Genomic DNA, 144,179 nt, shown 5'->3' with positions numbered 1-144,179 from the left:
TGACTGCAGCGGGGGTCGGGGATGCACGAGGAATGTGGGGTCAAGCCCCGTGTACCACTGACCTTTCTGAGGAGGTGTGTCATTGCAGCCTCCCTCAAATCTGCTGCTCAGTACCCATCTGAAGTCATTAGTATCTATCTACACACAGCACTGACAGCCCCTGCAGACCCTCTGCTTTGCTTTGTTGCTATGTGAGCAGCAGTGGGAGGAGCTGTGCTGTTCAGAAGGCCCAAAAGTATGGGAAACTCAGCTGGGGTCAGTGGTCACAGGTCATCAGTGGGGAGATGGCTCCTGTCTGAGGTCAACTCCATCCTTTCTCTCCATGGGACAATGGTGGAGACCCCACATCTGAGGGTAAAGATGAGACTTGTGAAATATGGCCTAGCAGAAGAGGAAGAGAGTATGTGGGGTACACCAACCCTGGGGCAGGGGGTCACTACCAAGTGTGGTTCACATCAGAGAGTGCCTGGTGTCCTGGAACACTCCCTGATGTGCCACTGTGCTGGATTGTTTTGGTACAGCTTGGCACCACACTTGGCAATGTAGTGGTGGTGGTGTATTGCCCACTGCTAGTGAGGATAGACGCTGCAATAGCTTGGTGTCACCCAGCTTCAACTTATTTCTTCCAGTGGAATCATCAGAAGTCAGCATCTTAGCACAGGTCACACTTTAAATATTAAAACTAATAAGTAAATGCAACCAGCAAGACTGACAGAGCTTATTTTCTTTGCACATCAGTTTTATATAGTTGACCCTCCAGGGACATCAGTGACATATTTCCTGGGTCTGCAATGACATCTGCAACTACATCAAGCATTTGGCACACACTGCCTCTCACATTTGACAGCACTGTTGCTCCAGACAGAGGCCATGGTCCTGCTTCCTTTGTGATTTGCAATCCTGCAGCTGAGAACACAGCAGTAGATGATCAGGTTGTTGTTTTCAGATGCACAAAGAGCCCAGCTATGGGATTCACACAGCAGCCACACACCTGGACAGCAAGCAATTAGGCTGGGAACAGAAACATTGGAATCAAGAAAATTTATTTAAATCCATTCTCAACTATAGTCTTTCTAAGTTTATTTTGGCTTCTGGGAGCTTTTCCACTGGTGTCCAAATAGGCAACTCTGCCATACTGGAGTCACCTTTTTTGGTAAACACATTCAAGAGCACCATGAAGGCAGCTGCGGTGCAAAGAAACCTTGGAAGAACTGAATTTGATGCCTACAGCAGTGTCACATGAGTATTTTTACCTGGTTTTTAGCACCATTCTCTGCTTTATCAAGACAGGACAAAGTACAATGCCACAGAATAGCTACCTTATCCAGAGATAGGAAAGCAGGGACCAGCAGATCTTGTGAAGAGATGGGAAAGCAGAGACCAGCAGATCTTGTGAAGAGATGGGAAAGCAGAGACCAGCAGACCTCATGAAGAGATGAGAAAGCAGGGACCAGTAGATCTCATTAAAAGATCGGAAAACAGGGACCAGCAGATCTCCCAACAGCTTTTTCCTTTGCTCTTGCCACCATGTTACATGTGTAAAACACAAGTGGGCATCATACCGGCATATTAGCACCATTCAAAGCCCAGCTCTATCCTCACAATACCCTTTCCTCTGAAGCAAATCCTGTCCTCCTGTGTACAGTTATTTATATTTCTTCTTGCTGTCCTTTCTGGCAGGCTGTTCTACTGAACACCCCCAAGTGTAGAATTCCCAGCAGGACTTCTCTGCAGCAACACTGCTTTTAACCTATTATAATGACCATAATTTAGTGCCATTGTATTTCTACCTCCCCTCAATGTTAAACATTAACCTTGGGCCCACTACTGACTGTTGGAAGGCATCTCCTGCAATCATATGGGAAATACTGGGCATTATTTGGCTCGTCAGGAGATGAAGGCATACAGAGGTCCATGCTGTGTTGTTCAGGGGAAGAGCAGAAAATGTCTGTGCAAAGCCAGTTTTAAAATCAGCCTTTAAATTGAGCTTTCATAACTTCTGCTTCCAAAGGTTGGCTCAGTAAAGCACTAAATCTTTTCCACAGCCCTAGGATTCAGAAAGCACAGAAGTTTCCTTGATGATCAACCTTGTTAGCTCCAAGGACCTATTCTTTCCGAGTCCTCATTGTGTGACAAGAAAAAAGAAAAAATCAGTTCTTGGAAGTAAAGACCCTCCTTCTGTTCAGGTTTCAATAAAGAAAGGATCACTGCCCCTGAAGACTTGCCTCTCTCTTTTCCTTTCCCTAGACCAAATAAATAGAAGAGTAACACCAGCCCATAAGACGAATACATCAGGTTCTGATCATACAACAAAGCTTTTACAACACATGAAACTCATATATGCTGTCATGTGCACAGGGTGTTGTGTACACATTAATCCTAAACAGGATTGAATGTGCAGATTCTTGTCTTTCTGTGATGTGTATCTCCAGTTGCACAAACCCTGAACAAAATTCTGCTCTTGGAATGAAAATCTGAGAATGTTTTGAACATTTTTAACCTGCAAATAGAAGGCTGGTGGTAGGATTCGTAGGTATTGATGAAAAAAGTACTAGAAAGTGGGAATACTGAAAAACATCTCCTTTTCCTTTGTCTTCAAAGGCCTTGACATGCCTCCCCCTCCCTTCTTTTGTCACCCTAACTTACCAGCAAAATCCCTCCCACCAAGACATCCAAGACTTTTGTTTACACAAAGCCAAGAGAGAAGCTGTGGCAGAGCCACTGGATTAGATCAGGTGCCCTCAATTCCTGCCTAGATCTACTTCAGACAAACGTTTCTCAGGACTGGCATTGAACCAAAAGCCTTACTACACTCAGACCTGTACACACTGAGATGTACCACGCTGAGCCACTAACTCTCTCACAAATACATGACAGGTGAGACAAATTTACTCCTCAGCAAATCCAACTGGTTGTTTCTTTTTGCTGCATTGATCTCTAGGTATGTACTGTTTGATTTTTTTTTATTGCAATGACATTCCTGGTAAGTGTTGGGGCTCACTGCTGTATGTAACTCCAGGTCCCGATCCCTCTCTTCTCTGAGGACAGAGATTATATCTGGACCCCAAAGCTGCCTGCTTTATAGAATTATGGAATGGTTTGGAAGAGACATTAAATATTATCCAGTTCCACCACCCCTACCATGGGCAGGAATACCTTCCACTACACCAGATTGCTCAAAATTCCATCCAGCCTGGCCCTGAATGCTTCCAGGGATGAGGCATCCACAACTTCTCTGGGCAACTTGTACTGGTCCCTCACCACCCCCTCACTGAAGAATTTATTCCTAACAACTAATCTTAATGTATCATCTTTCAGTTTAAAGCCATTCCCATTTGTCCTATCACTACATGCCCTTGTAAAATCTCTCTCCATCTCTCTTGTAGCCCTTTAGGTACTGGCAGGCTGCTGTAAGGTCTCCCTGAAGGCTTCTCTTCTCCAGACTGAACAATCACAACTCTCTCAGCCTGTTTTTATTGGAGAAGAGCTCCAGTCCTCTGAGCATCCTCGTGGCCTCCTCTGGACTCACTCCAACAGATCCATGTCCTTTTTATGCTGTGGACCCCAGAGCTGGACACAGCACTGTAGGCAGGATCTCAGGAGAGCAAAGTAGGGAGGAGAATCACCTCCCTCAACCTGGTGTTTGTGATGCAGCCCAGGACATGATTGGCTCTCTGGGCTGTGAGAATACATTGATGGGTCATGCTGAGCTTCCCATCCACCAACACCCACAAGTCCTTCTCTCCAGAGCTGTTCTCAAACCATTCTCTGCCCCATCCGTATTTGTGTTTGGTATTGTCCTGACCCAGGTGCAGGACCTTGCACTTATCCTTGTTGAACTTTGTGAGGTCTGCATGAACACAGCTCTCAAGCCTGCCCAGGTCCCTTTGGATGACATCCTTCCCTCCAGCATGTCGAGCTAACCACACAGCTTCATGTTATTGGCAATCTTGCTGAGAATGCATCAATCCCCCTGTCCATGTCACCAACAAAGGTGTTAAACAGCACCAGTCCCAATACCAGCCCCTGAGGAACACCACTCCTCACAGGTCTCTTTTCCTTGTACCCTCTGGTGAATGTATTCAGTTTAATCACATTGTCTCTTGTCTGATATTTTCCTCTTCTGTCTTGTGTCTTGCTTCCTTTATATCACAGTGAAACACATGTTTTATTGTTGTTGTTGTTGGAGAAAACTTATGGAGAAAGACATTAAATATATTGGCCTTCTCTAGGTCATCTGTACTTCTCCTGTTCCTCATTAAGTAATGGGCTTATGCCTGCTGCTGTCTTTCTCTTACTTTACTGTATTTATAGCACCTTTCTCCTTGTTTCCTAACACTCCTCAGTGGTTGTAATTCATTTAGCACAGCAACCTTTCTGCCCTACATGCTTATTTTATTCCTTGATCTCATCCTCAGTAATGTGACCTCATTCTCCTTTTTAAAATTATTCTTCTGGGACTCTCCTATTCTTACCCTACCCTCTGGCTATTCCCAGTGAGTAGAAGTGGATCTTTTAACATGAGCAATATCCCCTGGCTCAGATGTTTACTGCCCACAAGGGCAGCTTCTCACCTCTGGTCATGCTGAGAAAACCTGTCAAGATGTTGGGCCTCACTCAAACAGTAAGGCTTTATCCACCACACAGCATTTTAGTTATTCCCAATCCTTCAGCACTCACAGACAGAGGATATGCCCTGTATAGCAGGACCAGAGCAGTGATTGTCTCCCTGTTCTAGGCAGTGGTGGGGGTCAGTCTCTTCTCCAATGTAACAAGTGACAGGACTAAAGCCAATAGCCTCAAGTTGCATCAGGGGAAATTTAGATTGAATGTCAGGAAAAATTTCTTCACAGAAAGGATGGTCAGGCATTGGAATAGGTTGCCCAGGGACCAGTGAAATCACCATCTCTGGAAGTGTTCAAAAGGTGTGTGGATGGGGCACTTACAGGTATGGTTTAGTGGTGAACAGTGTGGTGTTGTGTTAACAGTTGGACTTGATGATCTTAAGGTCTTTTCCAGCCTTAATGGCTCTATATCAGGGATATGCCAGATGAAATCAGCAACATCTGTATCCCACGTCGCTGACATGCTGTGATAGCAAAGGATGGGAAATGGTGGGCCTCAATCCCATATCCATTTCCAATAGCAAAGGAAAAGGGACCATCCAGAGAGAGGAGAATAGGGAATTACAGAATTATCTCTGCCCCCTATTATTGAAGGAAAGTCACAATAATTTGCCCTCCAGTTTTCAAGTCCGCTGGATACCTTAGTGTCAGCTGAAGACTTACTTGGTTTTCTTCTGCAGGAAGGATGAGCATTTGCCTGTGCAGACCCACTGTGGCAGAGTTAAAGGATGCAGGTCTTGCTCTGCTCCTCCTCCCTGCTCACACAGGAACCAACACTTCCCAAAGCCACCTCTGTAAAGTCTGCAGTGAGTTAACATGACACTGGCAAAAGAGAAGCTGTAAAAACAAAGTGTTTAAAACTTTAACATATATTTATCTGCTCTGGCAAAATCATCTCACATAGAAAGCAAAAGCACCATTGCCCCACAGAAAGGATAACTCAGAAAAACCAGAAGCTTTATAGGAGTTCAGTCTGTTATGCTGGTCCTTGTGTGGGCTGTAGAAGGGGGATGTTGGAGCAAGAGAGGTTCACACGTTTGGCTTCCCAAAGATATGAAGGGATTGCGTTCCCTCCATAATCTCAGCAACGCTGAAATCCCTGGAATGCTGAAATGCTCTCTCTCATTAGAGACCACAGTTAATGCAGCACTGTGAACAGAAATCAAAACCACTTATGGACCCCTCTTCCAACCTCCCTAAATAGAAAACTGATTTTAAAATATTTTAAAGATGCATTTTTATAACTCAGTTATCACATGCATATCTGACTACTGCAGTGTGTTGAAGCATCAGTTTTAATATCACAGAAGCTCTCGCCTATTGACATGTCCTTAGATCATCTAAAACCTCTCTTTATCCAGAAAAGGTTGGAGTTTTATCCTTTAATTCCTTAAATTCCGACAAACTCCAAGGAGTTTCCCAAAGTCAATCTAGAGCCTGTCTAGGAGATCAGCAGGGCTGATTATTTTTCATCCCACAGCTGATCCAGGCCCTGGTTGCTGCCTATCTCACCCAGTGAGACCTTGGGTGAACCAGCCTGGCCCCACCAGCCACTGTATCAGGTTGTGTGGATGCAATCTAAATTCAGCAAGCAGCCCTAATTAATGCTCCTTATGTTTATTTGTCTCACCGAAGATACGCATCGACCTAAGTAGTAAATCTCATCGTTGCATAGGAACTACAGGGATCAGTTCCTTTCCAAATGCATCCTGGACAGAGACCAAGACATCTAATACTGTGGGGAAAACACATATTGAGTGTCAAATTAAAGCAACAGCAGCTCTGCAACAAATGGCAACTTCCTCCTGGAAGAGTCAATGATGGCTGTGACTGCTGATGGTTTTAAATGTACTTTCAGAGTATTTATAGACATGATTTAAAATAGTCCCTCTCACTCTGGTTCCTGCTTTAACTCATACCCAACTGCTACACATACTGTGGCTGTTCCTGCTAATACACTCTCTGACAAATCACAGCCATGCATAGGTTTCCTTTCAGTATTTCCAATTTACTCTTTAATGGGATATAAATGTGTCTTATTTGCTGACTGCTTAATGAGTCTAAAAGAATTTCCAGGCATGCAGTGGGATGGTGCTTATTAGAGCTCCTTGGAAATTGTTTTATTTGCTTAGATCTGTGCCCATTGGATATTCACTGGCCAGTGCAATGCTAACATGTAAATCAGTAAATTATGTACAAAAAATAGGAACTTCAGTGGGAGTGTTCCCATTTAGACCTGGCAAGAGTCAGGAACCAACACATTGAACTGATGAGATGTTCATGTAAAACAGCTGCTTGACTCATATAGTTGTAGGACAGTAACTGCTGTCTGGCTTGCCATTGTAGAAATACACCCAGTAGGTGATCCTGGAAGCTTCTGGTCCGTTCAATTTCATGCTCCTGGAGTTTACTGTTGATTATTCAGAGAGAGTCTTTGTTTTGATGGCCATGCAAAGGAAATATGCCACTTGGTGGATTTCTACATGCATTTGGGGATTGAATTTTTTTACTGTGTTTTTTGTTTTGTTTTGTTTTGTTTTAGTGTGGCAACTCCACCAGGAAACATTTCCAAGTGCAGACTTAGTGACATAAATATTTTTACTATCACCTGCCTTTCCACCTGATGCCAGACACTGGGGCGGAGGTGGGAAGCATGGATTAAGGGCTGGGGACAAGGGGAAATGGAGCAGGGAAAGAAGCTGAGAGGGGAGCCTGAGACAAGGGTACTTGGGGCGTGAGAATGGCTGGAGGAGTTGAGGGAGGGCAAGGGATGGAGTCATGGGCAGGGGATTTGCAAAAATGTAACATAAAAAAATTAAATTTTGGCCATGATGGGAGTGACCTTTCACTGGCAAATCTATTGGTGTCCATCAGTCTTCCTTCACAAAGGGAGGGTGGTTTGTGGGTGCTGGGATTTGTGTGACCTGTGGGTACGCAGCTGCAGACACTGCAAAGCGCCTTCAGCAACAAAGAGCCAGATATGGTGAGTTTGATCAGTCAGATGGAGTTTGGGGGAATAAAACACCCCAAAATAGATGGTCATTGGAATAGAAACAAAAAGAGAAATTGTACATTGACCCTGAACTTATGTGACCGAAAAAGGAATAAATCCCCCATTTTTCCAGCATAAAAAACCTATGTAGTTTTCTAGAGACTAAAAGGCCTTAGATCTTACTTCTTTGTCTTTCTTACTGCTAGTAGGGCATTCAGCCTTAAGAAAACCATTAAGAATATGCTTTCTCAGGGTATCGGAGGCCTTTTACTTTATTCAGTAAGAGAGGGGAAAAATGAACTAATATTATTCTGCTGGTTTCACAAACTGAGAGGACTTTAGGGTTTTCCTCTCTCAGAAAAGTTTTACTTTTCAGCTCCCAACTATACCAAAATTAGCCACATTTGCTGCAGAAAAGCCTCGTTAGTGTTTAGCATGTATTTGAAATACACAGGCATGCCAGATGAAGACCAGCAGTGTGAAATTAGTGCACCAAGAGAAAAAAGGCAAGGATCAGCTCAGACTCTCTGGGGCTGGCTGCTGGCAAGCCTGCAGTGTGTGTGTGCTCTCCCCTCTACTCCCAGTGCCCTTGATTTCTCAGGCTGTTTTGAAAGACAAAAAGAAAGTTGGTAATCATACACCGACAGATGGTTCCTTGGTTAGTTACTCTTTATTTAGATGGAAGCAACTGCGATTCATCAGCTTTTTCTTTTTTTTTCATAGCTACATCATGGTGAACTTTCAACTCCTAATCTATTTCTAAGAAGTATTGTGTGGCAAGTGCCTATTAATAACAAACCTCAGGCTGACTGGAAATCTCTTTTCTCATATTCATATTCCAGTCTTTGAGATGTTTTCATCCAAATTTGTTTCACTTTTCAATGACAAAGCTATCTGGAAAATTTTTCAGTGAATGTCATATTAAATATATTGTTTACTTGCCTATATTAGAACTTAGATGTTTCTTTCTTACTTCTGGACTTTCTTTCTTTACCTAAATTGTGGATTGACAGGTAATGAACTGCTTGTTTTTTATTTTGATCCTGAACACTTTGGTTGATTATTTTGGGGAAATATGCTTGTAGCACCTTCCTATGCATATCAGAGTTAAGCTGTATCTGTGAACAGTCTTTTTGAATGGTATTTTACAGAATTCTATATGTATTTAAAGTTAAGAATGTCTCTAAAAACTTTGCTAGATGAAAGCTTGAAACAAAGGAATTTGGAAGGATTGGCTTAAAGAGTGGCTCTCTACAATAAGTAGAGGAAGCCTGTGTTACAGCCCAGCTCATGGCTAGGGATTCATTTTCCTTTGGACCATTTTGGTTTGATGTAGGATTTCATTGCACATCTTAAATCCAAGCGAATGGCAAATTCTCCAAGCTTCACTAATTAAAGGAAAACCCTCTTTAAAAAAAACCCAAAACAACGAGAGACTCTTTAGGGGCTTTTTTTATCATGTTTCCTACCAGGCATCATTACAGGCCTGCACCAGATTTACTGAGTGCAAACAAACTTGCAAATGAAGTAGTGTCCGAGTTTTCTTTTACAGACATAGAGGAACTTTCATTGAAACATTTTTTCCAGCAACATAAACTCAAAATATCAAAACTACTCAGTCTTCCAGGTATTTAAGTGGGTTGAAGAAAAAAAGATTACCTTAATATTCTAAAAATACATTAAAAGAGATTTGAAGAACAGAAGAGGACCATCTCTATACTTAGTTACCATAAAGCACTTAATGCATCTGTGCTTATTCATTTTTTAAGAAATTAGTCTGAATTTTGCAAGGGAAAATCTCAGGCAACTCAAATAATCAATTTAATATCTTTAGTTCTAAAAGAATGTAATCCAAGACTTTTCTAAATTATTTTATATTTGGCCCTGATCTACATCAAAACCAGTCCATAGCTGTAAGGATCAGAGCTGAATTCAATACCAATTTCAGGTCACTCAGTACTCTGCAAGTACAGCTTTCTTGGAAATTCTTCACTTTTTCACTTGCTATTAACACTATCAAATAGCTGCCTCAAGGTGTCTTCTGTAAAAGGCAAAACGAGAGTAGGAGTCCTTTTTTTCACAGAGGTTTTATGGATATACCACACTGTTGGCCTTCTAGACAAGAAATGTGTACATTGATTTCCCATGAGGAATGGCACACTGTTAGGAGATGGGATCACTGACATGAACGACTGATTTCCTTGCAAACTGTGGTCTTCCTCATCTTCCTCTGGCAAAAAGCTCTCTTCTTATTGTAGGCAACTGGACATTTCTTCTGTTGTTTTACCTTCAGTTCACCTCTCTGGACTTGAGCTTGTCGAAGTGCTGCTGAAAGGCATTAGGATGATGCCATGTTTTTGCATGGAGAAAGAAGATACCATGAGAAGATGCAATGGGAGGTCCCCTGGGCAAACCACCCAAAGTCCTAGACCAGCTCTTTCAAGGATTTATTTTGTGTACGTCCTCCTTGCAGGAGAGCCCAAGGAAGCCAGGACTGGTGACCTTCTCCAACTCCTCAGTGTGAGAAATGGTCACAACCCCAACACTCAGCTCAGCCAACTTGCCCTGCAGGCACCTCCCTCCCTCTGGCTCCATGGACCCTCCAGCTGCCCTCCTTCTCCTCCTCTTCCCCTCTTTGGCACTGAAATGAAACCCCCACAGGTCACACAGTGGGCAATAAGATTAAGACTGGGATTTGTAAAGATGATGCCTTTTTAGACAGCTTAATAGGCCAGATGCTCAGCTGAGGATCAGGCCATCTGTCCATTCAAGCCCTACCTGTACCAAACAGGTTATTTCTAGCAGAACTGTTAACAGAGAGAGGGAGACAACTGGTGACCGCAAACCCAAACCCCAGATACACAGGGACATGGAAGGACCTCCTGACACAAAGAATGTGGAATGAACAACGAAAGATGATGTTCATGGCTGATACAAGCACTAGTTAAGAGGGAGACAATCCCAACTGCATACATGGCAAAGGATTGACTTCCTTGCTCTTGCAGAAGATATTAAGGAGCCCAAAAGCCACCGAAAACCATAATTATACCCACTTTAAAACCCTTTGTGCTGTCAGAGCAGAGTGAAGTGAGCCCCCCCAGGAAATGAGAGTCAGGCCCAGTCCCCAAAGCCAGCTGCTGCTTTAGTGCAGTGATCTGTCTCCATACTCCCTGATAAGCAGTCTATGCCCCGTGACTTATAATAAAAGGGAACGATGGTCCCTGAACAAATCCAGAAAAGAGGTATTGATTTGCAAATAGTTTAAAAGAATATTCAAGGGTCATGAGCTGACCCTTTTTCAGCTCTGACATTTTATATCAGGGGGGATCCCATTGAGATGGGAATTCATATCCTAGACATTGTTTTGTCCTGTTTCATAAATAAGTTGAATAGCTTAATTGATTGACACCCACTGCACTTTCCCAGCTTCCTCAGGCTCAAAAGTACACTGCTGTTTTCTGCCATAAATAATATGAACTTTCAATCAGCCGCCAGGCACAAAAAGGAACTGAAAATTCTTCATACAATAGCTGCATTCTGGCATATGAGGCACTGCAGGGATATTTGATATCACCAGGTATTCATTTTCTTGTGGCAGCAATAGCATTTTCCTACCCAAATGGCCTAAACCCTAAAGAAATACCCAGAGGCCCCTGAAAGGAGGAACACCAGTTTGTCCCAGCATTTATGTGTGTCCAGGGGTTAAGGAACTGGTTTGCAATACTGTGAAAACAACATGGTGAAGGACATGCTTGACCACCAACTCCAGCTCCTTGTAAGTGCTGATACAGCATCCCTTCATTCCTCGTGTATTCTGATCCAGCTCCCCAACCAGAGTGACATTATTGGTTCCCAAGCCCCCCATTTGCCCCCAGATCTCACTCCTCTGATCATTACAAACCTCCTTCTAATTTTCAATCCATGTTTATTTGTGTTTAATTGAGAACACTCCGTTCCCATGGCAGGTTTATTCTCTTACTTAAATAGCTCTTTTCCTCCCTAGATATTTAGCCCCTAATGGATTTTGTGTTAATTTCTCCTCCTCAGTCTTGGTTTTATGAAGTGAAATAAATGAGCTACACACTTTAAATATCTTATTTTTAAGGCAATTTATTGGCCTTGTCAGAAATTCTGATGACTATTGGTGATCTCTTGGGTAAAATATGTCCCACTTTCAAAAACTGGGTGCAAAAAGGAGTGTGAAAGTGTTGAGGACTTCCTGTTAAGAAAGCAAGTTGTGGATGTAAGCACTTACCTTCAGTTGCCCAAGTTGGAAAGCATTAGCTTCTGACCTCTCTGTGCTTTAATTTCCTCATCTGTAAAACAGAAAGGACAACACAGACCTCAAAGGGGAGTAATTTTTCTGAAGTGCTCCAAGATTTTCAAGTGAAAAGTTCAGTTCTAAACACGAAGCTCTTTTGTCTGTTGTTCTTTACTAGTTACTTCTTAAGCACTGCAAAGCCTGGAGAGGTGGCTCTGAGCCAGACTAAAGCCAATGCAAGCTTCTCCATTGATTACAGTGCGAAACTTTTATGTAAAAAGTTTCATAAAAGGTGACAGACATCCGTTGCTAAGACAGAGCAATAAACACCAGGAGAGAAGGAATACTGACTGAAACTACTTTAAGGCCAAGAGCAAAGATCAGTAGTTTTTCTGTAGAAGTAGCTGCAAACAGTTAAATCTATTTTTCTTGCTTTGCTTCAGAAGAAATCTCTCGAAGGATGATCACCATACACAGCCTCATCTGTAATTAATAAATGTTTGGAAGGACACTTTCCCACTCAACATATGAAATTATAGATGATCCCTTAATTCCCCAGACATTTGCAAGCCTTGTCTTGTCAGAATTGAATTTACTACAGCTGATTACCCTGAGAATGCACTGACCTTCTTAGCTCCTGCTGTGGTCTTTATTTTTTCCATGGCAGATAATATGGGGACCAGAAACTGGGGACTTGGTAGTAGGGATTATGTGATACTAATGAGACAAAGCTTATTGTTGATGTTAACTGTTATTACCACTAAAAAAAGTGCACAACTCCAGACAGATGGACTTCACTTTGTTATATCAGGACGGAGCGAATGCATTTTGACAGTAGCAGCATCTATTTAAAATCTGGATCACATCTGGTGCCTCTCTGAAGCAGATCATATCTGATCAATCAGAATTATGGCTCTTCAGGCTCCAGACGAGTTAGAAGAAATTCATTATCTGTTTTGAAGCCTGCTTCTCTTTCATCTATTAAAAAAATGAATTGTCATTGGATTCATTTAGCTACTGAAAGGGGAAAAAAAATGGACAGTAATTAAACTAACTAACAGGTTCCACATCTGAAGACATGATTAATTCTTTGAAACAACGTGCATGTAGGTACTTGGCTCATGCTAGGCTTCAGTCAACAGTTTCTTAGCTGATGAAATAGATAGCCTAGGACTTATCTCCATTTCTGGTTAATTCATAAACTCTTGGAAATACCCACATGAATTTCTCCAAACTCTGGCGAAGGTCAATATTTGTCTTTCAGTTACATTTAGCCCCTGGGCATGAGCCTTGAGAGTTACCACCCAGAGGACAGCAGTGTCTTCATGGGGTCTCCTGCTCTGAAGGATGTCACCCCCCTCCCTGTGTACCCTTCTGGACCAGCAGTTTTGAATGCTGACACTGAAGTGCTGTGAACTTTACCTTGTGAGGTCTGCTGAACCCAAAAAGATGGTGAGAGCCTTGGCTTACAAGTAACTGAAAGCAGAATGCAAAAGGATGTCTCTTGTTCTGGATCACTTGGATTTCTTAATATATTTTTTCTGACTACATAGAGTTTCTTTATGCCTTTGCTGATGAGATGATGTCAATTGTCATAACAACTAGAACTGAGCCTCTGAAGTTCTTGTCATTGCTTCCCTTTTTATCATGTGTTTTCTTTGAAGTCTGCAAGTGCACAGTTCAGAAAGTAGCCATGTGAAAGCAATGGACTTATATTTCCCTCATTCACAACTTTTAAAAGAAAACTGAAATTAAAAGATAGATCAGGTGGCAGAACAAAATTATATTTTGAGGATGGGGAAACACAGGTTTTAGGTTCAAAAGTATAACCTTGAAAGAACAATTTTAAATGCTCATCAACACTTGTGAAATATTTCTTAAAATTCATTGTCCAATTGTTATTTTTGATTCATGATAATGAAATCCAGAGCAAATACCTACTTTAGTGAGTGAGATGGAGGCAGTGACCGTAACCTTCCAGAGGAGCATCAGGTGTGCAAATTTCTTCTGTAGCAGCGATGGCTCAGGGGCGAATGATTTTGACTGCTTGTTGATCATGTCCAGATGGGTAAAGTACAGAATGAGGTTATAATGGCTGCCTGTCCCAGTGTTAAACCACCCTCAAATTACGTGGGGTGGCTCCAAGGCCATTTATCTACCATGGGTGCAGGACTGTCATGGGAAAATTGACTCTGGATGATATATAACAAAATGTTCTGCTAGCAGTACTAACTCCTGTGGAATTTCTACAAATCATGGATGACAACTTTCTAACCAAGAAGTAAAAGTTGACAGTAACTAAGGTGGAAGAGATTATGTTTGATCCCTGTCTGAGCCAGTTAAAAACACATGGCATTTCAAGACAGCCAGTTTCACAAAGTTGAAGCAAGTACAAGCCAGTTGTAAGGAAGGACTGAAGATTAAAGGTGATGCCTATAATGAGTCGTTTAAAATTATTTAGCTACATGTAAAAAGAACCAAATAATAATGACAAAACCAAACTAAAACTATAAGTGAAGAAGCATGGTTCAAAAATCTAGGATAAAAAAGGGTGCAAAATAAGCAATAATAATGGATGGATGTTTAGAAGACAGATGTTGTAAACACTGAAAATACATCCTAGAGCTATACAAAATTAATATGGCAGCAAGGGGATGCAAGGAAATACATTTAGATGAATAAAAAGCCAGTAAGGAACAGATGTTTGAGTCCACTGGGACCAAGAGTAACCTTACCAATACCACAAGCCCATGAATAGTAAGGGCACCAGAGTAGTCAGCAAAATGCAGAAAATCAGAAGTCTTTAACAAATACATCTGTTCCCTGCCCAGGAAAAAATGAGACGTGTTCATATTACAAGGAAAAAGTGAGTATTTTCCACTCCAGCCATACTTGAAACAGAAGTAAACCAGTCACTACTAATGTAACATTTTAACAACCAGATATGTGGCACCAGGATTACTAAAAGTGCAGGTTAGGAAGTTCCTCTGGATGCTGCTTTTAGTAACAGGCTCAGAAGTGGCAGAAACTTGAGAGAAAGCAAATACTGTTGCAGTGTTTGGACATGGTAAAGGAAATGATCAAATAAATATAAATCAGTCAGCCTGACACTTACTAAGGGTAGTAATAACAGAGAATTTTATGCAAGATTTAATGACTAAAAAATTCAAGGAAGTACTCTAAATAATACTTTGCAAGAATTTTTGGAAAACAGAGCTTCTAAAAGTAACTAATATAATCACTGCCAAAGACAGAGACAAACAAGACCTGTTGTTTTTGCTTGTTCTCATCTCCAGAAAAGATGAAAATATTCCCTATTTTTCCCAAGCAAGAAAGATTTGGGGGTTAGAAAAATGTGACACAAATTCAGATTTGTTTTTCTTTGAAAAAACATTTGTTATCAAACTTAAAAGGATGAAAGAGATCCTTATTAGGGCTGGTACAATTTGATCGGATTTTAAATTTAAAATCACCAGCTGTAATCTGTATGTTTTTAGTTAGTTGTGGTGATAAAGTAATAGTTGTTTGTTAATATTGTGTTTTAACAATGGTATAAAGCTTTGAAGCTGTGCAATTCAGAACAGTTGCAGACACTCAGTGTTGATAATCTCCTCACCTCTATTTTCATATAGGCTTCAGTAATTAGCCCCCAATATAAGTAAATAAAGAATTTGTAAAACAAGCAGAAGAGAAACAGTCAACTCCACCTACTTTCTGTCTTCTATCAGAGACAGGCATGAAGCAGGATCTCCGTAAATAACCAAAATGCTATTTTAAAAATATATATATCATTCATTTCTCTGCTAAAATAAGGCATATCAATTACTTAAGGTGAAAATATAAATTCCCTTTTTATCCTGAACTTTCTGAAATCATCACCACTTCCAGATGGAGAGTGCAATAGCAGGTTACTGAACTCAGGGATTGACTGGGGTTCATGTTGCCAATTGCTTTTTGCAGTTATTTCTGCCTTTCCCAACAGCCCTTTTACCATATGGAGACAAAACTCACTTTTGATCTCTGAACCTTTGCACCTGCTTTAAAACTGTGACTTCAGGAGTGGGATTGAAATCCCAAATTAGGACACAAGAGCATAGCAAAGAGTCCAAATATCCATTGTGGTCAGTGAAAGCAGAATCAACACAGCCCATGAGATCTGGAGAGCTATTTCCCTCAAGAAGACACCCACTTTGACCAGCAGGTTAAATTCCCCACGAGTCCCTAATTTTTCAGAGAATGGATCCAGCAATCTGCAGGAGGAAAAAAGAGCTCTCTTTTCCAAGGAAATACAGTCTGTGTTTCTCTGTATCAGAATTTCTCCCCAGCATCCTACAGAAGGCATTGTTCACTGCTTTAAAGCAAGTGTTCTTTCAAAGACCCCATTGCTCCTCAGCGTTGTGGGAACTTCTCCACCTCACAGTTCTGTCCGCTCAAAGCTTGACAGTTGATGGGAGCAGCAACACCTAGATTTTTGCAAGCACAAAAATAAGTAAGAATAAGTAAAACCAAAGCTTTGTTTACATGGATATCTCTCTACCTTCATTTTTCTTTGAGAATTTATTCTTCCTTACTTCTAGAAGTGCCTGTTGGCTCTTTTGAAGGAAGGAAAAGGACAGTGTTCTCCCAAATGCTCTGTGTGCTCTTCCAGCTCCATCTGGGGAATAGCACTGCATTTGAGCCAGGCTTCCAGGGGTTGCAAATCCGTTGGACTGGGACTGTACTGCCCAGACAGACAAACTACAGCCAGCTCTGTCCTGCAGCAGAGAGCTTAGGAAATGACGAGCAATGTCGTTCAGGTCACCCTGAGCCGTAACCTTCGGTGTGAACTCCCCCACCTGCAGGAACAGGGTGGGAGGTGCACGGTCTGAGAACGCCTGAAGTGAAAAGGCACATTTGCATCACATCTCTGATCATCAAGATATGCTGCCAAGGGACTGTTTATAGGGACTCACTTATCTCATTGTAATTTGCAATATTCCAAAACACAATATTAAAAAAAAAAGACCCCAAACCGAGACAACACCCTGCAGCACCACCTCTGATGATAAAAACAGATTTTCCACACCTGCGGACTTCACACCCAAATCAACATCTGTTTAATAAAGAGCAGCAGGAGAAAAAAAAACTACCAACTCTGGAGTTTCATCAACAATTAGAGAAAACCTGTTAGTATGTCAACAATCAGCTGTTTCTGCTTGATGACTGTCATGCACATCCACAGGAGACCTTTCTGAGTTGTTCTTATTTGGGACAAGGGCATGGTACAGGTGTATACTAATTTTAAAAAGCAATCAGCTTGACTAGGATTGCATTTAAAGGAGTCTCACGGTGGAACTCAGACACAAGATTATCTTGTTCATACATGTGTATACTCACATTTTCATCCCTGTTTGAGTTTGGATTTTAAAGCTAATGACATTAAGTTAGACAAGATAAGGAGATTTTTAAGTGGGCTGACAGTCTTTTTGCTTTGCAAGCAGTGCCAGTTGCCAGTGATTAACACCTCACAATCTTCTGATCTTCACTGCTGACATTTCTCTCCGAAGTCTTGTATTTCGTATTATTTAGGCATTCTACAGAGCCCTACCTAATCTTCCCATTTTAACATCATTCACTCACCTTCCACACATGCCAGGTGTTATATTGTTTGTTGACTTACTTAACAACAGAGCCTTGCAAGATCCCAAGACACTTGTCATCACAATATTTAATAATGTAAATACTCCCTGAAAGAAAAAAACAGAAAGTACTTTTTTTAATTTGTTTTTTTTTTCACTGAAATACTTCATTTTAATTTATTTCTGGGGAAAATTATTATTAATTTAACAGCTTTTATGGCTGTTATAAGAAGGAAACAGATCCCAACCACATTAAAGAAAGACACTGAGCTGGACTGAGGCTGCACTATAGTCCTAATTCCTAAAACCAATTAAAACTTCAGGATTGTGGCAGAAGTCAAGGTTCCTCCCACTATTACTCCAGATTTCAGTAACCTGAGAACTTTAATAAACCTAGCCCAAGCACTTCAACTGGTAAACCAGCCTACAGAAGAGGAGTCCCTTCCCCAGAGTCCTCACAGGAGCACCGTCTGCCATCAGCTGAGGATGTGTCCTGTTCAGTCCCAGCACTGCCGGGGGATGCTCCCCCTTCCAGAGCCAGCCAAGTCCATTTGCGTCACATCCCTGCCTGCCCTTTCCTGTGCCCGTGCCCACTTGGCAAAGCCCCCAGCCCTTCCTCCAGCCCATGCTCCTATCACACACAGATTGCAGCCTGAGCACCATTTTGGCACTTCAAACACACAACACCTGTTTTGAAGGTTAACAGATAGTGACAAGTATAATCACAGCTTCTGCTGAAGTTTTAGCCTGCCAGCCAGCCAAGTGTGCTATTGTTTTCAGCAGTTCCTACATACTCTACCACTTCTGCAAGGCAGCACCACAGACAGCTGCAAGGTGCTCCATTTTGGAAAGATGGTCTCCTTTCTTCTGTCTCTTTTCTGGTGGCCAACAGCTCTCAGTGCCATTCCCCACCAAGCCAGGGCACTTCACTGTGGTGTTGCTCCTCCAAGATCATGGCAGGAGGAAGTTCCAGCAGCTCTGCCCACCTTATGTCCATCGGGGCCACACAAGGCAAAGTTATGTTTGGAGCTCCATGCTCACCTTTCACCTTCATGAGCTCTGAGGTTCATGGCCAAGAGGAGTCACGAGCTGCCCCAGCCGTGGTTGCACACTGCAGGACTGTGACTGGAGCTGGGGCCACTGCCAGGGCAGGAGGGGGAGGCTCATATATCCTTGTCTAAAGGTTCCCACGACCAGAAAGTTCCTCGTAATCTCAGAGCTTTCATTTAGAAGTGAGCGTGTCTTAAACGAGATCTTCTCCCCAGAAGTCATCTCTTGTGCAGGGACTAAGACAGGAAGAAAGGACTTAAAAATGGGAGTGTAGCAACATTGCTAGCCACTCTCAACCCCTACAATACACAGTTTACTGGTACTCAGTCCTACTGCCTCAGTGGGGACACAGTTCCTGGCCACTGCAGTGTGCACAAAAACACTGCCCTAAACCTTCACATTTTCAGCATTAGGCTTCTGCAAACTTCAGACCAGAAGCTCTTCTGAATTTTTCAGTGCACCATTTTGGTTTCATCTTAGCATAGAAAGGAGAGCCCAAGCTTTCTCCTTCCTTTCCTGGAAGAAGGTCTAAAGATACCTGCAGCACTGAGGGCATTCAAGGTCCATTTCATTTCCATCTCTGTTACAACCCCTGCTGACCTGAGCTGAGCAGCATGGAGGACACCTAGAGAGGGTTCTTTCTTCAGGGTGCTTAACATCCTCTGCAGTTGAATCCCAAGGGCAGAAAACAAACATTGAGCATGGTGTATGTAATGTGGAAGGACAGGGATAAAAAACAGATTGTTGCTTCACAAAACGGGGGTACAGAACTTTTTGAAAATACTTTTTCCAATTAAGCTGAAAAAGAATCTGTAAATACTCATTTGAAGGGTCATTAACTCTGTTATTTGAAATAAAGCAAACATAGTGGGGTAGAAAAGACCATGATGAGCTGACAGAGTCTGCAGCACTCCTCTCCAGTGAAATCCATTGCTCTTTTCCTCTGGAACTGACATGTGGTTTATGTAGGACTACGCAAACACGTACCCCTGTCCCCATCCCAGCAATGGGGACAACAGCCAAGTTCAGCAGGTTTGCAGCACCAGAAGGTGATGACAGGGACAGCACTGGCATTTTTGTTGTGGAACTCAGAGGCTCAGGATGTAACTAGAAAAAAATTACATTACTGGTGTTTATGTTGTGCCAGCATAAGAAAACTGAAAGGACTATTTCCTTTGGTGTGGGAAGGATGGATAGGGAATAAGGTTTTTTCTCTTTGCTGGCTTCCCAGCTACCCAGCAGGATCTGTAGATGAGCATGACATTCTCCTAGTTTTGGGGAAGGTGCTATTTGCCCTGTAACTTAATGACAAAATACCAGTTTTGGGGAATCCTCCATTTCCCTACAGACAGGAGGCTGAAGGTAGCACCGTTTCTAGTAACCTCCCTTACGTACTCTAAGTACACAGACCTGCACAGAGGATGTAGTCATGGGGAATCCAGAGTTGCCACCTTTCCCTGACCTAAGGTTGCAATAGAGCTGCTTAGAGACATCACATCCCAGAAGACAGAGGGTTTTGGCATGGGAAGTGGTGCTGAGAAGATAAACAGCTGTCAACAAACCCAAATCCCACTAGCCCTATGTAGTGAGAGGGCTGGGAGAGGGCGAGAAGAGGAAGGTGGGAACAGATCCTGTGCATTGCAAGGTGGCTTCATGGTACCTGGAGCTATTGGCTTCAAGAGATGGTAGGCCAGCCTGACCAGATGCATGTCCTGCCTGGACTATGGGGTGGGAAAGGAGTCACAGCACACACTCAGAAAATGCAGGTGATGGTTGCCTGACAGGGAGATTCACAGTAGTTCATGGCTTCCCTGCTTCTGATGTGGAACTTGGACCCCTCCACATACTAAAACGTTAGCACAAAGAGGCTATTGTGGATGCCAAGAAACCAGAATGGCTCAGCAAAACAGATCCCAGGAGGGAAGAGGTTATTTAAAGGGTGTTTGCCCAGGCAATGCTCTGTTTGGAGGCTGACAGCCCTACTGAGGGGAGCAGTACAAGGTGAGGAGTTAAGTGCCAAGTTCTCATCAGCCTTTTCCAACCACAACACTGCTGCTAAATTTAAACAAAATCTGTTCCTGTCCATTCTGCAAGCCGTGCTCTTCCCTGTCACACACAAGGCGATTTGAACTTGATACACCCTCCAGGCATTTATTTATTTATTTTCAGCATGTTCACCTGGTGACCACCCATCCTGCCAGAACATCCCATGACCTGTAGGGCAGCTGGTGTGCCAGGGGCACCCAACCACCACTGTATGGGAAAGGATCAAAAATGCAATAAGGTTTTGGATGAGGTGCACCCACAGTCTTCAGCAAGCATTAAGGGCCTCTGTGATGTCCAGCTCTCATGGGCAGCTGTGGGAGTACCTTCTCCACTAGAAGTGAGTGCTACACTAGAACCAAAACTGTACCCAAAGAAAGGCTATCTTCACAAATGTTTCTTCTGAGTGCAGTTCTCCTTGGCAAATGTTTTTGCTTTCTCTGAGAGAGGAGAGAGAGGAGAAATGTCTGCTCGGACCTCCTGTGTCCTCAGCTGCATTGCAGGTCAGTGATGAGCAATGAAACACCCCTTCAGCTGAGCCTGCGCTGTTAAATTCAAACCAGCAATGCCACACAAGTTTTCCCCATATCATATAATCAAATAAAATTGAAATCTCTATTTCTTTTCCATCCTGCACTAATGCTGCTGGAGTGATATGTGAGATAACACCAAGAAAGTTACTGCTGTAAAGCAAGCACCTGGAGTTTAGTTTGCCTACTGCATGGGTTGGGGTTATTATCCCTTTCATGTATTTCTTTTGTCTTGTATCAGAAGTAGAGCTTTTGAGAAACAATGTGTTTGCATACTGCCTGTAACTAACACTTAGTGAAAGCATTGTACAGTATATTGCTAACAGGATACCAGAAAAGTCCAAAACAGGAAGAATACCATTACCAAAGACATAGGGCATGTCCTCATCAGAAGGAAGAGATAAAACACACACATATTCCACACTGGCATCCAAAATTTTCCCATTTGGCAAAGACAAAATATTATCCTGATCACAGCACTGCTGAATGAAATCCAAGATGGAAGGGAGGGGATGGGAGAAGGGAATGCCACACCCTTTTATTTTTTCTTCAAAAATTGCCAAAGGGAAAAATTATTTTACAAAACCTATTTCACTGGGAAAAAATATAAGGAAAGGAAAAAGGAAAATGGGAAGGGAAGGGAAAGAAAAAGAGGGAAAGGAAGGAGGAAAGGAAGGGGGAAAGGAAGAGGCAAGGCAAGGCAAGGCAAGGGACCAATAACAACCAATTCTAGCTACCTATGACCCTGCCAAAGCATTTTTTTACAATTACTAACCCAGGAGAGGTCTGGACTATGACTTGGGTTTCCCAATGTTTAATTAATTAAAGTAATACATACCAAATAATTTGTTGGTTTTGCCATGGTCAGTTATGATTGACATGGGACCTGTGGCCAAACTACCAGGACTTTCTTGTGTCTGGTCCTGTGATGCTGGAATTTTGTTTTTATTAAGGAAGTCTGTATAGTCTGTCTGCATGTGCTCATAAAAAAAGCCAAGACTGTGAGCACCCAATACCACTGAGCATAATCCCCTTGATGTGCCCAACAGCTCCCAAACACACATCTGGCCCAATCCTTTCCCCACAAATTACTTCCTCCCGGGATTTGCCTATTTTAACTGGTTACATTTAAAAAGAAAAAATAAATTTCCTTTTTCATAACTTTTCTTTAGAGTCTAACCAACCTCATAAACAACCAGAGGAACTCTGGGAGGATCTAAAAAAATCTCCTCCTGCATGGTATTTAAAGTTTGAAAGTCAGAAGGTGAGACTCTGGCACTACACAGGCAAGTGAGCAGAGAATCATTCTGATAACTGGACTCAACCACTTCTGCATTTCTACTTAGCTGAAATTAATCAGCCAATTAATTGCTGGTTAATGCTGAACCACTGTGTAAACCTGCAAATGATCTACAGCAGCCACATAAGGCCTATGACTGAAGCCTCACCTCAGAATAGTCTGGAAGAAGTCTCATATTTCTAATTCAATATATGTTTTTGCCACAGAGGTTAAATAATTTCTGTAATACAGAGTTGGAGGCAGCTCTGCTGATAACTTGTCAACAGGGTAGCCGAGAAAAGCAAGTGCATTAGCCTTTCAGTCCCTCTGTATGGAAATGTGGGTGGATTTCTGGACTGTTGCTCAAGCCCAAATACCAGCTCAGCACAACATGTGTTTGGAGCGCTATATAAATAAAGCCACCCACACCACTTATGCATAACCAAAAATGGTGGACAACAGGGACCACTTCCTTGGGCCTTCAGGAGATGGTCACAGCTGAGTTAAGAACAGAGACTTGCTCCCTGACGTGTGCTTGAGAGCCCTCTCACACCACTGAGTCATTCCCCATCACCAGGAAAGCTGGATCCATCTCTGGTGGCCTCTCAGCAGGCAAGGTGACCCCAGCATGGGAGACAGCAGAGAGAGCATCTACTTTCTTGACTCATCCCACTTTGCATCTCAAGCACCACAGAGCAACAAACAGTGAGGGAGGCACCACCCGTTTGCTGAAGTGGGGCATCTTTGTCAGTCCTCAGCCATGACTCTGCAACTGGCTGTGCCAGGGCTGCCCACAGCCACCCACCACAAGGACATCATGGATATGTCCATTTTAAATATAGAGGTGATCCACTCCCCCGCCACTGTGCAGCCAAATGATGCTTAGCCAATTAGACTGATCCGAGTATCCTAAGTGGGACATAGTCAGCATTTAAGTAGATCGTTGACAGAAATAGAAAATCAGAAGGACCTAGGAGCTATTTCAGTCTAGCCTTTGACTGTAAATGGTGTGGCTGATAGCTGAGATGACTGGCTACATTACAAGTAAAAGCCCCATCTAAAGTAAACAGATTAACTGACTCAAATAGACCAGCTTCTGTTTTTACATTTTTATAAGCCTTTTCCTATGAGAAATACTCTTAACAAGGTCTCCATTGCCTTATCCCAAGGTCCCTTACAACTGAAACTATTAACCCCTACTTTCACCAAATACCTTCTCTCCTTTATGTGTATCAAATTATTGATGCACACAACTGTTTTCAGGTGATGTCTTTTCATTCAGAACACCAATATCCACATATGAAAATACAGCTCATATCTTCAAGCAATATCAGAGGACTTGGTTTCCAGATGCTGCACTAAACCATGCTTTGGAATGCAATATCCAGCCTGTGATCTCTGACTGACTTAATATTTGCTGCCCACGATAACATTTGAGAAATGTTAATGGTTTGTTGGGGTTTTTTTGTTAACAGACAACACCTGTGAAAGAGAGGGAAGGCATATTATCTCTGTTTTACAGAGGACCCCTGATAGCAGAAACAAGCTAGGGTTGAGGTTATCTGAAATGCCTACAACCCAACCAGAAACAGTTCTTCTCTGAAATGTCTACAACCCAACCAGAAACAGTTCTTCAGGGTTCCATAGAGGGTATTGAGAAAGGTAAGAAACTTGGACAAAATTGTTCTTGGAGGCTAAACTTTCCCTGGCAGCAGAGGAATGCTTAATCAAAAAAAAAAAAAAACCAAAACAAAAACAAAAACAAAACCAAAAAAACCAAAACCCCCCCAAAAAACTACACAAAACAAAACAAACAAACAAAAAAAAAACACAAAAAACCCCACCCAACAAAACAAACCACCAACACAAAGGCCAGAGAGTGAAAGGTGAAATAAAGAACTGAAATAGGCAGTATTTTTTCCAGTTCTTAGTATAACCTTATCATGATCTCCCAAAAATGGGATCCTTCAGTCCTTCATTCAAGAGTTTTATTACAAGCTCATTTGGAAACTATGAGCTTGATGCAAAATGATGTCTTATGGTCTGAACCATGTAGGAGGTCAGACTGAAAGACCCTCATAATCCCTTCCAGCCTTGAAATCTATGACAGATCAGTGTCTTTCATATGGATAGTTCTTGCTCTGAGCAGATGCTGAATTATTTCAGCATTTAAGTGCTTTGCTGCTGGCTCTGATAGGATTCTCTGCTCTTGCCCTGCTGCCTCCCAGCTCTTTATCTTCAAGAGAATGCCCTGCTGGTAAGGGCTGACACCAGCTTTGTTTTCCAGTCACCATTTTATTATAACAAGCACTAGATCCAATAATGGACTGACAACCCAAGATAAGAGAATGGCAGAATTATCAATTTACAGCTTCTTTCTCAAGACAGACACATCCCAGAAACACTAACTGAATATATGGAGGAAATGCTCATTCACATTGCTCTAAAATCCCAGGGATTCTCAAGTATACCTGCCTGGAAAATTTCCAAACAACACCTGGGATGGCAGAATTGTGCTTTAGAAGATGACACCTTCTAATACATCACCTTGTACTGATGTCTCTTGTGGAGGAACCTACTATTAGAGTTCAGCTTAATTGCAAAATTATGGGATAATTTAGGTTGGAAGGGACCTCTGGAGATCCCTTTTCCAACCCCGGCTTGAAACAGGGTCACCTTTAGAGCTGTCTGCTCCACTTTTAAGTATCTTCAAGGATGGAAAGTCCCCAAACTGAAACTACTACAAGAAGAGCAATAAGTAATGCAAACAAACTCTTCTTGATAGTGGTGGAGAGCAAGGCACAACAGTACAGGGTAGCAGAAGAGGTTCCCAGTTGCAGCCCAGAAGGCTCAGACCGCCATCTTCGGAATCTGTAACTGAAGAGGAGGTAGAAACTTCAGCCTTGGAGGTTTCCAAGAGTTCTCCACACAAAGGCTGCACTGGCCTGACTTCCTATGGCCAAGAGCCCTGCTTTGAATAGGAGTTTGGAATAGAGATCTCCAGAGGTCCCTCCCCACCAGTGTGTCTGTGATTCTGTAAACAGATTGTTCAATGGATCAATCAATCAATCAATGGAAGCCAATATGGTTTTGGTAAAGCTCAAAAATCTATCTTTTGAAGGTTTGCCATGTATGAGGGCAAGAGCAGTTTGATTGATTCACTGCATTTGGGTTTTGAAAAGCATTGACAACTGGCAAAGTCTCTAAAGAAATTATTGTTATGGATTATCATAAAGTCATACCAGATTAAAATATAAGAAGTTAAAGGAAGAATAAATAATGGTATGTATACAAACATACGCATATGGGTCTATACTTTTGCTTATATGCACATTCTGACATACATAATAGAAGAAGAGTTTCTGGAAAATCCCTCAATACCTTCTGAGTTGTGCTGGAATTTCAAGTGTTTAGTGCAATCATAGTCATCTGGAAAGGGGATGAGCGATGGGTGAAATGACCAATGTTCAAGTACTAAAAGTTATCCAAGATTTTCAGATCTAAGCCTGAATGTGAGTAATTGTGGGAAGATGCCATGACACTGAATAACCAGGCAATGAAACCACACTTAAAAGTCAGTGTCTACAAGCAGAGATTAATGTATGTGGGACAAATCATCTTAGCCATATGTAGGAAAAGGACTGAGGTAATTGTGAATAACTGTCTGAAAATTCCAGCTCAGAGGCTTTGGAAAAGGGAGCAATAGAATTTATCAGAAAAGGACAGAGAACAAAATTAGAAGTCCATTGCACAGCCTTTGGAAATTTTAGTCAGCCCTGCCTGAACAACATTTCTCCATAGCAAAACTACAAAAGGTAACATGAAGAGAAACACTGATCAGACCTGGAGTAGCATTTGTGTGCCAACTGACTGCATGAACTTTTCAGCTTGCAAAGAGCTGATGGTGGGATGGTGCCCAGTGCAATGACACCAAACCCAGGCTACTCCATTTGTAGGTTTACTCTCCCCTGGCCCTGGCATAGATTCCTTGCAAAAAGCATAACTATTCACAATGCACACCTGTGCAACCAGATGCCACCCATAATGCATGCAGAGGACAGGCCAATTAGCAGCCTGACACCACTCATGTATGTCATTCTCTGGTGGCCATATTACATACATGTGACAATGTCTACCAGAACCCCCAATTTCAGACTGCAGAGGTAGAAGGGAGAAACCAAGAGACAGATCTCTGATTCACAGGTGCTCAAGTGTGATGAGAATAAAAGAAAAACAGCTCAAAACAAGCTGCATCCCATAAGGAGACTGAACAACCATGTAGCCTTTGAATTATTATGAGTCTTTAGCATGAGGAATGGCAGGGATTTCAGTTTAAGGCTGTTACTATTTACTTATAAATAGTATCAGTGGATGGAAACTCCTATTTCCATTCTTGTAAGAGAACTAATCACTCTGGAAGTCTCTGTTGCGCTCTTCAGAAATGTCAGAGTGAGATGTGTCAGGTTCACCAACCTAGAGGGTGAGATCTGGGCACCAAGAGCAGTGGAAAGGACACTGTATTGCATGGGCCAAATTTTGGCTGGTGCACAAAATTTGACTTGTTTGTAACTGTTTCCAGATAATAAATCCAGTGAAAGAAAAGCAGTCTGCCTCTTGGGTCAAAAGAGCTTTCTCCAGGTCTGGGCCATGTCTTGCCATAAGAGGCAACCTGAACTGCCAAGTGCTCTTATGACAGCTGAACAAATTCATATTTGATGGACAATGCTTTCTAGAAAGTCTTTCATACAAAGTACTTTAAATACACTGGAAGATTCATCATTTACAGTATGAAGAGCTAGGATGCCAAAATGACCAGGTTCATAGCTCCCACCAGTGCTCAGCCCAGCTTTCCAGACACTACGTACAGACCTATGAGCTTTTGGGTATGTTTAGCATCATCCAAATGAATCTGGGCTTCTACTTCTGATATAATCAATGTGTAAGTCACAGATGGCAACTTCCTGACAGTAGTATTTTGACTTCAGCTTCTTACAGAATACTAGAGGCCTGTTGGAGAGTCTGGCAAAACCAAGTAATGCCACTTCCATGTTTTAGTTGTGCCTGACAAGTTCTAGAAACCAAAACTCAACCCCACAAAGTTTTGCAAGCAGAGAGTGTGACAGGAAAGTTGGCCAGCACCCAATCCCATCCTGACAGGGGAAACTGGCTCAGCTGTTTCTCAAACACCTACTCAGTTCACCCAGACATGGAGCAGTTTTACAAGGGAGTCATTAACCACCTCACCCCCACTGAGGTGCACACAGGGTATAACAGCCTCATGATGTGGTTCTCTACAGCCAAGTGCCTTGCAGGTGTGTAATGGATCCAAGTGCTCACACACTCCCTTGGGGTCTTGTGCAGGATGGAAAAGAAGGAATCTTGGAAGGAAACTCCCATGATGGTTTCAGTGGTACTCCAGCTGCCAAAGAGTAGTCAGGATTCTCTGTGGGTGCAGCCCCCAGTGATGAAGGTGAGTTATGGAAAGTCAGCTGAAGCATTACAGAACCTGAAAACAGCTGCTGGAGGAGGCATTGTGAGGTATTGCTCACTGGAAGGAGCTTACCTGGGGCATGAGAAAAGAGTTCCTCCTCCAGCTGGAAAACACTTAAATCCCCATGTTGTTTGGAAGGTGTCTTGAACACAGAGGATCAAGGCATCAAGGCAGGTACTCTCACAGGAAAGACTTGTGGGACTAGGAAGAGACCAGATGAAGAGAAACGAGACCTGGTAATACAGGCACACAGCAGAGCCCTGGCTCACACTTCTTGTTCCAGTTAGGTATCCTTATCACTACACCATATCTTCAATCTTCAGGCCAAGTTCTGCATTGCACCACTCATTTTCTCACCCATTCTTATTTTCAGAGTCCTGTTAAATCTCAAAGGGCTGCGAATAGATCCCACAGAAGAGGAGCAGCCATTTTTGTTCCATTTTGGAGAGATCTAGTTTGACAGAGCTGCTTTCTGCAGTGGAGTCCTGGGCCCTTTGTCCCCTCTGAGCAGGACAAACGTCATTAGTACAGGGAAGGACTTCCCCACCACCTTCTGGCACTCATGGAGGCTGCAATGAAAGGTTGGAGAGAATATTTGAGAAACAAAATGTTTCCCTCTCCTTCACAGTGACAACATTATGGAAGGGAAAAAAATGAAAACGACAGAAGGCTGATAGCACCCTGCACCCCAAATCCCTCTTGCAGGCAGTGACTGTGCTGGTACCCACTGTCCTCCCTAAGCACATCAGCTGCACTCAGGGCATGGTTTGGCAGGTGGGCCATCCTCAGCTGGAAAGGGGTCCAGCCATGCCTGTGTGGTGAGCTGAACCCCTCAAGCCTCCCTGGGTGCCTCAGGCCTGGCTGAGCCTTGCCACGGGCTCTGGAGGAAGGAGTTTCACTTCCATCTGGCAGCCCTCAGTGCAACAAATCAAGCAACGCCTTGTTGGTTTTAAGACAAAAGGGGAGGGGAAGAACAAAAGATCAGAGCGGGGCTGATTTCTGTCTTGTTGGCCTCCCCAGGGCTCTTTCCTGTTTATGGAAAGTTTGCTGAGGGCTACGGATGAGCCTCAAGTACAACCTCTGCTCCAGACACCCTCCAGCGCTAGGGAGAAGGAAATGACTCCAAACTTGGCAGCACGAGGCCAGTCTTTGCCTGCACGTCTTTCCACCCGCTGGGGAGTGGAAAGCCAAATGCCTCAGAAGAGGCATTCAGAGCATGGCTTTTTGTCACAGGCCTCCAAGCAAAGGCAAATGCACCCTGAAACTGTGGCCTGTAAAAGGATGCAGCCAACCCTCCAGGCCAGCAGTCATGGATGTCATGCAAATCTAAGAATGAGGTGTTTTTGCTGTGGTACTGCACAGGGTTTCTCATAAAAGTCACCCAAAGAGAATGTAAATCCCACTCCTCAAGGCTGCTGAGTTTGCTTGTTGTGCTCACCTGTGAACGCTTTTAGGCATCAAACCTCAGGCATGCTGCCAAGTAGCTGTGGGAAGACTTTGCCCTGTCCAGATTGCATTTGCATGGAAGTAGCCTTTGCTGTGGCACTGGCAGAGCCCTTGCTCCTGCAGCAAAGGCATGCACGCAGAGCTCTGGGTTTAGGTAGTTTTTTTAAATACGAGACAAACCCTGGTTTCCAAACACAAGAGCCACTTTTCCCTCAGAACAGGCAAACCTGCTTGTGATGCCCTGGCTTATGAGCCCAAGAACAACCTTTGGAGCATATGCAGGAATCTGGAGGCTCTGCAAGGACACGAACATGTTAACCAAATCACTCACCAGTGGTGTCTCTTCACCCTCCCCTCCAGACCTGGGACAATAAAGTCCTTCAGGGAACATGGTCCCTTTCATTCACTGCAGTGGATGCCAACCCTACCAGCCATCAAGATCCACATGCTCACCCTGCCAGCAGTGCTGCCTCATACAAGACACAAGGCTCAGGTAACATTTTCCCTCTGGGACTGGAGCGTGTTCCTCCTTGGAGTAAGGGGCCATGGCACCTCCTTGCAGCAAGGAACCCCTCTTGGGGCAGCTCTGCAGTTTTCTGTCACTGTCACAGACACTGGGCAGAGACAGTGGGGACAAAGGCCAAGACTGCCATCAGTGCCCTAGGGCACTGGATGGCCCATCTGGGAGATAAAAGCCAAACGCCTCTGGAGAGGAGAGGAACTGGCCACCCAACCTTATGTGTTTCCTCTTCTCTCTAAGGGTATGGGAGAAAATCTGGGACAAAGTACAAAGTTGAGCCTTCTCTACAGGGTAAGCCTGTGCACCAATGCTCTGGACAGGGGCCTCAGGGTGATAAACAAAAGGCCAAAGGACTTGAGTGGGGAGAAAAAAGTTTAAAAAATATTTTGCCCAAAGGGAACAGAAGTGGGCCACAACACAGGTCTCATCTCCCTGCTTACTAGCAAAGCTGTTGCTCCATGAGCCTGGAGAGTTGAGACCACTCCCACAGCTTCAGCAACAACCATCAACTACAAGAACAGCAAAGGCTTTTCCCCAGCTGAAGCTGAGGAACTCTTACTCTACCCAGGACCCCTCTGTTAAAAATGACCAGCTAGAACATGCCCACTGCCAAGCCCAGGAAAAGCCCTTATGAGGTCCCTGGTGCAAAAGGTGAATATAAAACCCATCCCTGTGACGCAACAAGAAGTGCACAGGTGAGCAAGCACAGTTCAAAGATGCTCTGTCAAACAGCAAGGCAATGTTTTTCTCCTGACTTCAGCCCTGAAAATGCAGGCTGTGATCTGAAACCCCCTCCCACGCTCCCAGGTGCAGCATCAGCACACAATCTCTGTGCAGTGCTGTGTAGGACTATAGTTGTGTCTCAGGGAGGCCACAGTCCTCCAGCACTCTGCTACTTCTGCTGGCACAGGGATACCTTGACTGCTGGGAAAGAAAGGAGATGGCTCAGCTTTCCAATTCCCAGATGAGTCTCCAAGGCAGGCAGTAAACAACCCACAGCAAATAGAATAAATAGAACCAGAGAGACAGCAAAGCAACCAGGCCATTTTCAGATAGCTGGAGTATTTTGCAAGCCAGGGATGATTTAAGTGGAGTTGGGCCCAGGTTTGCGCGTAGGCAAAGCACTAGCAGCCTTTGTTGGCCAAAATTCCGCACATCCTACAAAGCTAGGAGAAGGAATCAGAGGAGATCCTGCAGGGTGCAAGTGCTGTGTGCCCAAAGCATCCTGCAAAGGTAGGAGCTAATCTTGTCTGCTATTACTGGTACTTAGAGATGCCTCTCAAAATGGGACAGAGTAATAGTTGCACTGCATGAAAGATGTCCTTACCCTAATCTGCTTTTCAGGCTGATTAATTGCTCCTTTAATTGAACCTCTTCCCCAATCCTGGGCATTCAAGGGCTCTTGTCTTTCAGGACTCTTACTTCTCACAGCCTCCCTGTGATCCCTCAGTGGCCTCCAAAGTAGGTGTGTGCAGGGAACATCCTGGTCCCTCGCATGGGCAGCGAGGTTCTCCTGGCACAGCTGGACTCGTGCCACCCAGCCCCAGGAAGATGAGACTCTCAGCCAGAGAAGGGCAGTTGATCCCCAAGCCAAAGCCCAGAAGTGTCCCCCTGAAGGCAGGTCAGCGCCAAAGGACACTGCTGAGCTGGGGTGACATGTCCCACACAGGCAGTGGCCTTCACCCCTGCCAATGCACTACAGGTGGCCACAGCAACTGCAAGCTGTCCTGAAACTGGAGCCTTTACAACTAGTTAGATAACAGATATGGTCCATTAGCTTGGCAGGCCGACAGGTCTCCCGTGCCAAAAAGCCCATCTCTACTCAAAAGGGACACTGTTAACAGTAACTCAAGAGGATGCAACAGAAGAAAATAAACAACAGTTGAGGCAGTTGGTGTAATTGGCCAGCAGACGAAAATAAATTTATGCCAGCTTGTGAATACGGCTGCTGAGCATGATTCAGTGAGTAAATCGTATGGCACAGACCACAGGGCAGGCAGGAATAAAATTAAGTAAGAGACAAAGGCCAGGCTGCTTCTTGGAGGCTATCATCCCCAAACCACGCAGCTTTTCCCATTTCTGCCTGTTTCACTCACATGTGTCCCCTCATGTCATTAATGTATGGGTTTCCCAGCCAGCCATAACGTTTTTCAGTAGGGACATATGTTTGAGCCACTGCTAAAACAAATACCCAAAACTCCCCCAAACCCAAGTAGAATTATAAAAAGAGAAAATGTTCAGCAGAAAATCTCAACCATTTCAAGTGCTCTTTGAGCACCATACATGAATAACAAAGAGTGAGCCTGCCATTTATCCCTTTGCGGATCACTTCTAAGATCAGCTTTTGTTCTGTGCTTTTTAGAGCCGCTCAACTCCAATGGAAAAAAATTCCATTCCCAGGAGCACACAAGAAAGAACTGGGAGCCCTGGACTGTACATTTCACCTTTACATTTTTATTCTACACTATAAAGGTTCAGCATGGTCTTAACACACTGCACCGGCGTCTTCCTTTATGTGGTGGGGCTGACAGCTTGGAAACTGGGACTCTGCAAGAAGGAAAGGAGGATGGAGGCTGTAGATTATGTGAATCACCTCGAGAAAAAGAGACTTCAGCCAGTGTAGATGGTACCGTACCAAACACAACCTCTGCTTTGCAGATGCTGCTTCTGGATCTTACAGGCAACTGAGAAAATAGCTCCCCCTTTCACATCCTGACCTGGATACGTAGAAGACATTGCAGACACCTGCTTATCTCCTGGTTCAGCTGCACACCACTTGCTCTTATCACTCACTCTGTGAAACACCAGCCTACCTTTTGGCAGAGGAGCTCCAGTTCTTGCTGACACAAAGGTGTTTTCAAAGGCAGCAGTGCTCATGTTGTCTCTCACCTTCAGAGACATCCCAGCCTGTTGCCAGCTCAAGCCCACCCTTTGCAGAGAGGTGGGGAGGTTTTATTTCTACAGAGAAAGCACTGAACAAGCTCCTATCAAGAACTGGTTTTCTTTCCTTTTTCCTCAAATTGATGGGCTGCCCGTTTTCCCCTGGTTTATTCACTCTATCTTTTTCAAAACAGTCAACTAAACCACAGTGCAAAGCAATGAGGTCACTATAAACTCTGCAGAAGATGTTACCACTGCTATCCTATGATTCTTTCAGTCTTTGCTTTGACTGACTTGTTTTCCTGAGCCATATGGGAAGATACTGCCTTTCAGCAAAATACAGACGTGAGAAGTCTCAAGGGCTCTGCCTCAGATAACAAAGACACCAGCTTTTCCTTGACAATTATATTTGAAGTTTAGTTGAAATCCCAGTTAGGCAGGGAAAATAGGCAGCCTGATTTTTCCCTAGAACCTAGGGGCTCTTTGAAAAATCAGAGACCTTCTACCAAATTTTGCCCCCTATAGCTTCCTGTGCTGACAGTCACTCCCTTTTACAGCCTCCCACAGAGCTTAGGAAATAACCTGGCACTGGCAGCATCAGGCAGCTGGAGGAGGTGAGGACCACTGAAGTTCATGTTGTTAGGCATAGCTGGTGCATTTAAGCAGAAATATTTTCATGCTCTGATAGGATGATGGATTCAATGAAACCAAGGCCAGGAAGATCCACAGCAGGCATCTAGCCTGGCTTCATATGTCCAGTAAAAAAACATTTCCTTCTTTGAATATGACAAATACATCCATATACGTCAACAACAGAGTCTCCAGGAATAAGGCATTTAGGGTAAGGTCAACTAATTAACAATAAACTGTATTTAATGCACATTTGAAACCACAACATTCCTTTAGGAAAGCTGTTAGTGGACATGTGTGGTTGTGCACAGACACGTGAAGGCACTTCCTGATGTGTTGGTGGCAAGACTGTAAGGCATATCTCTGTGCCTGCAAAGTCACTCTATCCAAAGTCCTCCAACTGCCTTGCAAATATTAAATGACAACTCGCATTGTGGGGATGTAGGTAAATATCAACTCCCCTGTTTTATAGACAGGTCAACTGTTGCATAATCTCAGCTGATGTCATTCAGAAACTAAAACCAAAAGGTCGTTTTCTGGTTTTAGGACTACATGACTTACCCTGTGTTGTGCAATATTTCTTCATGTTATGCAACCATTTTTCCAGGTATTTTACATATATTTCTGTCCTAAATTCTGCTTTGTTCCACGGTTGTCTGTTCTGCAACCCAGATAAGTCCTTTGCTTACTTATTGGAGATCTCCCTTATCTGCAGGCTTTCATCACATGTTGGAGAGCCCAAGAGCTCCTACCCTTACAGAGCACCACCAAGCCCCACATGCAGGTAACTGTGGGGGGACTGTTTGGACACCAACCTTGAGCAGGTATCACTGAGGCAAGCTGTGAACTAGATACTCATATGTCCAATGACTGTCTAGACCATGTGGAAACCTGAAATCCTGCATCAAGCCTCGGTGGAAGGCACATCTGCCCTAGTAACAAATGGCCATAAACCATCTCTTGAGGTTAATTTTCAGCATTTGGCACACAACTCACCTCTTTATTTGAAGAAATGCCATTGCTCAGAGTATTTTTAACTTCCAAGACCTCCCAAGCGAGGTGAGTGTGTTAGTCCACACCTCATGAAGAGAAAAGAAAAAGTGTGATCTCAGAACAGAGGACTACTGGAGGTTAGCACAACTGTAGGGACACATATCTCAGCTGTGGAGCAATTTTTGCTGCTGCTTCATCATTGAAGTGTGCAATGACAGCCAGTTTTAGAATAACCTTGTTTTCAGCAGGTGTAGCTCCAGATTTCATATCTCTGAGTTCATCTTTTGTTTGCTTTTCTCTTGTCCAAACGTCTGGTAGAGCTCTGCTCAGGGTGACAACACCAAGTTACAAAGGCTGAGTAGATAAGGAGCAGGAAAAGAGTTTCTCTAATGGATAAAATAATTCAGCATCAAGATATCAGGGTCAAGCAAAAAATGAGGGTTTCTTGTGGTTTGGGGTTTTTTTTGGAAGCAGGGTGAAACAAGAGTTATATTGTCACACCTGCAATGTAGCTGGTGGCAAGTGACATGAGAGGCTGTGCTCCATGAGAGACTCCAGTGCTCCAGTTTCCCATGAAGGATGTCCTCAGGAAAAGAACTACCTTTGACAAGACTGTGACAAAATATGCAGGATGATAGTCGTAGGAGTAGTCAGAACATTGTTTTGGCAGCAGCCCAAGGAAAGCCATAGTCTGACATAATCCAACCACCCATCTCTTTGTCTTTTTCCTCTTGGAGCTGGGGCAGGGCAAGCCTCACGTTGCCTCTACCCTGACATTGAACAAGGTATCATTTAAAATAGCTGGGTGAGATACCATGCAGTTTTTACATCTTCTCCATATTCATTGTGGAAGCTCCATGTTCATCCCCACCATAACAGCAGAATATGCATTTCGACCAATATCTGCCAATCCCATAGCTATGCTGGTGCTTGAGGCTAAAACATCCTTTTCTGGGCAAGTTACCTTCAGCTTTAAATGGATTCCTCTTCCAGGAGGACAACATGAAGTTTCTGTTCATGCTGATGATGGAGGACTTGACCCAGAAATGACCACAGTTCATTACAAGTTAGAAAGATGAAGAGCTGATACCACTTAGGAAGGGTACTCTCCCTGCCCAGCAGCAGTTGAAGTTATACAACACCTTCTAGGTTTTCCAGAGGACTGCTTTACTCTTAGACAGGCTCTTAAACTTTTTTCTTTTCCTTTTATGCAGCACAGAAGGGGAAACACTAGCCTTGCTGATTGAAAATTATGTTTCAAGCAGTAAAAGCTGGCAATACTGAGGAGAAACATAAGCTTGAGAAGAAACCATGCTCAAAACGAGCACTCTATTGTGAGATAAGTTTTTCTTTTACTGATGAATCAACATAATAATCCATCTGTAACACTAGATGCGTCTGCCTGTACTACAGCAAAGGGCCATCTGCCCATCTGCATATATGTTCAAAATGCTGCAGGGACAACCACGATGGTTTCTTAATGAAAGGCACTTGGCAATTAGTACTTAAGTGAAACTGTGCCGGGTGGTTCTGAGCCCTCATTTGTCCTTCTCTCTCCAATGCAACAAGTGTCTGTAACTTTTTGTTTTTATTCCAGCAGTATCTTTTTAAAGACAGTGGGGAGGAGTGAACACGTTCTGATTCCTGCAACAGCAGGAGCTGAGGCAAGTTGTAATCAACATATGTCCGGTGTAAGCCCGTGCGGCCGCGCATTATCGGGGCAAACCGCTCGTCCTTTCCAAAATACCCACCTGCTCGGGGGCCAGGCTGCAGCAAAGCCATCCACTATGTGGCTCCATCTGTCTGATAAACAGGCTGTACATTTGCTGAAAGCTGAATCATTTTGCCTCTATTTACTTCCTTTCTTTTCCCCCTCTTCTCCCCCACTCTTCTAATTGGAGCTCGCTTCAAAGGTGCAGAGACCCACAAAAACAAAGCAGCACAATGAGGCCAGTGCTGACTGCTCGTTAAACTGCTCCAACTGAAACCTGCGCCCAGCTGAGGCTGAGCATAAAGTAGACAGACCTTGTCAGCCTCCAGCCTGAGCGGGAAAATTAAAAAAAAAATAACCAGGCTACAAAACAGTGCATTAAATCCATTGGAGGAGTGTTGTGTTAAAGTGGCTGCAAGCGGGATGGGTCCTGCTGGGAAAACCAGGTGAGAGAACGTGCCTGATGTTAAAAGTCCTGAGGCCCAGCTCTCCAGCAGCACTCAGAAAAGGAGCAACCCAGGAGGGAAATGAGAGCATCCTTGAATCCATCCCCAGCTCCGCCACAGGCTCTCTCATTGTTTTTAAGGTATAATCCCAATTATTAAATCAAGCACAGAACTTGAGCACAGACCCCAGAGTGCACAAGAAAGTAAAGAAAATTTTATGCATTGGCATTGTAGTGTCTAAATAGGGGCAATCAGGAAAGTACCACTTTTTGCTGGAAGTCTTGCCTTGCCATCCACATTCCAGAATCATCCTAACAGTCCTGTTGTCGGTAAAATAAGCATATTTCTATCCCTACTGCAAATTAAAAAAATATGGCCAAGAGGCTAAATTGTCCCAGCCTAGAAAGTGCAGGCTGCTGTATGCAGCTTCTGGGCTAGGACATACTATGGTCATGAATTTCCTTCATCTAATCGCTTAACCTCATTAGGGAAATGCTGGATTTCTCCACTAATCAGACCTTCCATTTCACTTACAAAGGAGAGGCTAAAAAAGGAACTAATTGTGATTCTAAATAAATTTTACTAAAAATATTCAACAATCTACCACACAGTAAAGACATTTTATTTTCCCAGTAGTTTGCACTATCTCCATAGGAATCAGTTGTGTTTTCAGATGGACTACTTTCAAAAGGCATTAAAATTAGACAGTAAGAACTATTTGCAAGGATTAACATTGATAGAAGCACTGACTTTCTGGTGAGAGAGTGAGACATGGAGAATGAGTCAGGTTTTAAACACCTGACAAGAGAAAAAGTGCCTTTCTGGGGGAAACACCACCTCTCTGCAGGTGATGGTGAGATTTTACTTCATTCTTTGCCACTGCTTCATTTGGTTTCTCCCCAGCAGGGCAAAGAGAGGACCTGAAAGACGCATCAAGTTACTATTTAGGAAGCCTGTGGGAGAATAAGGTTCACTACACACCTGAAAGTCTTGTTACGCACAGCCAATACTGCTGCCAAGTGCAGTAAATTTCTCTGTGGGTTGCACTGCTCAAACCTGGTTCAATGTCTTAAAAAGATAGTACTTTTCCATTCTTTTTATCCATGATCCACTGTTTTCCTTTGTCATTGGAAACCCATATACCGACCTGTTCATCTAAGACAACCTTTCTTCCCCAGCATCTCAGCATGATGTGCAGCTTTGCCCCAGCCCAGTGTGAATCCCCACTGCCTGTGAGTCCCTCCTGACTCCCCCTCTACAAGCAATGCAGTTCAACATTCAAGAGCTCAACAATTTACACAACTAATTGCAGTTCAAAGTTTGCAGGGGTGGATTTCACCAACTGAAACGGTGCTCGGCCTTCAGCCAGAGGAATTGCCAGTTGTATTTTTCCAACCTTGCTCCCACCTCTGCCCAAAGGAAGGGTGCTGAATTCCCTGTATCCATGTGTCTTGCTCGTGTCCTGGCTGTGTTTCACCCCTGCATACCCACCACACCATGGTGGGGGTTTTGATGTCAGCACAAGGAGTGCTTTCCAGGAACAGCTTTTATGGGATCCATGTGTTTCGCAACCACACACGTGCAATGACAAGGTAAGAAGTGCCAGTGTAGCACATCCACCCACAGTGTGCAGATCAGGAGAGTTCTTGCCATTGGCTTCAAAGAGGAGTGCTCCCAGACACCGATATGTTTTCAGAAAGGGATGAGAAACACAATTCAGAAGGAGCCAACAAGCCCACAACAGGGCCAGGGACCAGTAGATGAGGTTAAAGGGAGACCTTGAGTCCACCCCTCAGCTCCACTTCAGGCTCTCTCATCTGTTTTAAGGTATAGTCCCAATTATTCCATCAAGCACAGGACTTGAGCACAGACCCCATAGTGTACAAGAAGGTACACAGTTTGCTGGGTTGTAGGTGTTGCTGTTGCAGGTGCCCATGCCAACACACAGCACAGTGTTGCATTCCTCTTGCAGTCTCCTACTACAGCACCCCATGCTCCTTCCTGCCCTTTTGTATCCCAGTGGTCACTCCTGCTTGCCCTCCTGCCTTGGAGCCTCTGTGGCTGAGAAAGCTCTGAGAACATGCAGGAAGGAGGGAAGGGGCAGATGCCCTTCATAGAAGGTCTATGAGGCATCTCAATGCTGTTTCAGCCCAGCCTAAGGCCATCCACCCCTGTCCCAGTGGTGCTGTAGGACTCCAGGCCACAGCTCCTAAGCAAGGATACCACAGAGCCAGGACAAACATGCAGGCTGAAGTCCCATCCCATCCAGCCTTATGTCTGGGGATACCCCACTCCCTGGCTGGGGCCACCCAGCCCCTGCTCCCCAGCATGTATCTCCATGCCTGAGACTCCATTTCCTAGCCCAGCAGTGGGATGCAGCTGCCCCCACGCTGGAATCCCCACATTCCCCACAGGAGCTGAGCTGAAGCCAGCCAGCATCAATTGCATTGTGACCCACTCAGCTCTCTCCCAAACAAGGGGAAAACCTGGAGCTTTCCACTGCATTGAAGAACAAATCTGACACCAGGACAATGAGGAGAGGTGGGTACATTCCCCTCCAGGAACCCCAGCACAAGGTCAGAGGGATTTAAATGGGGGTAAAAAGTGGGACCAGCCAACTCACTGTGGCAGAGCCTGAGTGTTTGTTAAAACATCACTGTTTTCCATACCTCCGTGCCCAGTTTCAGACAAAACTTTCCTCATTGCACTGAAGAGATGAGGGTGGGAGGGAGGCCCAGGGCCATGGTCAGGAGAGTCACCCAGCCTGCTTTAGAAAGACCATTGCACCAACTTTGGGGATCCAGCATTCCTCCCTGAAACAACTCAGAGTTTTTGTGGATGCCTCATGGGGCCAAAGGTAAAGTTTGAGCAAGCAAGTGGCAAACCCCATCCCAGAGCACTGTGGGCACACACAACAGCCAGGCTAAGGAGCAAGCCCACATTGCAAAGCCCTGTGGTCCAGCTGCCTTCCCACGCCCCCCCTCCATTTGCATAACTGTCCATGGGGGGACCCTGCAGCCAAACCACCGGCCACTGACAAAATGGATTCTATCACCCTTTTGTTCCCATGTCTGTCTCACTCCACTTGCGTATTGAAGCGTTTCTTGGGCATCTCCTGCGCTGGGGATGCCGCAGTGGCACCTGAGGTGCTTCCAGCTCAGCCCCTCACCAGCAATTGTTTGTTTGGGTGTACAAACCCCCAGTGAAAGAATGAAAACATGTCCATTGGGACAGAATCCTCAGTGTGAGGGAAGTTGAAAGAAGGGTGTGGAAATGAGGTTGGATCTTACCATTTGCAAGTGGATTTAGGAGCAGGTGTAATTCCGAATACCAGACTGTGAAAATGCAGCACTAGACAAATTAGGGAAAAAATGCATTTAGAAGTTGCTCTTTTCCTGTCTGAGAGCCTCTGGAGTCACTGCTACCATTCAGAGGAGCTCTCACTGTGCAAGAAGCACACGTCTTCAGGAGTTCAAGGTCTAGACAGCTTTGTGTATGCACAAATAAGTCTTACAGTCCCAGTGCTTTCCTGCCTATGGCCTAATTTCACATTATTTTCCTCAAGGGCAATAGTTTTAGGAAACTTGTCTTGGCAAGAACTCAAAGACATTGTTGCCTAAAGACTATCCCAGCCATTCCCACTAGCCCTGACTTAGGCTGACTTATAGAAATGCCATCCTTTGGAAGGAGTGTGTGTTTCAGACCAAAAATATATGGGGCAGAACAACTTGCATTTGCTACAGTTTGAACATTGTCCACAAGCCTTTTGGTTCAAATAATGGTTTAAATTACTAGATTTTTTTCCCTATTCAAATTTTGCTATTTCTGTTGATTTCTGTGGGTTTTCCCTCTTTGTTTCTGTCATCATTTTCTCATTTGCATAGGCAGACTCCAATATAATGACATTTGAAAGCAGAACAATCACATCAGACAGACCAGTCACACACACTCCCCTTGCCTTATATGATGGAGAAGAGCTCCAAGATCAGGTCACTCAACACTTTCCACTACAAGATCCTGATTTTAGGCTTTTTTCCAATGACTTAAACATGTTCAGACAAAAGTTCTTCCATGTCAGGTATTTGCTTTAGGTTGGTTCAGTCATCACAAAACTAGTGTCACAAATCATCATTTGTGATTTCTATAAAATTTCATTCAATTTTGACCTCTCTTTAAGATCTGGAAAACCACTCCAGTTTTGTAAACTCTTACTTAAGACTTGAAATTTCAGCATCTCAACTCTAAACATTTCATACAGGCTGGGCAAACACCTGCTGTCCCAGCTTCCTGCTAATGCCCAGGTAGCTCCACACCACCCAAATCCTTCCAACAAACCAGCTCTGGATGTGATATTCCAAACTGAGAGAGGATGATTAATGTAACGAAGCAGTATGGAAGACAGGACAGAATGATGGGGATGGGGAGACATTAAGGATGTTATAAAGTCAGAGTGGAAAACCAGAACTAGACCATCTTGTAATAGCCAGACTTAATTCCAGAGTAAATGCTATGGCCCCTAGGCATGGGCATGGCTTTCTCAGTAAGTAAAAAGCTATGAAAATAGCTGTAAAACATGTATCTCATTTCCCCTCTGGTGGATCCATACTACCACAGAATCAATTAGGCTGGAAAAGACCCCTGAGATCATCAACTCCAGTCTGTGGCCCAACATCCCCATGGTGCCACATCCAGTCTTTCCTTAAACATCTCCAGGGACGGTGACTCCACCACCTTCCTGGGCAGTCCATTCCAAAGTCTCGTCACCCTTTCTGTGAAGAATTACTTCCTAATGTAAAAACTAAGCCTCAAAGGGGATGTTGCATCCTCTCATCCTGTCTCTAATTGCCTGGGTGAAGAGGCTGCCCCCCACCTGGCTACAGTCTCCTCTCAGGTAGCTGTAGAGAGTGATAAGGTCTCCCTTCAGACTCTTTTTCTCCAGGCTAAACATCCCCAGCTCCCTCAGCCACTCTTCAGAGGACTTAAAAAGGTCTTAAAGTCATGACAATGCTGATGACCAAATCTGGACAATTAGTATACTTTCTTATCTTCTTTCAGTGGAGGATTTACATCACATAAGACTTTGAGAACTGTGTTCTAGAGGGAGATGAAAAATTGCAAAATCCCTCAGAATTAGCAAACAGCAGATACAAGGCTGCCTGCAGACTCACAGCTCACTCTCATGCACCTTTCTGCATTATGCAAGATTCTCCATTCATGTAAGGACATGCTCCATCTTCCATGGGAACACCTCTCATTCAGTGCACGAGAAGATCTGCTGGGAGGATCACACAGGGTCATGCAGCAAAATTAGGTTGTTGAATGCTGGAGTGAAACCTCATTAGCTGCAAAAAAATCAAAAGCTGCACACAGTACAGGGCCATCCTCTGTCCCTCTTTTCCAAAACCTCCCTCTTCTGCCTGAGAATTGCATGAGAATGAATTTTGAGGGATATCCACTACCTCGAGATGTGACAGCCCTGTATTTTGAGGAGCAATCCCACTGCTACTGCACACATCATGAGCAAGGCTACAGCACTGATCTTTCCCTATCTGTAGCTACCTGGTCATGAGCCACAGGCCTGACACTTCCAGAAACCTGTTAAGACAGCATCTCAAACCCCAACCTGATGCAGAGTGGCCGTAAGACAAAACAAGAGCAAAGAAGAAAAAAGTCAGCTGAACATCACCCCAGTCCATAGCTGAGTGCTCTGGGAATACGTCCTCACTCTTCACTGCAGGGAGGAGTTCAGCCAAGTCTGGTTTGGAAAGTGGGACACAAGTTTTGAGTACTCAACAGAATAGCCCTCACTTCCAATTCACATCACTGCTCTCATCAAACAAGCTTACCTGATGGTGTGGGTTTTAAAGAGCTTAAGAAGTTAAATGCAGCTCTAAGGAAGTTTTAAACTTTTCCACAGAGTTCATGCTGTATGTCCTGGGCTCTAAGCACTCATAGCATAGATCTCAAAAGCACTTTACAATAGCAAAACCTCATAAAAGCAGTACTGCTGATGGGTCCAAGAAGCTGCAGATAGTGAAAGCAGCCTCATTTTCCCTTAGTAAATAGCCAGCATTTCAGCATGCCAGTGACTATTGTGACCAGATGGTGGTGGAAGCAGTAACTTGGATGATGTTAATTACACACAAACTCCAAAACAACTGATGTCAAAATTCACTTTGAAAACACACCAGAATGGGCTGCTCCGCATATGGCAGCAACGCTCCAGTGAAACTGCATTTTTGCTCCACCAAGGGGTCCAAGGACAAGCAGCCACAGCCGCAGGGCCCTGGATCCCAACTATTTTGCTCATCTCTTTTTTTTCAGTGCTGATGAAAAGGTACAGAGGTGTGGTGGAAGTGGCAGCCTGCAGCTACTGGACCAGGTCCTTGGCAGGATGAGCACACGCAACATGTGTCACCAGTACGGCTGTCTCACCTCTTTTAATGACAAGACCTCAAAGGAAACAAGCCAGGTTATCTGCTGAGCAGCACTGGATGATTCCTAACGAGAGGATGAGCCCTGCTGTGAGAGCCCACTGTGCAAGCACACAGATCTACACTCCAGTACTTTTAAAAACAAACAATGTGTAGTTTGCAAAATAAACAAAGTGAACAGATTGAGAAAAAAAATATTCTGGCATCTGCCAACTACCACTGAGTGCTTTCCAACAAACCTGTGTGTTTTCAGAAGTACTGCACAGGCCAGCTTTACACCAAGAGATGAGTGGCATCTCTACCTGTGATCTGAAACAAAAAGTAAATTCACTAAGCACCACTCACCCCAGAATGGACCTGGATACAGACAAATATGTATTTATGTTTTTCTGAGAGATGATTTAAGCCAAACTTACACCATAGGGCCTATATTCTGACAATGTCAGCTCTGAGCAGGATCTACAGAACACAGCTGAACCACGCACTGGAAGCTCCTACCTCTCTGCTCCAGAGTGCTCTTGCCACCTTCTCAGCTTCTCTTCCTCCAGCAGTTATTTACCTCAAAACTTTTATGTTTGCTTGGAGATGCAAGCTGCACAGATCCAGAGGAAAATGGGACAGGAAAGGACTGGAAAGTCAACCAGCCTTTTCCCCTGCCTCAAAGAAAGCTGAAACGCAGCTACTGCATCTGACAGATGCTTGCTCTTAACAGATCTCCGTTTGTCCAACAGCTACTACCAGCTCCCCACACATCTGTTCAGTGACTCATCCTTATTTTTTTATATTTGGCCTTAGAAGAAACTACCACACGTTCTAGCTACAATTTAAGCCCATCCAGCACATTGGTCAAGCTCAGTTCTTCCAGTCCATTTTCACAAGTGCCTTTCCCCACATTTTCAAGGTATAGTCATTCCACTGCCCATTGCGCTCTCCTGTCCTGTACAGTGTCTCAGGTTCCTTACTTACCGGTGCTCCTGTGAAGCACAGGGTTATCTTGAGTCCCATCAAAAGCATTACCAGCCCAGTCTAAAGCTTTTCTACCACCAGCAGGACAAGCTGCCACATCCTTTATCTCAAACAGTGCTCACTAGTTAGCATGACTCTGAATTTGTGCAGTTGTTTTACCCTACCTAAATTTAGTGCCATGTTAAAAAGGATCTTGTCTTTCCCCACCATCTCCTCCCTGCTGCAACCATTTCTGCAAGTTGCCAAGACTATTTTGAATTCTAATGCTATCTTATCTTTCACATCTCTCCAGCTTCCTGTTGACTGCAGATTTAACGTGCATATTACTTTGTTATCCAGGTTGTAATAAAAATGAAAGATTAGTGACCCGGAGCAACTCCCTCAGCCCCATGTAACACGGTCTTCCGTTCTGACACTGGGTGCAAGATGGAAGGAAACCACTCCCAGAGCAAGAGCTGTTTACAGCCTCACTCAGCCCAATTCCAAATACAATCTAATCTCTGAAACCACGCTTTCCCTTCTTGCAAACCACCTTCTGTATTTGTCTAAAAGACACTACACCATCCTGTAACTGCAAAGGTACCAAACTCATCATGTGTTGTTTTCTTTTAGAGAAGGACTTCAGATCCTGGGGGGAATGCAAAACTCCATCTGAAAGGTTTGACTAACAATTCCTTTTGCCATTGGTTCTCATGGGGGATTACATTGGCATCTGCAGACAAAGTGCACAGATTCCTTCCAGCAGATTTCTTCATTTCCAGTGTCACTGCACAGCTGCTCAACTGCTTATTTTCCTGTCATCAACTAATGTGAGCCTAAACTAGATAATTATTACTTCCTACTGTCATGAAACTCGTTCTTCAGTATCCAAACCTGCTCCTTTTTGTTTGTTTCCATGAAAGGGCTATTTAGAGTTTTAACAGCTGACTGAGCAGGAGACTGAGTCCTGTGTTACCATAAGCAAATGCATCTGTATTTTCCCTTGGGAAACCCTTTCCTATCCTAAGGATCTGGGTAGGAATGTGGCTTTGTGTTGACTGAAACAGCACACCTACTAGAGGTAAGTGTAGAACCTCACCTTTGAGGGTTGAGAGGTCAATTCACTGAGACCACAGCCAGGCCATTCTTCAGAGCTAGAACAAATATTATCTTGTTGTCTACTCTTGTCTTTGTTTTATCACCCTCTTCTTATTTATAGCTTCGGCTCTTGTTATTTTTTCACTGACACTGCATATCTCAACCTCTTGCTATTCATGTCCTCTGAGGTAGTTTCTTTACTTCTTCCAGAAGCCTGTCCTCCTTGGGGGAGGAAGAGCTAAATGGATTGCCACATTAGCTTTTTCATTCCGTGCCATTACACTTTTAACTAGTGCTTTCAAATAGGTAAATTAGCTTTTAAGTGATCCCAGTTGTAATATTGGCCTTTGCTACAATCCTGCATTAAAGCTGATTCAATTTTACTTACCTCTATTGCTCAATTAAGAATACACAAAGTAGTTCTGCAATCAGTAATTGCAGTCCAGGAGAGAGCTGGGTTGTTCCATTACCCAGTGTCTGATCATCACACTATTGCACATTTCCCGTGTACCCCACAAGGGGAACTGGCTGTACCTCACTTGCTGCTTCTTGGGGAAGTGCCAAGAATGCTGATCCTTTGTCACATAAAGTTATTCCAAACAGCTGTATAGATGTATATGCCACTACCTGTAGGCTCTGTGCTACCCCAGAGCAAGTAACTGTGGGGTGAGACACTGTTAACAGGAGCTGCTGAATTTTTGCTCCAACAGCAACTCCTTTATTTACTCGTTATAGAAGAAGGAGAATGATTTTTGTCAACAGTGAGCAGCTTCACTTCTCCCACACAACATTCAGTAACACATCAAGAACCCAACAAGTCTCTGCAGTGTTCTTGCACCTTACTGCACACATATACCAGTATCAGTATCACACATCATTGCCACTCGCAGTTGCATATGCAGTAGGAGTTATACAAGTAAGAAAAAAGTTTAGAGCATCTTACTGACTATCCTGATTTTTAAAATTTTGTATAGGTCCCAAGTTATGTACACTGGTTCAGTAATTAAAGGCTGACCATAACCACACAGCTGGATCCTGTTACCACAGCCTTTGGCATATGCCTCAAAGTATTTTTTCTCATTTTAAATCTCATTCCATGTCGCTGTATTTTGGTTTTATGGCACAAGTTACAGTAGGAGTTGGCTCATTTAAGCACACTAACATGATGCACTTCAACACCATAATTTAAACTTCCCCTTTTCTATCCAATTTAAAACATTTCAAGACCAATTTCCACCTTTTTGAGGAAATTCCTTATTGCAGCTGAACTAACAAAATAAGTATGTGTTGCAATAGTCTCCAGTGACTGCAGTATTACATTTGAGATGATTCCAGTGTATGTAATCACAGACACTTTTGGGATCCAGCATGAGTTGTTCTCCAACATTCTGGACAAACCTGATGTCACTTTTGTTTCAGATGACCAGACATCTGCCCTTTCACTCCACCCAATTCCATACCCAAGTACCACATTATAGAATCTGTCACAGACTACGCATTTTCCACTAGTAAAAGTCATGAGCAGACACAAGTGCAAAGCAAAATGTCATTTTATTTAATTCAAGGACTATTTTCCTTCTAGTATTGCTGAAGGGATCACCTCCTGGGGAATTGATCATTACAAAGTCCCTGTCTAAAAGTTCAAGTGCTCTTGTTGTACATTCTTTTGAACCACAGAAAACATAATGACCAAGTAGGTGGGCAGCTACTTGCAAGTTTTAGCCCACCTAAATTAGCATTGCTTCAGGCTAGAAAACAATTCAAGTAGTAAAATAATGGAAAATGTTAACCTTTAAGGTCACTACCATATTTGGATCAAAAAGTCCTGAATGTATGAAAAGAACATTTGTACATGAAGTTGTTTTTTTAACCAGACACTGTCAAAGATGGCAGTTAAGTATTTTGGACCAATTGTCAACCAGATATTTAAGAGTTCTCTCAGAAGTTTTATTACCAATTTAATTATGCAATTCACTTTTCACATTAAGCTCTTTAACAAAAGCAACATAGACCCGCACCAGAATCACTGTAGACAGATTTAGTTTTATAGAATGCCCTTCTGAAAATTCATTTCAAAATAGAGACGCTTTTTCTCCAGAACTGTAAAAGCCATAAAAATGCAAAATATCTGTTAGGAAATTTTTAATCAAAATTATTCCTTAATGTTCAAAATAACATTTAACCTCCTACTTTTTTTGTTGTCATCCACGTATTGACCAATAGACTAAACAGGTAACAATGGTTCACGTTTTTCCCCCACCTGAAACATTTCTTCTAACACAGGCCCAAGATAGGCAATACAGAGATTCAGGGACATGGATTATGCATGGCAAAGGTAATCCTCTATCACTTTAATTTAGAACAATTCTGATTCTAGCACACAACTTGGAGTCTCAGTTGTTTTCAATCTGCTCTAGGTCCAGGTCCCCACAGTCTAGAGGAAAGATTCCTTCTTCGGTGCTCTCACAATCACTCGTGTCCTCGTCGCTTTCACACACTGTGTCTGCTTTCTTATACTCCCTTGTTTTGAAGCTTCCTTGGCATGACCCATGATGCCTGACTTCATCCAGCTGCTGTTCTTTCATTGGGCTGGAGCCGGGAGTGATGATGTTCATAAGATCATTTGAGTCACATGGGGATGACACAATTGTCTTCATTTGTGTGTCATCATCATCATCTTCATAGTCAAGAGAGCAAAGACTTTTGGAATTTTTTAAAGTCTGCAATAAAAAAGAAAACTCATTAATATATTGACCATGACTGTAGAGGAGGAGCAGAATAAATTCCTTAAATTCTTGAATGGTTTGAGACTATGCACTCAGTGTCACGTGTTTAAAGTAATCCTGGAAACGAGAACCATGAAGAAAAAGGAAGAACAGTATTTACTTACTGCAGAGTCTGGTTTTGCACAGACATTTTGCCTATGTAGAATCCCCTTTGTGAGAACAGTCCCTTTGTTTATGCAGAAAGATCCAAAAACCTAACTTTGGTCAATTACATGAGGAAGTACAGACACCCAATCCAGTTCACTGTATTATGTTTCTGGCAAATCCAGAGCAGAGCATTTGGTAACATCAGCATTTAGGTCAGACAGCTGCACTGCAGCCTGGTCAACAATTAATTTCTCGTGCAGACAATGAGCCTTTAGGCGTCACCTCAGTGAGAGGCAGCAAAGCAACTGGCACATTTAGGTGAACTCTGAACAGAAGGAGCCCAAGCTGCTACTGGGAGCATCTTGCTCCAGAGTCAGCTTAGTTTGGTTTGCAGTTGGGTACTGGTAGAACAACAGCTCAGGAATTGCAGCAATCCTGTTTAAATTCAAAGTATATTAAAAACCAGAGGGGCACTCGCCTTTATCTAGACAAAGGAAAAAATAAAGAAAAGAAACCCTCAGTAAATGTGCTACCTCTGTCCCACCCAAAGGAATAAAATGCCAAGTTCCTTATGTAAGGTATCCTTAAGTAGAATCCAGAAGCTGTATTTAATTAAAAACAGAAATAATACAGGAAGCAGAACTTAGATTTGAACAAGTGAGAAACTTCTAAATTCTGCCTCATGCAAGCACATGGTGAGAGGAAGATGAAATAGTCAGAACTTCTCTCATAGCTGGTATGAGACAGGAGAATAATTTTATATTAATTTTCAGTATCTTATTGGTTAAGTGACTCCAGTCTCACACATGGCAGTCATTGTATTACAAGTAGATCCACAGGGGAAAGGACCAACTTTCACACCCATTTCCAGCTTCCTCCCCCAGTCTGTCATTTCTTAAGTATTTTATATTTGTTTATTTGAAATAGGAACATTACAACATTCCAAGTACACTGTATTCCAGATGCTCTTCCAGAGCCCTGGGTAATGTTCCCACTTCAACACACATCAGCACCACTTAAGCACCTTACCAGTATCTTTGGGTAGTTTTTAAACAAAACTTCACAAATTCAAAGGAAATTGCCTGTTTACAATTGGATAAAAGAGAGGAAACCTCACTATGATGAAGTTTGAGTATAATATTCCTATTTTCAAAACACTTCTGTATAATTCACTTATAACTTGATTGAGTACACACATTTAACAACATCTGAATTCCTTTTATGACTAAGAGGTATGAATTTCTCTCATATTTACTTAAAACCAAAACAGTATATTTTTAAAGTAAAAGGATTAAAATATATTTTAACATTTAAGTCTATCTCATTGCTTTGAAAAAGAACACACCCTGTTGTGTAGCTCCATATAGGGGACAATATTTTCAGTTCTTTAAATCTTATAGTAGGCACCGGGAAGGAAAGGGACCAAATAAAGAAAAGCTTTGAAAGTTCTGCTTTCAATGGTTCAGAAAGGAATTCCCGAGTCCCCCTTCAAAATATCTTTTATTCAATTTACTGCTAGAAATTAATCCAACCACACAGCTGTCTTTCTAGAAGGTTTGTGTACATAAATGGAAAATTGCCTGTTAGCTGTACTGTGCTGAAACCACTTGAATGGGAACTTTTAGCCGGTTTCAACACAACAGCAAGTGCATTCAACTGGCTCTTTGTTCCCCCACTTGTCACAACCTCACCAAACTAAAAATAGGTGGATTTATTATCTCGCAGCACAATCCTGCTTCTTTCACAAAGCAAAAGGTAGAAATTGCAATGCATTCAGGCCCTCTGAGCTGCAGCTTTCCATGTTACACTGGTACAGTACCACACCTTTCAAGCACAATTGTGCTCAGTGGGGAGCCTGCGAGTACTTGCTCAATGGTCCTCATTTTATAAAGGATGCTGGACTGGCAAGACAAAAGAGTCCACAGTTGGCAATGGATAGAACTCAATCAGCTAAAAGTATTCTTTTGTGTGATGGCAAAAAGAAAAAGAAAAAAGAACCTCAGAGTTTTTAAAGAAGTGAGGCAATAAAATGTCTGAATATTAAGAAAAAAACCCCAACTTTGTACCAAAAACAATGGTGGGGAAGGAAATAAAAGAAATCTCTCTAGACCCTTGCCATACAAAGCAAACAAGAAAGGCCCAGAGCGGCCTGAAAGGAAGCTAATGTCTGTCCTCTACTAAACCCTCAGTTCAGAAATCCGTAATACATCACTTTCCAAATATAAGAAGCAATAAAAAGGTTGTTTTTGTTTTACTAACAAAACTAGAGCATTTGCTACAGTAATCAAGGGGGAAAATAAGACATTTATGTGCATGAAAACCCAGTGTATAATGGGAGCAGCAGTTCTCATGCTTTTCCCCCATGCCCCCATCATACTACAGGTCCACCCCTCAGCTTTGAGAGGGGGTGGAAGGTACAGCTGCTCTCAGGAGGTGCAGCTGCAGCAGCTGCACACAGTGAGGAGCAGAAGAAGCCTGAAACCACCAGGAGCCCTGAGCCCACCCTACTGCTTGCTTTCTGTCCCATCCTGAGACTTTAGTCTATGACAGCACAACACAGAAGTTTTTTTTAAGATACACTGGTACACGGGGTTTCTTCACTCTTAGGTCTCACGGTCAGGAGTATGAAAAGATGTGGATGGGGCAGTGCTCCTCATGATGAGGACATCCTGGAATTTTGTGGAGTATCAGCATCCAACCCAAGAATAAAATACCACAGTGGCAGAGCCCAAGCATGGAGCAACATGTGGCATTTTCTCTTGCTTCCCTGTATCCGGCCAGTTGACAGAGATGAGCGAGTTCCATGGGCTGCACTTCTCCCTTTGAGGGCTTCACAGTCCTTACTTCACTTCCTTATGTTTTCTACAGATTAGTCAGACTGGCTCAAAACCAAATGCCATTACTGATGGTAACTCAGTTAAGCCTCAGATTGGAAGCACCACAAACAGCACGATGTGTTCATGTCTTGGGCACAAACCCATCCCCAAAGAGGTCACAGTTGAGTCTCAGCAACCAAGTCCAACCATGGTATAAATTCATTATTTGAGGAGACTTCATTCAATGAAGGTACTAAGACAGAGGCTTAAGGAAGGACTTCAAATTGTAAGAACTGCCACAAAAGACTGGTGCTAAGCAACTCACAATCACACTGAGAACTGCCCTTGAACAAATCCTCCCCTGACTGACATTACATCCACCAGCAGATGTGAAGAGAGTCCCTCCCTGTAAACTGCATTTCCACTTCATGCATCTAATTATTAGCATCACTATCTTCACCTGTGACAACTCAGGTTGGAGATATGTACAGTACGTACTGTAAATGATTAGACATGTCAGCTGGTTGTACAGATTAAAAAATATCCCATCACAGTCCCTAATCCCTGCATCTTCTACTATGCATAAAGTGAAAAACCGTAAGAAAAATGCTGTGTTGATGTAACAAATCACTAATCTTTCTGTAGAGTAAATCTCTTGACATTTGACTCTGACTTTCCTGAGAATTTTGTGAACACTTCAGTGTTCCCAGATAACTGCAAGTGTCTTGAGAGAGAAGGTTAAGAAGAAATATACTGCTTCATGGGCACAAAGGAGTGCCAGCAGGAGGAAAACAATATGGTGTTTTCCATAATGTTATATGCTTGAGGCTTACTAATGCCCTAAAAGTTAAAAACTAAAGTTAAGTAGGAAAGAATTTCTCCCTGTTTAAATGAGAAATTAAAAGACATAGAAATACATAAAGTTTTTTTAATTCAAGTGCTTAAGGAAATACTTCAGGTCAAAAACCATTGCAGAGTTTTCAGCTATGCATTTGAAGTAAATCAAAAGAAGTAAATATTTTTCTTGCACTGACTTTAAAAAGTACTGAACAAGACCATTACTATTTACGTATCACATGAAAGCAATCAAATCCCTAGAAAATTCATGGCACCTTCATGGGCAAAATCGAATCTGTGATGAAAAACATTTGGAAAGCAAATATGTTATTCACTTTTTGTAGCTCTGCAGTTAACCCTCATTTTCCTGGAAATTTGAGATGTTCTGTTATATATTTAAAGTGCAATATTTATTTCATCATCTATAGCTAGGAAGAAGAAAAAATACAGAATACTGGATATGAATGAGAGGGAGCAAACAACCTCTAGCATTCTGCCACGTAATTAGACTCTGAGCTATAATCATTCCTTCCCCCAGAGGAAGAATTACTGCTGCAGTTCTTGTAGTCAAATAAGGTAAATCCTATTTGCAATGCCAAAGACCCAGTTAAAAATCAATACAAGCTGACACACAGCAATATGGCTATGACTTGAAATGAAAGTTGTTCTGTGCTTTGTCTCTGCTGTATCTTCAAAGATTATTTTAATTTTTTAGATGTAGGTGCCCAGGAAAGGAAGGAAAGTGACATCAACTCATTTCACATTAGATGCTAAACAACATAATGATGTAACAGGCTTTCATCTTCCACTAGCCAGACTGTTCTAGATTTAAGCATGCAGTTTTCTGGTGTAGTCTACCATGAAAGTTGATCTATTTATTGGCCTAGATATTTATGCTTATATTCTAAATTGTGCCACAGTATCCTTATAAGTTTTGTACATAAGCTGCAAGAACCTGTGATTTCATTTGTTTTTTTAATCAGGCATTGGAATGGGGCGCCCAGAGAGGGGGTGGATTCCCCATCCCTGGGTGTTTTTAACTGAGATTGGCCGTGGCACTGAGTGCCATGATCTGGTAAAGGGACTGGAGTTGGACCAAGGGTTGGACTTGATGATCTCGGAGGTCTTTTTCAACCCAATCAATTCTATGATTTAGTGCTATTAGTTGAAAAAAAAATACTGTAACTTAATGAAATAGAAATATTTAAGTGAAACGCTGAAATTTTCTAATTATACTCAGATATGCAAGATTATGAGGCTGTTCATTGTGTGCTGAAACCACTGGAATAGTTAAAAGTCTACAAGTGAGAAAAAGATGCACAAAGACTTGGAGGGGGATTTGGGGTCCAGTGCTCTGACTGAGCAGCACTGCAGCCCACACACACAGTCACCTGCACTGGGACACTTCAGGAACTCAAGCACCACAGTCCTCTGACCTGTAAAGCAGCCTACTCATTTAGCCAGGAAACTTGTAGGAGCCAATTAACATCACTGCTCTCACACTACATTCCAAACAATCATGTGCCAAATTCTGAGGTGTGGCAGATCCCAAATAGATCAAGGATTACAACCACTATGGATTAAACTCAACCTGAATGCCTGTTTCCTCCTTGCCCCAAAACTCAGACACAAAAATTATTCCTGATAGGCACTCCATACATGATATTAAATTACCCAAACTAAATATAATCTTTGCCTTTTAGTGGTTTGCAAAGATCATCTAAACAACTGAGACAATCCACAGCTCCCTCAGAACTATTAGCTCAACTCCTCATGTGCTTCACATGCACTCAGTGAAGTTCCAACATCAAGTAACATAAGAAACAAAGGAAAGACTAAAGAAAAGTTTGTCAGTCTAAAAGTGTTTGAACTGAGATTAAGCAGCCAAACCCCTACTGTCATTTTGTATGTATTCCTTTAAAAATAAATTTTGATAGGGACAGTTTAGTGCAAGAATCTCAGGTTTAGCAGTTTCTAAAAGTCCAGGATGATTCATCACAAGGGTTAACTTTAGTTTGCTTTCAAAGACAAATGGGAACCTACATGAGTTAACACAGTACTTAATGTAATGCAGTCAAGACTATGATTCAACACCAATACTAATATGAAGAGGGTGAACATACATAGCAATTTTCTCCTTATATAAAACCCAGACCAACATTAAACTGTATTTTTAAAAATTTACAATATGGAATTTGAATTAAGATGTTGGCCTCTTAGATTTTCTGGATTTGTGAACTGCAACCCTTTACCTTCCCTGTTTAAGTATAAATCATGCAAGCTTTTATTGTAAGAATGTGGAATTACATTTTACAAACATCAGGCCTACCTATTTCACCTGCATGTAATTAAGCAGTAAAAGGTTTCAGCTATTCTTCAAGTCCAGCAAGCACAAATACCCACAGATGCTATGAATTACACCATTAACTAACAGAGGAGGCTCACAGTGGATTTTCCTTTCCTGAAGGGGCTGATAATCAATACAGTGTCGAAGTGGAAGATGGTGACATTGCTTTGTTCAGCTGCATAATACAGTGCAAGGCTTGGGCCAGGGAGACAGAGGATTAGGCCAAACAAGACAATAACGAGATAACAGCAGCGTTCATCTGAAATGCACTGATTAATTAAAACAGAGGTTTCCTCAAAGGGAAAGAAGCACCACAGAAAAAAGGACTCAGAAGGGCACTAAGAGAGCAGCCTGGAAGATGGCTCTTGCTCTGTTCTTGCTCCTGCAGCAGCTGCAGTTTGGGGTCTCTGCAGGACCAAAAAAATTCCTCTGCCTTGAGGGGAAAAAACCTGCCTTTGCACACCTTCACAGAGATATTTTCTGACTTGACCCTAAACACATCTCTAATACAGATAGTGAATTTATTCACCTCATGGAGAGACTCTGAAGGGCTGGACAATGTGGAACTGGGCCTCAGTCTGGCAAATCCAATCAGCCAACAGCACTAATGAGCAATGGTGTGATGAACAAACAGCTGCACCATTTGTGTGCATACAGGGATGATAAACACATCTGGTTTTGTAGTAGAAGGACACAGAGGGAAACAATGTAAGCACATGCTCTCTCCCAACAGAAGCAATTCATGTTTTGCCAGAGTTGTTCCCTCTCTTCCGATTCAAGAACTACTACCTTTCCTTTCATGAAAGGAACACAGGCTCTGAAAGCAAAAAACAACCTAAAATGCATATTACCATCTTCATTAGTAATATGATGCAATTATTTTCATAAAGACTTAATTTAAACAGTATCTAATTCATAGAGATGAAAGATGTATCTAGTTTTTGGCATTTTAAACTGGGAAATAAAGCACGCACATGTCATTAGCATAAGCTACACACACATCCCTGCACATAAACATATGCTCAAAAGGAGCAGTACAACAAAACTGCTTAACAAGACTCTGATTGCTTGCAGTACTTGCAGTACCATCTCCCAGTGTTCAGCATTCAGGATCCAAAAACAAAGACCACCCTGGGTAGTCAAAGCCTTCTGATGTATTATTCTTCAGACAGAAATTAACAATCAGCTCTGAAATAACAAACAAAAATGTTACCTCCAACCCCAGGAGTTTTACTGGGTTTCTCGATTGATAACTAGATACATTTAAACAAGGGGAGAAAAAGCTGTAGCTGTGTATCCACAAAACTCCCTCAAATCAGTGATATTTCAAAGTTTGCTTTACCCTGCCAAACTCTGTTCTCAAGTAACAAGGTTTAAGTTGACTGATTATGCACCAGAGTAACACAGGACAGGATTTGACCCTTGTGGCTTCAAAACATGACCATATTGGCTTCATTTCCTGCCATTTATGTGTCATCTATTTTTATAGAGAACTTCTATTCCTGAGCAGTTTAGCCAAGGTCTTATTCCTTCATGGCTTTGCTATGAGCTGCAAACAATTACTTGCACAACTGAATCACAAATGCAGATTGTTACAGAGCACATCCATGTACCAACTTCTCTTCAAATTCTTTTTTTTTTAATCCTCAGGGCCAATATTACATTCATATGATGGGTTGAATTCAGGAGAAATTAAGAGAAGTAAACCCCAAATCCTGATTCTAAGGCTGCCCTCATTAGTTACTGACAGATGTCAGCCTCACCTATATTATTGGGTTATGCTGGAACTCCATCATAACCAGCATTTTAAGAGATTCTGTAATTGGGCCATAAAGTTCACTTCTGCCAGCGAAGGGGGATGGGAGAGAAAGGGAAACACAACAACCTCATCAGCTTGGGAACAGTTCTCCCCTTCTTCAGACCAATTTTCCACTACAGAAATGCTTGTCCAAAACAAAGCTTTAAGATATTGTTACAGAAGTGCACACACAGAGGCAACATACAAGTGCTGTTATAAATCTTTTGCTCAACTCAACGCAAACCCCACAATTTAATAGTAAATTTTTCCAGAAGCATTAGTTTAAACTGTAGGTGGACCCTCCTCACCACTAATTATTTCCAGGGACAAGCTCAACACAACACATTTGGTTAGAAAGAACAGAACTAGTACTGGAGATTGAAGGCGAACGGTGCATGTACTGCATTTTTCTAGCTTGGTATCTGATTTTGGATCATTTTGAATGTCACTGACATTATGTGGCTCAACAGATGTTCCTGACATCAAGTGTCAAGGCTGCTACATATTTTTAATACAAAGTCAACTTGTGCTAAACTTTCTGTTTGATAAATACAATTCAGACAAGTTGGTTTAGCAGTTCAAATACCAAAGCTGACAATGCATCAGCAGTTGATGCTCAGTATGGGGTTTTTTGTCAGAAAACCATATAAGTGGTTTTTAATCCTACAGTTGCACTGAAAAACAATACATGTATTAAAATACATCATACGAAGTCAGAAGAGAAGCATACCCAACTCTTCTGTAAGGCAGACTTAACAATCAAATTATTAAAATAAATTCAGGTAACACTAAAACTGAGCTCAACTTCTCACTATTTGGCCTCAGTTTTTTCCTCTATTTTATAATAAAATCAGAGTTTGCCTGAAAAAGTTGCAACATTTAAAAAGCTGTATATTCAACTATTGCACACACTTTGTTTTAAATCAATTTGTTTATGCTACCCCAGCTTGCAGCTTCCCAGCATACCATAAAAGCCGTTTGAGTTTTAGTCACATAGTTATTACAATAATGAAAACTGAAATACGAAAACGTGTCAGAAGTCTCATTTATTTAAATTCCATTTCTGGTAATACTTATGGCACCATATAAAGTACTTTCAACTATAGGAACGGATGAGATATTTGGTTATCAGCAGCTCACCTTAACACTGAACCATCACTTCCCAGATCACTTATGCAGAAAATATCTGCTCCTTAACTGGACTCAACCAAAAGCTGCATCTAACAGCAACTTAAAAAAAGACATTTCAGTTTGTTTATACTTGAAAAAGCATGTAAACAAGTATTTCCTATTCTAATGCAAAAAACTGACATCACTGAGTGATGCAGAGAAGTTTGAATTCGTTTTTTTTCCACAGGCTTGAGGCATCTATTCTGCTTTTATCACATCTATGCACCAGCACATGCAGCAGCAACTGATGAATGCAATGCAAGACTAACATAAGACAAAATGACAATAAACTTAAGACTTTTCGAAGTGATTTTAATAAACCTCTCTGCAGAGAAAAAAGCCTTTAGTGAACCAATTTGGTTTAGGTCTCCTTTAGAAGATGATGCATCCAGTCAGAAAATGACTGTCAAAAAGCAAGGGTTTGAGTTGAGTCCTTGCATTCAGGTTTCATAAAGATGCATTAATCTATTAATTTGATTAGCATGTGATTACAAGAATGCCAAATATTTAAAGCACCTTCTCCCAAATTACCCTCAGTTAAATTCAAAGAGGTATAGCTCATTTTTCTAATAAATTTTAATGAATACATTGGGATTTTATTTTTTTGCAAAAAACCTGGAAAAAGTTCCCATATCAATGATGAAACACTACTCAACACTTCTGCTAGCCACCATCTCTTGCAATTTAGAGCAAGAGAAAAAAAATAACTTAATCCCCTGCCACCTGCCAAAACCCAGATGGTAAAACCTGAGAAAAGTGCTCTCACCTCTCTTTAAACCCTCTGGTGCAGCTTAGGCACATTAACCATAAGTACCCTATATATAACACCAAACCATAGCTCTTAACTCAGTATTGTAGTGTATTGCAAACAACATCACCAATAATTTAAGCATAATCCAATTTTCTGACAGGATAAGTAATAATTAAAATAGAAAATATCCACAGCTGGCTGAAATCTGGCTTGTGAGTCCATAGATGGCCCCTTTCTTTTCTCATAATGTCAAATGCAGCTGGTCTGGTACTCATTAGCTCTTTCAGCAATGAATACTTATTGTACATACAGGAACTTGCCAGAAAGGAAAAGCAACTCTGCAGCAGATATTAAGCTGCATCCTCCTCTTCTTAACACGTTGCTTACAGAAAGGACTGTAGACATACAAAGTCAACTTCAGGTATGGCAAAGCAACAGTGCTGAACAGCCCTGGAAAGCTCTGGGTATCTGCAAGACATTTGTTACAGAATCCATTTACAAAAGAGAGGGGAGGGACCTCCATCCTTAATGAGATTTCCTTTCCTTCACTCTCCTCATGGCTGTCAGAGCACAGGGAACCTCCAGCACAAGGGCTCACTTCATTAAATGCCCTTTTGGGCCTGACTTCACATTGTGACCCGCTCTGTGAAGCAGAGAAAGCAAAGCACCAGATGCTGCCTGTGCTGCTACCTCAGCAGCATTTCATTCACTAGTCCAAAAAACTTCCAGGCGTCCATTCAAAACTAAGTACCCCCAGCCTGGTCTGTCCTGTCACAGGACAAAGTGCTGGCTTGTCTTCAGCTCACTTTTGATGCTTGCCTATCATCTCCCAGCCCAGCCTACTCCCATCTCCTTTCCTTCTTCCCAAGCCTCCTGGAATTTGAACTTTAAATGGATGCCCTCCATGGCAACAATAGTTAAAAAAGGAGCCTTTGATTCTTCATGCGTTGCAGTAAAGAAAGGAGGAGATTCATCCTGACTGTGACCTAGCAGGAACTCATCAAGCACAGCTCCCCTTCCATTGCAATGGGATGCCTTTGCCTGTAGCTACTCATTCAAGCTCCCTGCATCTATGTTTCCATTCAAAGAGGATGAATTCTTCAGGTTTCCCCTGTTAAGGAATTAAATGTTGATCCTGTGAATGAAGGGCAACACCAAGCTTGGAAAGCTGCCAAAAGGTTCTGTAACACTCAGCAGTTTGGAGTTAATTCAATACTTATTGATACCTAGCAGGATTTATAGCTGCATTATTTATAAGAGGGGAGGGAATCAGAGAGCCATATTTAGACCTTAGTAATACACTATTTTTAGCACCATCTGTTTTTCTACTTTGTTGCCTTGCTTAGGCAAGAGCATACTTTTACCCAGTTCCCTCTTCCTTGCCCACTTAAAAGAATTTATGGAGCTTAAACTGTAGCACAAGTTAGCATCACATAGAATATTGTGCAGCAATCCTCCTAATCATGCTCTGGAAATCAAACCTGCTGACTAAGGACAGTCTTGGGCTGATGTAACACTGTATGTTGCCTTCACTGAACTGAGCAGATTTTTTTAACACGAGGGGCAGTGTGTTTCACACAAAGGAGGTTACTATCAGGAAAGAAACAAGTGATCATTAACTGCATGAGGCCATCTGAAAAGTGTTCACACTCCTGGCAGTGCTTTTCTGGTCCACAGTTGCCAAGTTTCACCCTCATTAAACCCATAGATATTTTGTCACCAGTACATTCTGCCAGGCCAGGCTGCTGTTAGAGGGGGAGACACAAATCAGAAGCAGCTGCTGCAGGCACCTTGCCTCAGAGATGAGGAGTTTCAAGCTGCAGCTGCCACCCACTCAAAAGCTCCCCCAAACCTCAAATTACCTCTTCAAGCTTACATTAATATTCTGCTTTTAGTATGTGACACAATGCTGGTGGCCTCTGCAGCGTGACAAGAGGGACTGAGTGGAGGGGTTGCCAGTTCCTTGAACTCCAAGAGAAGCAAGGCTTTGGATACTTGCATGCTGATTAAGTTCTCAGAAATGCACTTGATAGCAGCAATATATTCATCTTATCCTTCTGGCTCACAGAAGTTTCCTTTTTACCCAAAATAGTAGCACAAATATTCAAAAGCTTTACTGCTAACTGTGTCAGATTAAGACATTTTTCTTCAGAGCAAGGCAGGAAACTCATCCAAAATATGAGCTTGTGGAGTTCCTACTCATTGCAAAGGGCAGCAGCAATAAGGGTTGCAAGCTAGTTTACTAGGCCCTGCAGCCCAAGTTAAGCAGTGCTGGGAAGTAGACTGCATGCAGCAAAAAACCCCAAAATAAATCCCAGCATGTAGCAGAGAGGTCAAAACTAAATTCTGCAAATGCACAACAGACAAACATACAGCCATTATAACATGTTCTAACAGAGTCCTGAGGGCTTTGAAGCTTTCAAGACATTATTATTGATTAACATGACATTGATTTGATACTGGCATTACGCAATAATAATTTCAGAGTGTGAAGGAAATATAACAGTTCTTCCCATCCAGCAGCCCTTGGGACAATTCCACTTCACCACTTCTTTTGGTGGAGAAAACAGGGAACAGCACTTCTAACAGCAAGTAGAACAAACTGCCAGGTAGATGGAGGGGCTCCTTGGCATCATGGTACAGAGTCAGGCTATTCCCAGGATCAGAGCCAGGAAGCTCAAATCTGCTCCTGGTGAGAAGCACCTCCACACACACCGGCAGGAGACACTGAACCCCATCTGCCAAAGCTCAGGACCTGCTCCCAGCTGATGCACCAAGTGGTCTGACCCTCTCAGAGGGAAAAAACCCCCTCCAAGTCTGTGCTGCTTTGAGAGGACACCTTTCAAAGGGCAGTCTTGCCTCAACTGAGAGTTCAATAAAAGCTGTTCAAAAGAGAAAAATCAGTCTGCAGTACTTTATGGCCACATAAAGCACATGGACAAAAGCCAACATATACAGTAACTGTCGCAATAAATTCAGGAGTTATTGCCATGTATGTTTAAGAGTAAAAATCAAGCTTACAGCTTGTACTTCAATTCCCTAAGGCTGTTGCATAACCTGCAAATGCATTACAACACAAGAACAAACTAATACTGGTGATTAACCAGGAACATAATCAGAGGATCTGAAAGTCTTCAAAAATGTGGTTTGTTGCAAGCTTTGTACCAAAGTACCCAATTTTCCTGTGGGCAAGGATCTCACTTGCCTGCATCAAGGATCAGTAACCATGAACTTTTATGCAGATTTGAAGGCGTAACCTACCTCTTTCTATAAAGCTGACACATTATTAGCTGGCACATATGCATATTTAGTATGATTATGCATTAAGACAGGACTGTGGGGACAGATGAACTGCAGTCTCAGAAACCAACTGACTGGAGAAGGTGGCAAAGAGAGCCAGGATAAGGATTGCCCATCCACCCTTCCCTTACACACCAGATGGCCATGGAAAAACAACAGTTATCTGTCCTTAAAAATCAGTGATCAAAAAGAAAGGACTTTGTGATTAACTCTCAAGTCCATACCCATTTGAGAGATGGCCACGTGCCAGTGAAAGGAACTGTGGCAAGTCAGAAGATTCTGTACAAACTCCATTTATATCCTAGTCCACTCAGAGATCTCTCCCCTCCAGCCCAAGTGCCTCAAAGGGGTTCTAAGCAATTGAGATTCACAATTCCAACACTGAAACCCTTTCTCAATATTCTTACACAGCAAGCCTGTATCAGAAGTGATCTACAGCTGGTTCTAACTGTATCAAATCATACACTGGCAAAAATCAGGAACCATTAGGAGATTTGCAATTTATCCCAATTAAGTAGCTAATAATCCATAAGTGAAGTCTATCTTGAATCTCCAATTTTAAAATTAATGCTCCAAAGCATTAAGGTACTTGGAACAAAAAATATGACTTTACAAAAAAAAAGGGTCATACAATAGAATTATCTATGTTTAACCTCAATAAGGTTGTTACCACTACTTAGCACTTTGAACAGTAATACTTCAGTCCTCATGATGATCATTGTTCAGCAACATGTTTCCATTTCAAGGCCTCCAACCTCCAAAAGCAGAGCACAGGGGAAAAGGTACAGAAAAGCCATTTTATATATATAAACAAATATATATATGAATTGTAATGTACTCTTTAAGCAGCCACAAACGAACCCCCGTCTCCTGCTGCTAGTCAGAATAAACATATCAATACCAGCCTAAAAGAACACTTACATGACCTTACTCAGTGTTAGCCCTCCTGACCTGGAGTGCCATCACCCTTGTTCCCAACAGAAGCATTTTATCATGACATGTACACAAACTTTCTTGACTATTTCCAATAGTTCATTTTCTACAACTGCTGTATTTTCAGAAGCACATGCTGGCTTAGTCCACTACAGATGTCTGAAGGCCACTTAAACAAGTCTGTCTTATACTTTACTCAAGCTAAAGGTGAGAATCCAAGCCTTTAGCTGTTAAGAATTAAGAGGTGGGTGCATACTTCAGGTATTTCAAGTATGCATTTACAAAAGGATTCCTTCTAGCCCCATTAAACAGTGAAGAGCAACATACTTACTAGACTTAAATGCACCCTAAAGTTTAATCAAATTCTTTTTGAACCAGACTATCACTACAAAAACATTACCCTTGACATCCAAATGCCCTGTTGACTTGAGGACCTCATTTACCTTAAAACTGAATTCTTTTGTTGTCCACTCTTACAGGGAAAGGACACCTTCTGCAGAGCTTGAACACCACAGAAAACAGGTAAGGTAACCTGAATTTACAACAGTTTTTTTCCAGGGAATATGATAGCAACCAGACACTTTGGATCACAATGAAGAATTTAATAGCTCTTCAAAAGATGGGGATCAATTAAGTTCTTTCCAGCACACTGAAGCCACTTGACTACCATGGGTCTATGCTATCTGCAGTTGAAGTAGCTTAGGCTCAGTAACCAAGAACAGAAAATTCTTACTTCATATGATTACTTGAACTCTCTAGGAGTTGTGTCCTCTCCCTAGGAAAGGGGACAGCAAAAGGAATTTCAGAATATGAAAAGCAGAAAATAGTATTTTTCAATAAAGAGCATAATATTCTTTAGTTATAAATCTGAGGTGACTCTGGATATTAAACATTTCACTGCAAAATTAAGTATTTCTGTTCATATTAAATCCCATTATTACATTCCTACTCACCTGACAAACTATTTCAACCTAACAAGCTTAAGAGCCATTTACCCGTCCAACTGCACACTTGCATGCCCTGAAAACACTCCTTCCTTACTGTGCCAACTATTTGAGTTTTACAAACTTTAAAAAAGCAAGCTTTTTGCTCTGGGACATGCAATTGTAACAAGCCTTGGAAACTCAAAGTAATTTTTGGTTCTACAGTAACACATGGTTAAATTACAGGGGCTACCCTATCCAAATAGCATTAAATGCTTAACACAACGGCCACTTTGCATTGGACACTTCAAGAGCACACAATCACCCTGCAACCCTGAAGCCCATATTTTGATTCAAGAAAGTATCATTAAAAAAAGCACAATGAATAACACTCTCAAAAAAAAAAAAGTCCTGCTAGGCAAGCTATTATGCAAAAGTAAATTAATTAAAAGTTGAAAAGAGGGAGGGGAAAATCAACACACTAAAGTTTATATTTTAAGGCTTTAGAGCACATCAGGAGTCTCAGCCTCTGGATCAATTTTATTATTGTGCAGTAATGAAGAATTTCAGTGAGGTTCTGTGTTGACTGTGCTTCAAGCACATCTGAGTTCTGCCAGTTAAGCACTCACTACAACAGACAGAGTAACCTTGAAGCTCTGCAAAATAGGACATGACAGTTAAGCCACAAGCACCTGTCAGAGGCGTTTTAGGATCCCCAAGATCTTTCATACTACTTATACATCATAACACTACTTCATATCACTTCTTTTAACCGACTGTTGCAATCTAAGCACTCTTATACTAAAAAGGACAATCTATAACACACTAGCTGAAATGAGGTTGCCCAGCATTAGCTGAAGTTAAGAAAACTTTTATTCCTGCTGAGCAATTTACACCACAGTATTCTTGTTCCAATACTGCAAAGATCACAAAGTTCTCCTGCTTCTTACTGTTAATGTGCATTAGTCCAGGAGGCAGGCAAAGTGCACACTGATCAACGTAAAACAGAACTGAAAACTGAGAGTTAAAATATAACTAGACAAAGAAAGCCTCATGCAGTATCAACAGTCTAGCCTGAACAACACCTGGAATCTGCAAAACTCTATCCCAGAAAGACACTAACTTGGCAGGGCTTAAATTGTTCAACCCCTGGTCTTAAAGGCTCTATTAAATTCTGCATTTATAAAACCTGTGTCTTTAGTGGCCCAAACAATCATAAATGGATTTTCTGAGTTGTGACAAACCAGTTTACCTCCTGCATGAGAAAAGGGACCACATAGGCTACGATGTGACTTCTAGTTTTACTACTCAGGCTTGGCTGAGGGAAGGGAGTTTCTTTAGCAGGAAGCTAAAAATATTAGTAAGTGTGGTATTGCAGCCTCCTGCGACATGCATCCCTCCTGGGTGAGGACAAGGCAGAAGGAGCCACACAGGCATCAGTGACCTCAGTGAAGCACCAGTGCATCCAGAAGGGACACACTGAGCCCAGACTGAGTTCTCATGAAACCTGAGTACCTACCCAAGTGTAAGACCTACCAGTCCTCCACCCCTTCCTTAACCCTTTTCAGAAGAAAAGGGCCATAATTAAAGGTTTGCACTTACAGAGGAAGAACTGGAAAGAGGTATTAGAAGTATCTGCATTTACCTATTCTACTGTAGTCACTGTCCTTCAAAACTCACACCCTTCTCACATGATAACTGTGCTATGTAGACAAGCCCCAACTCACTGGCACACACATGAGGCCTTGCTACAACTTGTCAACTCAGAATAACAAGTTGTCCAACCAGCAGTATGATGGGGGGCGGGGGGGTAAAAAAAAATCTTAAATACCAGGGTTCATTTGGTGATATTTGCAAAACAATTCATGTCAAAGGATGTTTGTGTTGCTTTCAAATTAAAACCAGAGGGTGTTTCCCTACTACAGAAGAAACACATTTGATAGTCTAAAGATACCCTTTGTCAAATCATCCTGTATACCTTGCATTAATTAAGTAGAATTCAATTAAACGCAAATTCAGTTCAGATGAGTTCACTGGCTTTCATGCAGCTGAAAGCAATGGTCCTAGGTCAGAGAGAAATTTGTTCAAACAGCTGCAAAAAAGTTAAGTCCTCTCTCCCATCCCAGTTTCCAAAGTATTCTGCATTTTTGTGACCCCATTATCCCTTATAACGCCCAGAAAAAAGGATTTCTGGGTCAAAAAAACCCCCCAAACTGCCAAGATTGGCTCTGAAATGTTTTAGTTACACCTAACAAAACAGTTGTTGAAAATATGTTTTAGTTTACATCAGTTTTTGTATCTAATTTGAGCACTTGAGTGCTTAGTCACTTGGTTGAAGTTTACAAGGTTGCCACATTAATAATTGAATTATCAGCACACAGAACTCTCCTGTTGGCTGCTCAGTACATTGTGGGAGCAAACAAACACTTCCATTTAAGAACTGAGGATGGTTTTGCTATTTTCTCAAAGGTATATGAAGACACTTTAAAAGATGGAAGTACTATTAAGCAAACATTCAGATCAATGGAGCAGTCATTTCACAGAGCACTTAATGAACCAAACTGACTTTTTTAAAATTACTGCAAGTTCAAGACTTACAAAAGGCTGTTAGGTGGATGAAGTGTGTCATACCAGTATTGCAACTTAAGCCAACAAGTGGAAAGCTACCAAGGCTTATGCTTCACACAGAGCTCTGCAGTTGAGACGAGCTCTTCACATTTCTACAGTTTTAGTGTTAAAAGTCAAAGCACCAGTTTAGCCATTACAGGTTTATCAAAAACACAGTGTCAGCATGTTTTGAGATGGCAAAATTCAGCCTGACACAGAGACCAATCTATTACTTATCCTGTTGATGACTTGTACTAGAAATTGTGTTTCATCTCAGACTGCCTTCTACTGCACTTCAGAGTTAAGAAGTCCTGTTCAGGAGCTGCATTTTGTTCTCCATCACTTCACTATTACAACAGACCTAATTTCCAAGGTACCACCTTATTTGCTAGCTAATGTTAATATTTACATGAACTATTTAATTGCATATTTAAAGAGACAGGTGATGCCTGATCAAAGTATTTTCCTGAAGTCACACACACAATGCAGCAGATTTGTTCACGTGGCAAAGCAACCTCAAAAATCTATGGTGGGATCTCCAACACTGGGAACAGTGCAGAGAAACTATAACCATGACAACAGCCAGTCACCCAGAAAAAATGCTGCAACACCTCCTGGTATCAAAACAACATGAGTCCTAACTTCATCCTGTCTTGCCCAAATACAACCAGTATTTTTCAGTCCAAACTGACACTTTTGATCTTGATCACTGAAAAGCAAATTTGAAACCAGCTCCTTCTGCTACACATACATAAAAATGCTCAGAATTATTCATGAACTAAGAAAACCAAAGACTCCAAGACCTAAAGAAAAGCAAGTAAAAAAAATTCCTTTTTTTTGTCTCTCCTTGCACAGAAAGGTGGACAATTCCAAACATACAGATATGAAAAAACTATAAAGATTTCAAAGAATTTTAGTCTCATTTACTCCTCATTTTCTTTAAATAGACCTCCCTGAAAGTGACCATATTAATTTCTGTGGTAAAGAACTTTGCTTCAAAATGCACAATAAAAACCCCACTCATCTGACCACCTGAATCCTGGTAAATTCCCACACAGATTCCAGAAACACTCAAACCCCACACCAATGGAGTGCCCACCATAACTGAGTGTCCTTCCTTCTGAAAAGTCCCCAGATTTTATAGGTTTCTTGACACTGTCTATTCCCAGATAATTCTTTCGGATTAGAGAAGATTGCTCTTGCTTTTTGCAAACTTAAACCCATTCACATTTCAAAATGGAAATTCCCCCTCTACACATATACACAAGTCTTCACCCTTGTAATTTCTACAACAAAAGCTCATTTTATGTCAGGATTGCAGCTGCATTTGTTGTAAGCCAATTTTATTCTTTCACCCCAAAACCCCAGCAGTCATACTAAAGTAGTCTTATGGATACAAGTTTGAAGCAAGTCATTTTCTCTAGTATGTTCATACACCACACTGAATTCAAACAGTCTTTCAGAACATCAAAAACCCCACAAAAGATGAGTTTTCTGCACTAATTCAGCTTAAACCTGGTTCCTCCTTATCTTCTTCCTGTGTGTACTGATCTCACAGGAAGTTACTTGGGTGGAGACTTGAAAGTTTTAAAGAGCCTCTGAAACTGGTTTTCTTTCACATGCCCATTTTACTGCCCAAAGAAACAGATCTAAACCAGAATATAGTTCCAGAGGAAAAACTCAGCCCTGGCACATCTTCATCCCCTTAGAGCTGAGGAGATCACACACCTCACTCAGCACAGCAAGGAACTGCAACTCCTAATAAACTCTACTTACCCCTTATTGACATAATCAAAGCAGGTTAAAAGACTTTTCCATAACTAAGACAGGCAAGGCAGCTGAGCAACCAGACTCCAGTCCAAGGGGGCCCGTAACAGCAGCATGACACAACCAGCCTTGGTAGTTTCACCTTATCCCAAAAGGAAAAGAGTTACTCAAAACCACACTATGACATAGTGACTTGGCATAAAAAGTCAACATATGGTCTGCACTAAAAGCCCTAATAGCAATGAACTTGCACTGCCTACAAAAACAAACTAAACATTGAACCTCAATTGCTTACTCCAATAAGGTACATAGAAAATACGTTCAGAAGAGTATAATTTTGTTAAATACTCTGCTGAACATCCATCCCGTGGTCATCAAGGTCAGATATTTTCTAAGAACTGTTTCTCTTCTAGTTTCATCTACTGAACAACACTGGCATGTTTACCTCAAGTGTGGCACACAAACCTGCTCCCAAGTTGGATGCCACCTACCTGCAGCTAAGCCATAATTTTTGAGTTCTGCCAGACATAATGCAGCAATACTGAGACCCTCGTACAGAAGAGAGACCCAATCAATACAAAACAACTGCACAAAGATGGAGCTGGCCATCTACAGGCATTTCATCTGAAGACTGGTTGAAAGGGGGGAAAAACATGCCCAAAAGAGTACATGATATTAACACACTTCACTAGTTAAAGCTGAGTGACATCAGCCACATAAGTGAAGGCTGGAATATTCATGAACTTGATTGAAATGATATCATGGGCACATTTATAGAAAAGCACAAGGTCACACTATCAAACTGCATCACGAGGAATTCATCAGTTGAAGGGTCAGAGCAGGACAAGAAAAACAAGTGACTGCAGTCACCAACACAATACAGCCATAAAAGGAGAGAGAATAAAAGCAAACAAAAAAAAAAGTGTAGTGTATTAAGAAAGGAGTTGGAGGTAGGAAAGTTCATAAGCTGCTTCAGCAGAGCCTGGTTTACTGAGTGTGGGGAGTCAGCAGTAACTTTCTCCAAACATGCTGTAGAGAGATCAGCTGGAGGGAAGAGCTAAAGAACCAGCTCCAGAGAGCACACACAATTAGGACAAGGGATATCATCAGCCATCAGTAAGTTTAAGAAATAACTCATAACCTTTTTCTTCATGGCAGTTTTCTAACAAACCAAGCACTTTGGAAATGAACAATAAAATACAGTTCCAATTAAATCCCATATTAACTGGTGCTCAAAAGCAAATCTTAAAAGGGAACCAAAACACATTAACCTCTGCTTAATTCACTTGCCTTTTGCAGTACCTTGAAGCCTGAGAACCTGTATCTCTTGCAATAAGAGACTTCAGCTTGGCTATACATCTGATAGCCATTAACTTCTTGGAAATTGATGTTTCTGCAGTATTTAAGTCTAACCAAGAAGGCTGAGGAATAGAAACTGGTAGGGTGGGGAGCGTTACACAAGAACAAACTTATGGTAAATCTCAGAGCACATTTAAATACATTACACAAAAAATACTTTGACCACAAGGTGGTCAGTGAAGGGTGAAAGCAGCCTTACTCTGTGTACACAGAGCCTTTTCAGATGGAGGTGGTGGGGAAATCAAAGTAGGTATGAGTCACATGAAAAAACTGAAATATGACTGATCTGGAATTGACATGCAGAAGGGGAGGGAGCTTTAATGCAGACAGAGTTAACAGCAGCACTCATAGCTCACTAACAGTTTCACTGAGGTTTGTTCTTACAGATTAGAGGTTATTACAAATACAACTGTTCGCTGAAAATACATTTCAACATCCTGCCCCTCCTCTTCATTTCCTTCTCTGTAATCCTTTGGCTTACAGTTTCCAAATGAACTTCAAGGATCAAGTTATTTCTGCTGTAACCCAAAGGTAAAACTATTAATATGTATTTCAAACTATATTATCACTGCAAAACTGGACTTGACCCTCACTCTGAATGAATATAAATCAAGTGATTCCTCATGGAAGGCATACTAAGGGAAGAACTTCACCATAACAGAAGAAAAAAAAACCACCCCAGTATAACAGCAGCTAAAGCAGCCAAGCAGTACTGCTTCCAGTATCTCCTGTAAGATATCAAAGCAAAAAAAGGTTGTTTTGTTTTCATTTTTTTTTAGATAAACAGAGAAGAAATTCAAAAAGTGTCCCCAACCTGTCACTTGTTACACTCTGCAGACAATATGTTGTAGCACTAGTCTGAATCTCTTTCCTATTTAGGTCACAGTTCCTGCTACTCCCACAAGTTACTGTAGGACAGAGAAAGACCTCACATTGCCACTATTAGTTGCATTGAACGCAGCAGTATATTGATTTTTGCTTTGTATGACTGGCAGCTGGTTTTGTCATAACTGAGGAGAACAAGACTCTGAAGTTACTGCACAGGTGCATGACAAATTCTCAAAGTAGAAGATCCAGCATGTATCAATAGACTCATACCTGAAGAAAAAAAATAGCATTTACGCTTAAAAAGACATTTGAAACCAAAGCCCGTCTCAAGAACATCAGCTTTACAAACAGTGCTGCTCAGGAAAATAATAATTGGAAAAGACAGGCATTGAGAGCTATTCATAGACCTAGGGCATACACTAAAAAGGTTGCAGAGGACACCCCCTCCTGAAGTACAATAACATGCTTTTTTTAACCCATAGCTTAAGGCACTAACTTTCAGACTATCAAACTGCTGACAGTGGTAAAGGAGGGGAAAAAAATATCCCCGAACTCTGCTTGGGAACAGACCTGCTGGGCAATTTTACCCTTTTGCCACCATCAGCTACCTGAGCCATACATCCCTTTTGTTAGACTTGTCTCATAGCTCCCCCAGAGGTCTTCACATTTCTCAGAATATGTACTAAGACAGCAAAAGACAGAACCATGCTAAGTGGATTACAATACTGTAAAAGTTTCAGAATGACAGTCAATGACTACACAAACAGATTCACTAGAAAAATACAAGCCATAACAAGGGCTGTTTCAGTAAGTGCTGATCACATTTCAGTAAAGAAGATCCCATTTGAGACAGTTTGGATAGCAGTACGATAGTGCTTTTGTTCCAGCAGTGGGGTCTGGGAGCAGCGTGGGCAGGGGGATGCTGAGGGAGTTCACATGGCAACAGAGATGTTGGATACTCTAAGGCCTGGCCCTCAAATATGCTATGGCTCCAAGTGAGTCATCCAGCAAATGTCACTAGATCCCAAGCCTACCTGCCAGGGAATGTTCTATATAAGGCAGGTTTTGCAGCAGCTCAAGAACAGCTCATTGTATTTATATAGTAACTGCAGGTACCACACAGCTGTTGGTTATGCCACCACTGAAGAGGATCAGAGGACTCAGTTGGACTGGATCTTTCTGCTAGAAAGCACTGAGTATTTCTTACTGCCACAGTGCAAATGGAGCAGGACTTCATGATGCTCTGCACCAGGAAGGACAGCTGGTTTTCTGGACAGTTGTTCTCTACAAGGGAATCTAAACAGGATTTTGACACCAGACCAAGGAACTTGAAAAATCCCTGAATGCAAAGCAGCAAAGCAAGGCAGAGCTGTAAAGACAACTCAGCAAAGCCAAAAGGGACTTGCAGAACAGTAATATACATCAAGCAGAACCTGAAGAGTGGCAAGCTGTGTAAACTACTTAATTCTGCACATGTCCTGGTCTCACACAGTAATATAAAAAGAATTACTACTGCTTCCAGCATTCAGTGCTGTTGCCCTCGCTCCAAAAGAGCTCACAGCAGCAAATAATAGTCCATAACATCCTTATAAAACATAAGCACAGGAAGGCACACACAGATCCAGTAAAAAGGGGAAAAAAACTGGCAACATTTAGGAGGAAAAAAGTTTTTGGACCATGTGGAATTAGTCAGCAGACATGGTACCAGCTTGCCAATTCCCAGTAAATACAGACATACACTTTGTAAGGATGCTTAACTGCCATTTGACAAAGACATTCACTCCCAGTAGGATAGTTCCATACCTTGGGGTTGCACCATGTAAGATTCATTCTAGAAGAAAAAGCCTTATGCACCAACTGAAGGGTTTCCTTTCTCAAGGTCTGTTACTGAAGGAGTTTTTCAGGCTCAAGTATCTACCTTTTTTTATGAGCTCAGCTGGGCAGAATAGCATCCAAATTCAACAGTAACAAAGGCAGAGACTAGAGGTTCTCCAAAGCCTTTGTCAAACCATCAGAATAACCCCTTCAAGCAACAAAAATCAAGGTAAGAAAAACAGTAATCTGTCTTTGAAAAATAACTAGGTCAAGAAAATGCTCTTCTGTGGTTAGAAAAAAACCCCACAAGGCCACTTCTTAAACTCTATGACCTGTACAGCTCCGGTTGGGAACACAGTTGTCAGTTGTGTTTCAACACAGAAAACTTAAATCTGTTCTTGACAGAAAGATCATTTAAGGAGCAATATTGGGAAACATGTTCCCCTCTAATACTGCTCAGCCTAAAAAGTTATTTCTAGCAAATTAAAGGCTCCATTAATCAGCAATTAAAGTGGTAAGTAAAAGACTTTTCTCATTATAATAAAGGGGAGAATTGCACAATATCTGGATTATCCAAGCTCAGATGCATCTGAAATGGAGCTCTATATGGACAGCAATTTCCAATCCCCCTTCTTTTTTTCTTCAAGCTACCTAGGTAATTCACCTTGTTCACAGCAGGAAGAGGTAAAAGCATCAAATTTAAGACTTGTATTATTTGGCAAACTGCAGATTCATCCCCAGGTATTTACACTGACACCAGAGTAAGACAAATCTCAGTTAATTTGGCCTGTTTATTAAAATAGGATTGGAAAAATTAAAAAAAAAGTTCAAATTCAAGCCTGGTAAAGGCTGAAGGTAATGGGACAGGACTTAGTCCTCCTGCCCAAAGGATGTCATCAGTTTGAATACTTGCTCCCATAAATCTGAGATTACACAAGCCTCAGACATGCACTGGAACTTTGAGGAAAAACTTCCCTGCTCTAAGACATCTATTTGGAAAGACCTTCCCTCTCAAAATGGCTGTTCCTTGGAAGAGTTACAGATATTAACAGCTTTGGTGTCAAAAATGGAAGACCATTCAGTAGAGACACCAAATGCCATGGGCAAGAACCTCCTTGAATACAAACAGAGTTCTGGTAATGAAGCACCTCAGGCTACCCTCAAAACAAGCCAAATATTGGCAACTGGAAACTTCGAGGAGTACTTTGAACTAAGATACAGCTACATAATCTTTGACATATCATGGATTCTTCTGCTGCTCATCTAAACCAGTATTAAGTTAGTGCTACACACACATCAATACAAGCAAAATGTATCACTTGTCTCCCCAGCTATAAAAATAATTATTTTTTAATAGATTGGTCTCTGCTGTCCTAGAATATACTCAGAAGAACTAAGTGAACCAAAAAAAGCCCAACAGGTAATCCTGTGAGAGTAATTAATGCTGCTTTTGTACCACGATATAAAAAGCTGGCATTTAAAGGTTTCATGTATTAGATAAAATTATAAACTGGGTAGAAAATGTTTCTCTAAGCCACACCACGAAAAGGAAAAATACCTGTCAGATGCTAAAGCTTAGCAGGAGCAGGACACTAATTATCCATGATTCATTAGCCATCCCACAAGTCTGTTATTGCTTCCTCAAATGGAAAGTTCTTAAGGACTGTCATATTCCTAAGCCTGGCAGTCAGATGACTCACTGAGACAAAACATTATTATCAAAATATAATGCCTGTTTTATATAGACATTGTAATCACCATTGTATTTGAAAGATGAAAACAAGGAAAAGGAATTCAGCTTCTCTTCCTCTGAGTCCTCCTTCATACAAAACTCAAACCACAGGGGTAGCAAGGGGAGGAGGGCAAGGAAAGGAAAAACAAATACTGAAGTACTTTCCATAACCAAGCCCTCCATAATTTCAAAGCAGACTGTATGTACAACACTAACATGCTGCAGGATGACCACAGGAAAGCACAGCTTCAGAGAAGATAATGCATTACCATCACTGCCTTGCACACTGCCATTTGCTTAAGGACATCCTTAAAAAAAAAGACGTAAGAACTCAAGTATTTGGAGAACCTAAACATAAAATTACACAAGAGTGGATGTGAAAAGACTGAAGTTTTTCACAGTTACGACATCTACGTAACAAAATAAAACAAGAAAACTAAAGTGATGAAGGAGGACCTGTAATACAAAACAAGAATTTAACACAGTTTTTTTTTCATCTGCAGAGCTTTCTGGAAAAAATTAATTCAAGTTCCCAATAAGCATTTACTCAATGGGACAGGGGGGAGTCTCAACCTCAATTACATCCAGATTCAAAAAGAATTGGGAGGAGGTTGACAAGTAGTTTCAACATCCCATTTTCTATTTTTTTAAGGATGCCCTTTTCTCCAGCTGTATTCAACTGTAGAGTTTCTAGTTCACCTGTAGAACTACCTGAACTGTAAAGTTCAAGAAATTGCTATCGGAAATGCTTCTACTTGAGAAAAACAATCCACTTTTTTTAAAAGGAAAAGAAGAAATACTGAAAGCCTTGAAATCCAGGCATCCTTCCCAGTTTAATTTGTTGGGACTCAACATCTACTGTCAAGCAAAGAGGATCCAAACTCATCCACCCAGTCTCCTACACTGACTTTTTTTCAGTAACTGCACTCCTCAGCCAGCACTGCTCTGCCAGGAAGCCCTCACAGCTTACACAACATGCATTGCAAACACAAAGGTTCACACAGACTGTTCAAAAGAAAAGTTCATTCCACAGGGCAGTGTCTCTGACAATTAAACCCACAGCATTTTTCCCCCTTTTGGGCTGAATTACATGTTCCTTATACACACTTGGATAAAGCCCACAAGTTGTACATGGAAAGCTCAGACAAGCAGCTACACACCAGAGCACCATCTGGGATCTTAAGCCCCACAAGATTCACAGTCAAATTCAGTTATAACCTGTCCTGCTTTTCTTAGAGGCAGATACTGGAAGGTTTATACAATATTTGCTGACCTCTGAAAGAAGGGTATAACTTATCTTTCTTCATTTTAGGAAGCTAAACTGTTCTCACTTCCACAAAAATTCATCACACCACACTGAATGAAGTAAAACCCACACTTAAAGTCTCTGCATCTCCCTAGCAGCATTAAAAGCACCTAATGTTTGCTCTCCCAAAGGCCCCTTAAAGTCAGTCATGGCACAAAGGTTGTCCTCAGGCAGTGCTGCTACACACATTTTGGTGAAACACTCAGCTCTTCATACAAGAGTACTTCTGATTTCATCTGGTACAGTGTCTAAACTTCTTTTAAAAAGCTAAAACTTAGATTGCTATGTTGCTTTGCTGGTTATTAAGCATAATAACCAGTTTTAAAAATAAAGATTTTTCAAGCACTTCAAATTAAAAAAACATATGGGAAGTGATGGAAAATGAACATCAGTTTTGCAACAACAGAGTGTTAATAGGAACTAGGTAATTATAGATAAGCCTTTTAACTGATGTTAACAAAGTCACTCTTGAAACAGAAAAATTTAGAGACCTCCTACGTTACTTTCACACAACAGATGTGCAGTTCATCTATTTAGGTTTAGAAGTATGAAAGAGCCATACAACTATGCCTGAAATGACAAAATTCAACTCAAAACTGACTGTCAGATAGTAACATAACGCCCAGTGGAAAATACAGATTTCTGACAAGGTTAAAAAGCTGTCTTTAAGCTTAAAGTCAACTACTTATGCCACAAATGCATACACTAAAAATAGTTTCACACCTCCCTGAAAAACTACTGCTATTTAAGCAAGTTCCTGCTGAAACAATGGACACAGCAAGAGATGAGCACTAAGATGCTATAGATGACTAAGACGTTCAGACGAATGCCATACTGATCTATAAGATCATAAATAAAGTTCTGCTCATTTGGAGTAGTTTATCTGTTTCTTTGTTTTGGTTGGTTGTTTTTCTTTTTTTAAATATGTATGGAGTTTAAGCCTACTTACAGGCTTTTTGTTCTGATGTAATAAATGTTAAGGAATTTTTTCTTTAAGTTTTGAAAACAGCAGTTGATTATTTTTAACATAAGAACTTCAACATAGTCAGTACCATCTGCATAACACCTCACAAACAAGAGTAAATAAAGCTTAGGATGACTGAAAAGGTTTATCGCTTTCTAGAAAATATTAATTTCATTAACCTGTATTACTGGAGTCCTTTGAAGATGTTTAAATTATTCAGAGATTTAACTATTAGCAAAATGAATAGTCTAAATGTTTGACTGGAAATGGAGATCTAGCTGAACACTTCAGTTGGTCCTACTTAAGTCCTCAAAGTTCTGCAAGAAGCTCCAAGTCCTTGACTATTATTTATTAGAGCAAAAACCTACTGCTCACTCATAATTCTTCTAGCTCATGAAAAACAATATTCCAGGCAAAAAAAGCACAACCATTAGTAAGTTTTTTCACAAACCAGAAAGGTGTAACTGGATACAGGTTATTAGGCTCAAGACACCACTATTTATACCTGCTATCCCTCCTTCTGCTCCTGCAGAAGTTGGTTCGAAATAGAGACTAAGAGATCTCATATGTTTTCATTAACTAGAGGAGCAGGAAGCTTAAAGTTCTATTTCCATGAACTATTATCATGGCAGTAGGAAAGAGATCCAAAAGTACATGCCACTATCTTAAGTGAGTCTGAAAGAGTTTTATAGCTTAAGCAAAACTGTCCTTGCTCCCCACAAAAGGCTCTTTATCTGCTAAGGAAACCACATCCCGGAAGGCATTTAAAAGGCTACAGTGGACCAAATACTAGAAAAACACACTGTGGGAATTAATCATTCATCAACAGAGAATAAGATAGGATGATTTAAGACTATCTCACCCATGATCTCCACAACTGGATTTTACAGATTCATAGCACAAACTTCAACTCAAACTGCTACACTTAATTTTTTATTTAATTTGAGGGTATGGGCGGTTTAATGACACTAAACAGCACGTGCATATTGCTCAACTTCAGAGAAACAGATTTAACATACAGTTCAAGTTGAAATACTTGTAAATTTATTAGACATCTGTTATCCAGACACAGGTGCAGAGCTCAGTAATATCTGACCTGTTTCACAATGACAGTGGTGCTGGGACTGTCACTGGCCATCACTGAAGTTTGCTCAAGTCTCTCCCTTTAGCAAATGCCACAGAAGTACTCAAGAAACTACTCGAACCTTCCACATACCTGTCCCCCTCCAAAGAGAATTTTGTCCTGATCTTAGCAATACTCTGCCTTTTTAAATGATTTCCAATGAACAAATAAAATAGCTTGACCAACCTCCAGCAAATAGCAGCTGACTTGCACTTCATTGTTCAAAATCCTGCAGGCATAGCAGTAATTTACTTTCACTCTGATGAAGCTTAGGAAACCTGTGAGTAACTTACTGTATTCATTTCCATTCAGACATCTGTCCTCCGAGACATAAGGTCACTCAAAGAAAAAACAGACTTTGGAAATATTGAAGTTTTTACTTTTTACATGTAGGGTTTCACTTTCACAGGCAAACAGTAAAAACATTTTCCTTGAGGTCCACTGATGACACTTTCTTTTCGGCTATAAATTATGTTTATGCCTAGAATTACACTAAGTGGATTTAAACCACTGATTTACTTAGCTGGACTTTTGACACAATCTGATATTTAAAATACAAATGTTATCTTTTGCTTTCTTGCTTTATGATCACTTACAGAAGTTACTACCATAGGAAGAAAAGAAAAAAATAGTCCCACTCCTTTCAAAACAAAGGTAGCCCAGGATTAGTTCTATTTTTCAAATGTTAACTTAAGACTTCCCTTGGAACAGCTATTAAATTTTCAAACAAGAACTTAAATTCTGTCCCTGGCTTAACTGCTTTATTCATAGTTATGCTTTTTGGTCCTTAATCTTATACAAAGGGAAACTATCAGTGTTGCACATTTATATTTGCTACCATTTTATTGATCCCCATCAAACGCAGCCCAATCCTTCTCTAAATATTACTCATCTGTATTGTATTTTCCACAAACCATATTCCAAAAGCCAAGGGCATCAAGGGTGCCCTGCAGCAGAAGAGATCCCCACACAGTGCAAGGACATGTACCATCTATTTCATCTGAGAACCATCACTGCACCACTGAACTGCAATGGGTCATACAACAGGTAGAAAAGAAGCCGGGCCTTCACTCTGACCAAGAGATCCTGTAGTACATCTTTCAAGTGTACCACAAGAGCTTAAGTGATTAAGACCTGCAATTGTATTAAATACCTTCCCCAAATCACACTACACTGGTGTGCAGGGCAGAGAGCAGTCTTTGCTGACTCCACTGTATCCACAAGCAGAAATTACATCTACCCCAAATAACCTGTTTGTTCCCATTTTGACAGGAGGTTACAAGCTTTACATAACCATCTCAAACTATTTAAAGCAACATGCTTACTATTTACAGAACACAATCTGAATGAACTTCATGAGCCAGTGCTTAACCTACTTTAGCCAGTGCAGGCCTGACACACAGATCACCTCTTTATCTTGCACATGCTAAAACAGCAGCCTGGGAGAAAGCCTAATAAGAGAGCAGCTGCTTCACTACTCACATGTATGAAAACTCTTTTCCATGTCCATTCTTGGGTTCTACTTACAGCAGTAACACTGACTGTTCAGCTTAGGGAAATTAATCCACTCTGCTGTAGCATAATCAGAATGAACAAATTTACTGTATCTACAACTAACAAGGCATAACTCAAAATCTTGTGTACCACAAGAATCCTAGGAATCAAGGAGAATGCTTCAGAGCTTATTGTGCTTAAACTTCGTGAGGTCACAGTATGGCTATTTCATAAACCTGTCCACATACTGACCATTACAGTAACCTCAATGGGCAAAAAAATCTAAATCAATGCCTAGTAGTTCTTAGATTGCAACCACATATTTTGTTACTCTGGTTTCGATACGTATCTAAAATAATTAGTATTACAGCTCACCCTTGTTTCTATTCACACTGGATTCTGCAAACTGGCCCACAAAAAGGAAAATACAAATAAACCGATGCAGAGATTGCAATAGAAAAATCAGGAGTTACACCAAGAAAGTCTCTGCAGGAAAAGAAGCATTGATCTGACCCAAGTTCAGTTGCAGCACTGCTGGTGTGTTCTGCCCTTCATTAAGTAGTGCCTCCTAATCAAACCTGTCAGGGAAACACACCCACCCCCAACATACAAGCCTAATTCATCAACACTTTTAAACTGCCATGGAAATCACTATTAACTAGTTCCTCTGTTCATTCTCACACATAAGTGACATGAATTTTGCTGTTTTGGTCAAAGTTGACATCTTTGACTCAAGTGTTCACACTCACTCCTGTAAGAAACCCTCTTTAATATATAAAGTCACGACATGGCTGTGACCTACAGCATGAAGTCAATAATCACACACCAGAGACAATTTTAATATAAGTACTTTGCCTATTCAAGACCTTAAACTTCAAGAAAGATAATAAATCAAGCATTCAGGTACTTGCAGGTGATGATGACCTGTTGACAAAAATTAAACTACTGCATAACCCTGCAAAGGTCCAAGATGTAGAGCTAAAAAAGCAAACACTCAACAGAAAATAGCTCTATCAATAGTTATCAGAATTTGAACCACTAATGCACACTGAAGCCTTCAAGATGTACAGTGGCAGGAACCAGGCTATGCTGGAGGAAGTATCATGTTGCACATTCATTGTTCCTGCATCCCTCAAAGCAGCTGTTCTGGTCAGGCAGGGTGCCAGCTACAGCTTTGGTCTGACCTGGTGTGGCACTCAGGGTCTCTCTCAGTACCAAGAAAATCCACTACTATAAAATCCAGGTGGCTTTAAACCTTTTCTAAGAGAAATCTTGTTTGCTAGGAAATCACAACTTCAGTCCCTGAGTTCCTTCATTGTTTAGAGACCCCCAAAACTTATTACCATGTTGTCTTATCTAGTCTAATGTTAATTAATGCATGAGATGCCATAGCACTGAATAGCTGAAACTATTACTGATATGGATAGAGCCACGTATTTTGTATTAACTGTTTGAACAGACCAAAGACCACTTCAAATAACGTTACTGTAGTTTGGTATTTTTAAGTATACCAGGATTATACTTTTTGGAACCTCATGCCACCACACTGGGGGAGGAATAGCAGAAGAACTCCAGAAAGACTTCAAACTACAGTGTGTTGTTTGATCTGAAATAGAATTAAGTCTCACTGTCACAGTAAAACTGGCTTACATACTGAAAAACATGTGCAACCTCTTGGCTGTTCTTGACTTGTTGCACCTCAGGATCAACTGATGTAATTCATGAAGCAGAACATTGGAAAAATTGCAGTTTCCACTTCAGTAAAAAAACATTTCTGTCCTTCTACTGCAGTCACCAGTCTAAACACCACCTTTGCTCATCCTGTGGCAGCCTCTGAGATGGAGCATATTAGCAGGAGAGCACAGGTCCAAAGAGTCTCTTTGCCACACAGTCACCTTCAAATTCCAGGGTGACAGGTGACCATGAACAAATACTTGGTAGGCACAGATACAACTCATACAGTTCTTCTTGCTCATGTAACTGAATGGAGAAAGTAATTTTGAGCCCTTAGGATTAGCTTTTCCTACCGTCTTTTCCACTTTTTTTTTTACAGTTGTCTTCATGTTCTGGAAGGTCTGATGTTTCACAAGTTTGTATTTTCAGCTTCTACTCCAGAAAAAGATCCTTCCAGAATTTAGCACTATGTGAGAGCTAAGCAATGGTATACAGCAGTCTACCTGATCATTTCATTCTATTTCTACCACATGAATCACTCACTTTACTGGATATTAATGTTGTATTTTCCATGAGAACTGAAGATATGGCATATTCCTTCCCAAGACAGCAGGAAAACCTACAACAGAGGGGGAGTGCACTGATGTATGAAGGTCTGTGGAAGAACAAAATAAAATCAAAGGACATAGAAATAAACAATTTATGGGGTTAAGAGCTGCCTGATTTCTTTCCTCCTTTTAAATGAAGGCATAAATCAGAATATTGAACAGGAAGGAACAAGTATAGAAATTAAGGTAAGGAGGGATAGATTAATCTGCATTTTCTCACCTATGAATTCTAAGCTTAAAAGGAAATGGCAATGGATACTTTGCTTTCAGAATTAAACTTTTGATTTTCTAGCACTAGTATTTAGCAAATTAGTAGCAACTGAAGCGGCAATCACCAAGTATGTTTCCAGAACTCAACGAGCAAAAAAATCATTCAGTAATGCACAGAAACCCAAAGCAAACAATAATCAACACCAAAACAGAAACAACAATAAAGCACATCAAACCAACAAACACCTTTCATCTCCTTCTGCCTCTAAAGCTTCACCCAACCACAGCTATTCAAGATCTTCATTCAGATAAAACAGCCCTTGCTTCAGGTTAAAGTAAATAAATGATTTAGTTCTGATAAATATTGATTTGAGAGAATTTTTTGCTGAAAAGCCTGGAGCAAGTTCCTCTCAGGACTCCAGAGCACTGGCAGAAATGTCTGCAGGCCCAAAACTTTTCTCTTCACAGAGCTGTGGCTTCAATATACCACTGTAATATAAAGCAAGAATTCTCCCTTTCCAGCACCTTCAGATCTATCGCCAGGTACAGCTGACCCACGTTAAGTTCTCTATAAGCAGCATTATCTAACTGCTGACCTGGTTTTGAGTAACTACTTGATAAGTTGAGCTTTTTAGGAAGATTTGAGAACATCAAAATGTTTGCAGTAAAGCTTAGAACAAAAATCCTTAAAAGTGCTTGTTTTCAACAGAGGTCTTTCATAAACTGACTTAGAAGTGAATTTGAAATCACAGAAAAAGTATTTTTGGAAACAATAAGGAGCCATCAAGATACATGAAAGAAAGGTCTTACTGAACTTCCCCTAATCGTAGTCCTGATCTTCACTGAGCTATATGCAGATATAGGACACATACACTTCTTGTATGACACTTCAAAACCCCAATATTTCTTGTAAACTTAATACGATTTTTACTTCAAATGTTTTCAGTATTTGCCTAGTTTTTAAACAAATGTTTTCACTAAACTTTAGAATGTTTGGAAACTGATTTATTTCCAAACTACACTTTATCCCTTTGATTTAATACACTTTAGTATCTTGATAGGAAGATTCTACTGAAACAGTTGGAAAAAACACCCATCAGGCCACTGTAGTGTGACTTTTGCTGCATAAACTACTCAGCTTACCATGAAAACATCATTTCAAAGTATGTCTTACAGGAAATAGTCAAGACTGGCTCAATATTAGTGTTGTGGTACAATTCTACAGCAAATCCAAACAGCCAAGAAACTTCCTATAGACATGGCCTGTTGCCAGGTTTTCTCCATAAATATCCTTGCTATATGGACTATTTTGAAGGTATAAGATCTGAGCAATTGAAACTATTTTGCCTGTCTGAAATATTGCAAACATCTCCAGAGCATGAAGAATGCAAGCATCAAGTCTAGCTAGAAAAAAAAAGACAGCAGGTTCTGAATTTTACATAAAGAAACCAGCAACAGACCACACAGGCAGTTGAAAGGCAAATCCACTAATACTTCTGGTCTAGATTAGCAAACTAATCCCAGCAGTGATTAACACAGAGAAACAGGTAAGATCTGATTAGCTATGTAGTAAACTTGCATCTTAAAACTCTAACACTGTCTAGTCATACCTAGAACAGAACCACTTACCAGCCTTGTCCATAGGCAAACAGATTGTTCTGTATGGCTTGTCAACCCACTACCTACACCCAGAGCTTCATCAAGAAAGTATTTAAAGAAAATTCTTTAAGCTATATGGAAATTGTCTCACAAAAATACAAGAGATGCACAGATCCCATCATACAGACATTTAGCTAAGTGGATATAAATTAGTTAACATCAGACCATTCAGCTCCAATATCTTCTAGTATTTTCCCACACACATTTCTATGTAAAGCAACTAATACCAGGGTACCCCAAACTGGACATTTTACCCATTCTAGTCAGCTTTTCTTTGGCACAGTGCAGGGACACTGGTGCACAACTATGTCTGTTCCTTACATTTTTATTGCTACTTCTGCAAACTGTCTCCTCCCCACTACTCTGAACAGATCTGCTCACACAAACCTTCCAGGTCTGGTTATCTATTGAAGGCAGTACAGTTATATTCACAAGCATAAGTGTTCTCTGACCATAAGATTCACTTTTACATGTTGAACTGTAGGACTCAACTTTTGTGTGGACACAAAGGCTCCAAAAAAATGAGCCATGTACATGTATTTGTATTACATGTAAAGTTACAGGCATGAACTAGGTTTACTAGTTTTGGTATTAGCATCTTTATTCTCTGTAGGGGTGACTAAGTGCATCCCTTAATGAAAGCAGTTTAGAGTTCTCCCTTAAAGAGAAGAGAGCTACCTGGAGTGTGTGTAGTGTCTTGCAGCCAATGAGATGCTTTGGTGAATGTGAGGTGAATGGGCTAGCCAATAATGTCATGACATGTTGGATGTGAGAGGATATAAAAGATGTGGATGTTGCTGAGAATAGAACTGCTACCACTAAGAACTACTACTTCTACTACTACTATTACTACTACTATGATCTATGAGGAAACTGACATTATCTCGAATAAACTCCAGCAAGTCTTCTGATCAAGCCTTCTGATGCCTGCTGTGCCTGAGCTCTTCTGTCATTCACACTGTCCTCTTTTTCGGGATAAGGGGACCCCAATAAATGGTGACCCCCAACATACCCCAATAACTGTCATGAAGAGGGAAGCAGAATTCTGAATAACTAGGAGTAAGCACCTCTCCATTGAGCTGGAGCATCTGCAGCTGCCATGTTAGAATACTATCTCTATTTCCAACTGCTTATTAGCAGTTTCTTCAGTTAATCCATATATATAGGTGCTTGCTTGCTCTTTTTAGCTTTATGGAATTACTCAAACTGTAAGGGAAGGCTTAATCAAACATTTGAACTAAGATTACTTAAAATCCCTGCATTTGTGATGTAAGTTTTTTGCTACCATGTTTACTCCCTTCCCCGTGGCTTCCTCAATTTTTGAAAATCAAGCCATTTTTCTCTGTCCTCTGCGTCAAGCATCTTTTCTGAGCTCTCTGCACTCTGGATGAAGTAGACTGGACTTGAAGAATGGGTTTTACAAGCAAAATCCAAGTTACTATAGGGTATGGCACTAGTAAGTACAAGCAGCCTGCTACCCTGCTGAAGGTGATGGTCACCAGTACAAGCACACAAACCTGCAACAACTAAAAATTAGTGCAGTTTATCTAGAAACAGCCTTCCTGTAAGAATTCCCTTCCCACACTTGAGGAAAGTAAAATCTCACCCGTGTCATTTTAAAAAAGTCTAACGATGGCCTGTTCCATCGTACATCCTCCTCCCGTCTGCGCTTCAGCCGGCTTTTCTTTTCATTCAGAACGCAAGGCTGAGAGCGGCACCTCAGCAGGCCCTGACGCCGGCTGAGCTCGGGTGTGGAGGTGGGAGTGCTGTTGGCTGAAGGCAAGAGATTTCCTGTCTCGGTGATGTGCTCCTGGGAGAGGGAGAGGCGGCGCCTTGGGTTAAAGTCACAAGGGCCTCCGGAATTCCAGCGGGTACTCGAGCTCGTGCTGCCCTCGCTGCTGTCCACGAACCCGCTGCTGGCAGAGGAAGGTCTGGGTACTGGTGATGTGTTGAAGCTGGTGATAGTGAAGATGTTATTTAGGGACAGTATGTTTTGTGGCAGACTGATGCTTGTGCTTCTCTGTAAGGTTGCACTTCCATGGCTGTTGCAGCGCTGCAAGGTCGCGCTGCCGCCACTGTTACAGCGTCTCTTAGACACAGGAGTCCAAACCTTGGAGTTGCCAGGCTTCCATGGGGACCGGCAGCGAGCCAGCTCATCCGGCTCCGACAGGGACCTGCAGTGGCGTTTGGTTGGTGGAGCCAAGGGCTGACCCGAGTTTTCGTTAAGGTTTAATTCACTTATCCATCCTGACACCATGGATGTATTGGAAGATTCCTGCTGCCACTGCAGACTACCATTAGTGGCAGTGCTGGTGTTGAATGGGCACACTGGGAAAGGGTAAGCTGAATTCCTTGTTGTGTCAGTCTGGATTGGGTAACCCCCATTTAAAGCTTTCCAAGGACTCTCTTCTGAAAACAAAAAAAGACACAGTTGAAAAATGAAAAGGGAAAAAACAAGTTGTTTTAAACTTAGTTGAATGTAAAATCATCAAAGTCAAGCTCAGAACCATGAGCCACAAATACCCAGCTCAACCAAAATTTTGCACTATAGTTAAGCATTCACTTTAAAAAAGTTAGAAAACTCCAAAAACACAAAGACTGAAAGTATTTCAGAAGCCAGTCCAGGCATTCCAACATGTATGTACCTTGTTAATACTTCTTCCTCTATACTGAATGATTTCAGCACTGTGTTTCTCAAAGAACCACAGAAACAGTTTCCTGGTGCACAGCACATACCACAATTAAAACATGTAACAGTGAACAACCTCAGGTACAACCAGAACAGTTTAATGAGTAATGTGAGAATGCATAAGGGACTTTTTATTCCAATTTTTTTATGCAAGAGCAGGATAATCTCTTCAGACTGCTGTCCTTCATTTGGTTGTTATGCTTTTCTATTAAGAACACCTTACTAAATGAAAACTTGCAAAGGGTGTTCGCATTCTGTGATGTGAAAAGCTTTAAATTAGAAACAGTATGAAGTTAAATCAGACTGCAGGTTGTTGCCTTTCACCCCACCCCCTCCACTACAATCTGGATATCAGCAGAAAAAAAATTCTTAATTCAGTGCATAAAATAAAGTGAGTATGCCTTAAGAATCTTCTACAAGTTTTACTGTGAATGCAGACATAGTGCACAACCTCTCATCTGAAGTGGCAAGGCTGGGTTAAAAGCAGTCTGCCAGTGCAGCCTCTCACTCTTTTGTGAAGCATTTCTTTGAGAACATTCTGCACATTTTACAGCTGTTCCTCCACATTATACAATGAAGTGTAAGAAGAACTACAGCAGACTTTGGATTTGCAAATTGAAAAGCAGCAAAACTGTTGGCCAGCTAACAGTGCTTCATGCTTGGTTAGAAAATTTGCTAATTTAAACCAATTAGCCAACTAAGTTTCACTTATCCTGGCTTTAAAGAAAGAGCATTTAAAATAGCAAGTTTTTCCCATATGCCTATTTAGGAACCTAGATACAGCCTAAACATCAAATAGTAGTATATTCTTATGTTTGACTGGCTAAACTAAGTTTTAGAGTAGTCAACAGATAGAAGATTTGCTGAGTAGCTTTAAAAGTTGCAAACTCAAATAGTTTACATTTTCCATGCCTAAAGTATGTCATGGATTATCCTGTTTATTTGGATCTTATTTAAAGAACAACCTATTGTCTCAAAATCATTTAACTGTGCAGACAGCTGGCCTATTCAAACATGTTTTATTAGAATTCCTCTGTCCTTCCTCCTCTATTCTTTCAGATGGGTACAACCACATACTGTGCTTTGCCTTAAGCATGTAAGCTCTTCAAGGCAGGGACCATCCATAATTCAATGCAAGTAAAAGAGCCAACACAATGGGGTCCAGTTAGGGATTGAAACTCCTAGCATCTACTGTAGGACAATTTCCTAGCTTGGTCTGGCCTGATCTTTAAAAATACTTAGGAAGCTTTCTCCCAGGCTGGGAGGCTGGTTTAAAGTTTACTATAAAAAAAATCAAGAGTTGCACCTGTGTTTTAATTGTTTATGTGGTAGAAACACCTACTCATTTAGGCTAAAAAAGATCTCTAAGATCAGAGTCAAGCCACTAAGCTAACATCAAGTCCACCACTAAACCATGTCCCCAGGTGCCATATCTACACATCATTTAAATACCTGCAGGGAGGGTGACTCCACCACTGCCCTGAGCAGCCTGTTCCAATGCTTGACAACCCTTTCAGTAAAGAATTTGTCTTAATATCCAATCTAAACCTCCCTGGTGCAACTTGAGGACATTTCCTCTTGTTCTATCACTCGTTACCTGGGAAAAAGAGACCGACCCACACCTGGCTACAGCCTCTTGTCAGGAGTTGTAGAGACAAATAAGGTCTCCCTTGAGCCTACTTTTCTCCAGGCTACACCTCCCCAGCCACTCCTCATGAGGTTTGAGCTCCAGAGCCTTCCCCCAGCCCAAGACTGAGCAAGGGTTTTGAGGTGCGGCCTCACCAGTGCCCAGTACAGGGGGACAGTCACTGCCCTGGTCCTCATGGCCACATTATTTCTGGTGCAGGCCAGGATGCCATTGGTCTTCTTGGCCACCTGAGCATACACTGGCTCCTGTTCAGCCACTGCTGAGCAGCACCCGCAGGTCCTTTCCCATCAGACACCTTTCCAGCCACTCCTCCCCCAGCCTGTAGCACTAAAGAGAACCAGCCCCAGCACTGAGTCCTGGGGACACCACTGGTGACTGGCCACCAGCTGGATGTAACTCCACTCCCCATCCCTCTCTGGGTCTGGCCATCCAGCCAGTTTTCTGCCCAGTGCACCTGTCCAAGCCATGAGCAGCCAGTTTCTCCAGAAAAATGCTGTAGGAAATGATGTCAAAGGCTTTATCAAGGTCCAGCCAGACAACATGAGCCTCTCCCTCATCTGCTACATAGGCCACCTTGTTATACAAGGAGACCAGGCAGGTCAAGCAGGACCAGCCTTTCACAAAGCCATTCTCCTTTAGGCCCTTCTCGTAGATGAGTGTCAGTTGCCAACCTCCAGTCAATCAGGACCTTTCCAGGGAGCCAGGACAGCTGTTAAATGATGGAAAGTGGCTTAGTGAGCATTTCCCCCAGCTCCCCCTACTCAATCAGCCCCATAGACTTGTGTGTGTCTCAGTGGTGTAGCAGATCACCAAGTGTTTCCCCTTGGATTGTGGGGGCTTCATTCTGCTACCCATCACTATCTCCCAGCTCAGGGTGCAGGGTGTCCACAGAACAACTGGTCTTACTATTAAAGACTATGGCAAAGAGGGCATTAAGCACCTCAGCCTTTTTTCTCCTCCTTTGTCCCCAACTTTTTCCCCTGCATCCAGTAAAGGATAGAGACTCACCTCAGCCTTCCTGTTGTCACTGATGCATTTATAGAAATCATTTTTAATTGTGCTTCTTGGCAGAAGACATATTAAGCTCTTGTTGGACACTGGCCCTATTAATTCTCTCCCTGTACAACCTCACAACATCCTTGTAGTCCTCCTGAGTTGCCTCTCCCTTCCTCCAAACGCCAGCTCTCCTGTTTTTTAATTTCAGTTCCAGCCAAAGCTCTTTGTTCAACCAGACCAACCTTCTTCCCCACTGGCTCATCTTTCAGCACATGGGGACAGCCTGCTCCTGTACTTTTAGAATTTCCTTCTTAAAGCACATCCAGCCTTCCTGGACTCCTTTGTCCTTCAGGACTGCCTCCCAAGGGACTCTTGTCAACCAGCCAACTAAATAGGCTGGAGTCTGCCCTCCAGAAGTTCATGGTGCTCTCCTGATCCCCTTCCTTACTTGTCCAAGAATCAAAACTCCAAACTGCTATGTCCAAGACAGCCCTCGAGCATCACATCACCCACCAGCCCTCCTGTGCTCACAAACAGCAGGTTCAGCAGAGCATCTCCCCTGGTTGGCTCACTCACCAGCTGCATCAGGAAGTTCTCCTCCACACCTCCAGGAATCCCCTAGACTGTTTCCTCTCTGTTCTATTGTATTTCCAACAGACATCTGGGAAATTGAAGTCCCTCATGACAAGGGCTAGTGATTGTGTGACTTCTCCCAGCCGCCTGTAGAGTATTTTGTCTGCCTCTTCATCCTGGTTGGGTGGCCTGTAAGACTCCCACCAGGATACCTGCCTAGCTGCTAATGCTATTTAAGACAAGACACCATTTTCCTATGAAACCTCACACAAACCAAGGTTCACATTTTAAGGGAATCCCCCTGAGCAAATAAAAATTCTCCATGCTTAAAGACAACAGTATATGAAAAATTTCAAGTCCATCCCTTAATAAAGCAGTACAAAGTTTACATATCAGTAAGCAAAATTTTTATTTTTGTTTGATAAAACTTACTATTATTCCAATAGGACCAAGGAGGAATAAAAGCAAATAACACTTGTATGAGGGCACTGGCCTTCAACCTATGGTTTGTATCATGTTGAATATTCTGTGTGGCAAAGAGTGGAAGAAGGTGCATAAAGATTTTTACTAGCTGAGCAACCTGAAGAGATGTTTAACAGCAAAAGCAGCATTACTGTGCTTCTGTACACCAGAGCAGATATTGAACAAAAAAGAAGTGTTACAAGGGCTTTTTACTATGCAAAGCAGATCACAAGTACAAAACTAACAACCAGCTATTCCCAGTATTGTTCAAAGACCAGCTTAAACCAGCAGGCTCTACAGCAGCATGCTCCATCCCCCTCACCTTATTTACAAAAGAAAGGCTTCTTGCTATACCAATTACTTCAGTAAAACACAGCTAAGGTTTCTGAAGAACTTACCATTGATTTCGAAAGGGAACAAGCTGCCACTTTTGTTCAGCTTCTCAGATGAGTACTGAAATCAGAGAAAAAAAGTTTTAACTGTGGAAAGAGTCAGCATTCACTTCAAGGAAACTGCATGCAGTTTTCAGTTTCCCTATATGTGCACTTAATGCCTTTAAAACAATGGGAGAGTTTGCAGCATTCTTTAAGAAATTCCCTAACAGCTGATCTTTATAAATAAAGCCTCTGGCATCTAATTATTTGTAATGATTTCTGATATATTGCTAAGCATCAAACTGTTTCAAGAGTTTCAACATTAGCTCATGTGAATAAACTGGAAAATTAAGAGTGATAATTCATCCTTAATGAAAAAGCTTTGATCCAATTCTCATTTCAGTGGAGAGGAAATTACAATCTGGCAGTTGGGTTTCCATTTTCAATCTTAAGGCTAGAAGGCAAAACACTTCATCTTCAACTAAGAGACAGGAATAGTTTTATCTAAATTAAATACACAAGCTTTTGCGGTTCACCACCACACACACTGTTCCAATCAGGCTTTGCTAGTATTGTACAGTTTCTTATAATAAATGTAGCAAAATGTTTTCTTATTTCTTCGAAGTAGAAAAGCCGTTGGAAAAAAAAATCTTTCCTATCTGCAATACATCTTTTTGCACAGCAAGACAAAGTAAGTTTGTATGCAGAATGTTTTCTATTTTCTTCACTAAGTTTACCTAGAAAATATTTCTAAAAAGGCCATTCTTAATGGTCTAGATTTCTCAGACAAAGGATAGAGCTTGCCAGGCAGCCTCCTATAAAGGAACTATAAATAAATGGCTCAAGGCTCCATCAGCCCAAGGGTCATTATTCACTCCCCCACCACCACCTCAGGATGGAGAGGAAGATTGCTTCAAAAAAGAGCAACACACTTTATGTGAACATTGTTCTTTGTGTACAGCCAAAGAAGATAGCATTGTATGTACACTTCCTTTCCAGATACAAAGTAAATTTTTAAACAAACATCCTCGGGTTACAAAGCTGCTTTTTTTTTATTTTGCTGTACAGCAGCACAGCATTAGTGACACCTTTATATCCTTGAGCCCCACACAAGAGACAAGCACTAAGCTGTGCTTAGTGTTACTGTTCTAGAGGTAGAAAATAACAGAAGAGATGAAAGCACAGGGGAGCAATCAGATTTTTCATCTTATTTTTTTATCAGCATCTACATATGAGACAAGCCATTTGACTCTTACTTGACATTTGCATCTGTAAATGCATTTTTAACTTCCTTCTAAAGCAGCAGCTTTCAGTAAACAGCAGAACCCCAAGTTTGAACCTCCACTGGATTTGCTGTTAATCAGCCCTACTCAAACCATTTGAAGTTTGCAACCTGCAAGTTATACAGTATCAACATTCAAAAAGTCAGTATGAATGGTTTACTCTAATCAGCTACCAAGGCTAGAACACAAGGGTAACAGTGGTAGTTACATTTCTGCTGTCCCTGAAGGGGAAAGTAACAAATTAAACACTGAAAGATAAGGGTTTTGAGCAAATTCCTCCTCTTGTTATAGTTCCACAAATTGAAGGCAATACCAACCTATTCAACTAGCAGACAGTAGTCAAGGAAAATGGTTTTGGAACAAAATTCTGTGTCAAAGTGTTATAGAAAATTTATCTTGAACCATATGGAAAATGGCAGTAAGATGACTTAATATCAGCACAGTAATTGGGGATGTTTAAGACATTATTTATTCACAGAGGCCAAGACAGTCAACACTTAGAAGGAACAGAACCTCAAGGACATTCCTGGGTGGCAATTATTAGACTGATACTTAGTTTTTACATATAGCTTTCAGCCAAATGCATCTTAACAAGGTTCTCCCCATGTATATCCAAGTGATTTGATTGCCTGCACTTCAGCCACCTTAAAAAGTCTTTCCATCAGGTAAAGACTAAACTACTGTATCTTGGACAGCTGTAAAGGACTGACATTTTTCAGGGGGAATATGGAAAAAGTGGGATCACACACAGACTGTCTGTGCTCCAGAGAACCGCAATGTTTTCTAATGTAGACAGCAACCCCATCCTCAGAGCTATTCCTGATGAGCTTTTATTGAACTCAGTGCTTAGTTCTATAACAGAGGAGACATATTTCCTCTGCAACTTATCTCTTTAGTGATCATTTATACAAAATGCTACTAAGTTACCAAAAAGTTCTTTGCTAATTCTTTGGAGATTCAGACCAAAAACCTGAAGAACATCACACATGACATCACATTCTGAAAAGGGAAAATAAGCTGTACCTCTTCCAGTAAAAGCTCAAGGCACTGAAATAAGAGGTGAGTGACAAAGGGGACAATAAGTAACAAACCTACTTTACAATATATACTCGGTTTTCTATAGCTGAAACTGAAATACTTGGAAACACCTTCTACTGGTGTATTTTAATGATGTCTGCAAGTGCAAACTTAAGTAGGCTCTATCAGGCTGTAAATTCTTTATGGGAGGGAGGATTTTTTTATCTATAATACAGCACATGGTACAAGTCCCACTAGATATTACTGTAACAGGGCACTGAACCAGTTTATCAGCTCTCCTGGGCTGGCCATGCTCTACCCTCCCCCTATTCCCTTTGTGCTATAATCTACCTGAAACTTCCTCAATGAAGAGCTTTTTTATGACAGTGCTCAAAAAGAGATTGCAATTACTAAGAACCTTGACAAGGAAGTCTGCCACCCTCTGTGTAATGGAAATATTCCTTAGAATAAGGCCAAATTATTCAACAAGGTCACTTTCCTGAAGAGGAAGCACATCCATCTTCCAGCTACTGCTTTTTGAAGAGATGTTAAAACATGTACCAAGATCTCCTGCCTCTTGAGAATTTTCTAGGGGAAAAAGGCAGATTTTAAGACAGATCCACAGAACAATGGAACTATGATTTTCACCTGAGGTTGAAATGGTTTGCTTCACACCAAAAAGTGGATCCATTTTGAAACGCTTGTTTGTAAACAGAATCTCTTGTGCAGCTGGAAAGGTTGTGCTCAAAAGGAAAAGAAATGAGAGGTACAACGTTTAGGACAGTGCTGCAAATTTCATTTGGTTTACTGAGTCTCAGCAGCTGTTCTTTTGTTAAAATATTCACTTAAAAAGGCACCTAGTCTGAACTAAATGGAAGAGCCATGCAAGTGAGGCTGACAACAAATTACAATTTCCATCACTAATTTAAAAGTGTTCTTTGCTAGTGGAAGCCAAGTATAACAAAAATAATTCTGGCTATTCTTTACACTCCAATCTACTACATTAACAACTTCACAGCCTGTGCTATCCTCCTCATTATCCTCAGAATGATGACTTTATAATTTTAAAATTACTGGCCATAGTTTCAAGACATTTTCTCCAGTTTACAAGTGGATTTGAGCTAATCCAATTTATCAGCACTCTTTCCAAACCACAGGAAAGTCACTGTTTATCAGTCAAGTACTAATTTAACCACTGCCATACTATGGGACTTTGAATAGGCCATGCCAGAGCTCCATCTCTCTACCAAATACACTCCAAATATGACTACATAGGGAAGAAGGAGGAGGAACATTTGACCCTTTCTCAGAATGTGAAGAAGTGATTAAGTCTTTGGGTCAGTGGCTTTCCATCTAAGGATGTCGGCCCAATTCCACATCTTTCAACAGAAGCGAGATTCAAAAATTAAAAATAATGAAAACCCACATGCACAGAAGGGTTTTACAGTAAGACTTCCTTTCACAAACTTTTCTGGAGATCTTTACATTTCCTTCTTAATACCACACCCTGAAGTCTTACAGACCACACATTGTAACTGCTCAAACCAACATGAGATTGCACACAAAAAAAAGGTAAAAAATTAGTCAGAGTGTACAGAAAAGTCCTCAAGCCTCTTGAACTAAGAGATCTTTGTTCAGGAGAATAGAGACCAACTAGTTGACTTAATTCTGCTGTCAACCCACGAAAGCCACAATGTGCTTGCAGAACTTCTCACTGTTGTAAGGCAGAGTTAAGCAACCAGAGACATGACTTTACCTTGTGAGCTACAGTACTCGAGATAAAAGCCTGGGACAGCCTTCTTTTTTCTACAGCAGGACACTCAATCATTTGGGTATTTTTCTGAAGGCAGATGCAGGACATGGATATGCAACATAACTAAGCATGCACTGGCTAAATTACACGAGTTACACCACCTTGGAAAATTAGTATGTCATTTAACAGAGCAGCAAAAAGCTGTATCCACTATTTTACAACATAAAAGAAGGGTACTTACACAAACACCACAGTGTACTATGTCCTATACATGTTGTCTTTTGATAAGGGTTAACAACATTAACCCAGGCAGGAAAAGTTAGTCTTAATCCTCAATCAGCTCACAATGTTTGCTAACCACACGGTGCCACAAAACTTTGTGCCAGCACAAGTAATGAAAGGTGCAGCAAGATCATTGCAGAACTGCTCTAAATTGCTATCAAAAGAAACTACAGCATTAACCTGAACTTCTTGCTAAAGACTAAACGTGTTAGCACTGATACCAGAGCCCTAATTTTCCCCTTATTAAAATTCAGCCAATTGTCTTGATCAGGGGTATTTTTAATCATCTTAGGTTCACATTTTAGTCAGGAAGCCAACACTTGCTCCCATGAATCCTTTTAACTAGGGAGCAGTTTAGCTGCACACTTCTACTCACACTCACTTCTCTATTTCCACACCTCACTAGGCAATTTGCACACTTCCTCAGGGTGCCATTGTGTACAAACAGAACCTGTTCCTGGCCCCAGAATCCGTTTTCTCTAAGAACTAAAGCCCTTACAAAACCAATTACTTTGCAGATAAGAGGAGGAGAAGAGTAGCAGAGGGGAGAGGAGGAAACAACTGATGAGACATGTGCCATTTTCCGCTCCACTTGCTCTTCTTCATGCTTTATTGTAGGTACAGATAAGGACAGGAATGAAAAACAACCAACCTACAACACATTACAGAACACACTCCTGTACAGACTCCACACAGTGCAGCAGCAGTAATACATTATTCTCTGCTCTCAGAGGTCTCTGATCCAAAACCTACAGTGACTATCAGTAAAAGGACAGTTCAGTTTCCAAATCTACGCAAACTTCAGGCCCTCAAAAACTAGAAATTACAAGATGTCACTACACGTTTAGTTACAAACACTGCTACTGGTTACGGGTCATTGTTGGCTTGCACTTAGGCACAGATTTTAATTAAAAATAATGACTTTGCCAGTTCACAGATACATCAGATTCTCCTACAAACTGCATATCCCAAGTGCTTCATCAAGCTAGATAAAATAAATGCAAGCTGAGTGAGCACCTCTATTGAGTTAATATCCTTCAAGACCTTTAATCTGGCTTTCGAAAAGAGCACATATTTAAGATGAAAAGTAATAATTATTACAAGAACTCTAAATGGACCTGCTATTTGAAAATAAACCCACTTGATTAGTGTCTACTATTAGATATCCTTACTGGACAAAGCATTGGACACATGAGAATTGCAGGGTCATTCCAAATATGCTTCACCTGCTTTGGGCTCATGAAATAAACAAGGAAGCAGTTCAGCTGCTTCAATACAAGTTACAAGAGGCAGAATCTTACTATTAAAAGTAACTGTTATGCTTCAGGTTCAACGTTTCCATTATTAATTACTTTAAATAAAACAGAGAACTACAGTTAACAACACTGATTTTGAGTCAATTTTTTTTTGTGTCCCACTGGAACCTTCAGGTTTGATCTACAGAAGGGTGCAACTGCAAATAAAGTCAGTAAAACAAAGCTATTCTGCACTACATACAGAATACGGTCTTAGGGTTCTCAGGTAGGCACCTCACTGAGGAGTAGATAGTACTTAATTCACAAATGAGATGTTAAGGGAACATATTCCTTACTGTCTGAGTAACATGACTGAACCACATCCCGGACCCAGAGATTAAACCAGCAGAAAATAACACCATAAATATTACAGAAGTTTTTTAGAGGACCAGGCATCTGAGACACTGATAAAGCAAGGATCTACTCTACCAGCATCAACAGCAGGCTGGTAGCAACCTGATTTTTAACTATTTATTTGAAGACCTGTTCTCCTTCTGCCCAGTGTTCATAGCTACCTACATGGCAGTCGGGGATTTTCATAAGTCAACAGTGCTCTCAGATATAAAGACATCAAGCTGTTTGTTATAGGAAGTGAAGAAAAAACTTCAACCCACACCACTACTTGTGTTTTCTGTTAGGGGAAAAAGGAATCCTGAGAAGCTTAGATAATTCTATTTTGTGAAGAGAACTGGCTTTTCATTACTTAAAATGAAGTAGTAAAGTTAAAAAGATCATTGAAATAAGAAAGCACCATTACAAGAAGGGACCATGCACTTCAGTTCCACTCCCCCTCCCTTTTCAGCTCTCATCCCACCTTGCAAACCAGCACTAACTTAAATAGCTGAATTCTGGCTGATCTACAGTCTTGAATTTGTTACATAGTTCCAAGTTGCTTTGCATTTCACACTCATTACACATTATTTGGTAGATCCTTACCAGATTAATATTGTATGTTTTACAGGTCAGATCATCCAAGCTCTGGTTCTGCAGCTTTTCAGTTATTAGTGTTACCATGGTAGTTGTTCCTTTTCCACTGCTCGCACAGAAGTGTTGGAGGCTCTTCGGTCTCTTCTTTCAATACTCATGAGCCATTTCTGGTTTGGTTTGAAGTCTTGAGATTTATGCTTCCATCTTACTGCCAAAGTTTATTTCCAAAAGCTGTCAGTGTATCATGTCTGATTTCCTGTAAAATTGGAGTAGAAAAAGGAAAGAGTGAGAAAAATTCTTGTGTAAATCATAATTAGTATTGCAATAACACAACTCTTATTTGGACCATTCCTTCATGCAAATATATCAATCACTCTGTGCTAATGCCTGGCATTTCAGAGGACATGTTTACTCATGAAAGAATATTCCTATTGAGGTTCCAATGATTACAACTTCAAAAAGGAGATGAGACTCCTACATAGAAAAAAACAGGTATAATTTGGCTGTCTTCTACTATTAAACTGATTCTACCCAGGATTTCGATTCAAGGCTGAAGGAAAGACTTAAGCTTTCCCTCATTTAAACTACTGAAGTCTTAGCTAGATATACTGGAACAGCACATGAAGCTGGCAGATGCCCACAACACTGTTCTGCATCTTTAACTCTATTTGCCATTTTAAGACATCCTACCACATTATTTCATTGCTACCCCTTTCTTAAAAAGAAAAGTGGAACAGTGAGTAGTTCAAACACTATAACCACCTCCCAAACCATCAGCTACTTTTAATATATTTAATATATTCCCCTGTGGGGTTTTTTTTGTTTGTTTGTTTTTTGGTTTTTTGTTGTTTTTGTTTTGTTGTTTTTGTTTTCTGTGGGGGTTTTTTTGGGGGGGTTGGTTTGTTTGTTCATTTGGTTTTTTTAAAGGTTACATAATTGTTACCTGTCAGCAAACACCAGATATTACACTCATAAGCAGGACAGATTCCCATGCACATAAAAGCATCACAGACAACTGAGATATCTTTATTCTGTGAGCAGTCATCTAAATCAAAAGCACTCAGTTCACCAGCTGCCTCTCTTTATCTTAAACATCCCTCACATAATTTCTTCCCCTCTCTCTAGTGACTCTAGTAACCATTCTTTATTATGATTTAATTTGGTCAACTGTATTCAGTGACCACTTATGGAATGAAATGAGGGAAGAGATCTACACAGAGGTATTTCCAAATCTAAATAAAGCAACATGAGGCTTGGGGGAAGGAACACTGATGCTGCTAAGACCGTAAGTTTTACTTCCATTTCCTAGTTTTAACATCTACGGTAAAACAGAATAGCAGAAAATAGTAACTTCCAATTGATGTTTCCATAAAATACTGCCTCTTCAACATTGCTACTTATCAGCTCTTGAAATAACCACAGTAGCAAGGAAAAAAGCCACTTAAGGCCACGAGCCAAGTTAAACCCATTTAAAACTAAGATATTAATAGTATTAATGATGATGTTGGATTATCTTTTAAACCTGTTGCCTTTGAGTACATCCCCAAATGATTTTCATATGCTAACCATACATTATTTCACCTTCACAGCAGCCTGTACATACCAACCTCCCTTAATCTGAGAGCTGTCCCACAAACAAAACTTCTGCCCATCTTTTGGCCTCACTCTTGTATCTACTTTTGTGCTATAAGATAGGATGCTTACAAGTGCTCTTTCACCACAAATAATGCCACCCAGATAGCTGGAACTTCAGCTGGTCTGCTTTTACTGGATGTGTCCTGCCTTTCAGGAAAGCACACAAACTGAAATATTTACCACATCTTCTGAAATTGCACCAAGTCAAATATTAAAACATCAAAGCTGCATATAACTGTTCCATATGAGCATCTGCCAAAGCCAAGTGTGGGTCATGAAGTGCTAAGCAAGTTTAAGGGCAAGCATGTGAATGCAGCAGCATTTAGAGTAGCACAATCTACCACTGCTCTGCCCTTGTGAACCTGGTGAAGCTTAAACTGGATCTAGAAATCCAGAATAGAAGTCAAAAGAAAGGCTGACTGGGGGTCAGAAGTTGTCCCTGTACAGACTGAAAATACATGGAGGCTGCAGAGTAACTCGTGCAAAGACGTTCAGATCCAAGTTAGGGATGAGTATTTCCACAAGTAAGAGGCCTATACTAAGAGCAAGATGAGCAGATGTTTAATTATTTCTGCTTGGAAGGGTCATAGAAGAAAAAAACCCAAAACCAATAAAACTACCAAAGATGGAAGAAAAAGGGTTTGATCCGTAATCAGTTAACTATAACGTTAATATTTTGCTTAGTACTTCTAATCTTCAAATATTTCACTGAAATTTTAAGTCAGCTTAATACAAGCTAAAATAAAGGGAGACTACACAGAATGGTATTTGACTTTAGTGAAGGAACCAATTGACTGAAAGGATAAAGGAAAGCAAATGAAATCCCTGAAGCATGGCACTCTCAGAATCACGCTGAACTGTACAGTTACCCACATTCATAAATTCTACCAGCTACTGAAAGTAATACTTGAGAGCTGAAATCACTCAGGCCCTTTCTGACATCACATAACCACTCAGTTCTGAAACACAATCATTGTGGAAATCCCCCCTAAAAAAGTTTCATTTCAGCAACTCACACTTACCAACAATACTTTTTCACATGGGGACACACTCCATTGAGAAAGGTATTTTTTTAAAATATGGGACAGGGCTGAAAAGGTGCTGTTGGCCAGGCAAGGCTTCATCTATCTGTTCCCAATTTCTACTGCTCCCCTCACAAGTAAATTCCATTTCTCAGCATGAAGCACAACCCTAAGAGCAGGAGTTCTACTTCAGATAAGAGCATGCTTTTCAAGTGCGTTCTCTCCTCATCTCCCTTGAATGTGCTTGGTCAGTACATGGGTATTCACTGTCTTACACTACAAATCTGTTCTTACCCAGCAGCCCTTGCTCATGATGACACAATGAATGTTTAAATGAACAAAATGTCACCAACACACTCCTACCAAGCAAAGCCATTCCAGGCTGCAGTTTGATACACCTCAGCTGCCATCACAACTGCCAACACATTTTCTTCCCTGGCTATTTGTGGCCCACAGCAGTGTGCCAGCACAAGTGTTTCTGCTCATCATAGAGAACTAGATCAAGGAATTTTTATAGCTGGATAAAACCAAAGCACTTCCTTTTGTTTCTGGGAAAGGTTGGTTTCCAGCTGGATCAGTTGCCCAGTCTGGTTTGCCATGAACTGGACACAAATTCCTGTGTGGGCACATTGTGGGATGCTGACACTGCTTGTCCCAGTACCTGCCCAACTACAGCGTCAGAAAAACAAGAAATAAGCCACACAAGAAAGCCAGTTGACATCAGCATTTCCTACACTGAGCCAGGCAGATTCTCCTGTAATTAGGAATCAGACATCTCCTGAAGCATGGTTTGAACATGTTTTGCTCCTATTTTCCTTCTCCAGTTCATACTCCTTGACTAGTCAAGCTTAACAGCTCAAAGTGATCCAAAGTCACCCCTGCAGCCTCAGCACCTCAACTCAGTGCCCAACATTCTGGTTCACTCCAGTTGAGCTCTTTATTCTCCACCAGGAATGGCTTCCCTCATCCTTGCTCATTAATATTGGCTGCCAGGAGACAAGAGATGCTTAAGAGTTCTGAAGCATTCACTCAGTTGTTACCATTCTAAAGCTTTGTTAACATATATTTTTAAGCCTTTTGGCCCTCAATACCTCCTAGAAGGAAGTTCCTCATTGTGCTTTCATGTTTTTGGGGGGGTTTGTTTCTTTGGAGACCCTCTGCTGTGGTATGTATTTAATGTACCCAGAGAGAGTAACTGGTTTACTTTACGTACTTATTCCACCATTCTATTTTTCCAGAGCTGGTTAAAGGCAGCAAACTTTGTTTTTCAGTCTCTCCTTATGCTTATCAGGCTGAATCTGCTCAAACTGCTCAGCACTTCAAACTAACTGGATTTTCAGTAATATGAACCACTTGACCATCCTTCTTAGAGCAACGTGGATCCTGCTGAATTTATATTTTTTCAGCTGCCTCATGGCATAGACCTTGGCACAGTCGAGTCCTGCCCTACTCTCTTCCCAACCCATAAGTACACACCTCTGTGCCACCACCTCTGCAGGCAGCAACAGAGCCAGGTATGCAAGTTCAAACACTAATATCCTCCAGGCCTTGAGGTAACAACAATAGTTCTTGGAGCTCCAAGTTGGATGAAGCTCTACAAGATTATGGCCATCTTTCCCTTTGCACACCATCCTTTATCCAGCCTGATTAGGCAGAACAGTGAGGAAGCTGAGACCTCCAAGACAAACATGCACAACAAAAGATGTTAGTCAGTCTCTGTCCTGGGAGAGACTTAATCTTCCTTGGATCTCCTTAAGCTGGGGGGCAGAGGTGAGGTGGAGGGAAGAGAAGCTATTTTTGTTGTTGAAAGGTAAACTAATGAAAAAGAATAAATGGAATATAAAAATCAAACTGCAAGTGCAAGCCAAAGCTAACATTCCTCACAGCTGGAGAATGGGCTGTGATGGAATCAGTATCACCATTGTCTCCAATTTGAAGTTCCATTCTATTCATTCTGAAGGCTGAGAAAACTAAAGACTCATTATTCTATCTCTATAGTACTACTAAAGGAGAGGTTTTATTTCTTTAAAAGTTTAGCCACAAGTAGTAATGACTTGTAAGATCTCTGCCAAAATTAAGAGTGGAGATATAGAAAAGAACTGCTCATGTCATGAATTCTGTATCTTCTCAGTGACATCACTAGTGTCTTTTTTGGGAAGACTACTAAAAATACGGACTACCCAACCTCCCAGTCAATTAAAGGATGTCAGAGGCTCATTCAATTTGACAACCTACTTTCAAAGAGATGAAGAGTCCTGATGAAGAACACAAAAGCCAATACAAAAATCTCTTCTTGGCTCTAAGAAAGTAAGGCAGCCAGACTCATTTCCAACCCACTCCTCCTCCTCCCTGCATCCTGCAGGACAAAATGTTCCAGCAACAGCTCATCTCGATGGGAAAATTTACATTTGTTTGAAACACTTCTAACAATTTCTTCTCTGTTTCTGGAAGTTCTATCTTGGATAAAGAAGAGATCATAAGATTTTTAGATGATTTCCCCATAACACAAATGTAGGTGTTTCTTGATGATTGCAACTCCATCTTTTTTTTTTCTGCCTATGGTACTAAAATTACCTGTAAGAACCCAGAAGGTTGTTCGCTCTTTTCTGTTACTTCACATTATTTCCCATCTTTGCTCTGAGTGCTACATGGAACCCTTGCAATCAACAATCCCATACAGACACACTTAGCCTGCTCCCAGTGGAGGAAAAGGATTAGCTAGAGTCAAAATTCCAATTCGGATAAGTAGGTCCTTTAAAATATTATCTCTGCTTCAGCAAGCCAAAGCAGCTAATCACTCCTGCAGTACCAACTCCAGATCCAGATGATTTTGCTCCTAGAGTCTAGATGAAAGATGATGCGATTTTTTTGCCTCCTGGCACTTTCTGCAGCATCCAAGAAGCATTTCAAAAGTGAAACATCACACAAAACTGATCAAGATTTAATAGAGCATTGTCTGTCCCATCCCAGCTATGCTTGAGGCAACACTAAGATGGAAGACCAGCTTTTCAAAAACAGCTACACTAATGCTTTATGCCATCTAAAATAAAGCTACAAAATATCTTGCAATACAAAATTCCAACAGGGAAGAGAACATTCTACTTCTAAAAGTACATATTTACTACAGTGCTAAGAAGTTCACAGGGAGGCTAAGCATTCCTTACTACATAAGTCTATTATTAACTTTTAGCCCAGAAAGGTTCTCGATAGCAGGCACTTAAAAGAGAATTATTTGGACTCTATCCCTTTCAGCACTAATTTGCAGTGTGGCTATTCTGCAAACCTTTCAAAATTCCACATCAAGTTAAAAAAAAATAGATCAGTTTTAGTTAGAAAGATTCCTTCAGCGATAAAATTAGGTATTAGAGGGGGACACTTCAGTTTCCAGCATGTTCTGCTTTAGGGATCCTCTCCATGCAATTAACTAGCACCCCTTTATCTTCCAAGGTTCTCTACAAAACGTTTTAAAACAGTGCACTAGAATAACAGTTTCTGACCAAAAGGGACAAAAAAATAGTTTGTATTCTGTAGAAACTGTTTCACAACAGTCTAGTAAATTCTGTTTAAATAGTCTCTTCTCCCTGAAGAGTTCAGATGTGACAAAAGGTAAGGCTCAACACCCCACTCTACACATGATGGAACTCTGAACAAAGCCAAAGAAGCCAGTTCCAATTTAGAGCCAATTTGCAATTCAGAGTTTCTCTAAAAGGACTAAAGAGATATTTCTTGAGCTATAGAACCTCTTTGCTTTCTCAGTGCAGTGCTTTCATAAGCCAGTTTTTATTAGAAGGAAGCTTCAATATTCTGAGGTATTCAAGTTTGGTTTAAGGTTGACACAGCTCCAACACCAAACTGCAAAGCCAAGCTACAAGGCATCCTTTACATTAACTGAGAGCCACTGGAGTCAAGCTTCTCAGATGTTCCACAGGCTCTGGAAGGACAAGCAACACCAAGAGCTCAAACTATCTGCTGAAGAACACACTTCATGTGCAAGGCAGGACTGTAGGTCACCATTCTAAGGTCACGAACGAGGATTTGGGTTGTTAATAACACCTCTAGAGGTACATGAAATAAACATTAGGTCCACCTTCCTCAAACGCAGAAAATCACCGCTGAGCCCAGAATTTCACTGTTTTGACCCTAAAGCATCATCAGTAACACCAACTGGTCACTGAGTCAGCTGTGACAAAATATAAACTGCTACTAAAATACAGCTGAATCCCACACACATTTCTACTCCATCTCCCACACTTTGGATGCAAGAGCTCCTATGAGAAGGAAGGAAGGAAAGCCTCAATCATCACATACAGCCTCTGGACCTCAGTTTACTTAAGACACAACACATTTGGGCAAATCCATCAAATTCAAAGGGAATAAGCAGCACTCAAGTTGTCCAGTTGAAGAAACAGACTTTGCTCAAAGCCTCCTGTCTGAGATGAAAATCTGCAAGCACAAGTACCAGAAATAAACTAAAGAGAATAAACTGGTTTCAGCTGGTGACTTCCAGTTTGCAAATTCACAGGCAGATGATGTGCTGGCAACAGGTTAAATGTAACACTTCATTATTGCCTTGGATTGTAGGTTTTCTCTTTCTCCAGATGCAAAATTCACCCTGCTTGTTTGAGAAACACATTCAAAATACAGATTATTTAATTATTTGATAAACTTTGAATTGGAAACAAAATATTTCACTCTATTACATGATGAACTCTTGTCTGTAAGAAATATACTACCCTTCACTTTGCAAGTTACTATCAGTGGTTTGGGTTGGTTTTATTCTAAAAATAGAGGAAGGTCTCCTTTCACAAAGGAGAAAGAGTTGAGATAGGGAATGTTAAACCTTTGTCACATTTTATAGAAGCACATTTCTAAAAGCAGCAGAACTGGTGAAGTAAGCTCAGACTTTTTCCAGGTCATACCTAATTAAAGCAAATAATGTATCACTACAGAAAACTAGGGCTAAGAACTCAGCCCAGCCAGAGGTTAAAGCATTTATTATTGCCAGCTGGTATCAGTAAGTCAGTCTCCCAGGTTTAAACCTGTCTCTCAGACCTGAAGACCACCTAATAGTCACATCACAGATAGGTCATCCTGCACCTTTTAAAGTATCTTTGTCAGACAAGGCAACAGATGAGCTATGCCTTGTGGCTGTACAAAGATGCTGTTCCAAGATCATAGAATTGATTGGGTTGGAAAAGACCTCCGAGATCAGAGTCCAACCCTTGGTCCAACTCTAGTCCATTTACTAGATCATGGCACCCAGCTCCACGTCCAATCTGCATTTAAAAACCTCCAGGGATGGTGAATCCACCACCTCTCTGGGCAGCCCATTCCAATGCCTGATTACTCTCTCTGTAAAGAATTTTTTTCTGCTCTCCAACTTCAATTTCCCCTGGCAGAGCTTGAGGCCGTGCCCCCTTGTCCTATTGCTGAGTGCCTGGGAGAAGAGACCAGCCTCCACCTGGCCAGAACTTCCCTTCAGGTAGTTCTAGACAGTGATGAGGTCACCTCTGATCCTCCTCTTCTCCAGGCTAAACAACCCCAGCTCCCTCAGCCTCTCCCCATAGGGCTTGTGCTGCAGTCCCTTCACCAGCCTTGTTGCTCTAGTTACATTCTCTTTCCTAAAATAATCTACACCACAATGACAGGCAAGGATTTCATTAATTTTGGGGAAGAATATTTACATCTCCTCTGTTTGGAGTTCCATCTGAATTAGCCATCAGCACTGGCCTGTGACCAGTCATGTCCCTGCAATGTGCCATTGAGACTCCTCCTCCTCCCCAGCATTACTGCACAAAGCCCAAGGCTACAACGGAGTGTTGAGGAACAGAAAATGTGACCTACTGACGCTTTCACACATGAACACCAAGCCCTTGGCTTCTGCCTTAATGATGAACTTAATGAGCTAATGGCCATTACTTCAAGAATACTATACTGAAACCAAGAGTTATTGCCTGTTCAGTTCAGAACAAAACCAAGTGAGCAACCACTTAAAGGGTATTACTCCAACTTTCAGTCTCTGATATTACTGAAAGCTTAAAGCTCAGGTCCTACACAAATTATTTTTACCTCCACATACAGTTTTTATAACTATTTTAAACCAATGGAAGTATTTATATAGTATGCAAAGCCTCTGATAAAATAAAAAGTTCAGACTCAAGCAATAGCTTAAAGCAGTAATATTAGTGTCTGGAGAAATGTACCTATCACCAGTCTAAACCTTGCACACTCCCACCAAAGCAAGTGATCCAGAATGTACAAGACCCCTGAGATTTTATTTTACTCCAAGGCTTGGGGAATAAAAAAACCAGATCAAGATTAACAGGTCCTACTGCTGAGATATTTGCTTCACTTCACCAGTTAGAGAAGCCAGAGGAAAAAAATAAAGGAGAAGTATCACCAACTTTGTCTTACTGTGTGACCTTAAAAATGAGAAGTAAAACAGACAGATACACACACTTTAAAAATACCCAGGGCTGAAAAAAAATAGCACTGACCCTTAACTTGTATGGCAGTGACAACAATGACCACCCCACACACATCCTGCTTTCCTGTAATAGAATGGAATAATATCAGCACTGTTCTGTTACCACGGCCTATGGGCTTGGAGTTGAGGGATTATACAAATCTCTTCCATACATCCTGCTCCCAAAACACACACAGCTAATAAACCTCCTCCTGTTTGCCTTCAGGTTCATTCTGAAGCGTTTCAGACATCTGGTTGGCATGTTTAAAATAAAAGCCCAGCTAGTACGGTTTTTTTTATGATCCCGAGTGTGAAACGTTCTTGCTGGAGGCCTCAGGCCAGGTGAAAAGCACTTATGTTAAGATGCTACTTCATGGTATTTCAGGGATCTAATGAGCTATATAATCTGCACACAGGGAAGTCTCCCTACATTAGCTTGTGTACAACTGTGGAAATTAAAAATGAGGAGCCTATGGTAGTCCAAATATTTGTCAGTAAATAGTACAGCTGGTGAACTGCAGATAGTACTAAATTTAGAACTCAAGTGTGAGCAGTACTCTGTAAATATCCATACATCTCTACGCTTGCTCACAGTAACTCCAAGCCTTACTGTCCTAATTCTTCATACTATGAGTAATATTTCCCTCTCGGGACAAAGTATTATGCCAAAATTAGTGGTGTAAGAAAAGATCCCATCTTCATCTCAAAATTGTAACTCTCCAGATCACCATGCAACTGTAGTGAATGAGCACGTGCCTGTTTGTATCCTTATTTTAAGAGTTTACAACAAATACATGGTTTACATATTTTCATATAAAGCCCAAAAGTATAAAGAAGGTGAATTACAAAGAAGAGTTTAAACAAGACTAAAATTCCATGCAGGCTTGCATAAAGTAGTTAAAGCCTGCTGCTACGTTATCTGTGTTGAAAGAGCATGAAAATGCATTGGATAGATATGAAATATGGTGTGTGACTGACAACCACGTTCCATCTCATGGCCCAAATGTTTCCTCTATCATGGCTGACCATCTGCAATTTGTTACTGAAGAAACTTGAATTCATCTGGCAGAAGACACCTTGAGAGGTGGCACACTGAAAGACCTCAAGTTCTACAACATCTCATTACCACATCCATTTGAATTCAGAAAATAAAGCTCAAATACCACACAGCTTTTAAGTAGCAAAAGTTTCCTTTATAGTAAAGGGGTCTGATATATCACACTACAAATACCAAAACTGAATGGTGCTTTGAAGAATTTCTTGTTGTTGTTTCTCACTTTGCTAAACTACAGTTCCTTTAAACTTAATTATTTGTTGGGTGTCCAACTTTTGTCTTGCACATACCGTGACCTTTTGAACAGTGAAGTATCTCAAGACATCTGCACTTCATATAAACTGCTCTACTATATCAGCCCTCAGTAACAGCCCACAAATGCCCCCCATGTGAGCAGACCATAAACTGAAGTACATTAAAATAACAGATTGACATTCCAGACAAAAGCAGTACACATGTCAATACAGTGTGTGCTTTCAGGTAATACTTCAAGTGTCACCAGGGACATCCCACTTGTCAGATGTATTAAAGTACTTCAATAAAAATTAGTTCAGTTGAGCTATGAAGCTCTTACTAGTTCACCAGACCATTGCAAAAGAAAGATAACTACTTTCTCTCTATGCATTCAGCCTTCAGCAGCACACGGAACAGCTGGAGTCAGGAAACACTGTGCCACAAGCTCAGACACAAACCAAGGGGTACACATTGCAGGAGGTACTTAGAAAAACTATTTGTAACAATTACATCAACTAAAAGAAATTTCAGGGGACAAACAAAGTTACACCATGTAAGAGAATACAACTATGTTCAGTCAGATTAAAACAGTTAACTATTTTAGCTACATTAGTAGACTTTTTAAGACTACCAGTTTTAGGAAAAGCTCAGTATTTTCTCTGTGTGCTACCTCAAAACTATTAGATGTTTAATGAGTGACTTATTAATTCCACAAGAAAGTTCTGAGGAAAGATTCACTTGCCAAAGTGGCACCATAGAAGTCACTAGAACTCCAAATGACAAAGTTTACTCACAGAGGACAGCAATGAAGCCTTAGTGCAAAAACATGTCCCTGCATGGGGAGCAACGAGGTACAAGGTGAGGAGCAGTGCACAAGTGCTGCAGATCACACTTAAGTCAGTACAAGATAAAAATAACTACTTTATTTGAGCACAAAAATGCCAGCTGAAAAATGCGTGTTGAAGAAAGCCTTTAATTTTAATCTTCACTGATTGGGACAGAAATTTAGCTGCTTTAAATGGTATCAGGTAAGTCACTTGGCAAGTTGAGCATGTAACATCCACAGACAGCAACAGTGCAGGAGAGAACAGGATCATGAGTGCTTGGAAGGGAAATGTGTCCTCCCACTTGGGCAGTTACCTTCACAGATGACAGCATTCTGACAAGATCAGCTTTGGTAACCAGGCTGAAGGACAAAACAGTAAAGATTTATCTGATGAAGTCAACAGTAAGAGATGCAAGTGTGTCATTTCAAGTCTTCACCTGAAAACTCAAGTCTTTCAAATGATCTTTCAGTACTCACAAAAAGAGTACTTTCATCCAAATTTCCTTTAAAATAAGCTTCTGAAATTACATCTGGGTTCCTGGCATCTTCACACATGCAAAGGTTAAGCTCAGTATAGTCTGCAAAAAGCAGTAACATCTTTTCTGTTGAAGATCTGAAACAAAGCACTGCAGAGGGGAAGTCACAGGCTGAGCACCTGGACCCAAGAAGTACATAAGTGATAAACAAGGCTTTGACAGCTGCAGCCTTTTCTGCAGGTGCAACAGGCACTCATTTCATTTCAGTTTGGCTCTTAGTTCAATAACTAGTTTAGAATTCAGAAATAGGTTTGGTTTTATTTGATCAGTTCGTGCTCAAATGAGAAAAGGGTGAAAGGAAGGTCCACCCTCCACAACTAGTTCTGAAGGTTAAGGCTGCATTTTAACAGGACTGTAAAGTTCAGTCTCAAGGGACATGTGGCATTTTGTAACTGATTATATTACTAAAATTTGAGTATCACACCTAACACAGGAAAAACCTGCCACAACCAAGTATTAACCCACCCCAAAAGAGCTTTTCTGAATACAGTTTCCCCATAATACTGCCAAGTAGTGTTTGTAATACTTAAAAACAAGAATTAACATCCTAAAGTACACCCAATACACATTTCACCATCCACATTGCCTTTAACTTCTCAACACCAGGTGATGCTGCCTTACTTTCCTGGCAACATGTTGTGGGTTTCAAGTGATCACTGAAACGAACATTAAACATCTTTAGAGAAGGATCATCAGACTTTCCAAACCTCTACTCAATTTCACACTGCAGCACAATTTCAAAGGACAGATGTCCATCTCCTTTGGCACACAGTGGAATGGATGGTTAGAAGATTTATTATTCCAGCTTGTGGCCAGGCACATCACAACTTTATCTGCACTCAAATACATCTGTGTGATGAGAATAAGCTGCTACATATGCAGGAACTATAAACACAGCATGAGATTAGAGCAAGTCTAAGGAAATTACTGAATAGTGGACATGCAAAGTAGTTTGAAAGTTTACAGAGAGAGGTGCTAGCAAAGCAGCAACAAATAGTACTTACAGAACTGTGTCAGACAACTCCAACAGAGACAGGGCTTGGAGAAATCTATTTCCATGCAGCACAAGATTCATTATGTGAATCGAGTTCTGCAGGGGAGATGATATGAGAACTAAGATTTCAAAGAGAGAGAACTGCACCTATAGAGATGTCAATAAATACTTGCAAATACAAACCCAATACCCTAAAGAAAAGCTGCTCGAACTAGTGGATCTTATTCTTCAACACGTAGCCTGCAATGCAAGAGCAACTTAATCTCAAGAATGAAGATCTTAAAAGAAACCTAACCACAGATGACTTCAGTCATTCTAACACCTGAAATTATTTGCAAGGTACTAGATTTGGGCTGTTATGTGATATAGTTATATATAGACAGAAAAAGGACTTTTCAAAAAGAAAAAGTTTGGATATCAGTTTCTCAGGCTAGGCCTGCCTTCATTCCATGCCTGCCTTCAGAAAAAGGTCAAAATTCATGTGACTGGTCTCCAATTCCCCACATTCCACAGAATCTCTGGGGCGGGTGGGAGCCGTTTGTGAGCACGAAAGAGCAACAAGGTGCACAGCAGCCACCTTGAGCACTTGGATATCAAAGTAACCAGGTTTAGAGACAGGACAGAATCTGCGAGGTCATACACCTAAGGTTTATACACTTCTGCTGTGGGGAGGCAGGCAAAGGCTCTCCAGCAACTGGAATACTTGGGGAACAACCATATCCAGAGAGCAGTTACCAGGAGCCAGCAGGAGAACACACCAACAGGAGCCCAGCTCAGTTCCATTTCTGTGCTTCCCATGATCTGCTGCTGGCACAACGGGCTAATTACAATGAGAGAAAGGCAGGAATAGCTGCAAGACAACCTTAGCATTCTATGTTACTTTGACAAGTTGGAAAACTGTTCTGCAAGTAACAGGATACAACTGAGTTGTGAAAGGTGCACTCAAGCAGGATTAAATGAACAAACAGGAAGGCAAATTCTCCAGAAGAAAGCTGTGGGCTCGGCTGGATCAACAGGCTGACCTTGAAACAAGTGCTAAGCTGGTGTAAGAAAGTCAAATGTATAGGGATGCATAAACAAGAATATCAGCTCCAGGGCACATGAAGCCCTCTCTTTACTCCACTCAGCTCGGGAAAGCCTCAGCTGTAGCACAAACTTGAGCTTTAGGTACAATGCTCATAGCCCAGTGTGAGCTAATCTGAAAGAACAAAAATAATTAGAGCTGAAAAAACATGACCTCTCAGGAAGACCTGAATACACCAGTTTTATTTAGGATAAAAGTATCATAAGGGTATCACAAGAAAACAAGAGTACGGCAAAGGACAGTTCAAATATTTTGAAAAGATTCCTTACTACAGGGGGAAAGAACAGCTGTGCCCAGGCAATTAGGGCTAAGCTTGACCTGCAGTAAGGAAGGTGTCTGGTTCCATATTCAGAACAAGTTTTAATGCTGAGGACAGCAAAGCACTGGACTGAGTAGGAAGAGCTGCTCAAGCTTCCATTATGAATCACATTAGATGTGCAATACCAGTATGGGGCAGGGAACTCACATCCACCCTACACCTTTTGCAGTCCTACTTTTTTTTTTCCAAACAACTAACTCAATTTCAAGCCACTATAATGTTTTTGTTATCCTCCTATGGTGCATGTTTAGTTTCAATGAGCTAGATGTTACTTTTCTGATTTTGCAAATTAAAACATCAGGATTTGCATGCTCATGTTATTTTACTATACAAAAAAATATCATCACCTGCCTCATACTTTCTTCACGCAGAAATAAATCCACTCCAATCACTTCCCGTGGCAGTGTGCAAGTTTCAACAATATTGCAGTATCCTGCTGTATTTTTCTTCTGACCAAAGAGGAGTGTGCGTGCTTCGCCTTTTAACAACCCAGCAGGGTGATGTAATGGCTTTCACTGATGTGGTGTCAAAGCAGTGTCACACAAACATATGCACACACCTTTTACTTTTACAGCCATTGCCTCAGGCTTGGTTAGGACTTCCTGAGGATGTAAAGTGCTGTATGCAAACCAAATAATCCAAAATAAAAACTAAAGTATGCAGGATTTTACAGATGGAGAGTTGAAGCAGAGAGCATTAGTTACAGATAGAGAATGTGTGCATAAGTCACACGTTCACATGTAAACTGCAAAAGCTGAAGTCACTAAAGCACAGAAGAATTAAGTCGTAAGAGCTCAACTACAAATAGGCCACCTAAGAAGCATAAACCAAAGACAAAATACTATCCTTTTTCCCCTCTCCGTAATACTTTGGTAAAAGAAGTATTTATCCAGGTATTTGTCTGCTTTATTAAATGACATTGGCCGGTCCTGTGGTGTAAAGGAGAGCACTCTGGACTCTGAATCCCAAGGACCTGAGTTCAAGTCTCAGTGGGGACTGTCCGCTGGCAGTTCAAGCCCCCCTGCCATCCCATCCTGTCACATCTCGGATGCTCAGCAGGGTCAGCCCCGGTCAGTACCGGGTGCTGTGACAGTCCCGAGGACTTCCCTGTCACTGTCCAAGCTCGCTCGGCCGTGGCAGATGGACCTTGGGACTTAAACGGTGGGGCCAGTTCTGCACATGCTGTGCCTCACCTAAACAATCCACCGTGCAGGCTGGAAGGGCACACCCACGTGGGGAGAGCCCTTCCCAAAGCTTCGTTTGTGAAGGTTGGCCATACAAAGGGCAATAAATGACAGTTTTCTGCTTTGTGAAACATGAAAAGAACAGCAACAGTCTACCTTAACCTCCAGGAGTTCAGCAATTTCTTATCCAAATATTGAACCAGAAAGGTCTGGTCAGGATGGAGTGCTAATGGAAGAAAATGATGAAGTCAGCAAGCACATATGCGGCCAAGCTCAAGGGACCAGCACACATCCTGGGAAGGGAACAGGCCAAGTAACAGGCTGGCACTGGGACATGCTGGCACATGTTCCAGGGCCAGCACAACCTCCCCATCAGCAACACTGCTGTTGTGTCTTGGCCTTACAGCAAGCAACAGCACTTCAGTTTAGCCTCCAAGTTACTCACACTTCTCAAATTCATCAAGGTTCAACTTTGTTTGATTTCATGGCTTCTAAGAAATGAAAAGATGAAGTGCAAGGTACTTTCCCTTTTCCCACTAGAAGAAACACATACTGTATTTTAGCCAATTCAAGTAAGTAGTTCTTGAATGCTGTTTTCATTATTCCTCTCACTTACTAAATATTGTATCAAATTACACTCTGAAGCACAGCAGTAGTCTTGGGGTATTGCTTACACACCACTACTCTCCATTCCAAATAGGATATAATGAATTATTATTTGTCACTACTATCACACTGGAATAATTGAGCAAAGAGGTTCCTTTGTTTTGGTAAACTAGGATTGTAATTGTAGCTGTCAGTTCACCAAAAACACTATACAAACACACCAATAGATCCTATGCATCTAAATAAGACCAGCACTTAAAAATAAATAAATCACACCTCAAAACTGTCCATAGATTAGAAGTCTCCATGTTATGAAAACAAAGCTGGTTTATAGTATGATACAAAACCCACCTACAGCCTCAGTGGCCACCTACCTATTGACTAAGAAATGCTGAGTTGCAAGAGGTAGAACCCCACAGATCCAGACCCATCCTGCCTCAACCATATTTCCACAATTCTGTTGATTCATAACCTACATCACACACCTAAAGCTCCAAACTTGAACCTTTTCCATATTCTGCATGCTACTTTTGGACAGTGGAAGCTGATTAAAACAACACGGTTTGACAGATCAAATGACACACAGCTCTTGTCACTTACACCCTTCCTCAAACATGATAAACTTTCATTCCTCTAAAACCAAAGAGGTCAGATCAACAGAAATCTTGAAGAAAGACAGAGGAGTGCATTTTTCATTGGAAAGCAGGGTTAGAGGAAACAGTAACTTTAAAGCAAGAATTTTAACTATAAACAAACTCTGGAGGGTAGGATAAAGAACAAAAACATCACACAGTGTCCAGTAGTAACTGTATGAAACAGAGGAACACTAAATGAACACAAAATCTAAAGCCACAATTAAGAAGGTGAAATATAACACATGTGCACAGCACTGAAGGAATGATTTAGGGCCACTGACATCAACATGAGCTGCACAGAGCAAAAATTAAACATGCTGCAATAATAACCTGAACTGCCCAATTAGGTTAAAAAATACATTTAACCTACAAATTAAAAAACCTCCCAAAGCCCTCGAAGGCATTAATGCTGCTCACAATGTTATTTGAGATGCAAATTAGGGACCTAAAGTTAATATAACACCAACAGAAGTTGCTATTATTCCCATTCATGGCTCAAGGGGAGGTGACAGTAGAAGAGAAGCCACAGTTCTCCTGCATGAGGCCTTATTAGGATAGTAAAGGTTTTCCTTCATTTTTAAAATTAATCCACCTTAACTTCAATGTAGAAATTGTCAAATTAAAAATGTGATCTTTCATTACCCAAGAGAAGCAAAATGAATTAACAAATAAACAGCAAGCCAATTGTCAAGGCTGGCTGGATAAGGAGAGTGTTAATGAAAAACAATCTTCAGAAAGAAAGGAATTCAGATCCCATCTTCCAGCATCACAGAGCTCAGGCTACAGCACTAAAGTAAAGGCACAGACATTGGTGCTGCAGTTACTTCTTCAACTATTTCCTGTACCAGCTGGGTTCCAATTCTGAAGCTCAGCAAAGGCAGCAACAGTTTCTTCCACCTCAAATGCCTTGCCCACAATGACTCTGTAGGTCTGGGTATACTGAGTCAGTTTTGCAAATGACACCTGCTATGACAGCACCAAGCAAAAACATTGTCTGATTTCACACTCTCATCTCTGTCTATACAGAGACCCACATGCATCAAAGAGCAGTTTCCATCACTGGTACTGGATGTCCAAAGCCCTGAGCCTGCAGTTTGATCTATCATTGACAGAATTCCTCCCAGTATTTTCCTACAGTTTAATTTTCACAGGAACTTACAGCAATGTTGCCATACCAAACTCAGAGCAATAATGCTAACATTAGGTAATCAGAACCCTTGATCTTACTGTTAATACCCAACAAGCAAAATGTGACAGCCAGCATTTCACTAAAATACAATCAAGTCCAAACAGCAGAAAGCAAATTATATGAGTTTTGTTTTTATAACTCAGTAAATTTCCTAATTGAAACAGTTCGTATTATCTAAAGCACGATATTCAACTGCTTGCTTAAAAAAATAGTGCTGTCAGTAAACTGAGAGCCATAACCCAGATAATGTATTTAGCAACAACCCTGCCTACTTCCTCCCCTCAACCTAAAAATTAGCAGAAACACGGCCCTCAGAAGTTCCTTATGCCCACTGCAAAGCATTAGCAGTTGGCTGAGTGGCTTCTTGCCAGCTTGGTGATGACACTAATTCCCAAACTGACCAAACAGAAAAGCCAAAACAGCACAAAATGTAGAAATGGCTATATTAAAAGTTGACAGACACCTTGATTTCAGGCTTTTTCCATACTCAACAGTACCACAATATCCAGCTGGATAACAGAAAAATTTGCAGAGCAGCACAGGAAGGAGTTAAAAATATGCACTCCCCCCACCTTTTTATTTTACAGACCTCCTCTTGAGGGAGAAGAAAATCCTTAAAGAAAACCATTTTCTGAAAATATGACTGTCTCAATCCACTAAAAGCGTGTTTACAGTTCAGAGAAACCAACAAAGTGAAGATTTTGGTTTTTTATACGAACTCTGTCTCTATCACTGGATTGCAATACTTCAGTGCTAAGATCTTAAGGACACAAACTTCATAATATACCAAAAAACACACTGTCAACAGAAGTGGCTCCTTTACAGGTATACAGAGTCAAGAGATTAAAACTTACCTACTAAGAAAGTATCAGATGCTGTCCTGATTTAAAGTACCTGTTTTCTTAGCCATGAATTCCTCCCCCAGAATTAATGACCAGGGCTTCTTTCTGCTCATTAACTCTTCCTTCAGGAGTGCTCATAAAGCCCTTCACAGGCTTCTGTGTATAGTTCCACCCTCCCCAGTAAGATCATGTTACTTGCAATATCTACAATAAATGTTGCAGACACTTCCACAATGGACAGGAATCTCTTACACATTCTACTCTATTTCAAAATTATAGTTCATAGGTAGATTGTGTAAGACCAAAGACAAGGTCCTATGAACATTTACCTGCAAGATCATTCTTACATAACTATCAGATCTCAGGAATGTACTAATCCAAAAATAGTTTATTTCATAAAAATAGAAATGGAAGTTTAAAGCAAGTAAAGTCTTGTCTAAAAAGGAAGCACAAAACTTGTCAGCTTGCAGGGGAGAGACAAACTCCTTGTTGCCAAAAGGCAAAATTTCTGTTTATATTATGACCATAAATATATACAAAAAGAAATGTAAATCATAACATAAATACTAATATTTTCCACTAAAGGTTTAACCAGACTTCTTATTAAGATTTAAGAAAATTCAAAGCACAAGCAGAGAGGACAGATTCTTAGAACAAAACTCAGAGCCAGCACCAAAAAGTGGAGGAGCAAGGAAAGAATTGTGTTTGGAAAGTTTTAAGTACACCATGTTTCTAAAGGGAATAATCTATCAAACCACAGGAGGTGACTCGAACTGCCATCATCACTGTTAACACAAAGGAATGTAGATTGGGGGAAGGCAACAGAGGAAGGGGGAGAAAGAGCAGAGAGGGGAAAAGGAGAAGGAACTTAAAAAGGGAGCCACAGTAATGGCTACCAGACTCTCAAGGAATTCCTACAGGAGTGAATAAATCCTTCAAGGTTTTGTTTTAAATACAGCAATCCACGCAATAAATTGGAGTCTTTTCAGTACAGCCAGGCTTTCAGTTTATTTGCCCACTGTATTTTCACAAGTATAGTTTTATACCTCTACTAGACTTCCAAAGTTTAACACAATGGTTGCAAATATAAATAATGATTCTCCTTTAAGACTCCTCATTCCTCTCAGTCATAGTACCCTGCAGAAAAATAGCTTTTCAAAAGCAGGGAAATTTAAGTATTCCAAATTTAAAATATCCCTCTACAATTATTTAATCAACTTGAATTCTCCAGTTAAAGAGACAATAAGTGTGGGCTACGCACTGGCAGGTAAAGGCCACTAGAGGACTGCCAGATTACCACAGGAACATCCCACAAGGATACCAGATCATTAGGGGGATGATGTTGTAGATCAGTATTTTAAGTTTGTCTAACAGGCAGCCTGTACTTCCACATGATGAAGAATAACATTGTTACTGATGGAAAAAAATAAGGATAATTAAAAATAGCAGACATATTAACAGGTACAGTATTTCCCAAAAATTCAAAATGAATGAGTAGCAAACCCATTTTCTAATTAGGAGTTCCACCAGCTTATGTAGATCTACTTGAAATGTATGTTTAGCCTCCTGCCTCCGAGTGCAATTCTTCCAGGCATTTTAGAGGCTCAGGATCTGTAAGGATACAAGCTCTTTGGGCTTGAACACGTACTCTGCACCTCCAATAAAACCAGATCAAGTCACATGCTTCATCAGGAAAGTTTCTGCCATTCAGCAAACACTGTACTCCAGGTTTCATAAGCCAGGCTCGAAGCAAGCAGACTACGCACAATTAACACACATCCAGGGACATTTCAGCTTGCCACAAGATACACAAACTTACTGGTTCCTGCCAAAAGCAGCTTCGATAAAAATGTTTTGTATCAGTCAGGCACATGAACGGGAGGCAATGCAACAGCAAAGGCAGTAAAATAACTGTTCTCAGGAGCTAATTTTAATGCAAGCACAGCAAACCACAAAGTGGATTTGACCAGCTGGCTCAACTCATCCTAAGGCCTAGAACTGGGTATGCACATTAAAATCCACGAACTTCTTGGGTCTGAACGACCCATTCCCTCTCAGCCCTGGGACCCCAAAGCCCAGTCTCTGGTTTCTGAAGGCTGTAGTGGAGATGTCATTTCCCTGCGGGGCAAAACACCAGAACTTTCCAATCCCGAGCCCAGGGATTTGGATCCCTGACTCAAGGCCAACCCTGAGGATCCTCCACAAGACCTAAAGCGACGTCCTGAAAGATCGCCCAGAATCTCAAGAACACATTTCTGTTCAGCCTCCGTGCAGGCCAGAAGACATTTAATAAGCCAAATAACCAGAACAAAGCCATGTTACTGCCCTTAGAAAAGCTGGAATAACACAATGAGCCCATTCAATCGCCCACTGAGCCCAACTGGTCCTTACACCTCAGGGCCATAAACCAGAAAACAACTTTCCTACCGCTGTGGAGAGGCGAATGAAGAAAATAACCTCTGCTTCCACCCAGGAATCACTATGGAAGGCGGCTATTGTGGGAAAACACTCGGAGGTAACTCTACCCTTGAGCCAGACAGGGGGGAATCGCCCCAAAAATCGCGGGGTACGTGCCTGCAGACATGTGTGTGCAGGGCAGCGGCACAAAGGAATGTCCGAGCATCATCCCATTCTATCCCATCCCATCCCATCCCACTCTCCCATTCCATCCCATTTCTTCCCCGCACGGCCAAGCCAGGCCAGGCCCAGGCAACACACGGCAGCGCCCGTGTGCCCGAATCGCACGCCGAGCGGCACCGTTACCGCTGATAACTTGATTTTTTGGGGGGTTTGGGTTTCCTGCCGCCGCCTGCAGCGCTGGGCAGCACGCAGGGTGTGCGGGGGGAGCGCGGCCCTGGCCGGCCGCCGACACCGACACGGGAACACACACACACCATCCCCGCCGCTTCACCCACCGCCGGAGCGCACGGAGGGACGAGCGGCCGCAGCGCTGCGGCAGCGACAGGCGCAGCCCGGGGGTGACACCCCCGCTGGGGCCGCGCTCGCCGCCCCGCCCGCCAGCGCTCCGCGAGTGTATCCGCGGCGGGCCGGGCCGCCCGCGGGGCTGCAGTTACCTGTTACCCGCCCGGCTGCTGCCGGCACGGCTGTTACCCGTGCCCTGCGCGGTGCGGGCACCCGCCGGCCGCGCTCGCTGCCCGGCCCCGCTGCCCGGCCCGTGTCCCCCCGGCCCGCGGTACCTGCGCGGCCGCGCCGCCTCCCCCGCGCGTATGGCCCGGCCACCCCACGGCGCCCGAACAAAACACCGCCGGCCACGCCCCCCGCACCGCCCGCGCGCACCCATTGGCCGCGCCGCCCGCACGCCGAACCCTGACCCGCCCTGCCATTGGCTGCAGCGCGCGGGGCGGCCACGCCTACAAGGGGGCGGGGCGCCGCCTCGATCGCGGCGGGGACGCGCAGCTGCGGTGCCGGGAGGGACGAGAGGGACTACAGCCCCCAGCAGGCCTTGCGGCAGAACGCCGTTCTCATTGGCTGAACAGCGTGCGTGCGGGGGTGACGTCATCGCGTGTCAGGATGCAGCCGCAGAGGCGATAGGAGATCTTCCTGCTGCTCTTCCCATCCCTTTTCTTCCTCCTCCCTCTCTTCTTCCTCCTCTTCCAATTCCTCCTCCTAATCCTTCTCCCCCTCCTCCTCCTAGTCCTCCTCTTCCTCCTGGCTCTCGAAACATTCTCTGCTTGTGCTCATTTTGTTCCTGGCCTTAACTGCGAGTTCTCGTGCGTATAGTAGGAAATTATAGTTCATCCCTGTCCGTGATCCTTGTCAGTAACGTGGCAGGGGGTTGGCGCCGTCCTGTAACCAGGGGTTTTGCACGCAGAATACCCCCATTGAAAACAAGTTGTACCTTTACCCAAACTTAAGGTTAACAATTCCAGTTAAAAAAAAAATGAAGTGATGTAAATGTGCTTGTCACAGCCAGGGCGGGGTGTGGGCGCCGAGAGACCGGGAATGACCCCTGGGAATGACCTGCAGGACCCTCCCTCCCCCCTCCTTCCCCAAGCAGATCCCTGTGCTCGTGTTGCTTTCCCGGCTGTTCCCGGCGCTGTCCATGTGGTTACACTGCCCTCTGCTTGCCCGCTCCCAGACAGATCCCCTGGAAAAACACCCATCCCCATCCCTGCCGTCCGGGGGGCCCGAGGAGGTGCCACCTCCCCTCGCCCTCAAAGTGGAGGCCAGAAAACAACCCACCACACCTGCTTCTTACTCCGCGAGAAAATGTTCCGCTGGGAGTCTCTGCGAAGGGCTCTGAGTCAGCGCGGGGAGGAAGTGGGATGTGTTGGGACAGCGATTACACCGTGCACTTGTCGGGGCAGAGGCTGCTTTGTGTGGGCACATAATCCTGCACGTCATGAGAAACCAAACCCTGCTTTTACTGATGCCCACGGGCCCAGGTACAACTATTTCTTATTCATGGTAACTGTGAGCAAAGCTCTTCTCGTCCCTTTGGCAACCATCTGTTGTTCCAGCCTCCTGCAACCTGTTCTTCAGTGTTTGCACATGGAGTTGGGTTTCATCCACCTTTCCTTTGACCCACAGGTTTTTCAGCTGAATTTACCCTGTGAGATTTTGCTGAATTACAAGGCAATATGCTGCAATAGATACCCGAGTTAACATTGCAATGCAGAGTCCAAACCAAAATTGTGTCCCTGGGAAATGCTTACTTTGGCTTGCTTAGTTTCTAAGCTTTCACATTTTACCCTTAAAAGACAGATAAATTAAACCCAATTTTATTTCAAACAACATTACCAGGCTTTGTTGCTGATCTTCATCACTGTCTTTTCATCTTTTGCACTCTCTACAACCTCACAGTGCTCCAGTGCTCTTTTCAAATAATATTCCAAGATTCGTTACCCTGATTATACAATGAATATTTAAATTAGTGTTCTAGTTCTCAGTAAGATCAACACATACCTCTCTTCAGAAAGATCTCAGAAGTGATTACAGGTACACAGAGGAAAGTACACAACTTTCTCCCACCGCTCAGTCTTGGCTCTTGAAATACTTTCTGGTTGTGCTCATTTTGCTCCTGGCCTTGTTGTGAATTCTAGTGCATGGGAAACTGTAGTTCATCTGCTTCCATGATCCTGTCCATGTCCTTGGCAGGGATTTGGCTCCATCCTGTAATCAGTTTTGGATGCAGAATTCCCCACTGAAAACAAGAAGCATTTCATTGCTAAATCCTTGTCCAAACTTAGAGTTAGCAATTTTGTTTTGTTAAAAAATGAAGTCATTATATAATTTTGTCTTTCACAGCCATTCTGTCTAAGGATTCCACTGGAGCAGAGCAGCTCAGGTGTCAAATTTTGATATAAAACTTTTTTTCCTTTGCCTAGAAGTTCATCTATTTCCATAGTTTTGAAACATCATTGTTTCTCTCAGTTAGGCCTTGATATTTTCCTCCAACCTCCTGCACTATTAATGCTTTAAGGAGGGTGAACCCAGAGGAAACTTTGTGTTTCTGAAACTGATGTTTCTTGATTGCAACTGTTTAGTTACAGCAGTGGTGGGGGAGGCACATGGAAGGGGCACAGCCACACTCCCCCAGCAGCCAGTGCTGCTGCTCCCACTTCCACAGGCTGGATATTTCCATCTAGAGTAAAACTTTGCAGTAATTAAATTATCTTATGGATTAGAGAACTCTTAGTGCTTCTTTCTCTTCTTCTGCAATGCTCCCCTGTAATTTCTCCCCTGAGTTATCATTTTCCATGCTCTTCTCCAACTTTATCAGCTTTTTTCCATTGTGACAACAGCTGGTACTCACTTCCTTTGGGGTGGTGCTGCTCTTACCTGTCTGTACCAAAAACAGGTGGAAAGCTGAGCCCTAAATGAGATGTTACAGAGGTGGTACATCCTGTGATCAGCTGGTTGTATCCCAAAACTTACCACAGGGGCAAACCACACACAGTGGTCAACAAACACCACAGGACGGGATGGGAGACAGGAGTGAGTGGTCATGTCTGAGACAGGGCAGGTGGCAGCTCTAATCAATGTCACTCAGTATTAAACCAGAATCTTCTTTCATTTTATACCCGAGAGTAAAGGCCTGGCAGGGATCCAGTTGATAATTCAAATCTTGGTAAACACAGACCTAAATTTCCCTCATGACAAGGTTCGATAGTAATTGTCTGGCACTTTAAATATCTAATTACAAACATGCTACCACATGGTAGAGTGGTCGGTGTCTGTTCACTCAACTGTGTGTCTTCAGGAAGGGCCATCTGTTTCCAACAAACAGTGAGACATGAATGTAGGCAGGTTTCTAAATTAAAAATAAAGAGAGAGGAAAAAAGCCCCCAAAACTAGAGACACAAGGCAGTTTTTACAATACAGCACAGGCTGAAACAGGCACAATCAGAAAGAACCCCAGAAGACAGTTTTCACTTAAGGGAACCGATGGATGGCATGGCTGCTCTGAGATGCCCTTCTGGGCATTATTTTGTGCACATAAACTACTGCATTAAGCATATAGAAGGCTTCACTACATGTTCAGTTTGGCCCTTCTCAACCCCTGTGCTCCACAAAGGAGTAGCAGTTGCTCTTACCTTCTGTCTCCACACCTAGGTCATAAATCCAGTTATTCAAGAAAGGGAATGTTTTCCCCTCCTTAGTGAGAACATGGTAGATAGGCATGAGTGACACACTGGCTTTGCCTCTTCAAAAACAACAGTGAGACCTTAACGCTGCATTTGTGTGTGTTACTGCTAAGCTGCTGCCACTCTAGTCAAATTACCACCTAAGATAAACAAAGGAAGCAGAGGAGACTGTGCAACTCGGTTCTTTTTTTTCCTGTTATTTTCATACTGTTTGTAGATAAGGAGCCCTTGATGTAAAGGCATGAAGTGCAAAAATAGTTCAGACACTCTGTAACATGCACAACTGCTCATAAGGTTCAAATGAGCATTTCAACAGTATTTCAAATTGATTGCAGAGTATTTTGCTGGGTATGTTGATTTGCTCAATATCAGTAAGCCAAAAGTTAGTGTATTTACTACATAGTGTTCTTACAGTGAGTTGTAGAAGCAAGACAATCAGGTTGGGATAGCAGGTCTCAGGTGGGATAGCAAATCTCAGGTAAATTTATCCCAAATCATGGTATTTCTCTTCTTGTAGCAATCGCTGTTATCAATTCATCGGCTCCCCCTTAAAATACATACAAGGGCAAAGGGGCCTCTGTTTTACAAGACAAATTTATGAAGGCCTGTCAGAAAAAGTCCAGATCCAATAAAATCCTACACTGATCCTGTTTCCCTCAGGGTCTCTTTGCAGTCACCCTTGGGAGCAAGGGGGGCAGTGTGGATTCATCTCCCAGCCCAGGGAGTCCGATGTAACAGGGTGAAGAAATAAACTGAGCTGACACAGAGCAGGTACAGGAGACACTGCCTGGGTATTGAGGGGTGCTGTGATATCCTTCCTGTTTTGAGGGGATGTCTGAGCATGGCTGAGCCCCATCAAAGCTGCTTTTCACACTTCTTCATTCTCTTTGTTGACCAGTTTCACAGGTTCTGGGCACAAGAGGAAGTTCTGCCACTAATTATATGTATCAGTTGGTGGGTTTGATGTAAACCTTGCTCAGACTGCTCAAACAGATGAAGTTTCTGTGTAATGTACTTTTCTTTACTTATGTTCAAGGGTTTGTCATAAATGAGATAAAGCAATAAGAATGCTAAATAAATAAGCCAGAGCTGAGAAGCAAAGCAGTGTTCATCATCAAAATCTGAAAGAAGTAGAGGGCTGACATCCTGGATTATTAGTCAGGGGTCTCTTGTATACCACTATGAGCTGGCTAGACATTATGTGCTTTGTGAACTCTTAAAAGGATTTTGAAAATGTTGAGTTAATCATGACCACATCAGGTTTTATTGGATTTCATGGATTTCATGGAAGGGTGACTCCATCCCGTGCCCCCTGTGCACAGCTGACTTTTCCTTTCACCTCCATTACCTGCTATCCCAGCTACACAGTTGCCTGTTTCTTCTTAAATTGAGCCATCTGGCTAGGACAGAATTCATTTTTCAGGGTATGAATTAGCCACTGGATTTCAAAAAGGGCAAATCAGCCTCCAAGTGCATTGTTCAGCTTTTCACTGCAGTCCCCGAGGTGCAGCCCCAGTCCTGAGAACTCTAAATCACAAAGAGTTCAGCCAAAGCATCTTCTGCCTACTCAAGTTTCTAGCCCTTCCTACACACATTTCCAAGTGCCTGGTTCTTTTTGCAATATACAGCACTTCCTTCCCAGACCTTTCCTACACTTGTCTGCTTTTCCAAGTGGCTTATTCACCTCCTGACTGAGCCTTTTCTCAGCCCAGAACATTTCCCCAGCTTGTGTCTCCTTGAAAAAGCCAGAGGCAGCACAGGTGCAGTAGGTTCTCAGGTCTGCAGTTTTCCTGCCAAGACAGGGCTTATGGAGCTCCTGCAAACTCCTCTAGTGATTTCCAATACCAGGCATAGAGAAAACAGATCACTAACAAATAAATTTCATTAATAAGACCTATTACTTAAAGCACGCTCTGCACAATTTATCACACTTGTTATGGTTCACCATCCCTAATACAGAGTTTCTGTATGAGCCACTTCATCTGTTTCTCATTTTTTATGAGTTTGGGTTTTTTGCTTTTGTTTTGCTGTTCGTTGGTTTTGTTTCATTTTGTTTTGTTTTGGCTTGGTTTTGTTTCATTTTGTTTTGTTTTGGCTTGGTTTTGTTTTTGCTGTAAGGAGATAGTTGCTACCGCTGTTCTGGTACATTTCTGCTTTTACTTTCCCAGAAAACTGAGAGAGCAATTGGCAAATTATTTTCCTGTGGAAACACTCTGGATAAATACTTTCATAGTGTAAGAATTGCTTGTACCTGCAGAGATATTATTTTCTTTTATTCTACCTCAAAATCTGCAGGGAAGTGGTAGATGTGCAGTGGGCAGTGTCATGGTGTCAGGCCTTAGTATCTTTTACCATTTTCCAGGAAACAAAGATCTTCCAAACATGAAACTTTACTGGAAAACAAAGCCAGTAATATCTGTATGTCACTTCATCTCATTACTAAATTGACTGTGGTTAGATAAAGCAGGAACTATTTTAATCATCAAATCAAAACAGGGATTTAGGAATGAATTTTCATTGAGCGGATTGATATATACCCAAGATTTTAATCATGAATTCTTCACATAGATTTTTGCATAATAATCATCAGGTATATTCAAGTATTGAAGGGTTTTCTTCATTTTATATTTCCAGATAATTTCCTCTGCAGAAGGCAATTCAAACACCATGTTCCCAGACCTGCCTCCTCTGCTCCAGCTAAAATTGCAGCCTGTCAGAAATCCTGTCCCAGATACGTCACTGACTGATCGACCCCACTGTGACTCAAACAGAACTTCTCATTTTCTCTCACTTTCCTCCTCCACTAATCCAACCTCATCCCATTCATACCCATTCACTCTGTTGCTGCAGTGTCCTTTAGACACGCGACACGCGAGCCTTCTCCTCCCACCCCTCCAGTGGCTCTATTTTTGTTTTATCAACCACACACCCATCTTTCCATTCAAAGCCCTTCACAGCCTATTTTGCCCCTATCTACCTTTAACAAAAGCCGAGGGTGTTCTGCCTCTTGAGCCCCGCAGACACTACAAACTGCACCAAAAGATCACCCAGTGTGACCTCTAGCCCTTACCTCAGGCTCTTACATTTAACAAAGCTACTCGTATATTAAGCCCAAAGGTTTCAATTAAACTAAAGCATTTTCATTCTCAAGAGAGTAACCTGTGTTTCACAAGCAGAAAACAAGAGTGATCACCATGGCCTGAGGCTTTTATGATGGCCTGAATGATTCAGGAGGTCACCCAGGCCATTGGCTGTAGAGGAAGAGGATGAAAAAAGACAAATGAATCTTCATGTCGGTGCTTCCCTGACTGGGAGGAAAATGTCTTCCTGACCCCCAATCAACCCTGTGTGAGGAGCAAGAGACATTCATCAGTCCTGGAGTTTCCTCATCACTTCAAAGCATCCATTTAAACTGTTCTGTGTTTTGAGCTATGAGACATCTTGGATGCTTCTGAAGAAGGGAGGAGATAATATTGGATCTAATAAATTTTAAAATCTGTTTTAATAAAACTTGGTGTCTGTTGAATGTGTTTCAAGGCTGACTGCCTGACTGACTAAGATGCAAGTCCTGATTGAATCTTTCTGCACTAGGGGTAGGAGAAAGCCTCACAAATTTTGGGGTTTTTTTCTGTGTTTTCTGCAGTCTCAGACTGCAGGAACTGATTAAGTCACTTTATCTTCAGTGGGAACACTTGTAGGATGTCTTCTATGCAGTTGGCTATTTCCATGAATTGGCTGACCTCCAAAAAGTCTCTAAAGCTTTACCAAATTCATCTGAAGTTGCCCAAGTGGTTTTAAATCTGTTATATCGTGTACAGAAATGCACAGACAGGCACAGATGACATGCAACAGTGGCTGTCTGTTATCATAGAAGCACAGAATGGTTTGGGTTGGAAGGGACCAAAAATGTCAGCAAGTTCAACACCCCTGCAATGAACAGGGACATCTTCAACTTGATCAGGTTGCTCAGAGCATAAAACCTGACCTTGAATGTTTCCAGGGATGGGCCATCTACCACCTTTCTGGGCAATCTGTGCCAGTGCTTCACCACACTCATCATATAAAATTTCCTATTTAAATCTCTTCTAAATCTATGATTATAGCCATTATGTGAATACTGAACCAGGGTTGTTAAAAGTCAGCTGAAGGCTGTGCACAAAGCCTTACTGCCATAAAGAAGGGACTGAGCAGGAAGAGTATGATACAGCTACTGGGCTCAGAAAACAAGCAGTGAGACCCTCCAGCTCCAAACCTGACACCCACAGGGAGAGGCTCCATGGTTTCTTCTTGAAGTTTATGAAACATCTCATGGTTTTGGTTTAAATCAAAGGCAAGCACAGTGCATTGCTACGTAGGCAGCAATACACATTTACAATCACAAAAAATGCCTGTGATTTCAAACTGCAAAGTTTCAACACCAGAATCATAAAGATCAGCCATGGAACCTCTGTGTTCTTGTTAAACTACCAAAGGACACTTCTTGGCTTTCTTGCCTCTTGGCAAGGACTGTACACTTATTCTGTGTTGATGCACTGCCCAGCATAACAGGGACCTGGACCACCACAAAAGTTCCTAGATATTTTGGATAGATAAATAATAATGGTAATCTGCAAGCAAGAAATTGCTTTGAGGGTTCAGGGCAGTGGAGTATTTTCTGTGAACCTAAAAATGTAGCTTGTCCTCCCCAAAAAATCAGCTAAAATACCCTGCATGCAGATCTGTAGGTCCCAAATGCAGGGAGGCACCGTAAACAGCTAAAAGAATTTCTCCCCTCCCTGAGAGCTATCATCAGATGTGTTGTTTTTTGAGGAAGAAGTGCAATCTTTTAATGTATTTTTTCTGTTTCAGTTCTTTTTTCATGTTCTAAAGACAAGGGGTACTTATTGAAAACAAGCATCTCAAACTTTGTTGTTAAGATAGCTGTTCTAATTTTTTTACAAGTGGTGCATTTTTAAACTCATTGTGTCTGTATGATGAGGCCTTATGTAAAAAAGCTTCATGAGAGCAATGTATTTTTTCCTGGTTACCAAGCTTGTACAAATTAAAAGCACATTAACCACTTTGAAAATAAATCCGACTGCAGTTCAAACTCTTTGGAGTTTTAGTTTGAAGATAGCAGTGGCATTCCACTGGCTAAGCCACTTGAGTGAATTTCCTGATTTTGCTTGGTTGCTTAATTTCCTGTTGGGCTCACATTTTGCCTAATTCAAGACAAAAAGAACCCTATAAATGGGATAAATGATTGAAATTGCAGAGCTGGACATCGTAATTTGATTGCAGTTCAGCATGTGCCTCTCTGAACAGAGGTAGAATTTCTGAGACAGGCATAAAGTAACTCTAAAAATGTCTTTCATTCAGCATTTTCTCCCCTTATTGAATTACCCATCTATGTATCCAAATATCTGTTATCAAAGGTCTTCTCCTTGTGTTCACTGTTTAATGTGTGTCCATGACAAGTTTCCCCCTGTTATGACATCACTCTTGAGTCTCTAAAACAGCCCAAAATGTAAAACAATAGGAAGTGCTATGGTCTGTTATTCATAAAAGCTCTCTAGCAGTAATTAGGAGTACATTTAAAGCAGATCTCCTTCTCTGCCTCGTTTTGCAGTGATTGGCTTTGCATTCAACTTTTAAATACTCAGGATTGTGAATGGGACTAAATAATGCTTTAGCCAGAACCTATAATTAATGGATATATAATATACAGAATTTAAGTCTCTAACCTGATTGTTCCACACATCTTTCCTTTATGTATTGCCAACCACACTGTACAAAATTACCGGGCTATAAAAACTTGGAGTAAAATGGTTGGTTTTTTCCCAAAGTCCCTTCCTCAGTGGGCACTGCCTTTGTGGATTTATGCATCAGTTAGATCAGGGGAAGGCTTTGTGAATTAAAAGATACATTTTTCAGCTTTATCTGAACACCATCACCCTGGGCTCAGCCAGATCACCTCTGGGAAGGCTTTTCCAGGCAGCTCTGTCTGAGGGCACAGTCCTTCCACAGCATCAGCCATGGTCCAGGAGCTCTCAGCACGTCACCTGTATGGGACTGGAAGCTTTAGGGATTTGAACTCTGTATAGACCAAGGGCAAACTAAAATCATTGCAACACCCTGTTACAAGGTCAGTTTCTGTAATATCTGTTGGTAAAATATCTTTTCTGTCAAGAATTTGCTGGTGGAATAAGTACCAAGTTATTAATAGTGAACTGAACTCCTATAATTGTTAAACTAAAATGTGAGCTTGGCTTTGGATGCTTGAGCCTGATGATTCTGAAAGGGCTGTTTGTGAACCCCATTTCCAGCAGTTTGATTTGCTTCAAATGTGACAGACGGATCCTGCAGGAAATGAAAATGCTCTGTCTTCTTTCCTGAAAAGTATTATTATTATTAAGCATTACTCTTGTATGTGTCTTTTTTTATCAGATGCTATTAGTGGCAGGGATCTTCTCACTGTGCTGTACATCTGGTTAATGGCCTAGAACTTCATCACTGTATACAGATATTTCTAACAGGAACTGAGATCAAAGATCAAGTTAATGGAAGAGAGAACAATGAAAGATGAGAGCTCATCCTCTGTTAGGAGGGACTAGATTCAGCCCTTGCAGAGCTTTATCTGGTATTTTTCCATCTCTGATGACTAAAAGCCAGATCCTGTGATCTTTATATTGACCAACTTTGTATTTAAAACTACATCAATAAGACTGCATTTAATTTGGGCACATTTTTAACCCACGGCCCTTTCACTTCTTGAAAAATCCATTTTACCTAGCAAGAGCTACTTAATATTGCCTCTAAAAATACTGTGCTGGGCATCCTTACACTCATGAACCAAGGATACCAGCTTTTTCATGGTTGTGGAATTGGCCTGAAGGTTGCATCATTTTCTAAGTTCTTGCAAACAGAAGAATGTAGGTCTAGACAGGGAAAATAATTTTTCAGAAGAGCCAAATACACATGGATCCAACAGCCTCTTGAAACTTTACAAACCAGGTAGCTCTGAGAGTGGGCTTCAAGTTTCATCTATATAGCAGCAAATTTAATGATATATATGTAACATAAACATAACCAAGATATCATGACTGATTTGGGTGGCTCTATTTTTATGTTATTTTATTTTTAAGCTAGGTAGGAGCAGACATGGTTTAAATTAAACCCATCACTGCCACACAACTGAAGAGGGATTTACAGAAGATGCAGACACTTTTCATGCCAAATGTTGTGCATGTACAGAGTGAGAGCCAACAATCACAGTTAATTTCTGAGCCCATATTCTGTACCCGTGAAGCAGCAATGTGCCTCCTTATCACCACAAATGCGCGGGGGAAGGGGTTCTATAGGGAGGTTATGCATTTTTTGCAATGCTGGAAGTTGTGAAATGCCTCGGATTTCTTTTGCCTGCATTTGTCCAGGCTGGCAAGAAGGTGCTCTGTCTAGCAAGGGCTGCAGGCTGGGACAGCAAAGGGCCTGGCAGCATCTGAGAGCTTTAACTACAAGTTATGGCAGACAAAGGCAGCGCCTGTTGCATTCCACCTGTTATCTCTGGTGCCTTCCCCCTCCAGCTGCCGGCAAGTCCCGGCAGCGCCAAGATAACATTTGGTTCAAGGTCTGCTCGTACCAGGTTATCGATAAAGTGAGGAAAACGAATACCTGGAGGGAGCAAGGCTAGATTTTCAGCCTGCTTAATTTATGGGCCAAGTCTAGCCTGATGCAATGGAAGTCCAGCTGTCAGTGTCCAAGTCACCCAGCTTTTAGAGGGTGTCATTTTGCTGTGGCGGGACGTGAAAGGGGGTTTGAAGAACACTTTGCAGGGATGGTGGCTGAATACTGACAGCATTTCTGGTTACAATTAACAGCACATTCTCACCAACTCTCCCCGATTCTGCTTGTTCACAGGCCCGGGGCAACCGGAATCTCTCTCTTTTGTCCCACACTCCTTCATCACCATGGCAACAAATGGGCAAATATTACAGGGTTTAGTGTTTTTTTTTTAATTTGCAAGTAGACTTGTGAGTTTTCAAGACCACACACACACACACACACTCGCAGAGTACACGTAGTTCAGACTCGGGGATTAGCACGCTAGAACCGTGGGTTTAACCAAAATTTGGGCTGTGGGCTGGCTCCGCGCCAGGGCCAGCTGAAAAACATCCTCACCGAGTCACACACGGGGGTGACAACAGGTATGTGGACCATGTCCAATGCCAGCCTGTGGTGGTTGTCACCAGAAATTACAGGGAGGTTGAGGCCCTCTCCAGGACCACCCTGAGCCCATCCTTATTGTGCCACTGGTGGAAACAAAGATCAGCTCTCCTGCAGGGATTTAAAAGCTGAACTTGCACTCCCAAGAGGACACTGCGGCGCAGGGCTGGCAGGGACACACAGTCACTAATCACTGTGGGCTGGGAATCAAAGTCACCTTCTGCCTTAGTAAGTGCTGGCCCCAGATGGAAGGGCAAAAGGAGTTACATCAGTAGCTCATCGTACACTGGGAACTGAGGGAGGGGATTCACCTCTGCCTTTGTGCTTGTTGAAACCCTTATATCACCAAGAACCCTGCAATACCCTTCCATGCAGCACTTAATTACAGGATTGGGGTCGTAGGCAAACGTGGACTTCCAGTTTCTGGTTTGAAGTCTGGGAAGAGGTCCTTGCCAGCTGCAGCTGCTGGAAGGTACTGTGTCTTGGCACGGTCATTAAGCTGATGGATCATCTAGCATGAGACCCCAGGGAGCTTGAAGGTTCTCATCTGCAGCCTCTGGATCCAGAAGGTAGCCAGGAGCTGTGAGCCTTTCCCTAATCTGCGGTTCCTTAAGCACCCTGCAACATCTGTATGACTTGGGTATTTCATGGGAAAGTTTTCTTTTTGTTGGTTACGTGTTGCTGCTTGCACATGTTGTTTTCCCCCTGTATCTAGACCATTTATTCTTTTCAAGTGACAGATACTAAAAGTAGTAAGCTGTAAAAACATGTACCACCAGGGTTATAAAGAAAATCTCTTGGGAGATGGTAAAACAAACCCAGTCCCAAACACCCTCGCCTTGCCCACGTTGCCAAACCACCTCCTTTTCTACTGCCCTGCCAACAACTCAATTCTTCCACAATACCTACAGGGAGGGAGGTGGCAGCAGATTAAAAAACCAGGTTCCTCCCTCGCCGAGGTTTCCCAGCACGTATTGCCGGCCTGGGGAATACGGGGGAAGGGCAGAGGAAAGGCTGGATCTGCCCTGCATAGGGCCAGGCAAGTCTTCAGCTGTATAAAATATATTAAGTCCCAATCTCGCTGTAGCCGGTGTTGAAAGATTTCAGCAAGGCCAACACTTGACCTTTCTCAGACAATAGCCCCGGCCCTAATTGGCAAGTGCTCATTGTGCGGTCTCAGCTGCGCTGAACAGGCGGGTTTCATGCTCATTCCCCCGTGGGCTCAGGTCTGAGGCTGCGGGCGGGAAGCGGCGAAGGTTTGGTGATTCCTGATTGTTCTATAATGCCACCTGCTGACTCGAGGGCGACGGTAGCCAGTGTATCAAAAGTCCTTTCACGGAACCCCGCTTTTAACTTTAGTGCTATTTATATTAATAGGATCATTCAATGCACTTCACTCATGTCCTGATTTAGAGTCCAAGGACAGCCCTGAGTTACAAATCCTGAGTGAACACCGTAAGATATATTGGACACTAACTATACTGGCTTATTGTGCTTCTGTTGGGTTGTGACTACGAAATATAATGAGGAGGTGATTGAAAAGGTCTTGAAACTCAAAATATTAACATGTCTGTTTATAACACACTATGCTTGTTCATGACTGATGCAAGCAGCAAACATCTGTGTGCCAGCACTACAATGCATCTTCACTGAGTGGCCTAGATGATAAAAGGGGGGGGAGACATAAGTGGCTACTTTATTTCCAAGGGAGGCCCCATCTTACTGCTGCTACAAGCATCCATAGCAATTCATGCAAAGATACATGGAGTAATAAAGAGGCTCCCATCCAGAAAAAGGCTCCCTATCATCTACTTTGCAAAGCCTGGGAAAGTGAAAACACAGATCTGAAGTGAATGCCACACCGCTAATTTAATCTTTTTACAAATTGAAAAATCACGGCCTTTTTATCTAACAAAATTGGCACTTCCTGAACTCATCCCATCATGCCAGTGGATCCTGTCTTGACCAAAATCCTGTTTTCACCTCCATCACTGGCTGAACCTTTTTACTGAAGTATCATCTCCCAGCACACCTCAGCTACTGCTCCTGCTCTGCCTGTGCCCTGCTGGTCCCCTCACATCCCTTCAGCTTCTCTTTCCCTGAGCTCCAGTTCTCCTTTTGCTCCTGGCACCAACCTGACTTATCAGCTCCATAAATAACTATTCATCCAGGTCTCTCTGTAATAGCACCTGCAGCAAATTTTGCATCTTGCTTATGAGATCCAGGTTGATGCTCAGGGTACATTTTTCGTAGGACTTCTGACATGGGCAGCCTGACGCTCTCTGGTGCAGCAGAGTCAGGCACTGCAACGCCTTTGCACCACTCTCCTCCTTCTGGCACCTTAATGGGGTCTAATTTTTTGTGCTGGCCTCCCACACGCTTAATAAAAAGACGCACATTCAAGCAGGCTTTGTGCCCGGAACGCAATTAAGCATCCAACTGTCCGATCTGTGTGGCCAAATCTTTGCGTTCCCGGGGGTTCTCAGGTGCAGGTTCACACTGGTTCATCAGGTTTCCATAGGGGGGAGGAAATGTAATTTAGCTCTTTCAGTCTTAGTCATTGAAAATAAAAGGAGAGTAAGTGAAGCTTGTCTTTGGCTGTAGGAATGGCAAACAAACTAGGCATGACTCTTTATCTTAAAAGTGAAATTTGCAAGTGAACAAGGCATTATAATTGATGCAGATTTAAAGATATAAGGTGAGGCTATTCTGTGTTTTAGTTTGAATGACAAACCTTATCTCACTTTTCCCATCCCCTCCCTTTTTCTTCCCTGGAACAGCAAAATGCTTAACAATAATACCTTCGGGCCCAGTAGTCAGAACTGCCATCCCCTACGACTCCAGCAGTTACGGGGTATTTTGAGCAGCTGGAGATATTTAGCAATCCTGAAAAAATCCCCCCATCAAACCTCTCTTTCATGACAACCTGACACCAGTAATGTCACAATACCTGTGCTGGGTGGTTTCACTCTGTGCTCGGGGTCAGTCAGTGCCACTAACAAAAATATTACGTGTGATGAAAACAACCCAAAGCCACAACACAAAAAATAACTGGTGCATCAGCTCACATCAACATGTGGAGGGACACAGTCTGCCCGACTGATGCAAAGACATATATATATGTATATATACATATATATAGATACACACACACACACACACACACATATATATATATATAGATACACACACACACACTGAAGATAGATCAGGTGTGTTTAATTCCAGAACCAAACCAAACTCAAGCTCTGGACCATTAATTGTGAACCCTGCTAAACTGGAAATGCCTTTCATTATATAACTGTGGCCTGTGCCCATCAGTGCTTCCCAGAAAATGCCTGGCAAGGATTGGGGGATAGCAGGCATTCCTAAAAGGCCATATGGACAGTCCATGGCCCTCCAGTATATCTCAGCAAACTGCATCCTCAGAGATGTCTGGCCCCTCCTCATGCTGCATGCCAGGGCTCACCAAACATACACACCTGCAGTTTCATACTATGAAAAGCCATCTTGATGGGATACAGCACAGCCCTGGAATTGATTTGGGCACTTGGAACCTCTGACTATGATATCTTAGTGCCCAGAAGAAACCACAGCATCACAGACCTACTGTGTGAAGCCAGGCTGTGCCAGAAAATGTCTGCTCCACTGTATTTAGCAAGATAGATGTCACCAAGGAAAGGAAGGTTTTCACCTCCTAGGCCTTAGCAGGAGGCAAAGTAAGTCTTATACTGTAAATTCTGTTACAAGTTCAACCCTGGCTCTGAAACACAAAAAATCACAGTGCAAGATTTGGTCTCTTCTGTTACTTAAGGGAGTGAGAACATGGGGCTTAGAAGACAAGAAATGCCTGATACCAGAAAAATAGTCTAGGATGAATGGAGAAGTGAAGGAAAATTATTTTATAATAATGCAACTAAATAACATAGAGCCATTAGAATACTAATGATTGTGTAATTACTGTGTGAGGGAGGTTCTTCATCCATCCAGAGATGGATCCATGGATGGATTGTAATATTTATCTTTTTCACACCAGCTTCCTTTGCAGGTAGTTGGTCATTGTATTGATTTTGCCCCCCAGCTGTAACTAGGTGAGTAAAGATAAAGTATGCAAAGGAATAAAAGCTTCAAAACTGCTCAGATTTCAATCAAAGCAAGAGACCTCTGGAGCCATAGATCCTTCCATTTCTATTTGCATTTTTCAGCTCTTGCAGAGGAAAACAAGATATCATCCAACCGAAGACAACACTGTCCCCTGGAATAGTTGCACAGAGAGGCAGATGAGCCTTTGATGGATTAGCTAAGGTTTGAAAGAGGTGCACAAAGTGGGAAACAACACACTGGAGAACAAATGGAAGCTAAGCACACCTTGGAATCCTGAGCCCTAGGGCTGGGCTTTTTTTGCTTATAGCTAGGAATTGTTGAAATCGCTCTGGAAATGTTCTATTGCATGTAATAAAAAGACTACCTAACTGAGTGGGTTAACCTCACTAGGTTACATACTTTAAGAGCAAGAAGAACCCAGGTCATGTTGGGATAACAAGATTTAAAAGAAGGCATCTAAGAAATGTGTTTATTTTTGGTCAGTGCATTCAGTGAAAAACAGTTCCTATTGCACAAAAGCAGGAGGAGGCGGGAGTGAAAGGCAGTCAGACAATGAGGAAAACATGTTTCCCATTTTTTTAAAAGCTGACAAGGATGCCCAGGAGCTGCACGCAGAAGCACACTGCTTCTCCAGCTTGCAGTTTTCCAAATGACTATCACCTTCCTCCTTGTTCCACTCTCCATGCTGGCAGCCCATTCAGTCTCGTTTTCCTATCCTCTTAAATATCCCTGCTGCCCTGCCCTTTCATCTTACCCAGAAATATCATCAACAGGTCTTTTCTCCACTCCTCTATATCCTTAATACTGTCAAGTAAACCAAATAAATCAACTGCAGCATCCTCACTGTTGGAAACTATGAAACACCAGGCTTGGGAGTCTGAAGTGTTACAGGGCAGCCGCAACACAGAAAACAAAACACACAAACAAAAATTAACAGACTGTAAAGATTTTAAGTAATTCCTAAGCAAAAACTTTTTTTTTTTAACACTGGCACACTTCCGTGTAGCTGTTTATTTATAATTGTTAATCTCTGTGATACATATGAAGGTAAATTTGCTTTATTGGGCAGATCTCTTCTGAGCAAATCAGAAGGTTGTGGTTTTAATGAAGATGCATTTTTTAAATTACATTTTCTATTTTATTTGTTATATATTATGTTTCCAGTGCTTGAAATGAGATTGAAAAAGAATGTGAGAAAAACTTGTTCTGGGTATTTACTCTGAAGAACCAAAAGTCTGAAAACACACTTTGAAATAACAGTTGCAGAAATTCTGCCCAATCTTTTTCCTGGTAAGGTTATTGATGCAAATTGAAGCAATACTGACATTTTCATTCCAGTTTGGAAATAAAGGGTGGATAAGGAGTCCCATTAGAGACCAAAACCAGCCAGCTACTATTTGTAAGAAACACCAGATGAGATATTTTTCAGAGAAAAGGGGAAGCACCTGTACAGGATAGCCTGCTTGCTTGTCTAATTTAGAGCAATCTCGAACCTTTCCATGTTGATAATCTTCTCAACCCAACTCCAGATGTTAAGGCTGGTTGGCTAGAGGGAAGAAAGGAAGATATGGAGAAGAAAATGCACCAGATATCCAAGATTAGAAGTTATGTAGTCTCAGGCATTCATGAAAGATGGGAGCTTGCCAGCTCTTCCACATATGGGATGGAGATTTCAAAGTGGAAAACAGCTGCTGCAAGTTGTCCTTGCTGCCTCCCAGGCCATGGAAGTTATGCCACTGGCCCACCACAGCTAGAGATGAAGAAAGATTCTCAACAGAGAAACCCAGATGATGGAGTGGTGTAGGAAGATGCTGAAATGAATTCCAAAACCAGCACTGGACAAACACCTAAAAAAACTTAGGGGCTCAGTTGAAGTTTTAAAAAACAGTTTCTGGTTCTGTTGCTCTGCCTGCCGTTTCAGTTGTGATGGGTCGTTGTCCACACCTCGCCAGTTCTCTCTGTGTCGCTCAGAGGCCTTTTTTTCTGTTGATGGGCCAGCTATTGGGCAGTGTTCGTTCCCACCCAGGTGCTCTGGTGAGGGCTCCTTGGCTTTCTCCCCTTTCTGTTCTGTTATCTCTCGTGGCTGCGGGGGGGTGGGGGGGGGGGGGCAGGCCAGGGCCCCAGCCAGCCCTGCCCCGTCCCAGTTCTATTGGTAAAGGGACCTTTGACCCTGCCTTTCAGTTTTCACCCAATCCTGCCAAACCTGGGGACTGCCCCCAGGACTGGACATTAACTCGTGGTTTTTTGAATAAACAGTTGATTCTCTGCCTTGAAACTGCCTGGAACTCCTTGTTTCTCCCTCCCTTCTTTGCCCCCATGGAACAAAGGGAATAGCCGGGAAACCCTTCTTCCTTTCCCTCCACGCAGCACAGAAGAGTCCCTTTTTTCCCTTTAAAACTTACAGAGTGGGACGTGACGGAGGAAAATCTCATCATCTCATCGATGAGAATCATCCCTGACCACCAGATTACAGCTGACCCATGATATTGTTAAACCAACATCCTTCACCTGGGGCTGATGTTAAAATGCATGAATTCTCTCTGTGTTGCAAGAGTTTCCCGAATCCCTCCATATGACTGATTAGATTTTACCTTTTCCCAAACATCTCCACCAGGAATGCAAGCCTTTGTCCAGCTGCAGTCCCATATCCCAGCTCATTTCACAGGCAGCTCAGGCTGTTACTGTCTGCTACCCTGGGATGCCGAAATCTTGCACCACACACTGCCCTTTGATGTGGCATTGGCACAAGGAGGATGCTCCCCTCCAGCAATGCAGTGAAATGCCGAGTCCAGGCAGGGTCAGGATGGATTCCACAGCTCCTGTGCTGCCTCTGCCTCCTTTTCGTTTTTCCCTTCCTGTGGCAACTATTGCTCATCAGCACAGATTAACAATTGCACAAGCAAACCCACGGAACAAATGAATTCAGGGCTGAGGGCCAGCCTTAGTGGAGCTTTGCCACTGACTTTAAATGGGATTGGGAATTAGCCCTGCAGCCTTTCCCTGTTTCCTCTTTTCACCCATTCATGTGCAGCACATGTGCAGTTCTCTGGCAGCTCCCCCGGCTTTGGGATGAGGCACTCACAGGTACAAGCTCCAAAAGTTGCACCCATAACCTTCTGGCGTTCTTCTCCACCCACTCCCTGGCCCTGGCTCTCTGCTAAGAGTTATTCCAGCCATTTTATAGTTTATTTTAAAAGGTAGGAGAATAAAGACAAAAATAGATCTCAGTCCATTCATATGGGTTTCTGTTGGGCTGTGAATAATTTAAAAGTCCTCTCACCTCATCTCTTGTTTATCTCACAGCCTCAGGCCTCATCTACATGAAAGAGTTGCACCCATTCAACGAGATGATAATTTAAACCAATTCATTAAACTAATACAAACCCCGGAGCCAGCAGAGGGATGGATGCTCCTACACCATATTAAAACCAGGCTTCGACCGGTTTGCTTTAATCTGATGAGAAAATAAACCAAAGTAAGGAGTGCCCATGGACAGGTTTGCTCTGGTTTTACTGAAGACATGGAACAGAGCGATGCAAATCACGCCAGGGAGTTCTCACTCGGCAGAGCTCTGCTGCTCCCTCCCCGCAGGGACCCAGTCACTACTTGAAATCAACACTTTCCACTCCGACCAGGTGTCTCCGGCTCAAGACTCCCCTCTCCTGCGGAAGAGAACAATCTGTCTCCACTCTAATGCTTTAGAGGGGATTCTTCGAGGCATTCGGATAAACCCCTTCAGCAGACAAGCTCCAGCAGATCCAGACGCACAGCTGGAAAGGCTGCTGCTCCCCAGCTGCGAGGGAGCAGGTGAGGGGGAGGGACACACAGGACTGCTCAGGTCACTGCCAAGGATGGGGAGGGAACAAAGCCAGCAGGTTTTGCAGGTTGCCTGGAAAGTCAGCACAGAGCCCTTGGTGGACATGCCGTGACCTCCCACACAACAGGAAGCAGGCAGGAGCAGAAGCTTCTTGTGCCACCTCCAGCAAAGTTCACCAGAGCAGATTGGTCTGTGCCTCAAGCTCAGGATTTCAGCAGAGATCTGGAACCATCAAAAGAATGGCTGTGAGCATTCAGCATACACCCAGGGCTCTAAACCTCTCTCTTGCCCTGGGCTGTGTTCTGAAAGTCTCACATCTCATACCCAATCCAGGGGCTCTGCTGCAGGTCTTTATTTCATGTGTCTTTTATTTCAGTGTCCTTGCAGGTGGTAATAAAGCCATAACAGTGTTTTCATACCATGGTGTAAGAGGGGCTATGTAAGAAGTCAGGTACAGTGAAGGTCTCCTGAAAAAACTGCAGTGTCAGTGGGAGCCAAAAAAAAGGAAAGAAGTTCAGGGAACACTATCCTAGAGTTCTGCAGAAAGTTACTATTGAGTGAAAACAAAACCAAAAGGGAGAGAGGGGAGGGATGGGACCGGAGCATTTCTGCTTCACATCTCTGCCCTCTTTTGAGAGAGTGCAAAGGACTATATCACCTGTTGTCAATATCGAATGAGGATCATGGAGAACATGAAGCCAGAGTCCTCTCACATGTGCCTAGTGGGAGGATGACAGGCAATAGATCCAAGCTGCATCAATGACATTCCAATGGATATTAAGAAAAATTACTTCATGATGAGAGTGGTTAAACAGGGGGCCAGAGAGATAGTGGTATCTCCATCCACAGAGATAATCAAAACTAAACCAGACAAAATCCCAAGCAACTGATCTAATGTTGAGGCCAGCTGTCTTCTGAGTGTGGTGGAGGTTTGATCTGATGGTTTTAAGTCTCTGTTAACCTAAATTAGTCTGTTTTATTTGCAGAAATTTATCTGAAGCCAGCTTCCCTCGTGTTTCAATGTCACACAGCTGGTAAATTCACCTGGCTATTACCCAGGTGTTTACTCTTCCTGAAGAGAGAAGGCAAAAATGGCACCAATTGCTGCAGTACAGTTCTGTGAAACAACACAAATTTTCCATCAGGAAGCTGCAAGTGGGAAAGTGAAAGCTTCCTGGCAGCTACCTACCTTCTGAGGGGCCACACTGAGATGTCTCAGCTCTGGGGGCCCATTTAGGCTCAAGAAGTTAATAAATGTTTGTTGGTGGTGATACTAGTTGGCTTTCCCCTGTGTTGGTAAACACTGGGAGTTGGGGTGTAGGTGGCTGCTGGCTGGTTTTGGCACTTCAAAGCCACACCAATAGCCCTACACCATGGTACCCTACACCTCTAGCAGCAGCCACAGCTCCTAAATTTCCATCACCACAACTGCAGGGAGAGAGATAGTCACTGTTAATATGGGCAAAAGTCCTTAAGGCCATGTAGGGGCAGTGTAAATATAACAAGATTCCTATTATTTAAGAGGAAGAAGAGAAAAAGAGGAATGCTTTTGCAAAAGATATATGGATTTTATAGATACTTGAATGTTTTAAGATTTGTTTTTCTTTATGTAATTATATATTCTAGGAAAAACATTGTGTTGTTTACACAAATTTTTCATCATACTGGAGAAATCCTGGTGTTTTTCTGCAAGATCTGTTTTTATATCACTATGGTTCTTTTCATCCCAGGATCTTTTATCAGTTATCATGCTGAAGTTTTTCATGGATTCAAAGACATGAAAAATAAATTTCCAGGGAGAAGGCATGCCAAGGGCCACAAGACACAAAAGCATGATGCCTAACTCAGGAAGCCTTTAAGCCATGCATAGCTGGAAGCTGGAGTAGTGTTCATGCTGAGAAACTCAGCATGTGCTGCTGTCCTTGTCTACTGTTCCAGTATCCAGCACAGACAGGACTCTGGCTACGTGCTGCCTTCATGTTCTTAACCAGCTCCTTACACCTCTTGTCAAAGTGATGGTGGGTGGGTGCTCCCTCGGTTTCACTGATCTTCTCTCCCTGAGGATAGACTCCTGGGCTCTGTCCATGCTGCAGCACCTTCCCCTCCCACAGACTGAGGATACAGCCTCTCTTTCTCCCCACCCCTCCCTCACACCGACCCTTCCCTGCGTTCATTCACATCCCTTTGAGATGCAAACTCTTCCTTTATTCCCGGTGTGATTTTCTGCCTTCTTAGTCAGTTGATTCAACATGTGCCAGAGCTGGCCCAGGGGAGAGGAAGAGAAATCACAGCTGGAAGACGAGGGAGAAGAGCAAAGTTTTCCCTCACCATGACCTGCTGTTCAGTTTGCTTTTGCCATAACAGATCTCCAGTGCATCTCCAGTGCTTTCTCTCAATCTGGTTCTCCATTTTTGCCCAGGCTCTGGCTCTTTTTGTGACCTTCACTGAGCTAAATGAACTGGCTGACGCACCAGTTATTTGGTTTACAAAGGGGTCTGAGAACTACAAGAGGTGGTACAAAATAAGTAGCAGGACCATATGGTTGTCTTGAGGTGTCTTCCATCCTTAAATGATGTTGGGCATTACCTAGACCTTGTTCCAGCTGTTGACTTTGACTCACGTCTTACACAAAACAGATGTGGTTATAAATTACAGCCAGATTAGAAGGATTAGTGATCTTCAGCACAACAGAGTCCTCAGTGGTTGTGCAGTGTGAGCAGAGGAGGAGTCTGCTCTGCTGCCCTTCTCTGACAGTACAAGATAACTGCAAAGGATGAAGTGCCGAGAGATCTCACAGAACTCCCCAAAATTCTGCTGATAATCGCTGTGAGATGCCTCACAGACATCCTCACCTTGCCCTTAGGTGTTCATGGCTGATGCGGATCTACAATTATAGATGCAGGAATTCAAATCCCACTGCCCAGATGGGCCAGGTGGGTGCCTGTGTTCAAAAAACAATATTCACAAGTCCACCAGAAAAGCAGCCCAGCACAATTAACACATCTAGAATGAGAAATCAGGCAGAGGCAGAAAACCTGGTATAACACAACTTGAATCACTTCTCTACCACAGGTGGTGTTTGTGGCCTTCCAAACACCTAATGTGGGAGCCATCTGAAGTCAGTGGGAGGTTTCTATTTACTGCAGCAAATCTCACGTCAGATAAGTTATCTATAAAGCACTGAGATACAAATATCTTTCAGTCCTTGAAGTCTGTAGAAATTGCTACCTGGTCATATTTGTACAGATGCTGAAGTTAATTTCTAGCATGAGGTCTAGGCACAGCTGAGGGGAGAGGGTACTTAGAGAAGGAATCTTAATGATAATATTTTAAAAAGTATAAAAGTGATCCTTTTATTTCCAGGGAAACTTCATGGTTTTTCATACTCCATTGGTCTGAAGGCCAGTTTTTATTTTCAGATAAATTGTTGCAGAAAGTTGACCAGAGGCTTTAAGAAATCATACTGAAACAGGTAGTGAATTTGTCATGGACTTGTCTTTTGTTTGGTTAAACTTTGGAACTCAGGCAGTGGTAATCTTTGCATGGCAGAGAGACACTTTTCTTCAAATTTCTGCACACAAGAGACCTCTCTGTATTTCACGTCTGCTCCATAAAATATACTCACCCTGATACAAGAGATCAATTCTTTGGACACAGAAGATAAAATTAATTTCATTTTTATTTAAGATACAGTGCAGCTATTGCATACTCACAGCATAAAATAAAGAGAATAAGTGAGAATATAAACAGTTTCTTCCAGTTACACGCTGAGAGAAGAAACCAGAACCTGCATCTCACCTTGTTTGGACAGCATGGGAAAGATGAGACAGGGGCAGCCAGAGCAGCTGCAAATAACTACGTCTGTTTCAAATTCAGAACAAATCATCTTCTTGCTGTAATTCCTGACAAATAATTTTCTTGCCCAAAAATTTTTAGGTTGATCCCGCAGGAACTGCTGGGGTAATCATCCTGACACTGCAGATAACAGGATTGTAATCATAAATCTTGAGATTCAAGTACATTCACCATGGTTGAGTGACCACCAGCATTTTGAGAGAATGAGAATATCTTTGCCCTGAAAAGATGAAGGCACGAAGGGCACATATGCAGAAAGTGAAGCCCCAGAACGACAGAACAATGCATCATTTTTATTTTCGATTTGCCATGTGCTCCTTATCATTTCACCCACATTCTGCCCACTAATCAAGGGAAGAGGCTTGGTTGGTGCAACTGGTTCTGGATAGATCTATTTGTGGCTGTTGCTATTGGAGCAGCAGCAAAACTGGCTTTTTTATAGAAGAATTTATGCTGTCACAGAACATAAGTGACTTATTCTGTGAACAATTATCTTATCTATACAGTGAAAGAACCTTTACTCCAGACCAGTCTTGTGTGGGGCTATTCCAGTCATGTACAGGTCAGTGATGAAGGGAAATACAGTTCTCATTATTTGGCCCGGGTTGGTACAATTTTGCCTTTTCCCCATGGAAGAAATCAGTTATTTAAGCAATATTAATAGTAGAGAACTATGGAGCTGTTTATCTGCCTTTTGAAGCTAGTTTGTCTTCTGCAACCTAAATGAGAAAAAACCAAAATAGCACCGAGATGTTTATCAATATAAAACACTCAGCTGATGAGATGCACTAATCCACAGCCAAACCCTGATAATGGCCCTGCTGACTCGTCTTTGAGCCACCACCTTACTCCACGGGTTTTTAATGTGAATGCACTCAAAACCCTAACAATATCTACAGTCTGAGCCAATTCCACAGTTAACCACAGTCCTGAACATCCATGGTGATCAAAAAAAAAAAAAGTGATCACCTTCCAAAATGTGAGGAATCTGACATTAATAAAGGCGTGCTGCTCCCTGCCAGGCAATATACGAACCGAGCAGAAGTGCCACATTATATCACTTGCAAACTGGCAGCATCACAGAGCCAGAGCATTTAACTGAGAAGCTGCTGTACAAAGGGACTACATGTCTGGATTTACTTTCTTCCCCAAGGACCTCTCCAGCAACCAGTATCTTCTCCTTAAATAGTTGCCCTGTATCACACATAATTCTCTTTTACTAGAAATGCTTGGTAGGTCTTGTAATTTCTGTCCTCCTGCTGCAAAGTGCTTTTCCCTCCTGGGCTCTGCACTCCCACATTGCTGTTCTTCTCGGGCCACACAAGACACCCTCTTTTAAAGACCAGAAACAGAGCAAAAAGCCAGAAGAGTTGGAAGCAAATAACTCCCCAAACCCAAAACAAGGCTATAAGCCAACAGGGTCTAACACAGAGTCCCTCTGCTTCCATTTTTCCCTGGACTGCAGGCAGCCTGGCAAAGCAAGCAGACCTCCACAAAGAAAGCACTGCTGCTGCACAGGATGCCCGAGCTTTTCTGGGAAAAGCTGGTTAAGCCAGTGAGTTAACAGCTTTATTCCGATTGCAGTGACAGTGACTTGGAGTACAGCAAAAGCTTCTTACCTTTTCTCTTTTCAATTGCAAAGCTCACGCAACAGGACCCTCATACCCTTGCTCCATGGTTTATATATTCCGTGTGTGTGGAGTGAGTGCTCTGGGATTTGGGAAGGGAGGGGGAAAGGGGGAAGAGTCTAAACAAAACATTTAAATGTAATTCCTTTGATGGCACAGCTGTGAGAGGGCAACTGAGATGATTTTCCTATTATACTTCAGAAGCTGCAGTTTTCCTGTCCTTTATTAAACAGAAATCATGTTTCCATGGTCGGCCTCTCCCCAAGTCTATCTTTTCTGCCTGCAGAGCAGACCTCTGTTCTACATTCCCACACAACACCAACCAATCCTTCATTTTCTAAATTCTCACACAACAGCAACTGATGCTTCATTTTGCCCCCTTCTTGGGACCTTCCCTGTCTCCCACCTTCTTTCCCAAACTTGGCATACAAGAATCATTTCCAGTGCAAAGGAAACAGTATGGATGAGCCCTATTTGCTTTGCAAGAAAACTCTACAATAGCCCCCAAATGAGAATGGCAAGTTGGGGTGTTACCCCTGGGAATCAGGCCACTGGCTTCTGAGTTCATTCCCAGTTCCTTTCCATTCTTGTACACAGTGCCATTGTGTGCACCACTGAACCCTGGTCTCCATTGGACAAGGAGCACAGAGCAGACACCCCAGCTGAGGGTGACCCAGCAGCACCCGGAGTTGTGGCAGTGCAGCTGGACAACGCAGCTGCTCCAGGTGCAGATCTCTGCCGACTTCAACACATCTGCACTGGCTTTGGCACAGAGCAGGTATGTCCCCACCTGCTCTATCAAACAGGATAAAGCACCTGCTCTGTCAGACAGTGCTAAATGACTTCCCAGGGGATGTTTTCAGAACAAAACACACTTGTGCTCTGACTGCGCTCCAGGGTTCCCTTCTGTGAACCCGCAGGCCCCGGAGCTCACAAACCATCCAACTCTTTCACTCTAACCCTGGTTAAATCAGGGGCTAAGGTGACAAAGTGCTACAGCACTGGGTTGCTGTCGCTGGTCTGCAGATAAATGACCACGGGCAAGGCAAGGAGTCAGTACCTGCAGTGTTACGTTGTATTGCAGCGGCAATGGGGGGAGGCAGGGGAGGGTTTGCAGTTCTCAGCTTTACCCTCCACATTCAGTAACACACGTGAAGGTTTCTCAATCCCTTTTCCAGAATAAATACAACAGTTGAGCCTTTCCCAGGAGGGCTAAACCATTCAGAAATAGCAAAGAAAGGATGGGAGGGCGCAGAAGTATCTCTTCAACAGCGAATGCCTGACAGTGGCGTGACAGGCCTGATGTGATTACAGAGCGCAGTTTAGCCGCCCTCCCTCCCAAACCATTCATCCTCATCCTCCCAGCCCAGCACCTGGCTCCCTGGCTAAGCTCCCCCCCACCTCTGCGAAGACAAGAAACGTGTCACCCTCTGAGCCGCATCCCGGCGCATCCAGAAAGGGGGAGGGACAGTGTTACCTAGGAGCTCTGGGGTTTTCTCTGATAGACTCGGTTCATTTTCTCTGAAGCTTCTGTGTTTTCTTTTTTACCCCTTTCGCCCCACTTCTCTCAATGGTCTGGTGCCCTCGGAGAGTCCAAGAGCAGACACCAGCTGGCCCTAGCAAAGGCCACATCCCCCACTGCCTGTGTTGTTCTCCCCAGCTCGCCTATATGGATCCCCTAATTGCATGCATGTCTTTCAGGCTATTCTCCATGCATGAGCTGTCAGCAAAACCTTGCTGGAAACACTGGAATTTCACATTTTTCATGGAGATTTTCCATATCAAATGGGCAGTTTCACATTTTCCATGAAATTCCTAATGACTACAAGAAAAATACAGCCCCACTGTCTGGAAGGACTTGCTCAGCTTGCCTTTGGGCACCATTTGCGTGTTAAATGCATGTGTGTGAATTTACTTAGCATATCATTTCAGGGATGGGATTGGAATATTTTCTTTTTTTTTGTTGGGGATGACAGGAGAGAAGCATGCATTCATCCATTCATTCATAAACTCAACTTGTGGCACTGCACACTGGGGAAGGGATCTCTCGCATCATTTTTAAAACAGAGAGAGTGCAAAGCCCTGTCAACTGACAATATCCATCCAAGCTGTCATTGCCAATCACTTGAATGGACTGCAGCAGAGAGTATTTTC

The 144,179-nt window shown here is 42.1% G+C and overlaps 1 protein-coding gene and 1 long non-coding RNA gene across 4 annotated transcripts; both read right to left on the bottom strand.

Annotated features, from left to right (window-relative positions):
* Window positions 1-8,314: 8,314 nt before the first annotated feature.
* LOC139671947 (uncharacterized) lies at window positions 8,315-16,576 on the bottom strand. 2 transcript variants are annotated; one of them, XR_011697825.1, is made up of 4 exons: window positions 16,450-16,576; window positions 13,820-16,341; window positions 11,873-11,933; window positions 8,315-9,945 (listed from the first exon to the last, which is right to left on the bottom strand). It is a non-coding gene; the product is annotated as an uncharacterized lncRNA (long non-coding RNA). The 2 variants fall into 2 exon arrangements; XR_011697824.1 differs by having other exon boundaries at window positions 8,315-9,942.
* A 29,948-nt stretch (window positions 16,577-46,524) lies between these two features.
* FAM53A (family with sequence similarity 53 member A) lies at window positions 46,525-117,072 on the bottom strand. 2 transcript variants are annotated; one of them, XM_071555243.1, is made up of 5 exons: window positions 117,009-117,072; window positions 95,195-95,441; window positions 88,653-88,707; window positions 83,493-84,295; window positions 46,525-47,712 (listed from the first exon to the last, which is right to left on the bottom strand). In XM_071555243.1, exons 2-5 carry the CDS (start codon window positions 95,270-95,272, stop codon window positions 47,386-47,388), a joined length of 1,263 nt encoding a protein of 420 aa, XP_071411344.1. In that variant the 5' UTR covers window positions 95,273-95,441; window positions 117,009-117,072; the 3' UTR covers window positions 46,525-47,385. The 2 variants fall into 2 exon arrangements, with proteins under 2 accessions (XP_071411344.1, XP_071411345.1); XM_071555244.1 differs by lacking the exon at window positions 117,009-117,072 and adding an exon at window positions 116,886-116,998.
* Between the last annotated feature and the right edge of the window lie 27,107 nt (window positions 117,073-144,179).

This window comes from Pithys albifrons, chromosome 5 (assembly GCF_047495875.1).
Source record: "Pithys albifrons albifrons isolate INPA30051 chromosome 5, PitAlb_v1, whole genome shotgun sequence".
NCBI classification, from domain to species: domain Eukaryota; kingdom Metazoa; phylum Chordata; class Aves; order Passeriformes; family Thamnophilidae; genus Pithys; species Pithys albifrons.
This window is presented reverse-complemented; position numbering and strand designations above follow the sequence as displayed.

Excerpts from the sequence above, each read along its gene's own strand:
- FAM53A (XM_071555243.1), bottom strand. The coding sequence starts at position 95,272 with ATGGTAACACTAATAACTGAAAAGCTGCAGAACCAGAGCTTGGATGAT. Across the intron at positions 84,296-88,652 it reads GTTCCCTTTCGAAATCAATG|AAGAGAGTCCTTGGAAAGCT; the intron begins GTAAGTTCTTCA and ends TTTTGTTTTCAG. Across the intron at positions 47,713-83,492 it reads ACTTTTTTAAAATGACACGG|ACTTTAAAAAATTCCAAAAG; the intron begins GTGAGATTTTAC and ends TTTTTATTGCAG.